We start from the raw sequence: 119,612 nt of genomic DNA on the forward strand, positions 1-119,612 counted from the left end.
ACCTGAAGGGAGCTTGCAAGAAAGATGGAGAGAGACTATTGACAAGGGCCTGAAGCTACAGGAAAAGGGGAAATGGCTTCAGACTAAAAGAGAGTAGGTTTAGGTTGGTATTAGGAATAGATTCTCTGCTCTGAGGCTGGTGAGGTGGCCCAGAGAAGCTGTGGGTGCTGCATCCCTGGCAATGTCCAAGGCCCCAAGGCCAGGCTGGACAGGACTTGGAGCAGTCTGGGACAGTGGAAGGAGTCCCTGCCCATAGCAGGGGCTGGAACTGGATGATCTTTAAGGCTCCTTCCAACCCAAACAATTGTGTTTCTATGAAGTTCTTTAGTAAAACAAATAAAAACACAAATCTAAATTTCCAAATGGATTATGGTGCCCAGCTGACTGTAAGTATCCATCACAAAACCCCATGAGGACTGCTGACATGCAGAGTAACTCCCATTTCAGAGTATCACAGGATCAGCCATCATACCTTCACTAGGTAAACCATCTTCCATTTCCATTATTAACCTAATTTCTACAATCTACTTACACATTTTTGTTTGTGTAAGTACAAAGAAGTTTTAGAATCAGTCAGACAGTAGGCAACATAAACTCCCTTCATGATGTGTTCTTTCATTTGTCTTCAATATGAGAATAAAATCTTGTATCTCTGACTGCAACTGCCCTTTTTGACACCAAATTTCAGATCTAGAGCTGCTCCCTCACAAGGGCTTTCACTGGAAGGAGCTATCCTGCTAACTTGGCAGCCCTTGATAACAGACAAAACTTGAAAGTAAATTTATTTTTCACTTTTGCACTTATTTTCTCAGTGTGTGTCAATGTACTGACACCAGAATGATTAGGAATGTCTCTAACATCAAAGAAAGAAAAGATCAAAGCTACTGTGTGTTCCTGTTCTATTGAATCAAAAAAGTCTTGCAGTGAAAACTGCCCTTCCAGACTTAGCCAGTCTTTGTCTGCTGCATGCACTATTAATCTTTGTTTTCCCAAAGATGTGTGCACTGTCAGTTCCAGAGATACTGTTTGTTGTCAAGAACAACTTCAAATGCTTTCTCAGTACAGCCAGTCATTTGGTATCTGCTCTTTCAAAGGGGAAAAAAGAGAATGCCAGAGAGAAAATTGTCAGGGCTGGCCTAGTCCCCCATGATCCAAATCCACCCAAGTCTCCTGAATTCTGTTTGCTTCAGCTGTTGCTGTAGGGCAGGAAATCAGGCCTTTTTTACTATATTTTACATCATCTTGCCTGTACGGTGATGTCAGGAAGTTCCCAGTACTCAGGGAAATACTTTTAGATAGATTTTGAAAGAGAATCAAATTTGAGAATTGCTCAACAAGTGTTAAACTTCCTTAGATAAAAATTAGAGAGAGAAAATTTCTTAAACAGAAGTTAGAGACTTCAGACAAGTGGCACATTATACTCTTTTCAGCAAAAAGAAGATTCCAGGATCTATTATACTTTTAAAAAATTAATGGATTATCTTCTTATTTTCTGGTCTTGATTTCAGTTTACTTATACATAAGAGAGCTGAATAGCATTTTGCTGAAGACAGAAAAATAAAAGTTCCAGTTCTGAGTTCAGACAAAGCAGGAAAGTTTGGAACTGTCAATCTGACAGTTATTCAGCTGTACATCTCATGACTAACACACTGAGACACTTATTTTTATATCTCAAATCTACAATATCTGCTTACAGCTGCCATGTGTTTATTTATTTGTCATTAAAAGATGTGACTTTTTCCTTCTCCATTTCCTGCTTTCTTGGAGCTAGCCATCCACAGCTGTTGGCTACACAATGCTGCTAAGCTGAACCTTGTCTGGTCTTTTTGTGCTTTTGTGCTTCTTGGGCCTTTTCAGTATGCCTGGAAAGCTTCTGGTTTTGGTAGAAACCTGGCACTGCACAGCAGGAAATCAACATTTTAGAGACTTCCTTAAATTACTTCATCTGAATTAATTTGACATTAATGCACTAGTACTCATTACCCATTCCTGGACTGAGTCATGCTGTTTAATGTGTGCAGCTCTCAGTGCTGCAGTGTGCTCAGCACACAGAGTCCCTTGCACAGCACTCAGGGGTTCACATGAGCCGAGTTCAATCCACGAGGGGGAGTATGAAAGCAGGAACCACAGGAGAAAGGATCCTGAGTTCCACTAGACAGCAAAGTTCATATCCTTGATACCACCTTGGAGCAGATTTACTGAATCTGGTTGAGAAGAAAAAATGCTGATGGATAGGGACTGTATTTTTGTTTTTCTGGATATTTGTTTTCAAACTCTTCTTCCTCTCAAAAAAAAAAAAAAATCTTTACATCTCATGAAGCCTCTCAAGTCTTCCAGCATTTGTTTCCTTAATTCTGGCCCATCCAAATGCAGCACATGGAGCTCTTAGGCCACATGTTCTGGCCAAGACTTACAAATTCTGGCAAAGATATTTTGAAAAGTCTTTTCTTCACTCATTTGTGAAGGAAAGTTTGTTCATGTCTGTGAACCTTGTGTTTGTGTGAACACAGCTACCAAACACCAGCTGCCACAAGCTTTAACCCCACAGAAAGTGTCAGGGAGCTTTCCATCCCTGGGCTGCCAGCAGCCCCCAGAGCCCTGAACCCACACTCCTGCAGGGCTCCAAGCTGCCCCACAGCTGCTCCCCACCACCTCTGTATTATTTCATGGCTCATATTTAAATTATTCTACATTAATCTAAATTATTCTAAATTATTTCTATATGCCAACTGCAGATAAAAAGCAGTATGAACAGTTTTCTTTGTAACTACATAAAATGAGGCAGTTTCTAATCATACATAATCTTTTAGCTCATTAGTTGTGATAATTTATGTGAGATGCACTGTGCAGGGTCAGGACTTGGGCTTGATGATCCTGATAGGTCCCTCCCAACTCAGCATATTCTGTGATTCTGTCAAAGGTTAATGATTTAGAGCTGCTGTAGTAAATGTTATACAATTTGGAGAGGCAAAAATAACAGCTGGATACTCAAAAACTGTGATGTGAAATTCTACATTAGATTCAATAGAAGTACTTGCACCCAATAAAATTTTTACATTGCTTTAGTTCTAACTTCCTAACTTAACTCAGAGTGGAAGTTACTCTCCAGCATTTTAGAGGTCCTAGGCATAACAAATTAGCACTATACAAAACTTATTTGTAATAATAAAGTTTATTAAAATGCTTTGTTTTATTAAATAAAACAGAGCCTGCAGTATTTCAGATGATTATGCCCAGAAAGGGGTCTTTTCAGTGTTCTATAACCCATACATTTGAGCTCATGGAACATCATAAACATATGCACATGTACTTTGAAAGCAATTCAATATGAATACTGTATCTATAGTGCTTCACATCATACACCACTGATCTACCATCACAGAGGAGATCAAAATTGAGATCAAGTCACACAACACTGAAGAACACAAGAGAGCTCTTCAATACTGGAGTTGTTTTAATCTGAAAGAGAGGAAAAAAAGGAAAAAGGTCACACTAAACAGTCACACACCACATTTGGAACATTTCATTACTTGAGCAGTTTCTTAAACCTTAGTTGCAGGGAGAGAGATCTGAGTTGTATCAGATAAAAACATTTGGCACCATGAAGCATTGGTGCCACACAACAGATCTCTCTGAATGGAATCTTAGCAGACAAGTTTCTTCCAATGTTCCCAGGCAAAGAGTAGATAAATGAAAACATGAATTTCCACCTGCACTAATTCAATTTTTCATTTCAATTCAAAATATCTTCCAAAAATATCAGTCATCTTTAATTATTATGTCCATTAGCTCTGCTAGGCCTGTGTGTTTAGCTGTCTTTACCTTAAGAGGCTTCTATCCTGAAATTAATTGCCCTCTAGATTAAAATGTCCAATATTTGTACTTTCCTCACCAAAGTCAGCAATATTTTATCTTCACAAAGAAACTGGCTTATTCACATTTGCTGCAAATAGGTTCACTAGAATGACAACTCATAAACTGATGTTTTAGTTATTCACTGTAAAATTTGCAAATATTTAAGTAACCTTTCTGCTTACCTTCTAAGAAGTTCTTTAGGTGACAAGCCTGTGGTATCCATATCACTAAGGCTGTCACTGCTATCTGTAGTGTCTGAGCTGCTTTCTTTTTCTGATTTTTTATTCTTGTGTTTTCCTTTGTTTTTTTGCTTCTTATGCTTCTTTTTCTGTAAAAAGAACAGAAATAATCTTTTATCTCCTTGTGAAAGACTGGGATTTTTCTGAATGTCAACAGAAGAAAAAAGGTAATTTCAGTATGGACTCAAAGCTTAACAGAACACCTATCAATGATTCTTTTTCACTATTCAGACTAAGCTTAAAGAAAAAAAATTATTAAAAACCCAAATTCATTTAATCCAAGCACTCAACTCTCCCTAAAGCAGACATTTCATTACAGTTATCTGAATATAAGGCATGAATGCAATTCCCAGAATGTGTCTGACATCTTCCACACAGAACAGGAAACCACCCACACTACTGTACCTGTAGTCACATGTGTGCATATGGGAAAAGCAGCATCATAATGGGATAATTTTCTGCTTTCAAAACATCAACAAAATTCTGTTGTTTAAATTCTAATCCCAGTATATATTTTTTCTACAACCAAGCCTAAATAATAAAACATTTTGAAAGGCAGATCAAATAATCAATAAATCAGAAATCAGTATTTAAATTTATTACCTTTTCCTTTTTTCGTTTGCGTTCTTTCTTAGCCTTGTGCCTCTCTCTGATCTTCCTATGCTTTTCTTTCTTGCTAGGCCCAGGAAAAGTTGCTGGCACCTCTGTTTGTTGTTGCCAAGTAGTGCCTAAAGTACAAAGCAAATGCATAAAGAATAAAAAAAACCAACAAAAATAGGGCAACTTGGTTATTATATTCTGTATTACTTTTAACTTGATCTGATAATTAAACAAACAAAACTCCTTACTTTAAAAAGGAAATTACCTGTCTAAAACTCCCACCTACAACACCCCCAATGTAATTAAATGCCCTTCCAATCTGCTAAAAAATGAAATTGCAAGACTATCCTCTATTTTCACATCCATTTTCACATCCAATATCATTACCTCTATAGTTAAAATAAACCTGGCACACAGGCAAAGAGGTTCCTGTTGTGGGTCAGAGCATGGAAACAAAACATTTGGTGATGCCTGTTTACATAGCACACATTTAAGAGATAGATGTCCCATTCACAAATGCTTTTCATAAAGAGAGATATCATGCATTTTATATACTATTTCACTATTTACATTCTAGATGCTTACACAACCTACCAGAAGAAAAAGCTGGTGGCAACTTTGGTCCAAATTCCTCTGCTGCATCCAGCTCCTGCTTTGAAGTAGGCAATGAAGGAATGCCAGAATCAGTTGTAGCAGTCACATTCTCTATGAAAAAAACCAAAACTTGCTATATAAATATTTTTTCCAAGAAGTGCTGAAGAAAGCTTAAAGAGGCTTTCAAAAAATCTTTAAGATTTGGCCAACTGGGTAGCTGACATTCTGAAACATGTCAACCTACTGTAGGGTTTTTTTTCTTTTAAATCAAAATTTACCTTTTCAACTATAAATTATTAATTAAATTGCTATTAGTGTGTATTTGTTTGCTTCCCTTTTGTAACAGTACTATTTTTCCATTACTCAGAATGAATAAAAAACTCAATGAGATGTATAAGGTTAATAAACACTACAAGTTGAATGTCAATAGAACCAGCTGTGACAGTAAGTGAACAAAGTATTTTCATTTTAAGTATGTTCTTACAGCAGATGTTCTGCTCCCCCTCACTGTGTAACAGGCATATTCTATGCAGCAGTTTGCCTGAAAAATCCACACAAAAGGTGCATGGCAATGCTAACACTGTAACATGCAAGGCCCTATTCAGTGCTGTATTTATTTGCATTTTCCACACAACCAGCTCTGCCAATCTCTGATGATCTGCACTGGTTAGCACTGTCCTAACAGTCCAAGAATGTGTGATTCCAAAGTGGAACTTTTACAAGGTATGTACTTTATGTTGCATAAAAATGAAATTCCAGAAGTACTACCTTGTAAATTAGAGGAAGAACTGTCTGCTACATCAACTGGCTTGGTGGCTTCTGACTGTCTTTCTGAAGTAGCTGGTTGCTCTTCTTCATCACTCTCTTCTTCTTCAGAGGAAGATGATTTTTCATCTGAGGAGCTCACAAAGATGGCCTTAAATAAGTCCATGGGTGGTCGTTTGCTTTCTTCCTCCTGATCCTTATCTTCATCAGCTGCCTGCTAAAGAGCATCACAACAAAGTGTATTCAGGCACTAAAGAAACTAACAATCTCTCTCTGAAACTAACAATCTCTCTCTGAAACTAACAATCTCTCTCTGAGAAGGAATAACCTCAAGCATGCTGACAGGTATTTACAAAACATTTGGATGGCACAAGAGCTGTGAAATAAACAATCTTAGTCCCAAACAGTAAAGCTCTGAAACACTGAGGAACTAAGCCAGTGTCCTATAAAGAGTGGTGCAGTTTGTGAAAATACATCCCCAGATATTATACATTCTAATTCATTAATTCAAACTTCAATTATATAATAACAAATCTAAGCAAAAGTAAAACATCACATTTCTCCCAAAAATATGCACTCTGTTCTATGGGAAGGAGAAATAAATACATTCTGTGCCTGTGAGCAGAGTGATGGCAAAGTTACTGAATTTAGTTCCCAGACTACTGGGCTACATTTTTTCTTCTCTAAAGCTCTACTTCAAGTATAATCAGAGGTGAGCTGCAAAGATCTTTCATCCCAGAATTATAAGCTCAAAGTTCTTCAAAGTGCCATCTCATGCCTCTGCTCATCCTGACTTGGCTCTTGAGCAAACTGATCTGGTATTCATATATTAACAATTCATGTTAACATATATAAACAATATTAACACATAAGATGGGTTAATATATTAATTGTTCATATTTCTGGGTTTTCAAGGTTTACAGCTGTTCCCTTTAAGTTCAAACCCTGTTGTAAACTCACCACAGAGGGAGGAGTTTGAGTTGTCCCAGTTCCACATTCTTCTTTGGCTGGCACTGGGGGCTGCTGCTGAGCATCAGCTTTTGATCTAGCAAGACTAATGAATTCACTGATGGAATCTTTCTTCTCCTTCTCTTTGTCTGACACATCCCACCTTGAAGATTTCTTTGGTTCTAAAACATCCAAAATATTCAAATCACCTGCATGCCAAATTGTTCTGCATTTCAAGGCCTACTTGATTTTAAATTACTCTGCTTCTTCAGTTTGACATTTTTTAAATCTTTCTAATGAATACTTGACCTATAAATGTCTTTTAGGTAGAAGAAATTAGCTTTATATCACTAACTTCAGTTTTTATGTCACTGAATTTTTATTTTCAATTCCTTTGTTTGTTTTTTTAATTAAAAAAATCATGTGGCTAGGTTCTCAATGAGAAAGATGCCTTTTCTGTACTATTATCTCATGTATAGCTAAATTAATAAAGTAACAGCAAACTTACTGTTGAGACTGTTGCTCTCTTGGATCTTTTCATTTGTTGCTTGAGTTGCAGATGTGGTGGGCTCAGTCACAGTTAAGAAATTAAAAACAGAATACTTGTCTCGTTTCACTTTTGGCAAACCCACTACAGAAGAACTAGAGAGAAATAAAATTGTTTGCTGATTATTGTATTAAACACAGGAGGAAAGTTCTCAAATTAGCTACAACAACCTGAACTCCTACAGTAGTCCTTCAAATGGATGCTATTTTATCAGAGGTCACCATATTTTGTGACACAAATCAAAACTTTGGGCAGTTCTGTATCACCTTATGACACAAGAAAACATCAAGCCAGATTTTCCACAAACAAATGAAAAACTCAGAATTTATAAAAAGTTTTAAAAATATAAGTATGAATTATCTTACTCAGGATATGGATCACGAACATTAAATCTTTTACACAGCAGCTTATCAGGATGCCATTCAAAGTTGTCTCTGGTGAGTTTGCCAAACATCTTCATCTTCACAGCTGTTTCCTTATCATCAATATCATTCTGAAAAAGTCAAACATTTAGAGCTGATAAATAATTTGTGTAAAAAGAGATATAAAATGTATTTTATATACAATTGCAACATGCAGAATTCATACTGTTTAATTTACAGAATTAATTGCAGAATTTACACACAAAAAAACCTGAACTGTTGTAAGATTTATGAAAAGGACAAATCTATCAATATTTAAATGCTGTTTAACAAATACTACTCTGTTTGCACCAAGTGTTTTCAAAACTGCTAAACACTGCTAAACAGAAGGGCAGCAAAACAATGACACATCTTCATGAGAGTTTAAAAGGAAAAGTCAGGGCTAAGGCAACAACTGCAGCTCCAATGTGTTAAAAGACAGCAAATACCTCTTGGTCTCGAGGAACTTCAACTTTGTCAACATCATCTTCATATTTGGCCCTGGTGAACCTGGATGAGAGTGTGGAATTTGAGGACCTGTAGAACATTGCTGCACGGAAGAACTCCTCCTGTTCTCTGCCTCGCTCCCACTCCGTCATGTTCTGGTCAAAAAACCTCTCCAATCTTTCTCCTGTAGGATGAGGAGAGCAATTCTTAGCAGAGATGCTTTGGGTCAACACTTTTCAAACAAAAAATAACATTCTTGCAAGTATTTAATGAATATTTATCTTAAGGGTACTATTAACCTCAACTGTGTTAATCCCTGATAAATGGAGGTCGTTTTTCAAGACAGCAAGAATGACAGCATTTGCCAAATGCTAAATTGGTATTTTAAGTAATTTTACTTGTAAAACTGATTCCTTATTCATTGCCCTTTAAAGAATGTTCAAAATACTTAATGGATTTAACAGGTGATTAAAACAAAAAGTATCACCCAAAGCTTTATCAAATAGCTAAAACACAGAACAGAAGAATTTAAGCCTGCCTATGCTTGGTAATTTGCTGGTCTATAACTGCTCACTGATAAATACAGAATTTGCACACAGGTTTACAGCAACAGGTTCAGTTTGTCTCCCAGAAGGAAGAGGAAATAACACCAGCCAAGCAAATACACTCACAGTAAAACAGACCTTTAACCATTCCAATTATTTATACATTTCCATCATAATGACTGGGGAGGCACTAACACAGCCATAATTGGGAATAGTCAACTTTACCCAGGGAAAATCCCAGTCCTGACCAGAGGAACTATGGATTCAAAGCTCAAGTAGTCTGTCCCAATGCAGTAACCAGAAGAGGCTACTGACCAGAAAATATTTATTTTATATAATGAAAATGACTTAAAAAAGACAAAAAAATCCTAAATCACAACTAAAACAACAAACCCAGGTTTTCCACCTGTCACCATATGCTTTCCTCTGTCAAATTTCCCTAGTGCCCATTTTCTTCTTCCCCAGTAGCCCCTGTGGACTTCAAAATTTAGAAAAAACCCAACCTTTATTTTTTTTTTAAGTTCATTTCAAGGCAATTTAAGTCATGGGCTGATGATGAATAAACTCCCTAGAACAATTTCAGCTTTTCATGCCTTACAGAAAAATCACAGAACTGAAGACCTCACCACAAGGCATTGTGAGTACCTAATTTAATCTAATATACACCACAGTGTCATTTAATATCAAAAACCTAAACAAAATGGAAGGAGACTGAAACAGCATGAAAAGAGATGATGAAGGAGGTTGGATGGTTTTTGGTTTGGAGTAAGAGCTCTGCATGGATGCTGTGTTTTTACAGTCACAGATCTTTCTGAGAAGAACGTAAGTGACAGCAGAAATTGGAGTATCTGCAGGACATGCAATAGAAGCTCTGACAAGTGTGAAATACTTAATTCACTTAATTCACTTTAGGATTCTTATCTTCCCCTGGTGCAGAGGGAATGGGATTTCTTTTGGTTCTACTGTTACCCAGTCCTCTTTGTGCCTTTATATGATCTGTCAGTTTAGCTCCTCAAAGAGAAACAAACTAAATTAAAAGGCTTGTTCCACTGACCAAAGCTGAAGTGTACCTTCAAATGAAATAAGGGAAATCCAGGAAATGAAGTAGAACTGAACTTCTGCTACATCACAGAAGTATGAAATGTAATGCCTAAAACCAAGACTTGCTGACAACTGAATAACTGAGCAGTTCTCTTGAAATCAACATGACTAAGTATCAGTAAAGATTTCTGTAAACATTGGTCCTGAAAAGAAGTAAAAGGAGAAATGCTGTGAAATTCAGGAGGAGAACTCATAGTCAATATAAAATGCATTGGGGGAAAAAAAAAGGGGGGTAGGGGAGGGGAAGGAAAAAATAAATCAAGAAATATTTTACCTCTTTCTCCTTGTTTAAGACTTTTCACAAAATTTTCATATCTTTTTTGTTTTTCTGGATTTTTTGCAAATGGTTTGAAGTCACTAGAACCAGCATTTGCTAACTGCCCTCCCAGCAGGGTCTGCCATTTGTGAGCATCATCTTCTCTGGAGGCCAGCTGGAATCTGCCACTTGGGGACTGCTGAGGCACTGGCTTTGCCTCACTTGGGGACTGCTGAGGCACTGGCTTTGCTTTCATTTGTTGTTCAGATGCTTGTTTCACTTGTTTGAGTCTTTCTCTATCTTTCTCAGACAGATATTCCAAAACAGAAGGAGCTGGACCTAAAGCAGAAAAAAAAGCAGTGAAAGATAAGGAGAAATTAAAAATGACTAGAACTATTTCTTTCACTTTAGTAGAAGAAAAATCCCTGCCACATGTGTATAAATTCAGATTAAATGCTCTTAATCAGAAATTAACAATGAAATGGCATAAATGGCAAATATATGGCATACATGGCAAATAAAAATTTGGCCACTGTTACATCTTTTATGTTATTTACATATAACTTGATAAAGTTTACTATTGTAGATACAAATGTGAGCCACAGTTATAAATTATCTTCTTAGTATATCTGAATGGATTTCAGTAAAACATTTTACAGAAAAAATTATCACAGCCTATTATATTCATAAAAGGCCACAACTCTGTCAAAAAAACAAAATCCAACACATACTTTTTGTTTTTAAAATATTTAAGTAAATGAAAATACAGTCAGTTATGTCAACAATTCACCAGCTGAGATGAAACTGAGCAATGAAATGGTAACTAGATTTGATATATTTATGTTAGAAAATAAGCACTCAAGGCCAGAGCAAATTCTTACTGCTCTCTAACTGTCGGTTTCTCGGCTGTTTAGGTGGCCTGGAAAGGCCCAGGGTGGCCTTGGACAGCCCGCGCTCCAAAGGACGAGAAGAGGCTTCTGATCTTTTCTCGGTCTCGGTGTTTATTAATTGTTTATCTAAAAGATTTTCTCTTGGCCCGACAGAGTCTGCACAGCAGCCAGCCATGGGCACACTGAGAGCCCCCGGGGCGGTCACCTATCTTTATACTCGAAGTTACGTGTACAATATTTATCAATTTTCCCCAATACCTTTTACCCTTATTAACCGGTGCACTTCTAGTAATAACCAATCCCAAAGTGCCACCATCACCACAGAAGATGGAGGCCAAGAAGAAGAAGAAGAAGAAGGACAGGACACACCCCAATTCCTCCATCTTATTTCTTTAGACCCCCCTGTACAGAAATCCTAAACCCTGTGTTTTACACTCTAATTAACTTATCCCTTCACCATTCACCCAGTGAAATCCTCCCATCCTCATACAGGTGTCGTCTCCCGTGTAGGATCAAAGTCCAGCCACCAGACACTTCTGGCAACATTCCAGGACCCCCGAGCCCCCCAAGGGTGGTCTCGGTCACTCTGCACATCAGAGATCCCACATATAACTACACATACAAAGAGGTTTGAAACACAAGCAAAGACAGGGCCAGGTGTGTTCCCACCTTTCAGCTCAGCCTCCCCCAGCTGCTCCCTCCTCTGGGCTGCATTCAGAGCGTGCCTGCCGTGCTGGGCCGGGTCGCTCTCCAGTTTCCCAGCCGAGTGCTCCAGGGCCCTCTGCAGGCGGCAGCTTTCACTCCCGGCGGGCAGCACCGGGCTGAAGTGATGCACCGGTCTGTAGGTGCGGGGCAGGCTGGGCGGGGGATAAATCTGGGGAAAAGGGGCAACAAAACAAAAACCCGCTGCTGAGAGAGAGAGACAGCTTGGTGTGCAACACCTACACATGTGTTCCAGAAAAAGCTCCTAAGACCTAAGAATTCCTCAATTGCCATCTTAGAGTAGAAACAGATAGTACAAGTTTCCAACAGATAGTACAAGCTACCAATTCCTACAGACTGGGAAGTGGCACTGTAATACAAACCCTGGGAATAAAACTATTGACAATAAATTTACAGCTATGGAAAAATATGAAACATGCACATTAAGTGACAGAAAAATTAACTAGTCTTAGGATGTACTGCTTTTATTTGAGAAAACACCTTTTAATATTGCTTAATATTTTTTAACACAAGTCAAATGATTTAATCAATTGGATTACTGAGTACTTCCATGGTTACTATATATATATTGTAACATATTTCAAAGTGCTTTTCCCCACGTTCTTCATCCAAGTTGTTACTTAAAGGGTTATCTCTGTGCTCCCTATAGGATGGGATTTTATATACCACACAAATATTCTTCCTTAGAAAGAGGACCCTGTCATATAATTGGTTGTCATTCTAATTTATGCAAATATATATGGCATGAATTATGTAAACCTGAAGATAGGACTAAAAAATTAAACTGTCACCAAAATAGCAAAGTGGACAAAACATGAGGCCTGCCTTTTACAGAAAACTGAATGTTACATATGAAAGATCTAGAAGCAAAATATATATCTATATCTATCTATCTATATATTCATTTATTTATTTATTTATTTATTTATTTATTTAAAGTTAAATTAAACCATTCCTCCAGCTTTATGGAAAGTAGCAGTGAAGAGTGTGGAAGGCATTTGTTCAAAGCCAGTACCCAGGCAAAGGTTAAATACCTTCAGGAGCCTGAAAATTTTAGGTTTCTATTAAACAGCCCCCAGTGCTATAATTTTGTTCATTCAGCAATTTTTACTGCTGACCAAACCATTTATTTCTAAGAACAGAAAAACACCAAGAAGCAGCAGAGTCCACACTGTTCACATGATGAATGATGTTATTCTTAATACATAAAATCTGCTTACCTTGACTGGAGCTGATGGCTTTGATGCCAAGGAAAAACCAGCCAGGACTTTGCCTATATATTTAAAATCTCTTTCAGGCCCTACAAAATGATCATAGATACAATATTTAAAACATGCATGATAGGCAATTTTTTTTCTGAATATTTTCCATATGTCACACTGTCTATTTTAAGTCATAACTGTAGTTTGCCTTCCCCACCTTTCATTTAAAATGAAGGGTTCTGATTCTGGATCAGTATTATTCAACTAAAAACTGCTCCCAGAGTGACTGCTGGAGGCTGAACAAGGCTTACAGTGAAGCAGCAGTGTCCACACTGTGCACAGCCAACACCCTCAGTGCCACCAATGTGTACAACCAACGTGAACAGCTGCTCCAAAATTACACCAGCATTTCGTGCATTTACACAGTGCAGTAAAAATAAAGCGACACCAAGATAAAATTTACAAAAAATATCTGAAAATACAGAAATTCATTTAAAACAAAAGTTCTCTTTTTAAGTGCTGGGCCATATTTTGTAACTGTGATTCACAATCACTTGTTTCCTTCAGTGAAACTGAGCACTGTATCTCACAAAGCAGCACATATTGTCCTTTTGAAAAAACAGCTTTGAGAGTTTAATCTACACTGGGATTAGTGGAGGACTTTGGAAATTATTTCCATAATTGAACACTTCAATATAGAAGGAGGACTAGTTGAATTTTCAGATATCAAGGCTGAAAATTACAATATATGGCAAATACAGAACACATTTCTTATTTCCCCCCCCCCCCCATATTACACTCACTCTTTAAAGAGAACCACAATTCTTACTTTTTTTGGATTTATACTGTTTTGGTGCTGTCCAGCCATACAAGCCATCCCCGGGCTCCTCATCCTTTAGAACTGTATCATATTTTGACAGTGTGTCAGTTGCATAAATATCATCATCTTCTTCCTCCAGAGCTCCAACACCAAAAGCCTAAAATACAGATTTTAAATGACAACTCAAAAGTGGAAAAACTTTGAAGTCACATATGAGAACACATCTACATGGATATCTATTCATCTATATAAAGTCTACAGTACAAATATAGATACACTGGGAAAAATGTAGAGTTACACCACAGAAACTGAGGTGGGAAAAGCCCCACACCTCAGTGAGCACAAAAGCAAGAAAGAAAACACGTTCCAGTCCCTTGGCAGGGAGGGACAGCAAGTTTGGTGTGTACAAGACAAGGACAACAGACTAGTTCCACCAAAATAACACATATAATCTGACTAAGAGCAGGTTAAGTTCTCAAAAGGAAAAAATATGGCAGTTAACAGGGAAATTAAACAAGCAGAATTCCCAGAAAATATAAACTGACAGTGCTTCTAGAGAAGAACTACAAATACCCTGGAGCAACACAAAACCTCTCTAGCTGACAGATACAGCATTACTGAAAGTAAAACAGACCAAAAAAAAATCTAAAAACGTACAGGATATTAACTTAACTCATCAAAGTAACACAGAACGTTTTTCCATCCAGCTACTCAGAGTAGCTGAGTAGTTTTACAATTGTCTTTTACAGTTTCAGTAAGTGAAGGCATTTGAGAGTTCTAAGGATTTTTCCACATCTTCAAAATAAGTTTAAAAAAAATCCTATTCTCAAATTACACTTAACATTTCTTACAATATTACAATGAGCTTTTCACTTAAAACAAAATTTATGTGGCTTTTACTACACTAATGATAAAATGCAGTAAAAAATGTCCTTACCTGACCTGTAATACCTAGTTTTCTTCCTTTGCTGTGTCTCAGATCACCAAGTAAGTTGCTTGTTTCTTCAGAACCACCTGTGAAGAGGTTCAGGTGTTCTCTTCCAGATGCACCAAACAAGGCTTGAGAGGGGTCCAAACCCTTGTAGCCAAGTCCATGGACATTCTCTTTTGGAGTCAAGTCTACAGGCATTACATCCTTTGGTGCAAAAGTCACATTCTCTGGCTGGTATTCATCCTCTTCATCCTTGTACAAAATAAAAATTTATGAGAGCAAATATGACTCAAAGTTCTGTATGTTGAGCTTTTACAACATTCAGTTAATATGAGCCTGGGCAAGTTTGCATTTCCTGAATTGTGTATGAACTAAACCTTCTTACGTAGCAAAAGAAGAAATTTAGATATTAACACCTTTCTTCACATTAAGCATAAGAAGTATTTATAAACACTTTTAAGAAGAATTGAAACTGCATTTTAAAATACTGTTTGAGGATATTAAAGAAGTTGTTTTATTTTTTAATGTGTCATCACATATTCTCACAAAAGCCAACAGACCACTTTCCCTGTTCAGTACCTCAGAACCCTCAGACAGTCCAGGTGGTAAAGCACAACCATAAATCTTCACTGTAGGATCTGTAAGAGACACCATAACATCATATTACATTCATAAAAACAAAAAGAGGGTTTAAAATCAACTTTCTAATCAGTCTATGAATGTTAACTTTCTACTACCAAGGAAATGAATTAGCTGAGGCAGTTCCCTGAACTCACCAGGTTTCTGCCTGCGTGGCTTTCGTTTGACTCGTGGGCCAATTCCTTGTCCTTCTTTCCAGCCCATTTTTCGCAACAGTTCAACCCCAACTGTGATTCTAAAAAGAAAAAGGAAACAAAACCCAAAATTACTTCAAACCACACCTTTATTATATGTTGATAAATAATGTACATATATAATATTTGAACTTCTAGTTTTGTATCCTGCTTTAAAATCAAATCTGAAAGTGTTACTACTTGCATACACAGCACCTGTCAGTTTATACATCTTCACTTGGTGCAAGTTTGCACATTCAAAACAAAAATCCAGGTGGAGGACACTTAGGAAATATAGCACTGCAGGATCTTCCAGTCTGACAACTGCAGTGGCCAAACATTCCTTTTCTAAGCAATACAATACTTCTAAGTGAAATGAATGGTTTGGCAAAGTTTCAGATAAATTTACTTACTTAGATGGTCCAATTAAATCATCAAATGCAGTGGTTCCTGGAATGGGAGCAACTACTCCTGCAATCTGCCTAGCTTTCTCCTTTATTCTGTCTTTAGCTTTAGATGCAAAATCATCTGTAGTTGTAATATCTTTTGGTGCTATCCCAAATTCACTAAGATCCTGGAAATACACACAAAAATGAGAACATTTAGATTAAACATTCTTCAAATTCTTACTTACTGTAATAGTAAAGAAATGAAAATGGCATAAGGCTTTCATATTTGCTAATTTTCTCAAACCACTTATGCAGTTGTTTTTGCAATAACTTTAGTGGAAATATCTTAAACAGTTTCAAAAGTATTTGCATTTTCTGATAAGATGAAAAGGTTGAGTTCTGGTTTTATTTTTTAATACTGACATTACAGGAGCTTTTTAAATGAACCCATTAAATAGTCTGTAAAAGCTAGTAGGATAACACTGTATCCAAGAAGTAATTTCAAGGTTACTTCAATTTTTGCTGTCATGGCAACTATTTACACAAGTTTTCAATTCCTTTCTAAATTTACCTCTTCATCCATGAAGTCTTCTGGTCCAAAAACAGTTCTGTCTGCTCTCTTCTGCCGTGATGACACAAAAGCTGATGGCGTCCATCCTTTAAAGAAGGCAAAAATTTAAGTAAGATACTTAAGGCAACTCAGTATTCAAAAACAATTTAAACATTTCAACCTTATATCTTAAGGATATAGCAAAGGAATATTTGTAAAATTACAGTCCAAAAACTCAGGGAGAAATAACTTCAGCAATACTATTTCAAGTACTCACAGTATAAGGAATAGCAGGAACAAAAATGCTTAATGACAGTTAATTTGTTTTCACTAACATGACAATATGATTCTCAATATAACCATTCCCAAAAGACAGCAAAATATCTGACCTTCCTTTGTCCCAACAGTGTTAAAGTAGCCAGCAGAAAAGCCACCAGTGAATGCACCATGGAAACGCTGGTATCGTCCCTTTGCATCCTTAACAGTCTGCTCTTGGAGAGGAACTGGCTTTTTAATTCGTTCACCTACAATCAAATAAACCAGAAAGTAAGACACAACTTTACATGAAGGAACAATTTCCCACTTCCTCCAGAAGCTGTTTCTTCCTTGTAAGAACAGGATCAAACACTAGCCACCCTGACATGGAAATCACCACATTTCATTTATTTCCACTCCATTGTAACTATTCACATACACCAGTGATAAGCGAAAAGTATGAAGTGTTCACATCAAAATGCTCAGTTCTACTGACTTCTGAGAACATTGCATTTTTTCTTGTGAAAGGAAACTTTTAAAGTATGCAAGATTTCTGGCAGGATTTCTTTCCTTCAGTAATTGCTTGAGAAACTACACATCGAAAGTGTATAAAGTGAAACAAAACACAAAAACCGTAGACTTTGACACAAACATTTACCTCTTTTTAACAACGTTTCTTGAATAAAGAGGCACAGACTTGGGAGTCACAACTGTACATTAGTCCTGGCCCTATCCATCTCAACCACATAAGCATCAGACGGTCAGATCAGCGTAACAGCGTACATTTGAAGTGTTTTATTTGAACTGTACTGGGGTTTTGGGGGGTGAGGAGAACAGAAGCAAACACTGGCACCCAGCTTCACCCGGAGCAGCCGGCACAAGCCGCGGGGTACGGCAGCCACAGCCGCAGTGCTACCGAGGCCTTTCTTCCCCCGCTCCGCCCGCCCTGTGCTGGGCCATGCTGCCGCAGGACAGCTCGGCTGCCGAGCAAGGCTCCCCGCAGCAGGAGCAGGTCTGTGCTGGGCCCACACACCGCAGCCCCTCACGGTAAGGGCTGGGCGGCGTTCAGCCGGGAACCGAACAGAACCGGACAGGACCGCGCAGGCCCTCCGGGATACCCCGGCCCCAGCGCCTCACGCCGGGCCGCTCTGCAGCGCTCGCACAACGCATTGACAGAGGGAGGAGGAGCAGACGAACCTCCCGGGGGTCCCTTACCCTCCTGCAGCGGCTGCAGCGCGCTTCCATAGCTCACCAAGTCCTCCTCCTCGCTGTCGCTGCTCTCCGCCATCTTACACGACGGTGGCCGCGCGGGACACGAGAGGCGGTGTCACGAGAGGAGGCGGAGCCGCGCAGCGCCGGCGCCTCCCGGCACTGGGAGCGCTCTGCGAGGGAGCGGTGCCCTGCCCTGCCGGGACGGGAGCGGCACCGGCACCGGCACCCTGCACCGCCGGGACGGGAGTGGCATCGGCACCCTGCACCGCCGGGACCCCGCCGGCGGGACGGGAGCGGCGGCATCGCCCGGAGCCCCTCAGCGGCGCTAGGGTGTGGCGCGGTGCTGTGGCCCCTCTCGGTGCCCGCAATGAGGGAGGGCATGGCGGCGGCCGCAGCCGCTCCGGCCGCACGGCTCCCTCCGGCCCAGCCGTGTTTGGCTGGAGAAGCCCCAGCCCCAGCGGAGCTGCCGTGTGCGGCTCCACATCATCGGTCCGAAACGCTGGCTGGTGTCTTTAGAAATAACCCACGGCACATTATGTCAAACTGCCGGTGGTCAGCCGCCATTCCCGCGAATCATCGAGTGCACCAGATCAGCCCCCCTCAGACTCAGGGCTGGGAAAAGGGCAGCAACGACTGACAAACTGATTTCATCTAAATCAAGGTGTAAAGCGGACTCCACCCTGAATCAAAATCAATGGAGCTGCGAATTTCATTGTACACTTAAGCAAATACATGGCAAAATTTGCCTAACCACGTTGTCTTAGGCGCTGTTCAAGAAGAATTTGCGCAGAAATCGGGGTAGAAGTCTGGGCGTTCACACCTTCCCTCACAGAGTTCATCCCTGAAGGCTTTCAGGGATCTCTGAACCTCCTTGCGAAGTCCTGTATCGAGAGAGAAACGTTTCCTGAATGTATTTTGTACAAAGACCAGTTTTCACCAGTAGGATCCAAGTGTTCAAAATTTGGGTTTGTTTTCCACTGTTACCCCCTCTCCCCCCCAAAAAGCAAACGCTTCAATTTGCGTTCTATCAGTCCGCAACTTTTTAAAGTATCACCAGTTTCTCTGAAATCCTTGAAAATAAAACAAAACACAGTCTTCAGATATTCCTTCCCTTAACAGGTAAGACTTCTGTGTATTCTCCATCCGAGTATTTCTCTTCATTTGTTTACTTGGAACTGGTTTCTTCCACAGTGAAACTGCCGGAGTTTCACGTGGCTCCAGGTTTCCATGGGGAATATTGACACGGTTCCATACAAATAGGGATTTCTCTGTTTCATTCAGGTCTCTAATTCACTTAGAAACAGTAAAGTAAAAGCCACGGACCCTCTACGTGCATTGTCTTTTCTCATCATTACAGAGCACTTAGCTAGAACATACAGCGGCAATGAGTTGTTAGCATACCTCCTGTTTCTCTTTGTTTAGGACAGAATTGTTCCTGAATAGTCGATACTGTGTGACTTTGACTTAACACACCGGCTTAAATAAACCTTTTTTGCACAAGGCCAACGGAAAATCTTTTGAGTGTTTTGTCTGATCACTTCAAAGAGTTGAGGTAATCAAATACTGAAGCTTTTTTCCGTTAAGGCTATTCTCAGATTAGAATTACTTTTGCATCCCGGTGGTATTTCCTTCTCCATGGTAAACTTTCTCGTTTATAGTTACTAAACCAGGTGACAATTGCTATTTGTAGCTGTTACATAAGACAATCATTCCAATTTTTTTTTAATTGCAAGGAAACTAAACACTAGTAGAACTGAATAGTTTACGTTTCCAATAATTTTTTACAGAAATTTGTCTGGTAAAATAAAAACACCTGCATTTTTGAATGAAAGTTCAGGTATTTGCCAGTGGCTGTGAGGCTGAAATTGAGCCCTAAAGCCCGAGGTGGACTTTAGACTTTTGTTTGCCAATACATAGTTTTCAACATCTGGTTCTGTATTGGTTCATCGAGAAGATCAGGCATGGAAGTGTCTTGTTATGTGTTTTGTTGTATTACTTAAGACCACTTCTTCAAATATATTTGTTAATTAGTTTTAAGTCATGCAAGTCACGGGAACTTCAGGCTAAAATTTGTATAATCGATATATAAAAGAAAAAAAGCAAAAACTCGATTAATTTAAAGGGTTTTAAAAATCACAATAAAGAGAAAAACAAAAATCATAAGCACAGGAAATATAAAAATCCCATATTCCTACAAACAATAAGACAAACTCGGCCTTATCTTGCATTCAGTGTTTCACTGAATATTCACCCTGCTAACTCAGGGCTGTGGTATCAGTTGACAAAACAGCCACCTGAAGGTCAGCCCCTGAGGCATTGCCTTAGCTGCTCCAAAGTGCTAATTTTCTTTATTTAAAGGACTGCAAAATAAAGAGATAACACATTGTTCTTGAATACCCAGACTTTTATCTGTCGGTCTCGGTTAAAGGCAAGGCATTAGCTGGGAAAAGTGGCGATGATTTTGCCCATGTTTGGTCTTAGTTTCCACATAAACTGCAGTGTCTTGTTTTCACTGTGATTTCACAGCAGAACAGGCAAAGCAGATTAGTTATTTGATAATAAATGGGATTTCAGTGAAGACAATGCTGCAATTAATAAGTGCAGTCAATACCTCTAAGGGGAAGAAGCAGCAGTGGAGCACTGCACCTGCAGCAATCATATCGTGCTTATACAAAGTCCTGACACTGACTTGGTGTATCATTTTCAGATCATTTTATTGTTCCTCAGTAAATTTCTTGGTAAGGAAATCTTCTACTCCATCCAGTAAATTTGTAACAGTCTCAAAGCAGAGTTACATCACTGCTGCTGCTGTGCCTCGTGCCCTATTTTTGCAATTTGTAACCTTTTTTTCCTTCCCCACAAATACTATTTGGAAAGAGAATGGAAAAAATAATGGACCTATGATCATGTTTCCCTACTCCTCACCTAGTACTTGCTTACAGTAGGCAGACGTTTGCTCATTAAGAACTGCAATCTTTAGAAATAAAGGATGATACTAATTCAACTAAATCACTGCACTGGAATTTATTGACATAAAAGCTGTCATGATCACTGACAAAATCTGTCTGATCAAAATCTAAGTTTAATATTCAAAGCCAGCAACAATAGCAACAGAAATGTGCAGCCATGTGTCAGGTTCAGAATTCAAAAACCTGCCTTGAGAAGCAGCAGGAGTTGATGAATACTTCTCCCTTCATACAGAATAATTCTAGTGTGCTTTTGCTGCTAAGCCTGGGGGTCTCTCTGGGACAAAAGATGTCTTGTGACCTGCTGCCGCCATAGAGCCAAAAGGTCTGAAAAATCAGAGATAAGAAACATTGTGTCTCCAGAGAGCAGCCAGATTGCTGTCTTGGCTACGGAATGATACATAACCGGTACCCCAGCAGGAAATTAATTCCCAAACTGGGACTATTTCCTAGTGGCCAAAGACAAGACTACTGATGGGGTTTCTTATATTCACATATTTTTTCATATGATGGAGCAGGAGAAGAAGAAGAGGATTAACAGAATGAGTGGAGTGATACAAACATATGAGAAATATATACGTATATATCATATTTATGTGTCTGCGGGAAGGGTGTTCAGATTCCGGTCCCAATTCTCATCCCTCTTACTTTTACTATTGCGGGACAAAACACGGGACAACTCAGGGTCTGCCATTCCGTGCCTGTTTCAGCATGGTCATTGTCTAGATCCCCTGGCTTCTTTATCTGAAAATGCACCAAGCCACTTAGCACCTAGTCCTGCAAAGAACCAGGAGATGATGAGTTCTTCTGGAAAGAACTGAGAGAGATGATGCACAGATAAGAACCAATTCTTTCAGATTTAACACTTCAAGCAGAACCGTTTTGCCAATTGACAGGGCAACTTAAAGGACACAGACACCAATGGAGAGAATGGTCTCATTTTACTGTGAATAGTAAGTAAGGCAGCACAAAAGTAAAATGATACATTTAATAAAAAACAATAATCTTACAAGTCAGCTTTAACAACAAGCAAAAATAAGTAAGTAATGCACCTAATCATTACTATACAAGAAAGAGAAGAGTAAAAAGATACATCAGCAAGTGCCTAAATACCATCATCCAGAATCCACAATTGCAATTGCTGCTGAGCCCCATTTCGCAGAGAGGACCTGGAGAACTCTTCCTGTCAACTGGGAAAATCCTACCTGGTGCATCCACCCATAGGTGAGGCTTCCAAATTCGCCCTGAAAGGGAGTCAGATTTATCAGCCCAAATCAGCCAGTCCTTTGGCCTGTGTATATTTTTAGCACAGAAACACCTGGATCTGATGGCACCCTGGGCCACGGCCCAGGCCTCGGCTGAGTGGGTTTTCCCTAAAATATCATACAAACCAACCTCTATTAATATCAGTTGGGAAAGTTTCTTAAAATTATGCATTTCTTGCAGATAACTACACAAGATTATGGGCAAGTTTCCAAAGCAGCCCGTTTGGTGTTAAACAGCTGGCATAAGTTGTTGGTCATCTGTTTGTAGGTAAGTGATGCTGATGGTGTTGGTCACAGTGCCCAGGATTGTAAATCAGCCCTGGCTTAGGCCTGCTGCTCAGGGCTCAGCACTTACTGATATTCTTTAGGTGCAAATTCTTAAACATTTGATGATTTCTTAGAGATAGTGCATGTCCAGTGCACCAGGTCACAGAATTGACTCCCTTTAAATATTAAATGTCAAGCAAACATCTCTATCTGTACAACATAATGCATTTTCTGAATGCATTAATCTGTATTTCTAGCCTCAATCTTTACAATGCAGCAGCCAAGCCTTCTGACTCAGGCAGTAATCATGAGGAAGTTTGTGGTATGAGCCCAAGTCTATTTAGGAATCCTAACAGCAATCAAAAAGCTACTGGAGACAAGATGATGAGAAGAGCAGGGACATGGGGGTTTTTTGAGCATAAATCAGGTTTTGGAATGTTCTAAGCTGCAATTTACATTCCAGGGTCAGAGAGCACTCCTACTCAGTCATTACACAGCTGAGCACTTCTGAGACCATACAATCAATATGTGCCTTTGCAAAAAAACCATGTTCACTATATGCATACAAAACCTAGAGTGACTTAGTGAAGAAACACTCAATCAGTCCTAGTGCAGTGATGATGAAATACCATTTATTTGTGCAGAGGAAAGCACAGTCTGGTCTGGCAGCTGTGAGGGTGCTGGTGACAAACCCCAGACACCGACAGGGAGGAATCCTGCTCTCTTGGACTCCTGCTTTTACTGTACAAACTTACTAGATGTGCTGACTTTGCTTTATTCAAAGAATCCACCAGCAACGAAGAAAAGCTGCATTTTGCCACTGGTATATATTAGAAAGTGCCTTTGGTGTGTCATGCAGAAATCTCTGCAAAGTTGTGTTTTACGCATAGCCATGATAATGATCATTGTTAACTGAGCCTTTGGCTTAACTACAAGCTCTTAGGACCTTATTTGGAGTAATAGCTGTAGCCTTTCAATGGGATCAGTTTTCAATAAAGCCAGTGACAGCAGTGCAAACTCCAAAGAGGGTTACACTGATGTTGTTTTAATTGGCAGATTGTATCAGCACAGCCCACCTGGCAAATTACTAACCTTAAACTAGTTTCTATGTATTGCATTGGAGTTTTCTACTGATTTGCAAGATTTGAATTTTAAAACCCTTTTTGTCAGATAAATACCTTTTCTATTAGCATAAAAATTAAAACTTTTTTACACACTCAGATCAGAAATTGAAGCAAGTTTCCTACATTCACCTATTCATATTTAATACATATTTTTGTACATTCATCCAGTATTTAGAATTATTGGGGGAAAAATAGTGAGGTGAAAGCAAGCAAAATCACAACAAACAAAATTCTGCTGCTTTCAACACAGCAAATCTTTGGATCCCAATTTCTGAGTTACTGACTCTAGCATTCTTCCTTAAAAACATGCAGTAGACACGCAGTTTAACCAGCCTCCCTTTGGAGACCCCAATATTTGCAAAGAACCATTTCCATTAATGATATAATTCTAAGGATATTTTTTCCTTTGATAAAAAAAAATGTTCTTTCCAAATTTTTTTTCCTGCAAAACTACACCATAATTCAAAGAAAGCTAAAAAAAAAGAGAAATTAAGGCCGGGGGAAGTGAGGAGGAAGGTAAGTTAGGCAATACCGATAGAAGTATTTCATCTTTCGATGCTAAATGTGCAGGAAGCTCTGTAGGTAAGGCACGGCTAGGAATAGGAACCAATATTGGCAAATTCCAATATTTGGAATTGGCAAGCTCTGTGGGTTAGGCACAGTTAGGAACGGGAACCAATATTGGCAAATTCCAATATTTGGAATTGGCAAGCTCTGTGGGTTAGGCACAGTTAGGAATGGGAACCAATATTGGCAAATTCCAATATTTGGAATTGGCAAGCTCTGTAGGTTAAGCATGGCTTGGAATAGAAACCAATATTGGCAAATTCCAATATTTGTGTCCAATAACATTTGCGAAACCAGTTACACAAGGGAGTTTTTCAGACAGGTGGTCTGTGCAGCACGAATCACTGCAGACCTTGGCAATGTTGAGGTTGGTCCCACAGCAGTTTCCTGGAGCAGGGCGAACCCTGCCTTTCACTGAGGTACCGCTGTCGTTTTTAATGGCCTGGGCTCCGGCTCCTCTCCCACCCTTTACACAGATCAAGGTGCGGGCGGCGGAGCCCCCACAGGGGCCAGGGAGAGATCAGTGCTGCGAACCGTGGGTCGATACCCACCCCAAAGCACTCAGTGCTAAGGGGCCGGGGCACGGTGATGCTCCTCGCTGCGGGCGGCATTCCCGGGGCTGGGAGCGCCCCTCTCCGAGGAACGAGCCGCGGTGAGGGGCAGCCATCCCCGGGGCTGGGAGCGCCCCTCTCGGGGGAACGAGCCGCGGTGAGGGGCAGCCGGGGCTGGGAGCGCCCCTCTCCGAGGAACGAGCCGCTCTGAGGGGCAGCCATCCCCGGGGCTGGGAGCGCCCCTCTCCGAGGAACGAGCCGCTCTGAGGGGCAGCCATACCGGGGCTGGGAGCGCCCCTCTCGGGTGAACGAGCCGCTCTGAGGGGCAGCCATCCCCGGGGCTGGGAGCGCCCCTCTCCGAGGAACGAGCCGCTCTGAGGGGCAGCCACCAGCGGGGCTGGGAGCGCCCCTCTCGGGGGAACGAGCCGCTCTGAGGGGCAGCCATCCCCGGGGCTGGGAGCGCCCCTCTCCAAGGAACGAGCCGCTCTGAGGGGCAGCCACCAGCGGGGCTGGGAGCGCCCCTCTCGGGGGAACGAGCCGCTCTGAGGGGCAGCCACCCGCGGGGAGCCTCGCCTCTCCGAGGCGGTGCCCGGGGAAAGCTGGTGGCAGCCCCACGGTGCCGGGAGCGGCCGCTCCGGGTGGCCACCCCCAGGGGCTGTGGCCAGGCTCGGCGGCGCGGGAGGCCGCGGGGAAGCTCCAGGAGGCGAGCCGTGCCTTCGAGGCGGCCAGCCGGACTCCGGCACGCTCCAGCGGAGAACGGCCGGAGGGCCGGGGAGGAGCGAGCCGAGCCGCCACCGCGCAGCTGGGCACCGGGCTCCGCTCACAGTCAGCCACAGCCACCGCCCCGCTCCGCACTGTTCTGTGGCACCTCAGCCACTCCACCGGGGACCTCTTCCACGCGAAGAGAGCCGGGGGTCGCTGCAAGGAGCTCCACTGGACCACTGGGCGGCGGAGGAGCAGCGCCGTGGGGCGGGGCAGCTCCTCCCCGCCACCACCGGAGGTGGGGCCGGGCGGTGCCGTGGGGCAGCGCTGGCATTTCCGCAGGGTCCTGGGTTCGCAGAGGAGAGCTCGTCTCGTAGCAGTGGCTCGCGGACGGACGGATAGACAGACAGACGGACGGACGGACGGACGGCTGCTCGGCCCGCCCGAAGATGACAGACGCCCTCCTGCCCCGCCAGGCGGCGGAGCCGGCGGGGGACGGCTACTTTCGGAAGGTGGGAGGCTCGCTGGCCAGCCCGGGGCGGGTGGGTTGCGTGCACAGCGGGCTGTGTGCCCGGGGAGCGCCTCCCGGGGGCGGCTCGGCGCTGGGGTCCCCTCTCCGCCGCTCAGGGTTTGCTTTCTCCCGGCGGAGCGCTGTGGGCTCCGTGCTGTGCCAGCCCACGGGCGCGGGGAGCAGCCTGGGGGGAGCCGGCATGGGGACCTGGCCCTGAGGGAGCGCGGCCGCTCGGATCCCGCAGGCCTCCCTTGCTTCTGAGCTGGGCGTCTCCCTCAAGGACCGACCCCTCGTAGCTGCCCAAAATGAGTCGAATTGCGCTTGTCCGCCGTCTTTTTGCTGTCTTTATTTATTTCACCCCCCGCCCCTGGTCCCTTCCCTGGTTTCGCTGCGTCTCCCGGCGCGCTTTCTAGTAAATTGCCGTATGTACCTGTAAGAAAGTTTACTGCAGTAAGGTAACGAAGTTAACAGATTCATTAGGAAGTTCCTAATGAACATCTGCCCTAATTACTTTTCAGACCGACTGGGCGGCTTATGCCATAACCTGCACCTGAGTTCTTTCGGCACAACAGTAATTAGAGTTAAGTATCGCTTGTAATGCAGCCCTGTGGGGTTCTGTGAACTTCACTGGAGGTAAAGGGCGGGCAGTAAGTGCCGTTTTCAGAGAGCTCTGCTTCGGCGTTCCCTCAGTGTTTTTAAGTTCTCAGCACCTGTAAATCCCGTCCATAGGTCCATGGGGGTTTTGGTGTAGATTCCGGATCCAAGACCATGAACTGTCTAGTCTATGGAGGGGGTAAAAAAAAGCTGCAGACATCAGGTTCTTGCTGCTCGCCTTTACGCAGAAATAGCCCCATTGCGCACTTAGCAACCGCCTGGATCACCTGGCAAGGACGCACATAGGCTTGGCTTTGTTGCCGTATTTACAGGCTGTTAGATTTTTTTTGCCGCAGTATTTGTCAAATTCATGAACATTGCCCTTTAGCAGAGGAACTGTTTTAGCTGAAAAGAGCCGAGCTCTACCTGTGCCAGCCATGCAGCAAGGAATCGCTACCACCTTGTAAATAACTAGAGAGACTGAAACAAAACTTGGACCAAATCTTGTCTGGCTTCCTCATTTGAGTAATCCTACTGTAATATTTGGTCAGTAAATCACTGTTTTCTTAGTATTTAGCAGAACTTTCAATCTTTACCAGTCTTTCCCAGTCATACCATGTGTCCAAGTTGTAATTATTTAGTTTTCATAGCTGTGTTTTCTACTCTGTAGGAAACTCATAGGCTGCCTTGAGGTATGTTAATGAAAAAGTTGATTTTTCATGAACTAAGTTACTGATAAGGACTAACTGAGGTTTAGTAGCCAAGTTGTGCCTCGGGTCATAAGAGTAGTAGATCTACACTCAGACTTGCTAAAAGACTGTTTTAAATTAAGTTGTTTTATGTTTCAGTTCTGGTCGCCGAAACAGTATTAGATCAGTGTAAAGCCTATTGGACAAGAATGAAGTTTTTCTCATATATGAAAATACTGTAAGATCAATTTAATACCTAATCAGGAGCATCTTTCCTGTTACTTACTGCTTTAAGACATAAGTAATGAAAAAATGAGAATCTGATAAAATCTGAATGAGCCACATGCTTGCCTCTCTTCCCTCAGATCTTGGAAAGGTTCTGCCAGCTCATAAGTGTCTTTAATAAAGTTATGAACTTCAGATTAGGCTAGATGCTCAAAGCCTTTAGTCCCTAAAAGTAAGAAGGAAAATAGTGTATCTTGTTATGTGTTAGCTGAATGGTCTGAAAAGTCAGAGCTTTAATTCTGGTTTAGAAGTTCCAGGTGAAGGGGGAGGGAAAACAAAACACCAAAAAAAAAGGACCAAAACAATCCCTCTCCTGGAATCTTTAACCAGGTACAAGCTGTGAACCCGAGGAGATTCTTTAAATGTGGTATCTGCATGTCCCTGTGAACGGTAAACGTGGTGATTTCATGTGACTGAGATTAGTGACAGCTTTGGATGGGTGTCCTTGGGTCTTCCCCCCTGAGTTATCTTGGTGTTGTTTTCTCCTTCCTTCCTAAATCGCACCGTTTGTTTTCCTGAAAAGATCTGAGGGCTGGTTTACTACATTTGTTGGTGCACAATCACATCACTTTCCAAGGGTAGTCCTTGTGTTTTTAGGTCAAAAGGTACTTCCTTAATTGACTTTTTTTATTCTGTAAGCTGTGTAGCAAGGTGAAAACGCTTGCTTTGCATCAGTCCTGCTCAAACGTGGCTTCCAAGCACTCTTACACAGTGAGCTTGCCTCCCGTTTTGCCTCCCAAACTTTCTAAGAAATATTGTGCACAATGAAATTTTATAATTGAGAAAAATTGGGTAATTCATACCGTATCAAATTGGTTTTTATCAAGACTTTTGATAATTTATTTTGATGAATGGATTTCTATGGGAATTGTGCTCAAAGTCTCTCTTGCTCTTCTATGTATTACACTTTTTGAAATTTTAAATACAGCATACCAGAAAGCAGCCCTCACTATGCCCAAGATGCAGGATGTTAAACAACTTACTTAATTTTTGCTTAGTGCCTTTTTTTTTTTTTAATGTAGGGAGGGGACCCCATAAAACTGTGACTGGCCAGAAATGGGGACACAGGTGCACAGTCATGGTTCCTGCTTTGACTTGTGGTGCCACACTAAAAAGGGACTCTGGCATGAGTCTGAGATGTGATGGGTGCCAGGAGCTGAAGTCCACTTGCACCCTTTCTCAGCTTTGCCTTCCCCATTCCCTTCCAGTGATGTCAGAGCTGCTCCACATGGACTTTTTCCCTTTTCCCACTATCTCCTTTTCTCCTGTGGCAAAATTTATCATTTATATGTGCAAACTCAAATTTTTCCTTTAACCTCCTAGGATGCTTTGAGCTGCCTCAGTGCTGGTGTGTCTTTTGTTGGTGTTTTTTCTTTTTTAATCACCTGATTTTAAGGAAATCACCTGTGCAGCCACACAGGGTTCATACAACTCTATCACTGTTGCTCCATTCACTTCCTCATATATTGCCCTTCCTAAACAACTCTCTTGAGCTCTTTGATATCTGCAACCAAACTTGTGAGAAGAATTTTACTTGTAAAAGCAAAACAGACAACAACAAAAAATACCTTTTGTGGTGTCCAGAAGAGGGTATGGCAAAAGGGAAGAAGCACCTTGCTTTCCATCAAAGAGAAGATAAAACTTCTGCCTGGGACTTTAATTTCTGGGCTGATAATGTAGCAGGAACTGGTTTTGCTGCTGTTGTGTTTATCTTGGCTTGTTTCAGTGTACACTGCCAGGGCACACTGCACCTGCTCTCCTGGGTGGTGTGAGAGCTCTTGGGCCATGAGCCTCACGTCTTGACCTACTCTGTGTGCAGTTTCACATTCCTTCACTGTTCCTGCCAGCAATCTGTGAATCAGCCATGCCTGTCCCACACATCCATCCAAATTCTGCCCCCAGTCCTCCTTGTCTATGAAAATAATGACAAAACTAATGATAACTAAAATTTGTTTTAGAAGCATTTAGACAGGAAGCATTTTTCAGCAGACCAATAGTAATTAAAGAAGGTCATGTGCTGCTTTGCTCCCATTAGATGCTTCTCCCAACCATGGTGATTTTATACACCTGCCATGGTTCTATAGCTTGTTTACCCTCTCAAAAAACCCTCTTCATGGGTTTTTTTTAGTTATCTTTGAATTCTTATAAGAGAAACAGCCTTCTTTTTCAAGCAATTCTCCCGTTTTATTTATTTATTTTTTTGCAGTACACCACTCCAGTAAGCTTTTGCAGAGTAAATATCCCTGAGGCACATCAACATACAGAGCTCAGGGTATTTATAATATAGTGCTCACCCAGTGATGGGATCCAGTGCTTGTGGGATAACCTGTTAGTAGGGCTGTGCCTGCTTTATTTTTGTTTGTTTGTTTGGGGGTGGTTTTTGTTTTCCTTGTTTGTTTTTTTGGTGGGAGGAGCAGAGCAGGGAAGAGATACCCAGCAAGTTCTTTCTACTCTGTTTTTCCCACCCTGACTCACTGCTTTGTGACACTACACTGGCCATATTTTCAGCATTGTCTCACCAGTCAGAAAGTTGCAATAAATGGTAAGAAGAAGCCACAGTTAGTTTTCCAAGGTTAACATTTCTGCAGCTCTCTAGCTTTGGCTGGCTAAACGTGAGACATCCCAGCTCCAGTTGGGCTGCTCTGGATAGCAGTCCACTGTGCTACACAGAGAACAGCTAGCTTAATAAATCTCTAGATTCTGATCAGTTGAACAAAGGTGCATAATTTTATTCTCTTTCTAAGCTTTGCTTTCATCTGTGAGGCTAGATCCCTATCACACAGACCCAGCTGGCTCAGAAGGAATGACTGTGTATTAGTCCCCTGTGTCAGGGAAGAAGGCCAAAAGCAGGAGCAGGCAGCTCCATAAGTGAAGCACCAGACTGAAAATGATGATAAGGTATGGTAACTAGCTCATGAATCAGCACTTCCCTAATTAACTCTGTGGCCTTCCCCTCTTTTTGAGCTTTTTTCTGCAGGGCTTCCCCCCACCTGTTGTTAATGTATCAGTTTACCAACCTGCCACACCTGTCCTTCCACCGGGGTTTAGCTCCCGGGGTTCTTTTTAAGTCATTAGTAGCCAGGCAACCATCAACATTAGCATTGCCACAGGAATATTTATTTGGCTATTTGTTCTCTTTCCACTTGTCTGGCAGGACAGAAACAACTTAGCAATGATTCATAACCCTTGTCATCCAAAGTCCACTCATTATATACAAATTCATAAAACCTAGTACAGAAAGTAGGCCTTCATGTGAAACTAAGAATCATCTGAAACTTGGTTAGTCAAGAGACAGACATCTGTGATGAAATACGAATGGTAAATTTTGCTTAGTGAGTGCTGTGACAAGATGGAGTTCATGTAGGAAATACATATTTGGGGTCTAATACAATAATTACTTCTTTAACTTTGTATTAATCTTTGGGCCAGGTACTTAGAACTATAAAAAACTTCATTCATAGCACAAGTAGACCAGGCTCTGGAAGACCAGATCTTCCCAACCTCTCTATTAAAACAAAAAGCAACAACAAAACACTCAGATAAAACTTGTGCTTCTGAAAGATCCACAGTATACAGCTAAATTTTCAAAACTGAACTAGTGGTAATCTGCCATCTGCACAAAGAGCCATTAATTATAGTACTGCAGGAGAGTAAGGAAATGACAATTTAGCAGGACTTGTAGAAATACTGGTGTGAATATGCTGTTTGCTACGGTTGCTGCCAGAACCAAAGCAGATGTGTGCAGAGTTCCATCCAGAGTTGTTATTTCAACATGCATGTTTGAGTACCTGGAGGACACGGCCATTTGTGTACACTGCTGGGCTTGACAAGCAGCACTGGCTCGAAAGGACTGCTCTCCTTCCAGCAAGGAGGCACACCCAGTTTCAACTCTGTGTCACCCTCAGACAGCATGGCTCATCTTTAAAAGCTCAAACCACTACTTTGTGAAGCACATTTACGTTAATGTCCAATACTTACTGCCATTACTCATTGTTTGGCAAGCAGTCATGATTTTGGCATTTATCATGACTGCACTTCTGATGTGAAGCATGTAGAAATGCTGTTTGGGAAAGGGATCTGCTGCATGGAGGAAGACAAAACTAAGCACTTGCTTGGACCTGTTTACTTAAAAACTTTTTAGTACACAGAATTTGTGACACAAGGGGATGTCTTTCCCAGACTATATTTCTTGAGGTTTTTTTTAAGATACTGGTTTATTTTACTGTTCTCTACACAGACTTCTACCTTGTCAGATTAAGCTCTTTTTTAACTTAGCGATGAGGTAACTGAGGGGCATTTTAAAAACTTCTATTTTCAGTCTCATGTGAAGGGTGAGACAGTACAGATGTTATAATTCACACTATCACAATCAGAAGTTAATTATTTCTTAATTACAATACATTACAAGCATTTCTTGGTTTATTAATTTTTGCTACACTATGCTGTAAATGCTTTAAAGGCAATAATCTAAAATTGCTTCTCGTGGGTCTTACTATAATGCATTTTAAGTACCTAGTCTTATTTGTAAGGTTATCTTTTGACACTTGTTTCTAGTTCCATTTCTCTCTCAACCATGTCTGTCCTATTCTATGGCATTTCTGAGTCAGTGTTTCTTATCTCAAAGTCTGCATACAGATGTACACTATGTGAGCCTTCTGTCAGGCTTGGAGAATTTTCTAGAAATCCATTTCCCACACCACCCATCAGTTTTATGGCAGCTTGATTACAATTAAGAGTTTAAGCTGCAAATGAACATAAACTAGCTGAGTGTCCTCATCCTCTGTGCAGGAGACACAAAGAGCAACATTTTCCAAAAAGTGAAATATTAATTCCTCCTTGTTGGAGCCATATGCTCAAACAGGTGAGCATATCCTGAAAACAGACTCCTCTATCCATAGGAAGCCTCTTATCAAAACTGTCACACTTACAGGCACGCTGCAGGTTGGACAGATACCTTGGTCTGTCATTGCCTTGTCCTGTCAGGGCTCAGGGCTGGTTTTCCTGCCTGAGGACCTGAAATGGAGGGAAACATCTCTTACACTTTTTCTCTCTGCAGAGACTTTCAGATCGCTGCAGTTTTGTACTCATTGTTCAGTGGGAGCTTGATCAAAAGTTCATTAAAATGAAGAGATCACACCTACGAGCTTCATGGGCTTGGGAATCAGGCAGTTTATCTTCCTGACAAATTTCTGAAGTGAAGCTGTAAAGAAGTATCTGAATGATGTCATCAAACCTGTTTGGCACACAGAAAGAGCCAGGGAGTTCTGGGAGGAAGCTGCAGCTTTTCAGAAAAAATAAAGGGCAAGGCAAGGAGACATTTTAGAAGGATGCTTGAACTAAGTGGCCAAGAAAGAAGTTGGAAGGAAATAAGTGTGCACAAATATGGAGATAACAGGTCTGAGATGAGAATTAAGTACTCAAAATGAATGCAAGAGCAAGAGGAAATAATTGGTGAGGTTCAAATGAAAAATGGCATGGATAGAATGAAAAGAGGTAAAGCTTTGAATAGTAGTAGAAAAGACCATACAACACAAAATGAGGAAAAGAAAGTGGGGAAGAACAGCTACACCCCAGAAAAAGAACCAGACTAAGAGCAGACAGCAGCTTGTGGCAACAACACCATGTTATACACTAAAGTGTGCATTGCTTATGTCTTTGTGTATAATTGTGTGTCAAGGAACAAAGTACTCAGTAGTTAAAGGCCTGCTTCTAATCTGAGGTGAATGAATGAGTTTGCTGCATATGTGTGTTCCCTCCAGTAAAAAGTTCATTTTCTCTGAGTGTTGTGGTTTGGCACTGGCCAAACACCAGGCACCCATGAAAGTCTCATTTGCTCATCATCTCTTGCTCTCAGCTGGGCAGACGAGAGGGATTGAAAAAACATTAACCAAGGGCTTATGAGTTGAGATGAGGATTGGGAGAAAACACTCTAAGGGCAAAACAAGTTCAAATTTAAAGGCACAAAGTAAATTTATTATTAGCAGAGTCAGAAGAGGATAATGACAAGTAAAATAAGCCTTTAAAACACTTTTTTTCCTTGCAGCCCCTCCCTGATTCCCACCAACAGTGTAGGGAGAGAGGGTGTGAGGGTTTTGGTCAGGTCAGCACCCAAGATCCTCTGCTGTGCTCTCAGGGAGAGGAGTCTGTGTTCTGCTGTGCTGTGGGGTCCACCCCACAGGCAAAGAGTCCTCCCAGAGCTGTTGTGTGGGTTGCTCATGCACAGGGTGTAGTTCTCTAAAGACAGGCTGCTCTAGCTTGGGAGCAAGGGCCCTCTCTCTATTCTGGTCTCCCACTGGATCACAGCTTCCTCTGGCACCCACTCAGGCCCAAGTGCTTTTCCCACGGGCTCCAGTGGATCTCTGCATCCCCTGTGCACTTCATGCATTACAGGGGCACAGTTTGTTTCACCATGGTCCTCACCATAACTGGCAGAGGATCTCAGCTGTGACACTTCAAACACCTCATCCCCTCTTTCTTTCCCACTGACCTTGCTATCACCACATCAGTTTCCCTCACATGCCCTTGCTTCCTCCTCTTCTCTGACTAGAAGAAAAACTGCTGCTCATAGGTACCATTGGCAACAAATTCCACCAAATCAAAGATTCCTACAGGATCCCACTGTTGTCATCTTATTGCAGGGGTTCCATACTGTTGCTCCTTATCACAAGAATTCCATACCTTCTTGGTGTTTCTCATGGTCAGCTCCTCAGAGCACTGACTCTTTCTCCTTCACAAAGCAGCCACTGACTCCAGTTCCTTTCTCTACCACCCACCCCACTCTTGTATAGCATCTTCTTCTCATTGCTTACAGCTGTGGCCTGTTAAAGTCAGGCCTGATCCTAATCTCTGATAATTGGCCCAGCTGCACCTCCTTAGGGGTAAGATTACTTTCTACACTAGTTTATTTTCTTATATTCTATCCCACTACATTCTGCCGTGCTGAGAGGTTGCTTTTGTCCAGGTTCCCTGTCAGAATTGTTCACCATGTTTCCACTGCTGGACAGGGGTGGCCAGGCAGGCAGGGCATGACATGACTTGAGCTGCACTGAGATGGTGGCCACAGCACCTTGCCATCCCTGGGGAAACCCACATGTGCATTGCTTTGATTTTCTTCTTAAATGTGCCATCACAGAGGCATTGCCAGCCTCTGACTGAGCCAGCAGCGTGTCCCTCTTCAGAGCCATCAGAGATTGGCTCTGTCAGACACGGTGGAAGCTTCTAGAAGCTCCTCACAGAAACCACTTCTGTGGCCCTCCCCACTGCTAAACAACTGGGCTGTCACACGATGTGTCAAGCTTGCTGTGAGATCTCCCTCGATGAAGAGAGCTGGGGGCTTGTGCTGTGAGTGGTATTTCAATGCAGAAACATTTCAGTGCAGTAATTCAGTGTGGTGTGGGTTTTGAAGTAATTCAGTGTGGTGTGGTTTTTACACAGCAAATGGTGCTTCTGAAGATGTTTGCACAAGCTCCCTGTCATTTGACCTATTTATTACAAGCTTTTCAAACTAGATATCTTGAATTAACATTATTGGGCTATGTGCCTTCTCAGTTGAACTAGAGTAATTGGTTTCATCGGCTCATTTCTCTGTTGTCAAGTCAATTTGCTTTCACTTGACAACAGAAACAAGAACTGAACTCCATGATCAGAATGTCATGTTCTATTTAAATACTCACTTTTGTTTTGCTGGTATGTCATTGCTTGACCATTCATAATTAGAGCTTGTTAATAGATTTTTAAATGCTCTTATATGAAAATCAATTTTTTCTAGTCAAAACTAAGAGGGAGAGGTCCAAAATAGTGCATAATTTTGTGGCTGGAGTGGTTGAAAGAAGACTTAGAGAGGTCTGAGCCTCTTTCTTGTGTAGCAGACAATACAGCAGGACTCTGATAAGCTTTGTAATCATACCCAGTGAGGCCACTCAAAAGGACATTCTTCATCTAAGGGTAAGCCTTTAAACAGTGATTTGCTTCAGAATTATTAGTTAAAGGCTTGTGCTGGCAGACTCTTGTGTATTAAGATTCAAAGGCATTTGATACTTTTTTAAAAATAGGTGGCAGAAGCAAAGAATAAATTGTGTAAGGGAAATTTCTAACCTGTTTTAAAAAGGTGTTAAATTCGTGTTTCCCTTAAACAAAAAAGGACAAACATGCAGTGCTATTCATCTGTAGCAGTTTTAGCTTATCAGGGCTCAGGATACAATGGTTCAGCCCTGCTCAAACACAGGTTTCAGCACTTCGAGTCTGGTACTTGTGTGAGGTATGCACACACCCAGGAGCATTCTTGTGAATTCTGGATTTCACACTTTACTCTTTAAGAGCCTGATTTGATAAGAGTCTGACAGTGTAATCATTTTACCCTGTTAAGCTCTATTTTGGTAAGTCTGAGATGTGAAGAGAGGAGCCTGGGGAAGCAGGGGGAGGAGTTGTACTGAAGGTCTGAGCCACCAGAAGGAAAAATCAGAGATCCTAAAAGTGAGAGCAGATTTTTGAGCCCAAACTTTGAGCACCATAGTCTGTTTTGAACAGAGTTGTATTTCAAGGCTGCATATATCCCAAATTGGAACTCTGATATTTTACAAGGGTTAAGCAGAAGCTTTGATGGGGATTGCTCTCTTGCCAAATACTATTTTCATAAAATCCTACAAACTTTAGAACATTCTGTCAAATTTGGCTGTATTTGCAAAATATCTTGAAAATATTTTTAGGGGAGAAGAGACTGGCTCACATGTGAACTTAAGGTTTAAAGCAGATATTTTCTGTTTGAATTTTGATGTTAAAATGTACTGTGGTTATGGTCTCTTTTGGTTCTAATGACAAAGTTTGAGGCAAGAAATACTGTTGTTAATGTCAGATCATCATTGCTGTCAAGGCAGCTGATTTGTATTCATACAGAACCTATGCCTTTAACATTGAATCTAAATGAACCCTTAAAGTTCATTTAAATTCAGTGTTAGTTCCTCTGAAGTTTCTTCTAACAGCAACAACAAAGTTATTTTCTTAATTCTAGGGATGTAATCCTCTTGCTGAGACTGGACGAAGCAAACTGCAAAATCAAAGAGCTGTTCTAAACCAACAGATCTTAAGAGCAGTGAGAATGAGAGCTGGTGCTGAAAATCTTCTAAGGTATATCTCATGGTTTCTTGGTTTTCTTGCCCTACCAACAATTGTTTAATTTAATTTTTTAGGAGTCTCTTAGCTATTGTATTTTCTCCTTTTTTTCCCCAAACATGCATTTCTTACTGTAGAATGATTTGTGAATCTCCCTGATTTTTTCAAGCTGTAGTTCTACAGAGCCATTACTTGCTTTCAAGTGCTCTTTTATACTATATTGTAGTAAATTACATGAATGTTAGACTTTTTTTAGGTTGCTCTCTTTGTTCTGCTTTACTGCTAGTGCTAATGGCAAGTGAACCTTGCTGAATATTGTGATGAGTCCCTTTTACTCCTCAAATCAAATCACATAAAGGTATTGCCACTATGCTATTGGCTTTTTCCAAGTTCTGTGCTGCAAAGTAGAAAGGACCATCCATTGCCTTCTCTACTCCCTGTAATAATGTACAGGAGTAGCAGGGTAGCACACATCTAATTTGAGCTGGGTTACCACCAGCTGCCTCCAAATTCTCCTGCAGTTTGAGGTAACTTCATCTATTAAATTTTGTCAGGAGATGTTTCCATATGTGGCTGTCCCCACAGGAGTAGCCTTATGTTGACCCTGTGATTAACTCTTTGATAAACAACCTATAGATTTCCAATTTTACACAGCAGAACTGAAAATAATCCCAATTCTCATCTGCAGTAGTTTCCTGTAGTGTCTGTTTCTCTGCAACTGGAGCAACAATGGGTCCTCAAAAACAAAATCTAGTAAATATACTTAAAGAAGTGAAAATGCTTGGATAAATTAAATTTTCTTAAGCTTGCCATTAATCAGTGGGTTGTCTGTTGTCTGTTACCTGCTTTTATCTCCACTCCTGCAAGAGATGTGACAGGTTGGAAACTTAAATAGTTTTAGCCTCTGTGACTGGCTTAAGTGTGCTTTGTTTTCTGGTAATTAACTTAAGGAGTGAGACTTAGAATTTTATTGCTTTTTGTATGGCCAGCAAAATTATTTTACCTGCTTTTGAAGCAGAATGTTTCATTCAGTTAATGTTGCTGCTTGTTGATTCAGGAGTGTTTGGGAAGGGCTAAAGAGATGAGTAATATCTAATGTGGAAACTGGTAACATTTAACCCAGATATCCTAAAGTTCAGTTTCTGCTGCCAGTGTTAACTGCTGAAATACTGAAGCTGCTGTTTACAGGAGTGGGAATTAAATCTACCTAAGAGTAGAGCAACAGACTTACCTTTAAGATTTTAGAAATCTTAAATGAATTGACACCTGTTGAACTATTAAAACTTGCTAGTTCTTTGAAAGAAACAATTTTATAAGTAACCTGACCACCAGCCAGTTCACAGGATTAGTTGTATCTACAGTCTCCTAAGGAAAAATGTAAACAAGCTTTATGTTTGCAGTTTCTATTTGAATTTCATCAAGTTCTAAAGGAAACAAACCAATTGCTGTCCACAAGAAGCCTCCTGGAGTAGAATTTGAGAAAAAACTGGAAATGCAGGTTTCTTTTGGCTGAAAGTAAGCATTAGGCTTGAGGCACATGATCCACATGGTGCAAAGACTTTGGTTTTTAGAGTTTCTAAAAGTCACTCTCTCCTTTTTATTGGAAATTAAAATTAAATTCAGTGTAGAGTTGTGAATCTTGACAATATCACATTGCCCCTGTAGCTGTCTTTCACTGGTTGTTACTCAAAAGTATGTCTACAGGGTAAAAAACATGGAAAGGTCATCAAATAAAATTGACATAGATGTTCACAGCCATAAAGAAAATAGAGAAGTAAATTTGGATGGAATTTTGGGGTTTCTTACAAAGATATTAGAATCCCTCCTGGGGAGGATGGTAAGCCTAGACCAAGCATGGAGCCTTAATACATCACAATTAAAGTGCTTGTGGCATTAAAACTTCCCATTTATCTGTGGGGTGCTGCCTTTATCAAGGAAGGTGCACCCCACCATATGTTTGTGTCCTGTTTGGTTTATCAAGGCAACAGATGTTAACATTGCTTAATTGAAGCAATCCAAAGTATTCTCTAAAGTACAGCATAGAAAAATCACAGATAACTGATTTATAATATAAAAAACAAACTTAGAATCTTAGTTTTGGAATAAGTAGTTCTTCATCAAGGTGCTCCATAAAACTGGAGAACTGCTCCAAGTGGAGCCTAGATTTATGAGATGGTTGTTCATAAATATTTATGAAAGTGAATTTTGTCTTAAAATAAAGGTAAATGCAAAATGCTGCAAATTTAACTTTGTTCTTGTCCTCAGATTCAGCCTCTAATATAAAGGTACAGTATCTTAATTATGGATACCTTTTACCTTAACCTCATACCTGTGGATTTATAGATATAGGTGATTTAAGTATCTTGAGTAGAGTAATATTGTAGTGAAAGTGTGGAGACTTAGATTAGAAATGGTGATATAAATACATAAATAAATAATCTCAAAGAAATGCTCAGGGCATGTTAAATGCTAACATTTATTGTGCTTGCAGTTCAAAGTGTTGCCATTTAAATACATCAATGGTAAAGGAAACAAGCAAACAAAATCATATTTGCATCCAACAAAATCAAATTTTAGAGAAATTTGGCTTGTATTAAAAAGGTCTGGTTGAAAGATATTTCTTTCTGTAATAACTTTTGGGGGAAAGTTATTTTCTTTTAATCTTAAAATCAGAAGTCTCAAAAGATCTTTATTCAATTTATAAGGTGGGGAAGTCTCTGTTGAAGAATGTCTCCTGACTCTTCTCACCTCCACCCACCTATCTTCTACATAGGAAAAAAAATATCACATAATCTGAAAATAGGACAGTGATTCTGATTAAGATGCTTAGTTTTGTTGATCAGTGTATCTGAAAATAACTGAAATAATCTGAAACTCTTAATCATACATGGAAAATCTGGATTATAGGACATTTTCTGTGGCTGCATGCTATTATCTGGAAACTATCCCAGGCACTCTCTTGACAGAAAAACCTAATAAATTCTGAAACATGAGATCCTGTGTCATCTCTTAAGGAGATAAAAAGAAATCTTAAAAATGCTGAGAATGCCTGCATTGGAGGTTGAAGGGGGTCAGCCAAGCTTGCAGAAAACCTTTTCCTGAGCAATAAAACATTGATGTGTCTCTGCAGAGCAACCACCAACAACAAAGTACGAGAGCAAGTACTGCTGGAACTCAGTTTTGTCAACTCAGACCTGCAGATCTTAAAGGAGGAATTGGAAGGACTTAATATCTCAGTAGAAGTTTATCAAAATGCAGAGTAAGTATAAAGCTAAGTGATCCAATTATTAACAGATACTCTGTTTACCCTTGAAAACAGAATTGTTTCTGGGTGAGTGTGAATGTTGGACAGTAATCCTGTGAAAGAGCAGAGCTTGATAGGAGGAGAGCATACTTGGAGGTGGATTTGTTGACTAAGGGTTAGCCTGCATATTTGCCCTTCTCTTGGGCAATGTGTGTGCCACTACTCCTTGGATGTGAAGTTCCTTTGAGGAGAGGAATATTGTGAGAACTGAAAGCTCTTGGGGCTGTACTGTAAGCAGTTGGCACTTGGCAGAATTCCCACTGGAATGGGAATTTGGCTCGGGGCATTCTGGAGTGAGCAAGCTTAGCCATACAGTAAAGTCTCTTCTCAAATGTGGTGCGTTCAGCAGTCCCTGGAGCTGGAGAACAGAAACACAGTGCTGATCTGATGCTTAGAGCAGCCTGGGTAATCTTGAATGTGATCTTCAGTGACAGAAAAACATACATTTCTTGGCTAAAGCAGAGGAATTTGTAGTAGATGAAGCTGGATTTTTTCCAAGATATTTTTCTCCACTTTGAAGAACATACTGATTTTTAAATTGCAATGGATTCCTCAAGGATAAAACTTCAAAGTTAAGGAGTATTCATTGCCTGCCTACTGAAATGATTTCTGTATCAGTTCTATACCTTGTTCCTCCTAAAACTAAAATATTTACTATTTGATCAACAGCAGCTCAAGGTACAAATTTACATACTTCATGTGATGGGGGTATAATTTTGGGTCCCTCTTAGCACTGTTCTCACCTAGGTGTTAAACTTCCAGGTGGATTACAAGGAATTCTTAATGTAAAAGGATGAAGGGAGGTAACTTCCAGGGAGGTAACTTTCAACTGAATGCTGACTTGATACAAAATACCTACGTTGTAGTTTTCTCAAACAGCAACTTGTGTTAAACTTCTTACCCTCCATCCCATGGCAAACTTTGAAGACCATTTGATGTGAAAATATTTTGGGATTTTTTGGTCAGTCTTTTTTTGAGATTTGGGTTTCTTGTTCAAGATTTTACTGTTCTTCATAGATGCATGTGAGCACAGAGAGCAGTTACAGCTATGGAAATGAGAGCAGGGCTCTACAAGAACTATTTCTTCTTCTAGCTAAAGAATATTAAAAATATTTGGATTCTCACTGAAGGATGAGCAGTAGGCAGGCAAAAGCCTTGAGGCTGGACAGCAGTATGCTTGTTATTCTCTCCTGATCCTACTTTCCCAGTCTATTTTGAATGGTGTTTTGCCTTTCTTATTCTTAAGCTCTAAATGCTTTTCATGTTTTATCAGCTAAAATACTCCCTGTAAGTGCTGTCCAGCCCTTAGCAGTAAGTAGCTATTAATAGTTGTTCTGCCTATTGTGCGTGCAGTTGTTAACACAGGGTCACACCCATGGTTTGCTGCACTACCCTGTATTGTGTTATCACAATGTAAGGGTTGGCCCTCCCAGTGCTTGCACACATTTCTGCTTGATTGAGAAGGGTGATGCTGTTTCTTCTCAGTTCCAGAAATCCAGGATCACCTCCCAATGTTCAATCCTCTCATGATTGGCTCCATGGGTGTGGCACTTTAGCTGTGGAAAAAAAAGGGTTAAATTCACTTTCTTTGAATGACCAATGCTGATATCTACAGGGCATGTGGATGGCACTAGAATGGATTAAATCACTAAGTTAGGATTTCCTTTCCATGTGTCTCACTTCCTTTTGAGGAAAAAGTCTTGATATAATCTGTGGGAAAAGTGTTGAGGTTTCTTCATTTGCACCACTTGAAATGGTGTTTTGGCTCTGTACCCTGGAAGTCCTTTTCAAGCTAGCAGAGCCACTTTCTGCATCATGAAGGACTCTTGCTCTGCTTAGGAAGCTGCATTCCTACTGCCACTCTCTCAAGATGGAATTTTCACCAGTAAGAAAGTTGATTTTGCTGACAAGGCCATAAATGAACATGGGATTTTGTAGTTGGTAATGGAGTGCTCTAAACAATGGTTAGACAAAAGGCTGTTTTCAGGAACAATGAAAATATTAGATGAACTTTATAATTGCTTGATACTGATCTGTTCAATCTACACAACCAACTATGTATCTGGAAGCAATTCTGACCTTTTTTTAAAGTCAGCTCTCATCCTTATTGCCTGTGATATTCCAGAGGCTGACTTGTCTGGAGGTTAACACCCAGCATTGTCTAGAAATGAAGCAATTCTTGGACTTGCTACCCCTGGCCCTTTCTCTGTGAAAGCTGGTGCACTTTGGCCCTGCTTCTCCCTGTGCTGCACACATAAATAATGACTACATACAAAACCATTGGTAACCTGTAAAATCCTGATTATAACTGCTGATACTTAGCAAGGCTCTTACTGTGGCAGATCTCCTTGCTGCTGTGGAGCTAAATTGCAGTGAGGCAGCCTTTGAGAGTCTCCTTTCCTTTGCCTGGAGGAAAAATAGAGAAAAAAAATCAAAGTGCAGGCAAGTAGCTTTCTTCATTCTCTTCTCGAGAAGTACAGGCCATTAGGCAGGTTTTCTTGTGCAGGGAGGAACTGTATACTTTTCTCTTTACTCCATCAATGTATGAACTTCTGTCATTAAATAAAACAAAAGTAATTATAACAGAAGCAGAAAAAGAAGTTGTGAATCTTTTTGCCTTTTTTTCCATAGAGAGACTTTCAGTATTCCCCTGGTACCTCTTGGCCTGAAGGAAACCAAAGATGTAGACTTTACACTCCCCCTCAAGGTGAGTTTTACATACACGTTTCAGAATGAATGGTTAACAGGAATAACTTCCATTTCAGATTTGTTTAAAGAAACAGAAGTAATTCAGGTACAAATTATTTTTTGTTTTGCCCTAAGATCAAGATCATGACATGTTAAAAATTAACTACCACTGATTTGCATCATTGCTCTTACCTAATTAGGACAAGAAGTCCAAAAATGTTATAAGAAATTCCATTTTGAAGACAGAGTTAAACCAAAGAATAAAAATTCCTTCCATGGTTTTGTTTCTAATAATGGTATTGATTACTGATGTAAGTGTGAGAGGAAGTGGTAATGAAGGTTTTACTCAGCATAATGTAGTGATGCACCAGTTTACACTAGAATAGCTCAGTTGGGAAGCAGTGTTGAAGCATTAACTCTGCTTGTTTGTTGTCTGATGTGCTTTGCTGACTGTTAGAACCATCCTCTGTATTTTCTGTACTTCTGTGTATTGTGCAATACAGATTTTAATCTCACAGTAAACCACCTTGTATCACTGTAGCATTTGTGTCTATTTTTACTTCTGTGGGTTAAATTCCATGGTCAGATCGTGGTACCTCTTCATGTAATTGCAGCTTTGTTGTTTTAAGTGGAATTGCCCTAGTGGAGCTCACAAAAAGTTGTCAGTCTCTTTCTGTTAACAAGTTTTTATGGTCACTTGATCCCGTTGTCATTTTAGATAACAGAGTTTATTTGTCCCTTTCAAAACTACTGAGTGTTGTTGTTTTAAAACCAATTGGAGCTAATGTAGCAGATGTTTGGTTCCTTTACACCACAGTGAAATCTAAGATACTAAATCCTAATCCTGCTGTTTTACTGTAGTCTCATTGTCACATGTTCACTGAAAGGGAGTAGGCACTGTTCAAATCACAACTGAATCCATTTCCCACTCTTTGGAACTGCAGAAAAACCAGTTTAGGCTAATTTTAGATATTCTAATTTTTTATATATATTTTTTTTTCCTTTTAGGACTTTATTCAGGAACATTATAGTCAAGACAGTTCAGAGTATGAAGATGAGATAGCAGATCTCATGGATCTGAGACAAGTAAGTTCAGCTATGGTATTCTAGGAGGTCTTTTAATATACAGTGGTAAATAACATTTGTATGGAATCAAAATACATAATTTTTACTTAGAACTTACTGTACTCCAGTTCACTTCATTTCTGAGACATGGTGCATAAATGGCCATTGTCCAAGAGCTTTACAATCTGAGTAAAGAAAGAGTGAAGAAACAGATGAAGTTATGCAAAGTGATTGAGCTATTAATGTAACTTTGTAAATTTTGTTATCCAAGATTGTTTTTTATTTTAAAGTATATCAAATTTAGCAGGGAGTGTGTTAAAGTGGATTAACCTGGCAAAATTCTGTAGTGGAATGGTGGATATTTCTGACTGTTGTTTGTTTCCTGTGCTATGCTACAAACATAAGCCTTCTCTAGCTTCCATAAAATACCTACAATCTTTATTTAATTAACTTTGAGACTTGCCAAACATATTCTGTTTGCTTTTTTAAAGGTTGTGTGCTACTTGTGTGCAGCTGAAAAACGTTTGGCATGAATCCATATGGCTTTAAGCTTTCTCTTCTCAGATTCCACACATTTCTATGATATGCAGAAGTCCAAAGGAAGCAGAGCTTTATCCCTGGGGTTTCAGCATTCACCTTGTAACTCAATTTTAATCTGTTGTCTTTCAAGGCCTGCCGCACTCCTAGCAGAGATGAAGCTGGCATTGAGATGTTGATAAGCTATTTCCTGCAACTTGGTTATGTAGAAAACAGATTTTTCCCACCCACCAGGCACATTGGAGTTTTATTTACATGGTAAGTGTGTAGTTCATGTTTCTTTTTAGTACTTTTTTTCCCCCAGAACATTGGTTAATCATGAACTGTCTTTAATCTGAAGTCTGTCAGTCTGTGTCTCCTCTTGAATCCCTGCAGTGTGTGTTGTCAATTTTCCTTTTCCTTTTCCTTTTCCTTTTCCTTTTCCTTTTCCTTTTCCTTTTCCTTTTCCTTTTCCTTTTCCTTTTCCTTTTCCTTTTCCTTTTCCTTTTCCTTTTCCTTTTCCTTTTCCTTTTCCTTTCCTTGTTAAGATTAAACCTGCATACAGTTCACTCTTTACATGCTTAGAGTGAAACCATTGGCTAGGTTATTATTTGTGCTACAGGTTAGCATGAGGGAGAAAGAGAGGAAATAATCTTCATTTTGGACAGCTACAGATGTTTTCCAAATTCTGAACCTAGGTGTACAAAATGAGGACAAGGAATGGGGTCAGACCTTAATTCCTCTCCTTCAATTTGTTAAGAAGACCACTTGGGCCAGAAAAGAGAAAGGAGCAACTTATTTTTTATAAGGGAGTATTTACTATATCTGTGAGCAAAATTTGACTCTGAATTCAAAATTTTTATGATGAAAAAAGATGACTACCATCTAGCCAAGAGGAACTGTTACATTTCTAGTGAGAATTGTAAATAGAAGTTTTAACACAAGCAGTAGAGGATGTGACCATGCCAGTTGATCTTTGGCAGCACCTGTGGGAGAGTGTAGCAGCACAAATGGATGCTGCTCAGTCTGCTCTCCACCTCTGTGATGTTTTTGGGCACTTCTGAGTTAAATGTAATGAGCTTATGGAGGCACTGCTCTAAAACCTGCTGAAAACTCTCTCAAATAAAGCTGTTGCCTGCCTTGGTTAATTATGTGGATTGTCCTTGCAGAACATAATGGTGTTTCTGTCTGTTCCCCTTCATTTTCACTGTAGCAGAACAGTTAATAATTCCACTGTTCAGTCAGAAAAACAGAATGAAAGTGTGTGCTTTTTTTGCAATGGACTCGGCTAATCTTAACACTTCTAATATTTGTTTCCCAAGGTATGATTCCTTCACAGGTGTCCCAGTGTGTCAGCAAAACCTGTTGCTTGAAAAAGCCAGTGTTTTATTCAACATTGGAGCTCTCTACACACAGATTGGAACAAGGTGCAATCGTCAGACCCAGGCTGGACTCGAAAATGCTGTTGATGCTTTTCAGAAAGCTGCAGGTACATATCTTAAAATAATGGAAAGGTCTTCAGGCAAATGTCCCCAGTCTCATTCTGATATCATAGAGATTTCTGCATTTCCTACTGGCCTGATTACACAGACAAGGAGGAACAGGGACATTCAAGAAGCCCAGGGAAGAGCTCAGATGAAGCTTTAAAACCTGGAAGTGCAGTCTGAACATGCAGATAAGATACTGAATGCTGTGGTTAATGATTATTGAGCTGCAGTTCAAAGGTCAGAGTTACTGCAGTGGCATTAACTGCTTCATTCCTTGTTTCACTGGCATACCTGCTTCTACCTCAGTGATAGCACCTTGGTGTCAAATCTGTGCAGGAGACAGTTGACAGGTTTGATAAAAACCCTGAAGTCTAGTTATCCATATGAGGGTCTTAAAAATTAATCTTACTTTTTCCTCTGGTGAAAGTTGCAGTTCACTGGAACTTGACTGTTTTCCATGCATACCATGTATGGAAACATTTCCATACCTGAAACATAAACATTTTCATACCTGTTTTCCATAGATTCCAAAGGCAATCAGGTTCAAAATAATGTCTGTCCCAAGCAAGGAGAATAGAAATTCCAATAAAGGGAATCCTTTTCCTTGAATTAACACATTATAAAGTCTTTTGTTTTCTTTGGGGACTTTTAAATAGATTTTCTGGTTTGATTTGTAAGTATCCTCTGTTCTACACATAATATTTAAAGACATGTCCTTTGTAATTAAGATGTAGTGTAGGATTTATTTCTGCACTAACATCTGTGACTATTGGTTTGCACTGTATGCCTTAGTTTGCACTTAGCCTTATCAACTAAAAGCTGTGGAGCACAGAGTTGAATTTTCATAAATCCCCTCCTTTGAATACACAGCTATTAAAAAAATTAGTATTTCTTCATGCATATTTAAAATAAATAAATCCATTATTTTTCAACCTTTCTGTTTAATCTAAAAGAAATTTCAATATTTAGGAAATTTCTCCATTTTACTGGTTCATTTTGTAAATAAAAATATATAAAATCAAATAATAAAAATAAATACATTTTAAAAATCACTGCTTTTCACTTTAACATGTTTGCAGAACAGAATTATTGCAAAACTGGAAAGGTGTTATTTGCTACCACAGTTACCTTTGCAGGGCCCCAAAGCAGCATGCTCAGGAGGCATTTCATTGTACCTGTGCGTGGTGCTGTGACACTTCATTGTGTTGGCAGGGGCAGGATACACAGTCTGTGTTAACTGTTTCCCTGTGCTGAATGGATGATGTTACACAGAATTTATCCTCAGCATAAGCAGAAATATGTTGAGAAAGAAAAAAAAAAAAAAAAACACCAAACTTTTTTTTTCCTCCTATACTTTCAGTCCCTTTCATTAGGGCACTCCATCTGTACTTAGTATATGCCAGGTAAATTTGGGAGTAATTTTCTTAGTGCAAAAGGTAGAGATGGCCACGTTTCAAATTTGTTTAATGGCATATTAAAAATACAGATATGAGTGTAAGATGGAAAATCAAAAATCACAGACACTGTTCAGTGGGTAAATACAGCCCAACATGGCCAGAACTGAGTGTGGTGGGAAGAAGTCAGGCTACAGAAACTGTTACACCTCTGCAGGCCTGTCAGCATGAGCAAGGCAGGAGAACTCACTGAACCAGTCTGATGAGATGCCTGCTGAGGGTTATGCTCCCATCCATGAAACTGTTACTCAGTACTGCACTACAGTTAGTGTTTGTTTCAGATTTGATAAATGATAGAAATTACTGATGTTTTGGTGGAACCAAATGTCCAGAGAACTTTTACCCTGGAGGCAGTGCCCTCAAAACTTGCAGTTTCTGTTGCTCCTCAGCAGTGTAATTTTGACAGTTGTTCTTGGGGATGGTTGATGGCAATGCAAAGCAAAACCTGTAGGTCAGTCTAACTTCTTATGCACCAAGAATTCCTTCAGATTGCTGTAGTGCAATACTGGAAAATATTCTTTAAATCCTAATTATTATGGTGAATATTAGAATTAAGTTCACTTGTTTATCTTTGTAATGCTGACAAAACCATTTTGTAATTGCAGGAGTTCTAAGCTACTTAAAGGAGACCTTTACTCACACACCAAGTTATGACATGAGCCCAGCTATGCTGAGTGTACTGGTAAAAATGATGCTTGCACAAGCTCAGGAGTGTGTGTTTGAGCAGATTGGCCTTTCTGGAATACGGAATGAGTTTTTCACACTGGTAAAAATGACACAGGAAGTTGCCAAGGTAAAATATGGGACTTTAAATCTAGTCTGTAAAGTAAGTGTTTACAGTGCTGTCTCATTGCCTACAGCTTTTAGCAATATTAACTATTATTATATAATATTATATATAATGTATATACTATTATCATTATTATATGTATACTGTTATATATAATATTAATATTTATTAAATTTAAATGTTAACAACCATTGCTGGAAACCAAAATAACATGGGGCAGCTCACAAACTACAGTTAAAAGCACAACCTTTCAGAAGAGTAAAATGTGAACAAAATTTAGATATTATTCTAGAGTTGTTACAATTTATTTAATTCATAATTCATGGAGATTAACAGAAATAGGCAGTGAACTTGCTGAAGGTTTTTAACAAGCTATTTATGTTGGTTTTTCAAACAGTAGAGATTTTATCCACAAAACTACATACAAAAGGTTACAGGATGTTTGTGTGGTTCCCTGTTAAGTATTGAACACAACCTGTCTTGTTTCCCAGCTGCTGAAGGATATAGAAACCTAAAAATCTTTTGGATTAATCCAAAAGAAGAGCTAAATTGTAACTGAGGGAGTGACCTTGACAGAGTCAGACTGGTACCTGCAGAGCTGTTTTGGGACTTGGCAGAAAATGGTGAGGTGGTCTTGTCCCAGGAGGTAGTGTTAATATTTGATTGAGATATGTACTAAAAAATAAGTGTGCCATGAGGATATTCCTGTGCTTTCTCAGTTATTTCAGAGTAGCAGATATAAAAGTGGTTCCATACAAGAAAAAGGCAAAGTCTTTCATCCCAACCCTGCAGAGCCTCTGTGATTTATCTGTAGGATTGATCAGCTGCAGGGGAAAGATTTTTTTATTCTTTTGATCCATTAAATCAGCATTCACTGCTGGAAAAACTATTTTATTTCCTCTGTGTAAAAAATAATATCCCAGTTTTAACTGGACCACACAAACTTCAGGCTATGTTTGACTCCACAGTTTGAAAGTGTAGCACAAACCTACTGTTTGAAAATGCTTCACTCTTTTTTTCAACTGAATTAATGAGATGTATTTATAAATTAAGACCTGTTTATTTTATGGTGTTTTTATTTAACTATGAAGCCATATAATATGACTGACTTAGTCCATCTGTTCTTGTACAAAATTGATTTACCTTTCTTGTGAGGGAAAAATCAGAGAAGACATTTCAACTTTTTCTCCAAACTTAATTCCAACCCATCCTAACCATACTTTCCCCTTCTTTGATGTGATTGTATATGAAATTATCTTAAGCCTGAATATGATATCCCTTACCTGAGTTCCTAATACCTCATATTAAGTTCTAATACTTCCATTATTTGCCTTTTTTCAGGTGGGAGAGGTTTACATGCAGGTCAACACTGCAATGAATCAGGAACCAGTGAAAGAGAATATTCCCTATTCCTGGTCTAAGCTGGCACAAATAAAGTCAGACCATTACAAAGCTCTGGCACATTACTTCACTGCCACCCTTCTGTGTGACCATGAATGTAAGAATCATACTTCTTTATATGTTCTTATAAATAAATGATAAACACACCATCAGTTATCATTTGGTCTGTGAATAAGTTTTGGAGGCAATAACTTTGGTGCTTTAATATTAAATTATGTTAAATTGTGGTCATTTTCCCCACTCAAATATGAGGCCATGCTCTTTTTGTCTTTTGAGAAAAATGTGAACATTCAGTAAACTGACTGAAACAAAAGAAAAGTCTTATATCCATTATATGCTACTAAATAGTTTAGATTTTATCAATATGTTTTGGCATGTAAGTATTACTTGCATATTGTAGATTATAAAAACTTGAAATTTATCTATTTATGTATTTATTACACATATTTAAGTTTTACTGCATTGGGAGAGAATGTAGTAATAATTCTCAATAATAATTCACAATAATGCACCTAAAGGAACAGGGGACCAGGAGAAGTGCATGATTAATGTTTTTTATCCATGATTACAGTGCAGCCTGGTGATGATGAAGATCAGCAGGAGAAAGCCTTGTCCCAGCTGTATGACTGTGTGCCTGAAGGGCTGATGCTTCTTGATGTTCTAAAGGACAAAGTCCAGAGAAAACAATTAGGTAAGTGCCACTTTCACACAGCTAGTGGCTACAATTTGAAAACGACCTGGTGTTCATTGTCTGGGTGACCAGCAGAGGTGTTTAATGTTTGCAGGGAAAGCACATGTGCGCAAAGCCATCGTTCACCACGAGGAAGCTCTCAGAGTCTGTGGGCTCTGCAAAAAGCTCCGCAACATTGAGGTTCTCCAGGAGGTCCTGACAGCTGCACATAAACGCTCCCTGCTCAAATATGCTCAGCAGGAGACAGAAGATGATTTCCTCAGTCTCATCCAAGCTCCAGATATACTCTGTAAGTGTGCACAGCCAGAACAGAAGTAATGTAGAATATGTACTGAACATTTGTAGAGTTCCTGTCATAGTCGAGATGAACACAATCCAAAGCAACATTCCATTTTTCAGAAGGCCTCAAACCTGTTTTTATTGTAGCATGGATGATTTTTATTCATTCTTACAAACTCATAAGTTTAAACTTTACTCATTGGTTAGAAGAGACAAAGTGCTCATTGGCATGGGCAGTTGCAGGTTTCTCTTATTTATCCTTCTTTCTTTCTTGGCTTCTGTGTCAATGACCTTGGTAGGAAATTCTTTCAGGGGTACACATGGATTCTCTTATCAGACTTCTCTGTGGCTCACAGAAGTCCCTGTAAAATCTCTTCCACAAGTTCTGATTCCTTACATGTTTCCTCAGTCACAGGTCAATATTTTGATCAGTATATGATTTTGTTAGAACTGTTTTACAGTATTTCTGTCTCTAGGAACATTGTTTTTTTGGGGTAGATCACAATGGTGGTTAGTTAGAATCCAGCTTTTTTTGGTGACTATCTTGTGAGCTAGAAAAAATGGGGAAACTTGAAAAGTTAAAATTATTTGGGGGAAAACTACAGTAACTGTTTCTTGAGCCCAACTCTTGTACTACACTGGGTTGTTAACTCAGTTCAACTGCTAATTTTTTTTTTTTCTACCTTAGTCCAGCTCATACAACTCTTTCTTCTTTGGATGCAGTAAGAAACTATGAGTGTTGGTTTTAAAACCTTCTCAAAAAATAAAATAAAGATGGGAATAGCATAATTTTGTTCAGATGGATTTTTTTTTAAGCTTTTCATATTGATACTGTGAGCTCTGAAGATATTTTTAAGGCAGTTCTGATATCTAACGAACTTCCACAAAAATTAGTTTTTCCACAGCGCTGTAAGAATTTAGGACAAATTCCTATCTAGCTTGGAATGGAATAAAAATAATTTTTTGTCTTTTAACTAATACTTAAAAGAAATCTAATTTTGTTTTCTTTTTATTTCAGCTAAAACAGAACATAAAATAGAAACAATTGCTCCTCAGTTTTCCAAGGTGAAAGTGAAAGACTTCTTTCACAAGCTGGTATGTAACACACTGATGCTGACCAACCTCTGCCCTTTTGATAGCACCTATAAATTCACTATAACCTGAGGGACGGGACACATGTATTTTAGCCTGAAAAAATGATCCTGTAGTAATTGATTTTTCAGAAGCTATTGGAGAAATCACTCCTAGCTTTAGAGGCATCTTGAGAGAAGGAAAGAATAGAAGTGCCATTTCTACATGGCTTGTACAACATTCAGTCTTGAAAACCTTCATAAAAGTCCCATGAAGTCCCAACAGATAATTGCACACAACTTAAGGGGAGGGAGAGATACCTAGTGTGTGGAGACAGGCAGGCAGAATGTGTCACTGTCACCAGTCTTTCAGGTGGCTCTGTGTGTGTCAGTGAGCAAAAGGAACTGGGAATATGGTTAGGATCAGAATATGCAAGGTTTCATGAATCAGTTTATCTCCTCTGAAATGAGTAATACAGGACCTTCTTACAGCCTATGCAGCCAGAAGATTCTGCACACCTTAGAGATCCTGAACAACTTGGCTTTATCCCAGTCTGTCTGAAGTATCAACTGAACAGTCCAGAAATCCCTTTGCATTTCCAGGGAATTAGCTGGGAGTTAACCTGAGTAAAACCTACAATAGATGAGTTTAAAGCATTGTGACTTAAAAACTCAGAAATGCTGACTTACAAGTGACAGTAAAGCACAATGTGCCTGCTTTGTGCTCCCTGCAGGGCCCACTGACAGTGTTCTCAGCCAAGCAGAGGTGGACAGCCCCAAGGACCATCTGCCTCCACCATGAAGCAGGAGAGCTTGGATTCAGTCTGAAAGGAGGCTCACCAGTACAGATTTATTGTCTTGATCCAGCTTGTCCTGCAGCAGTAAGTATACTGGTGTGATATGAACAATTTCTCTGCAGATTAGCATGAAAATGTACCTTTAGCTAGTTCATACCCATGGATTTATTGAGTCCTTTACATTAGGATAGTAAATTCTTATAATCTGAATGCATTTTAAGTGCTATATATGTTGTAGATTGTTAAAGTACCCATATCCCCAATATCACATGAAACTAGAGTTGATTTCTTTCTCTGTTCATTCTTCAAAAGTCACAAATAATAAAAGCAAATGTTACTTCCTGTCTTATTCAGGTTAGAAGGGATAAATACTTTAAAAGGTAGCATCAAGAAGGTAATGCAAGGTGCAAGGTGTAGTGTTTGCCTAAGGAAAGAAGGGTAAGAATATTTTATTGGCTTGTAATGTGGTTCTTTCAGGGAAAATCCAAAGGGATAAAGCAGCATGCAGTGAAAAGCAGTTCACTTATAGAAAAGGCAGAAGTAACCACAGAAATACAGATAAAAATAATGAAGAAAAAGAACTACACACTGCAGGAAATGACAATAGCATAGCAAAGCCCAGGGTTCATTTACTTAAGGAGAAAAGTACAAAGAACATAAAAACAGCCAACATTTGAGTATACCAGAATCACATCAGTGGTAACTCCAGAGGTAGGTTGTGTACTTGAGAAAGTTGCACATGTGTAGCTAGAGAATGTGTTTGTAGCATCTAAGAGTGAAATGCCTTTGGGGCAGATACTCTGTGATAACAAAAACATTTTACATGTCTTTATAATTCTGGAAAATAACCTGTGCCCAATTTTTTTGACAGTCAGCAGGCCTAAAAGAAGGTGACTACATTGTATCAGTTGGTGGGGTGGATTGCAAGTGGCTTGGTGTCAGTGAAGTACTGGAAAAACTGAAAAGTGTGGGAAAGCAGCCCGTGGAGATGGAGGTTATCAGCTGCCAGGATACAGCAGCATCTTTGGTATGTAATGAGGCAAACTGGCAGGTTTGATGTGCTGGAGTTGTGTCACTTGCCTGCCTTCAGTTCCTGGTTAATGTTTACTTTCCTGTACTCAGATATCCCACTCAGCCTGGAAATATATAATGTTCAGTTTCAAACCATCTGTTTAAACCATTGTGACCTAGCAAGCTAAAGCAGCCTGGCTGCATAAGAATGGGATGGAATTTTTTGCAGTGCAGCTACTTAGATTAATTGCATGAAAATTTTGAATACTTAGTTTATTTCCCCTAACTTGTCCCAGAGGATGAAGGCCTTACTCTCTTCAGCAGTGGAAAAACCACAATGAAAAACAACAATGGAAGGAAATAGAACATCCAAGACCACGTGTTTATTTTCTATGCACTGTTATTCTAAATGATCTGTGACTTTTAGATGATGGATTATTGTGTGTATTTTTTTTTTGTGAACTTTTAACTGTCCAGTCAGTTACAAAGTTATTATAGAAGCTTTAGACCAAGGGAAAGTCATCACAAGATTAAAAAGTATTAAGCTCTAAATAACTTAATAGTTGTGTGAAAGAACCTGTAGTTCAGCTAAATCCACTGCTTCATGCCTTTAACATTCCCTGGCAAGATTAGACACTCAAGTAATGTTGCCTGAGAAGCTGTTAAGGTGCCCCTGCTGCTGTTAGGTCTTCTTGTTTTGTTAAAATTGGTTTTCCTTATTGAAAATAAGGAATTGTGCATCTGCCATTCCAAGCTGCAACTCAAAGGCTAGAATATAAGCAGATTGTTTCAGGGCAAAGCTAAGAGAAGACAGAGGAGGCTGTCTCTGTCAGGTATCCCAGGACAATGTCACACAGGAGCTCCTGTAGTTGTGATCAGTATAGAACCTGTCCAAAGAGGTTCTCCTTCACATCTGTGCAGGAATTGCACACTTGAGCTTTGTAGGGAGGTTTCTGTGGATATTAAATAGTTATGCTAGAAGCCAGTAAATATTAACAACCCAAGGAAAGATCCACAAGTTCCTTTGTGCTTTGCAGAGTATACCTTTGACTCTACATGTGCACAGGCCCAGGGTGACAGCACTCTGAAGGGCCTCGTGCTCAGCAATGTCATTAGCACAGAAAGCTTGCTGCAGGCTGCCCTGCAAAACTGTTTGCACAGTAACCTTTTGTTATTCTCAAAATTTTGACCCATTTTGGATGAGTGATTCTTACAATGCTTCTCTTTTTCCCACAGCATAGCAAGAGTGCAACTTACTCCATGGGAATGCAGAAGACATACTCCTTAATCTGTTTAGCCATGGACGAGGATAAAATTGATCAGACCAAGAAAGCCCCACTGAAACTTCCTTTTCTAAGCTGGGGAACTAAAAACAGACAGAAAGCTGCAAGTACACTCTGCCTTCCTTCAGCTGTGGCTGGAAGTTCTCAGACTAAGAAGAAGCTTTCTCCCTTCACACTTTTCAATACAGAAAGTTCATTGTACTGAATCTTCCAGAAGTATCTGTTAATGTGACTTCTGTTTAAAATGTTAAAATATTGATCAATTTTATCTTCATGTATGTATGTATAAACCCAGACAAATACTGGTGACTTCATTTGCTGTGCATTGAGCCACTTGTGGTCAGAAGCTGGCAGAAAATGTAAAACTGAAGTATTTGAAGGTTAGAATGAAGTCCTTTGGGAGGTATGCAATAACAAGATGTAGATTCTAGAATTGCTTACATGAAGACTGGAATCCTTTGGGGTTTCAAAATACAGTTATGACTGATTTTTCATAAAAATAGTCATAACTATGCTAGATGGGAGTTATTTATTACAAACTTGATGCTGAATGCAAAATAATAAGGGGACATGTTAGAGAATGATTTTGCTCTTAAAGTTAAGAGTCAATAATAAATCATTTAACATTACTTTGAAAAACTATCTTAACAAAGCACAGGTGAGAGGAAATATTATTATTCAGAGAAACAAGTCTTGTGCCAAGGAGCAGTGTCATAGAGTTGTGTTTTTATGCAGAGGTGCTTCCTCAGAGTACTAGGTGTAGCCTACTGAACAGGTCATGTAGTTCTGGAAGAGAATTACAAAGTTAAGGTCTTTTGAACTCCAAAAGGCTTTTACTCTCTTCTTTTTCTGATTTAGGTAACATTTTAAATGCCTGTTGATTCAGTTGTTAAAAACAGGCTTTATTCCAAATGTTACTTAACTTACTTACCTTAAGACTTGTATCTCACTTGTCTTGATAAAATGGATGGCTGTGAAACAAATCTCAAAATGGACATATTATAATATATTGATTCAAGGGCACATAAATTGCAGTGGTGCTTTAAAATATGATAAAGGAAGTGCTTGTGCTAAGTGGCAGGATATTTATTTACTATCACATCAAGCAAAAAAAATCTTCTGCCCTTGGAAAAATTAATGAGCAAGCTGTATCTAGAGTAAGGAGGGGGACAAAAATAACTGGTGAGCATTTCTTTAAGATTCTTCTGTTTCCTTAAATTAATTGAAAATTGCTAACACTGTAGTGTTAGTTAACTTTGCCATCTACAGAGTAGATAGATACTTAAAATTTACACAAAAATCTGCATCTTGCTGTAAACTTTTTAGTTGTCATTTATTTTTAATTTCTTATGTAGTAGGTGTAAATATCTTGATGACCCTTATTTAAGAATAAAAATCAGATGCTGCCATTTACTAGTAGCTTTTTAATTCTGCTTCAGTTTGGATGATAAAGCATAATTTACAGGTTTTTGCTGTTTACTGTTGCCATACTTCTTGTTTCTCTAATGTTGCTTACAGAGATCTAAGAAACTTTTCTTAAAGGTTGTATTGTGCAATATCAACTAAGAGTTAAAAACCAGCTTCTTTACAAAGAGTGTAAACATATTTCTAGTTTCCCTGTAAAGGTTACATGAAAAATAAGCTGTAAATTCCTTGTGACTTGCCTATCCTCAGCAGTTACTCTTTGGGTGTGTTGGTAGTAGTGCTCCTTTCACACACACAGGCAGCAGCAGGCAGCCCCTGATCTGCACAGCCCTGCCTCACACTATTCCATACAGATGAGATTTACTGTGCCTGGGTGCTGAAATTGCTATCCAAGTACCCAAGCCTTTAGCAAAGTCACAGCAATCACCCTTGCAGCTCTTCATTTCTCCTAAACCACTGTCATAGTCTTCCTGGAAATACTTTCCCTCTTAACTCCTGAATAATTGTCTTTCCCTTCCCATCATCATACTCACTTGTCCTTGAGGAAAGCTTGGCTTTTAAAATTCAAAACACACCCCAAAATTCAAGCAAAAATGTGGACATCTCAGGTACCAGACAAACACTCTTAGTTTTCTGTTCTACACTGAGTGGCAGCCAACAGCTAATTCAACCAGAAAGGAGTGAGTGCTTTATGTTCTTGCTCAGGCCACAGGAATTAATTTTTGTAGCAAGTGTCTACCACAAGGATGTGTGAGGCCCTAAAAACAAAGGTTAGCAATGGATTAGTAGCACAGCCTGTAACCTCATTAATGTTAATTGTTACTCCTTCAGCTGAACTGCATTTAATGCACTGAGCTTTCCCATAGGGAAAAGGTGTTTGTCTTGCAACACAACAGCCTTTAGGTGTGAAATCCACCCTTCACAGCAAAGTGACAAAACCGTAGAGGAATAAAATCTGAGCAAACTCATGTATAAGGAAGCCTAAAGTACTCCCTGGTTGCCTGAAAACAAAGTAGTATCTTTTCCTGTACTTTTGGAAATTCTGATGTTTATTATTCACTAAATTAAATATTTGTGTCCTAAGTTACAGACAAATTTTCATCCCAAGTACAGAATCAATACAAATATCAGGTCCACCTGCTGTCCATGCTAACCATGTGTATAAGAGAGGACTTTCAGAGATGCCAAGGCTCCCACAGCAGGGAGTGGAAAATCCTTCTCAGCTGCCTTCCTGCTGTGGTCCAAACTCCCAAATGGTGTGAGAGATGCTTTTCACACCCCTCCTCAAGGCAAAAGGCAATTTTACCCTTAGAAAATAGGGTAAGAATATAACTTAAAATGTAAGATATCAGGAAAACCAATCCTCTTTACAAGTAATTTTCAAAATATTAATACTGGAAGAGTAGTATGAATTAGTAATCTTGTTCAAAGCTTCCCATATTATTTTATTTGTAGGATATATAATAGTATGATTGATAGTGTAATTAACATAGTAGAAGTTGTAATTTATCAAAATATTTTGCAATTTATTATTAGTATGCCAACATATATTCAGAAGGACAACATAAATTAACCAATATTTTGGATATCAGACACATGAAAATAAATTATTAATGCCTTATGAACTGGAGGGGTGACCAGAGAAGTACGTCAGTGTGAAGTCAAATGTGTTTTCCAGTAGGACTTTCCAAAGGAACTACAAATGATAAATTTAAAATGTTACAAAAATGTTACAAATAGATTTACAAAATCTATTTGTAAAGAGGATTGGTTTTCCTAACATCTTGCATTTTAAGTTATATTCTTATCCTATTTTCTAAGGGTAAAATTGCATTTTCCCTTCAGCAGGTGTGTGAAATGCATCTCTCAAGCAATATATGCTATCTTTTTAAACACATGCAACATATTTCCAGTTACTGAGAAGTTACTATGCACATATTCATATGGCGTTTTTTTCTGGAAGACCAAAGTAAGCAAGCAGATTGCTCTTCCATTTTGTAACACTGATGCTGAAAAAGACAGCTTGAATACAGACTTCCTTCCAAGGCAATTTACACAGCTTAATCTATATGAACAGAGCAAATGTCGAAAAGAAGCAGCAGAGGCCAGTTGCTGCTAGCCATGATTACAGAAATCAGCATAACATGTGATTATTAAAACAAAAATGTTACAATTCAGAAGAAAAACCCTAAGTTTTTGTTTTGCAAAGTACCACTGCACGTGCACGTCAGGAATGCAGAAAAGTATAAATCTGTTGTGCTCCCGTCTGTCCGACTGCCTGCTCCAGCTCCCGGCTGTCCGCGTTGCAGAGGCGGTGGATGCTCCCGAAGCGCTGCAGCAGCAGCAGAGCTTTAGTTCTGCCCACGCCGGGGATGCGCTGCAGCGCCTGCAGCACCGCGGGCTCTGCGGGCCGGGCGCGCTGCCGGCCCGCGAACGGGTTGGAGCCACGGTCCCGGCTCTGCTCCCGCACCTGCGGACAGAGAGAGCCGTCAGCGACACCCAGCGCTCCCGCACAGCCCTGCCGGCAGAGAGAGCCGTCAGCGACACCCAGCGCTCCCGCACCTGCCAACAGAGAGAGCCGTCAGCGACACCCAGCGCTCCTGCACCTGCTAACAGAGAGAGCCGTCAGCGACACACAGCGCTCCTGCACAGCCCTGCCAACAGAGAGAGCCGTCAGCGACACACAGCGCTCCCGCACAGCCCTGTGAACAGAGAGAGCTGTCAGCGACACCCAGCGCTCCCGCACAGCCCTGCGGGCAGAGAGAGCCGTCAGCGACACCCAGCGCTCCTGCACAGCCCTGCCAACAGAGAGAGCCGTCAGCGACACCCAGCGCTCCCGCACCTGCCAACAGAGAGAGCTGTCAGTGACACCCAGCGCTCCCGCACAGCCCCGCGGGCAGAGAGAGCCGTCAGCGACACACAGCGCTCCTGCACCTGCCAACAGAGAGAGCTGTCAGTGACACCCAGCGCTCCTGCACAGCCCTGCCAACAGAGAGAGCCGTCAGCGACACCCAGCGCTCCCGCACCTGCCAACAGAGAGAGCTGTCAGTGACACCCAGCGCTCCCGCACAGCCCCGCGGGCAGAGAGAGCCGTCAGCGACACACAGCGCTCCTGCACCTGCCAACAGAGAGAGCCGTCAGCGACACCCAGCGCTCCCGCACAGCCCTGCCAACAGAGAGAGCCGTCAGCGACACCCAGCGCTCCCGCACCTGCCAACAGAGAGAGCCGTCAGCGACACCCAGCGCTCCCGCACCTGCCAACAGAGAGAGCCGTCAGTGACACCCAGCGCTCCCGCACAGCCCTGCGGGCAGAGAGAGCCGTCAGCGACACCCAGCGCTCCTGCACAGCCCTGCCAACAGAGAGAGCCGTCAGCGACACCCAGCGCTCCTGCACAGCCCTGCCAACAGAGAGAGCTGTCAGTGACACCCAGCGCTCCCGCACCTGCTAACAGAGAGAGCCGTCAGCGACACCCAGCGCTCCTGCACAGCCCCGCGGGCAGAGAGAGCCGTCAGCGACACCCAGCGCTCCTGCTCCTCCTCGCTCGGCTTCATCTCTCAGCATTCAGTGCAGCCGCCAGGAAGGTGTAAATACAAACTCCCTCCTTTAGGTGTGCTCCCTTATGGGATGCGGTTCGACAAAACCTTACTAGGAAACCTGGCACAAACACATTTTATGACAAATCCTTCCCTTAGGATCTTTTCTCCTGAGAAGCTGAGAGGCCTCAAAAATGAAATGTAAACAATAATTATCTGCTGCTGTGGAATGCAACAGGTGCATCTGTGATTGGTCTCATGTGGTTGTTTGTAATTAATGGCCAATCACAATCAGCTGGCTCACACTGTATGGTCAGTCACAAGATTTTCCTTTCCCTTTCCCTGCCTTCTGATGAAATCCTTTCTTCTATTATTTTAGTGTAGTTTTAATATACCATTTTAATATAATATATGTATCATAAAATAATAAATCAGCCTTCTGAAACATGGAGTCAAGATTGTCATCTCTTCCCTCATCCTGGGACCCCTGCGAAGACCACCACAGAAACCAACAATTCCTTAATAGCAGCAACAAAAGAAAACAATTGTTCTTGTCACCTTTTGGATGCAGTCAGAGAAAGGGTAAAAATAAACCATTTAAAAACAGCTTCCCTAGCCTTAGAGAAAGCCAAGTCTCAAGTTGATTTTGACAGTGACATTCCCCTAATGCCACCTAGTTGGCACCTCATACAAGATTACATTAAAAAAATCCAGGATCATATTCTTCAGTCTTTTTTCTTTGTTCCCAAATGAGCCTTCTTTCCACTGAACTCTACTACTGTATCACTGTTGCAGAAGATTTATTCCTTACATTCAAATGATGTTGTACTCCTATGTATAAGATCTGTGTATTCTCTCTGAAATGATCACTGGGGGGATCTACCTGCTTTGCTATACATCTCATATTTTAATATACCACAGAAACTTACCTGCTTTGCTATACATCTCATATTTTAATATAACACAGAAACTTACTAGTTGAATAATAAGCTGAGAAGCTTCTCCTTGATTTGCCACAGGAAGCAACACCATGCCAAGTTCGAGTACCACAAGTTTTTGCACTCCTAGGTAGTACTGATCACTGATTGGGGTTTTCTCTACAATTACAATTCCCCTCAGACTGCTGGCCTGTATTGAAAGGAAAAAGGTATTAGGAGAAACCTTGTTAATGACAAGTTAATGCAATGTAACAGAGAGAAATTCTTTTAAGTATGAGCTGCCTAATAGCAAATCAGAGGAAGAATGCAAGTTGCAGCAACAGGACAGAGATTTAATACAGAATTTTTCTGTTTCCATGTGAAAATTATCCCAAAGGGTCATCTCCAATGGAATTTAAAAAAAATACAAGAAGAATGTTTTCAGAAGCATGGAATAAACAAGTATCAAGTGAAAACTTTTCTCTTTATATAGCACTTACATTTCTAAACTTAACCAATCTTCGTTTGAATTCATCCCCTGCAACCAAATCTGCTTCAGAAATAAGTAAAATGCAAGTTCTGTTTGGAAGATGAAAGTCCACCAGTCCCAAGCCATCTTCAAAGATGAGTCTAACTTTCCCTTAGGGTGAGATTGTTGGAAGAAAAAACACAGTAGTTGAAAACATACTAACAATTATTTCACTGCACAGCCTTCCTAAAGTGTCAATAATTCTAGTGACTTGATAATAAACTTTATAAAAAGCTTTTTTTTCCTTTAAGTAAATCTATTACAAGCAGTCCAAACTATCTTTAGTAATGCAAATTAATATCAGTTCCAATCTACAGATTTAAAAGTACTAAAGCTGCCCAGTAAACTGTGGAGTTGAACAAAAATATCACATGCTTTGCTGGAGGGAGCATTATAATTTAGTTTGTTGTGCCAGCAGGATGGTAGCAGAGTTATAGATGTAAATTCAAGGGAGCTCAGTGGAGATGCAAATCTGCAAAGCCCCACAACAGCAGATTCTGCTGCTTCCCTGCAGTGCTCTGAAAACTGAGCTGATCACACAGATACATGACAAACAACCGGGATTTTTCAGCCTGCTAACACAGTCCGTATCACAAATATGGGACCAGTCAGGCACTGAGTAAAGCATATTCCAGCAGTTCTCAATGTTACTGGGCAATAGAGGGGAATGTTTTGCCTGAGTTGCTTTTCCTCTTCCAGTTTGTGCTTACCTTGTAGCCTTTGGGCCAGCTCTGAGCCTCTCCACTTCTCATTTCCAATGACATGCCCTAAAGGGACAACTATAGATCCTGCTGTCACAGGAGAGTTTGCTTTTGTTGTCATCAGCCCTCCTTTAAAATCCTCCTTCAGTAGCAGTTACACCCTGGAAAGAAACGTGGAGAAACAGCAACACATTTTACAAACCTGTTGCAAGTTTATAAATTTTAATCGTAAACTTAGGATGTTCTGGAAGAGACACTACCTCCTTCCTCAAGCTTCCTTACAGCTAAGGTGAAAATCGGCCAGCAGCTCTGTTCACTTAATAAATGCTGTTAACTTGCAAATTCCACTTTCAGCTTTACCGCTCAGCCCGAATGAAAACACACAGACGGTGAAAAAAACCCCACATTGCCTTTTCCATACCTTCATCCAACTTGCTGCGAGGAAATCTTCCTGAATTACAAAGCCGACTCCAGAGGCCCCTCCATCCCTCAGTTGGTGGAAGTCTCCAGACCAATTATTAAAAGGCGGGAGAGATTACGTTCAGGTTTGCCAGTTTCACGCGGTGTCCTGACTTTAACGAGCCTTGGAGGCTGAGGCATGAACTAAAGGACAAGCACAATAGGCAACCACACCGGCACACATCCCGCGGCGGAGACCGCAGGGGCGCTGCCCGATCCGCAGCAGCCAAGGGCCCGCCGGGCAGCGGTACCGGGAAGCGGCAGCGGGAGCTCCACAGGCCGCGGGCGGAGGAGGAGCGGAGGGCGGGCCGCAGCCGGAGCTGTTGCTACGGCCGAGCGAGGCTGAGTAAAGCCCGCGCTGACTGGAGGAGCTCGGGCCCGCAGCAAATCCGCCGTGCCTTTGTTTCCAGGCGGGTCGCGAAGGCGAAGCGTCCGACGCGGCGAGGAGGCGGCCGTGAGGTGCTGGTTGGAGCCGTCCTGTCCCGTCCCGATGGCGTTCCTGTTCCGGAGAGGCCGCAGGGGCCCCTTCGTGAGTATCGCTGTGCCTGGATGGGGCTCCTTTGCCGTGAGCGGGGACAGCAGGGCACGGGGGTCTGTGCGCGGCTGGGGCCAGGGGTGATGCCCATGATCGCTGAGCACTTTAAAGTGAAAATCGGGGAGAAAAATGAAGCCCAAACCAAGGCAAAATGGTGTCTGGGGGCTGGTGCGTTCCTTTCCCTCAGTCCCGGCCTGCTTGGCTTTTCAGGAACGCCGAGCTTCCTTTCCCTTTTCCCTTTTCCCTTCCCTTCCCTGTGGCCGGGCTGGCAGCGCAGCTCGCTCGCTCCCAGCTCCTGCCGAGCCCATCCTCAAAGCACCGTTCAGTAAAGTGAGCTGATAAAAGTTCTGATCGGCGGCCCAAAGTAGACAAAGGCTGTACGGTTGTCAGCAGTTGTGCCGGTGTACTCTTCCAACGTACTTGAACTAACTGAATTTTTGTTTATTACTACGGTGAAAGTATTTAATCTTCTGTTGTTGTCATACGTTTACCATGGGATGACTTTTGCTTCAGGTGTGTTCCCTGGTAGTCTTAGCAGGGTCAGTCATAGTCGTGTCTGCAGTCAACGAAATGGTGCATGCCAGACACACATGCAGAATTAGGGAGCAGTGAGTTTGCATGGCTAAATAAATAGGCAGTCTTTTAGTGCACCATTTAATTATTTGATGTGACTTCATAAAAAACCAGAAATATTTCCCAGTTTGCATCTTTGCTCTCCTGCTGGAGAAGTGAATTACAGAATAATTGGGGGAAAAAGATCTGTAGCAGAAATAGCAGGAGCTTAGTCTGTTTCACTCCATAGAAAAGTAACATGTGCCCAAAGGTGATGGATTATTATGGCATAGTATTTTCTGATGCCTGGAGAGAGGATGAGAGGTAATGAGCACAAACTCAAGCACAGACAATTCAACTTAAACATAATAATAAAGTACAGTGAGATGGCTCAGCACTGGTCCAGGCTGGAGATACACAAGACATGACTGGACAGGATACCAAGGAACCCTCTCGTGGGTGACCCAGCTTTGAGCAGGAGCTTGAGCTGGACAATCTCCAGAGCTCCCTTCCAGTATCCAGTTTCCCTCACAGTACTTTTGTAGGAGCTGTGGTCCCATTTCTTCTGAGCTGGTATTTAATGTTATACCAATTAAATATATATATCTAATTTTAAAAAGAATTAGTGTGCTTGCTGATGAAAAAAAATATTTTTTTTTTTTTTTTTTTTTTTTTATAATTAAGGTTGAAACTTTGACTGTAAGACTTAGTGGTAGGGCTTTTTTTTCCCCCATCTCATACTGCTGTGACTAAGGAGTGACAGACTCTAGAAAGAAGGGACTGATATTGTTAGTTTGAAGCAGCATTCTCATATTTTGAGAAAATTATTTTCTAGTCCAGTTTTTCTTGTGTATCTACAGGAAAAAGATGAGTAAGTTAAAATTCTGGTTTTCCAAATTGTGATATAGTGGATAGAAAATGTATAATTATGGGTCTCATGTAAATTACATTTCTAACCTTTGAAAGCAGCTGTTGATAAATGTGAAATGATCTTGCCAGCTTTACATGGTGTTCTGACTTTAAGGGGAATGAAATGCCATTTCAAGTCTTCTGTTTACATTAATTGCATGTAATTGTTCTTCCTTTTTATATTATTTTGCATTGGTAGTTTCTGTGCACATTCAGTTCTGTGTTTTTGTCTCATTGTATCATTGTAATCCTTACAATCATTGTCAACTAATTTTATTTTAAATCATTTAGAAACACATAGCTCATGGCCTGGTCCCTGCTGCTACCATAGCTCCTAAACCTGCAGTTCCCCGCACCCCTCCCCCTCGTAGTCCAAACCCTTCTCCAGAAAGGCCCAGGTATGTCTTGCTTTTTGGGGTTTTTTAAAATTATTTTCTTTTTTAAACATATTTTTTTGTTGTTCCATCAGGTATTGTAGCATACTAGAAAAAATCTGATTAGAATAATTGCATGTCTTTACCATGTTTACAGAACTTTTCATCAAAATAATGTATTTTTAAGGAGGGAAATTTTTCACTCTGAGCTTTTTTCCCCCACTCCTAAGCATGGTAAATATTCAGGACAGTAACTGTTGTGAATATGTGACTTGTCTGAGTCGATTGAAGACAAATGGACTATTTAAAGTTAGTGGAATTTTAAATTTGGCTGCTACAGTAGAGTGTAGGACTGCAGCAGCACGAGTGCTGTGAGTCAGGAAATGTTAGCTCATTAGAAAAACATAAATTAAGCCTTGCTGCCATACCAGGGACTTAAAAAACTGGCATGTAACACCACTCTGGGTTGGAAACATGCAAATTATTTTTCTTTTAAGTTGTAGTTTCTTACAGTTTTTATTCTGTGTTTTTTTCTGCATTCTGGTTGTTTTCCGTGGCCTTTTTAGTGTCTGTAACATTCCCACTTAATTCTAATTAATTTCTTCTTTCTTTTTGGCCTCAAGTTCTTGTCATTCATTTTACAGTTCTCAGCTTTTCACTGCTTTAATCTTAGTTACTGCTTATTTTTCCTTTTCATCATACCCTTCTCTGTACTCCACAGCATCACACAAATAGGCACTTCTGTTTGCTTGTCCTGGTTTGCAGTGTGCCAACTCTTATTAACAACTTCAGAGTCATCAGTAAAAGGTTTAGAGTAGGGAATAATGGAGACAAAATAGCAGGACATGGAAGACCTTTTCAACACAGCACAAGGTAGTATTGTTATGGCTGAAGTGAGTGCTAAGTACTGTAAATTATTGATGTGAATTTGGGGAAAGTAACTCGGTGTATTCCATGATTTTCATGCATGTGATTTGGGAAAATCAATAGATATTGTACTTTACTCTTGGATAGCTGCATTGTTTGATGCTTTGCTTTGGGAGGTTGTGACAGTGTTCACAGGGGTTCTTGGATGAGGATCTGACTCCATGTTTCAGAAGGCTGATTTGTTATTTTATGATATATATTACATTAAAACTATACTAAAAGAATAGAAGAAAAGGTTTCATCAGAAGGCTAGCTAAGAATAGAATAGCAAAGAATGGTAACAAAGGTTTGTGGTTTGGCTCTCTGTCTGAGCTAGCTGGGCTGTGATTGATCATTAATGACAAACATCCAACATGGACCAATCACAGATGCACCTGTTGCATTCCACAGCAGCAGATAATCATTGTTTACATTTTGTTCCTGAGGCCTCTCAGCTTCTCAGGAGAAAAAATCCTAAGGAAAGGATTTTTCATAAAAGATGTCTGCCATAGGAGGTTATAGTTTATAACCAATCCCACAGCACTCAGTGGTATTTATGCTTGTTAACTGTGAACGTTTTGCTTTGATTAAATAGAGAAGACATTTTGCAAAGGAAAAGTTATAAAATGTGGAGCACAGCATCAGTTTTGCTTCATTTCTTTATTGTGTTTCCTTGCAGGTCTGCTCTAGCAGCAGCAATCCTTGCAACAACACTAACAGGGCGCACTGTTGCTATTCCTCAGCCTCGGCAGAGATCCCTCTCTGAAGGTGATTCCACCTTCTTGGAACAGGAATGTTTGGAGCCATATGCAACAGTCACAGAGCTTGGAATAGGGTAGTGTATGCTTTCTGGTTTGATACCTGAAATTGTGATGATAAATGATACCTTGGAATCTCTCAGTGATCAATTTTACCAGACTGACGGCAAACTGGTAAAATTTGTTACAGCTGTTACTTACTTTTTTCTTACCATATCATAAATTCAGTCTGAAGTCTCTAACAATCCTTATTCTGTTTTTTGTAAAGTGGTGTCACACATACAATCTTCAGAGAGGCACATTTTGATTGTACAACAGTCATAACTAAAGTCACATACTGTTTCTGTCAGATGGTCAATTTTACAGAATGTGATGAACTGAGGAATCATTTGATTTACATGTAAGATATTTCCTTTGTACTAAAATGATTATTTCAAACTGTCTTTTTGGTAGAATTAAGAGCTGTCCCTAATCTGCCATTTTAAGATAGAGAGGAGAAGGTAGTACCAGTTAATTATCTATTTTAGAGGAAACACATTGACACTGTCTTGGAGATGGTTTATTATCCCATACCATTCGGGGTTTTTGGTCTGTTTGGTTTGGTTTGTGCCCAGGGTGGCTGCTGTTCCTGCCACAGCCCCCACCCTCCCTGGCTCTGGGGCTGTTGAGAAGAATGGAGCTGAGCCAGGGTGTCCATTGGACACACTGACCAGGGATCCTGCTGTTTCTGTGGGGTTTGCCTGCTTCTTTTTGTGGTTGTTTTTGGGGGTTTTTTTTTGTTTGCTTTTTTTTTTTTTTTTTTTTTTTTTGGGGGGGGGAGGGTTGGGGGATTTTTGGGGTTTTTTTTGGGTTTTTCTGGTTTTTTGGTTTTGTTTTTTGGTTGGTTGGGGTTTTTTTGGTTTTGTTTTGTCTTTTGGTTGGTTTGTTGGGGTTTTTTGGTGTTTTTTTTGTTTCAGTTTGGTTTTTTGTTTTGGTTTTTGTTTTATTTTGGTTTTCTTTAGTTTTTTTTTTTGTTTTGTTTTTTGGTTGGTTTCTTTTTGTTTGTTTCATATTGTTTTGGTTTTTTGGTTTTTTTTTTTTTCCTTTTTTTTGTTTTGTTTTTGTTTTATTATTGTTATCTTTGCTTTGGCACTGTGTCTGAGCTTGCCAGCTTGGCCTTTTTTTGCTGCTCTGCTCTCAGGAAGCCCAGAGCCAGTGTGTGCCCACCAGGAGCTCTGCACAGCTGAGGAGTTTCTGCTGCCTCTTGCTTGCTGTCCTGTTTCTGCTTTCACTCTTTGTACATCCAACAAGGAATGAAGGGAAGCTCAGATGTCTCTGTGTCTCTTTGGACTTGTGTACATTGTAAGGCTGATGGGCCTGCTTTACTAGTGTTGGGTTATTTTGAAGACTGTGCTGTCATTAAATTGCTTTTGCAGATCTAACTGGAACCTCGATGGTTGTGACAGATCTCCTCTGCAGTCCCTGGAAATATCAGGCAATTATGGTGAAGATGAGGACATGGATACATATCTTTCAGATGCTGATAAAGAGGCAGAGTCCAGCTGCCAGAGTAATGAGAAAAGGGAAGGAAGCTTTAACACCAATGGTATTTATTCTGTTCCCTGCAAAACTAAAAAGGTAAAATTTTTAAATGCGTTAGTTCCTTTACCATGTTTTAATATATTAATGCATGCTCATATCTCAGATGCTTTTTATTCTCTTCTTACTCTTCACACATGTATTCAATATTTATTTCACATGCTAATTTTTGTGATTCATTTACTCTTACATGAATTTTCTAGATTTGTTGATTGTCACAGAGTTTCTCTGGTTATTAGGAGCACACTGGTATTGCATATAATTATCATGCATAATTATATTATATATAATAATGATGCATAGTCTTGTAAAATGTCCAATAATTTATATTGAGCATGGTACTTACACAGTAGATGATTTGTTAAAAGCAGTAGTAATTTTACTGTTAGATGGGGAAAGCTTAGTTAATGGTTCAGTATTGTGCTAATGAGCACAGGCCTATATAGAAATGGGAAGATTCAGAATCAAACAAAATAAATAACCTTTTCCTGAAGACCAGGGAATTTATGTGTGCTCTAATTTTGGATTGTCTTAAACAGTAATGAATTTAATACTCCAAAGGCACATTTAAAATTAAATCAAAAATGAGACAAAAATTTAGGAAACAGGAAGAAGTACCTGAGTAGGAAAAAGGCAATAAAAGATCTCTAAAAAGATGCCCCTTCAACAAAACCCAGCACCAGTAAGGTATGACCATCAGTCTTAGAATATACACCACAAATCCCAAAATTTTATGAAAGAATCCATAAAACACCCCAAGGTGCAGAGACAGTAGCTGGTAAGAGGAGGGAAGGGTGTCACTGTCACATTTTCTGAAAAATCCCTTTGCCAGGATTTCTTCTCCTGGGAAGCTGAGAAGCCTCAGAGAAAATGAAAACAATAATTATTTGATTGCCTCCCCTGTGTTTTGCTGCTTTAGAATGTAGTTTAGGTATTACTATTATTATTACTATTATTATTACTATTATCATCATCATCATCAAACTGGTCGTTGTTTGATTGTTTTAATGTGAATTGTTTTGACTTAATGACCAATCACAGTCCAGCTGTGTTGGAGCTCTGGTGAGAGTCAGGAGTTTTTCATTGGTATCTTGTTAAGCCTTCTGTCTGAATCCTTTCTCAATTCTTTAGTATAACTTTAGTACAGTATTCTTTAATATAATATGGTATCATAAAATAATAAATTAGCCTTCTGAAAACATAGAGTCAAATTCATCATTTCCTCCCTATGACGAAAACACAGAAAATACCACAGAAGGGGAAGAGAAAAAAAGGGTGGGGGAGAGTGAGTAGAATATGTGGAACAGTGGTGTGTGGTCAGTGGGCAAACCAGCAAAGATAATGTCAATTGTGGTTCATTAATGGTTCATTCATCCCTCACAGTGTGATACAGTAGATAAATGGTTGATAATTGAGATTATATATGCCACAGCAGGCAAGGAAACAGAGAATAATTTCATGGGCTCTTGTAATCAAAGAAGGTGACAGAGGGTACTTGAACTAATCACTTCATACTTGCTAACCTCCTCTTGGTCATTGTAAGGTTTAGATTTTATTTACATAGGGTCCTAAATAACAGCAACACAAAAAAAAAAACCCACAAAAAACCCCCAAGAAAACAAGAGAAGAAACAAATCTTATAATTTGCTATTTTAAAATATTGGTGAACAATTCTGAATGTGACTGGGAGGTTAATACACTAAATGTGTCATGCAGATATCAGGGTTCATGGGCTGTTTTAACAGTGACCTCATGATTTAGAGAGGTTTGTCTTATTTTTACATAGGAAGAGTTTCCACAATCTCCTATTCCTAATGCTGACAAGAAAGAGGTTTCTTCCCATGAAACTGAGTGTCAGGTGCTGGTGGATAAGTCAAGTGTGCAAATAGAAGGTAAGTGAACTTACTTTAAGTCAAAATGCTATGCTTTTAATAACATTGGGAAAAAAATAATAAAATAAATGTAATACTATATTGCAATATTATACTCCTTTTTTAAATGGCAGTTAAAGAAATGCTACTAAGTACTTAGCAGTTTCTAATAGTTATAGAAAATTAAAATCCTGCATAAAGAGGAAAGATTGGTCTATACTCACTGAACTGTCAGCCACTGTTAAATTAAGAAATGGGGAGAAAGGTTTTGTGAACTCTTGTCTTGTAAAGTGCAGTCATTCTCTACTGTGCTTTTGTTGAAACAGTCAGGTTTGTAATCTGGAACTTTCTGGAGTGCTATTGTGTTCAAAAATAAAATGGAAAAAAGTAAAAGCTGTAGAAACTAGCAGTGTTCAAAAGAAAAAAAAAAACAAGCCAAAAGCTAGAAATAGAGAGATAGAGGAAAACCTTTTTAATCAGTTATTTTACTTGTCTGAAAAACAGTAGTAAAAACTAATTGAATTTTTAAATAATCAAATGGCATGATAGTAGTGTTGTTATACCTTTTACAAATGTTGTATCATTATTGGTGTCAGGATGTTTCTTCAGAATAGAGAAATAAACATGATAATCAGTCTCAGAATATCAACCTAAGCACTGAATTGTTAAGATTCACAAATAATTTTTTTTTCACTAAGTAATTTCATTAGATTAGGGACATTTGGGTTGTTACTGGATCTGTCCTTAGGCTGCTTTTATAACAATAGAATATTGTGGGAAAAAATTATAACAATGGAGCAACACCAATATATGGGTGTAGCAGTTTTCTTGCATAATTATCTTGTCTGTTATTTTTGGATCAAGAATAGGGAAATAAGAATTAATTTTGGAGCTGAAAAATGCAGTTTTTACATAAGGATAGTTGTAGCAATGGTGAATGAAAAACAGACTCCCCATAGCAGCTGCAAAGAAAGATGGTTTATTGCAAAAAACATTTTAATGCTGTATTTAGAGGGCAAACTCTTACCTGTTTCCATTCCCATGGAACAGAAAAAACATGCAGTGGCTGCCTGCCCCTGCAGGTTCTGCTGTTCACATTTCCTTTACCCCATCCCCTTTTTGATCACCTTTTTAAGGCTTTTGCAGGTTCTGCTGTTCACATTTCCTCTACCCCATCCCCTTTTTGATCTCACAGTGTCCCCATGTGAGTCAGCCCTGACCAGTCAGAACCCCAAACACAAACTGAGCACACACTGCTTGTATGGCTTGTTTTCTGTTTACACAACTTGGTTTTTAGGTTCTGTAACTTGGTTTTTGCTGTCCCCTTAGCTGAGGCTTTCCCAGAGTGCTTTCCCATGAGCTGAGGTGACAGAAATGAACAGAAGTGAACAGAGGCCTCTCAGGCCCTTATTCTATAACATCTTTTGTATCTCTCACAAATCTCTCACTCTGTAGCTAGTGGATAGGAAAGAGGAAGAAAAACTGAGTCAATTTGCAAAAAATTATGTCTTTCTAAATTTTATTCATGTTGGATCCCAGTATTATTTCAGTGGACTCTATTTATTTCTCTATTTCATAGAGAACAATATTCAGAAAGAACAGTTGCTTTGATAAAACCATTTGGGAAGTGAAGGCATGAAACTGAAAATGTAGGATATATAAACTGTTTCTAATCCCTCTTGTACATAATAACTGCTGCAGGCCTTGAAAGCTGTCAGAATTACATTGTTTTGTTCAGAGATGCAGTAGGACTCGAGTCCAGTAAAATCAGTGACAATATCTCATTTTTCCTTCAGTTAAATTCTGAATTTATCGCAGAAGCCAGCTTCATTTCTTCCATACTTGCACCTATCCACTGTGAGGTAAATTGAGGTCTCCCATCAGTGTCCTGCTACACCATGAAACAGTTAATGGAAAATTTGTGATCTAATCTGTGCTTTGGGAAGGACTTTCTTACATCTATTTGCATTTATTATATGTGTGCATACATATCCTTGTGAACCCTTAGAGCTTATGGACTTAAAATAATTTTTGTTCTAATTGACTGAAAGATCTGTTTTTTCTTTAACAGAAGACCAAAATCTGGGCTTGAATTTAAAGGTAAGACTTTTATAAAGGTTGATTTATGATGCATTTTGGAAAATAGCTTGTCATAAAAAGCTGATAGATTTGAGGTCACTTAAAAGAAAACTAATTTATTGCCACTATGGAATATTTTTCTTTTAGAATAAAAAAATGGCTAATCATTCCTTTTGAAAAAATGCTACTGTATAGGTGAATGAGCCATACAAAAGTTGTTGGCTTTGTTTTTGTTTTTTAGTATATTGTCTGCTATTTCTCATGTGAAAGAAAGAAACTTGAGAGCCAACATGCTATAGCAAGAGGTAGCTCATACTGTTAATTTTCAAATTCTGAGCCTGACTTTATTGCATTTTTGTATACTTTTCTGTTTGAGCTGATCTGACTGCTTTCATAAGCTTGAAAAGGAATACCCGAAAATTTAGTTTCTCAGATCAACTTGCCAGAAGATTGTTTATGGAAATGGTCAGTTCTTCCATTGTTATCAGAACTTTTTTCTACAAGTTCTTAACCATGTATCTTTTTCTTTGAAATTGTTCATGAGTTTTGTCTCATTTAATCATTGGTGTGACTCAGTATCATCAATGTGTTAAATTACATGACAGCATATCCTTACAAAACGTACTGCTGTTTTATAAAAACATGGAGAAATCTCTACATCACCTTCACCTCAAGTAAATACATTAGCATAAATGACACTGTAATTCTTTCCCTTCTGAAACTGTACAAATATTTCCATTTTTTTTTCCTGCAAAGCAAGAACAAAGTTCTTCAACTCTGAAAAACACTTCACATTTTAATTTATTTGCTGATACCCAGTTAATTGACTGCTCTAAAGTCTTACTCTGTACAAACTAACAAGTGGGAGGAATGCCCTTCCTGTTTCATCAGGAAGCTTTATGTTAGCTGTAAAATAATTGCTTTGAGAACTGTACATTTCTGACTACTAAAGATAATAGTGAGTTTCAGGTGTCCACAAGTGACTGATGGCAGTGATAATTGATAAAATGATGTCTAGATGAGTAGATGATAAGTTGTGTATGATCAGCAGTAGATCCGACATTCAATTTAGTTGCTGTAAAAGAAACTCCTTCTAAAGTTTTATTTCTAAAGTTCTTCAGCAGTGATGCTATTAAAGCAGATTAGCTCATTTTTTATTTCTCTACTAGGAGGAAAAATCAGTAGCTGAAAATCTGATACATGACAAACCTCCACCATCCCCAGGTACTTTGGATTTTTCAATGACTTTGACAGACATTTTCACTTTATTAATATGCATGTGTATATGAAAATCACTTCTACTGATGCAACAACATATCCAAAGTTTTGCAGATAATCTAAAAGTTTACTTTTATAAGAATTGGTCAGTAACTTCTATTCAATAACACTGAAGCTGTTCAGTGGGAAGGAATGTGAAGTTTTCTTTGGGTGGGTGGTTAAAATGTGCAGGGACCAAGGATACTGACTAGTCCATGCAGGGCACTTTGCTTATTGCAGTGGGCATTTCACTATCACCTCTCCAGCTACTGATGTTTGGGAGAGAGAGATCTGCTGACACTGTCTTTTACATTAAAAGAATGAATATTTTTAGAAAAGATGGGAAATTGCAGCCACTTCACACTCTCTTTCCTAATCCACTGTTTTTTGTTTTCCCTAGTCTTATCTTGAGCCATGAGCTGATTTAAATCTTATAAAATATCACTCATATATAATGTTAATATTAGAAAAAATAGATTTAAATTTGCTGAAACTCCAGTTCCAGTCTGGATACTGATTTAGATCTTATAAAGTATCATTAATATATAATGTTAATATTAGAAAGAATGGATTGTAATTTGCTGAAATTCCTATTCCAGTCTGGATACTGATTTAGATCTTAAAGTATCACTCAATATAATGTTAATATTAGAAAGAATGGATTGTTATTGCTGAAATTCCTGTTCCAGTCTGGCTAGTATTTAAATACCTTGTTCTGTGGCATTACAGATGTGTCTGCTCGGGCAAGGCAAGTATGGGAAAATATAAGCAAAGAAAAGTTCAGAGAGCTAAAACAAGAAAATTGGTCTCTGAAAAAGGCATGCCAAGCTGTGGTCCAGCAATTTGAGGGAACAAAACAGCTCATAAAAGAGCAGGAATTAAAGCTGAAGATGCTAGAAGAAGAAAACAGAAGACTTAAAGAAGCTGCAGAGAACTCACATAGAGAAGGTGGGAGAAACATATAAGGTATTCTGTAGTTATCTTGTTTCAATTTTTCTAATTTCTTACAACTTTTTCCTCTAGCAGCAGGTTTCAAGTCATTGATTTAGGCAAGTATGCATGCAGAAGTAGTTTCCAAACAGTATTTTCTACATTTGTAGAAATTTTGTCAAGGAATAAGTACATGATAATTAAAAAAAATCACTTGTTTTGTTTGAAATAGAATGGAATTTTTTGCTAGTAGTTTTTTTGTGGAATTTTTCAAATTTTCCTTCTCTTTGAGAGAAGTTATTTGTTATTATTCTAGCTTATTTAATTTTTTTTCATTACAATTAACAAATTGTTGTGAACGTTTCTTGAATTTTAATTGAACTTTCCTGTTGGTTATCTGTTTTAATAGGAGAGGCAACAGAATTACTTTCTCTCAGACAACAAGCACAAGAGCTGGTAGATGAAAATGATGCTTTGAAAACAGTGGTCCATCGTTTAAATGTAGAATTAAGTCGTTATCAGACTAAATTCAGGTCATTGTCCCACGAAGAGGTGAGAATCTTCATTATCAATTATCATTATTAATCAATTATTATTCATTATCATTATCAATCTTCATTATCTTCATTATAATTACTACTGAAATGTTCCAATGTCTGTTTAATCTTTTGAGTTTTTACGACTTTTTTCTCCAGATTTGCCATAAAGTCTATAAATTACACAGGCTTTTCCTGAAATTTAAAAAAAGCCTTTATCATTAAGTCTAATATTAAGAATTCAGTATTATTTAGTATCAGTAACATACTGGATTTTACTGGTGCTTAAAAATTAGGAAGTAATGTCAATGTATTTTTAATTATCTATTCTAGAATGCAAAGCTGAAAAGCTTACCCATGGAAGGACCACAGCCACCATGGCTGGTAAGTCAAATAATAATTTCATTTGATTGTTCATTCTTTCTAAGTAAAGAAGTAGAATTTCTTTACTGGAATCAAAGTATTCAGATATTACTCTGCTGAACTATCACATACTAATAGAATATTATAAACATTTCTTTTGTGGCAGAAAAATATGAATGGCAGAACTTTGTAATGAATGGGTGCAGTTCCAGTTGAATGTACAGTAAGCTACAAGCTTCTCATAGTCACCATCTTTGAACTATTGAAAAGTATTGTTATGCTGAGAATCATAAATGCCATCTTTACTTAGAATTGTCTAGCATGTAGTTTGCTTCAAGGTCTTTCAAGGTCTATTGCTTAATTGGTAATCTTAATTGGTAATCTTTTGCTGTTACTTTTTTTTTGTGATCATACTAAAGGAAAACAGAACTTTTCTGATTGTAGGAATGTCATGAATCCAGTAGTAGCCTATGAATTTCTGACAAGGAGAAGGAAATAGTCTGTGAAAAGGAATGTGTTTGTAATATGTTAAAGCAATTTCTCCTTGAAATACTCAACAGATCTGATATTTTCTTTCCTCACTGTTACTATACAGAGAACTATACAGAGTGGGAAAGTTCTCCTGCTCTCTCTTTTTAGCCAAAATAGCCAATAATCACATATGAATTTATTTAGTCTTAATGGCTCAGATTTGAGAGTGTAAAAATTCCCTTCTCACTTACTAATGAATCTGGGATAATTTTTTTTAGCATTATATTCACTAAAGTGTTTGAATCTTATTTTGTATTCATTTGCATCCATAATCTGCTGTGTTACATGTAGTGATAAGCTAAAGCTGCTTTGTAGAAGAAAGATGCAAGTGAAGCATGAGGTCTTTTCCTTTCCAAAGCTTGCTGCTAACACAGTACTGTGAGGTGTTTCTGCAGCACCATTCTGTATATAATGGTCTGTGTGCTTATAATTAATCTACATGTATTTATTTTTTAATTTTCTTTTAAGTTGGATATGAAGTATTTGTCACCTCTTCTGTTGGCATATGAAGATAGAATAAGAGAAAAGGAAGATTTTATTCTTGAACATGAGGCAAGTTGCCATTTAGAAAAAATATCCACTAAAGCAGAAAAAAATTACTGAATTTTTAAAGGGATTTACCAATGCTGTTGTCTGCCTAACATTTAAAGCTACTTTGTTTTTCTTTTCCATGCATAGTATTGTGCTGTTTTATCCTACTTGGTTTGCTTGTTTTTGTCAGCCTGTTCACATTTAGGAGCATGCACTACACTGACATATGTAAGATATGCTCTAAAAATAGAGCAAACCATAAACTAGTCACTGGTGGAATGAATTTTTTTCATTAATGATGGAAACTCAGTGCTCTTGCAGCTGCTTGTGGGTTTTGTGGTAGAAGAATACTTCTAGGTATTAAAAGATTGGGTACTCTTGTTGCTTTTTAGAAGCATTTTTTGTCACTGAATCTTTGAAAAAAATAGCAATTTGTTTCAGAGTACAACTTTTCTGGGTTTTAAAAAGAAATGTATTTCCTTCAAAAAATTCAGCCATAAAATAAGCAGAAAGCAGCAAGGGTTTTTTATATTATTGTAAATTCACTGTGTTGTCTTACTATATCCAAATCCATGTCACTGCTACTGAAAATGGATAGTGTCATCCAGTAATTTCCAGAATTCTTCTGAGGGTCTACAACTTGCAAAAATGTGGCACAATATCAGTATTATTTTTTAATCAACTATTACTAGATTAATGAACCAATTTAGAAATCAAATATGCACACCTGAATCAGAGATGAGTGAGTAGTGAGATAATACTCTATTATGATAAGAACTAGAAGGCACCTAAGCATGTTGTTGTTGATAAAAAAATTAAAGCAAAATAATTATAAAGAACTTTATATGAAATCCTTTGTCTTCCAGGAGGATATGAAGAATTTTAAAGCACGAGTTGAAGAGTTGGTGAAGGAGAATGAAGATTTGCATGGGCAATTAAATAACTGCATTTCCCCAACAGAATGGCAAGTTATATTACTAGAAATTAATTTCAAACTCAGAAATTATTTTTGCATGCTTATTGCATGCAAAGTTTTAAACTTACAGATCTTAAGGATTTTTTTTTTCTTTAAACACTGTTTTTCTGAAGAAATAATAGCATCACAACTGTCATGTTGGAACAATGCTGATCTGCAATGCCTGGAATAATTTTAGAGTAAAGATTAAATATGAATGTGGAGTTTTGCACTGGAAGCCCATGTAATTCTGTCCTAGGTATTGCAGGTTACATGCCTTTACAGTGTGCCAGTGGCATCAGTTTAACACTAATACAAAATAGCACTGGAATGTGGCATTAGAAGAATTTGATGTTTTTGAGAAGTGAGACAATGCAAATGAAATTAAGTGAGACAGTGCATAATCAAGTCAAGTAGCTGTTGGAGGTTAGCATTTTTCCTTTTTTATTAATTTTTTTTCTCCCATTTGTTGCCTAAGAGAGGGGAATGACTGCTACTTAACAGATGTGGCTGGGAGGAGGAGGAGGAAGAGGAGGAAGAGTGCAGCTGACTGCAGGCTCTTAGCTGTGGGGCTTTCCCTTGGGAAGTGCAGAGATCCCTGGAGATTCTGGCTGGGATTCAGCTCCTCTCTCTCTTGGGATTGGGATGGGAGTGCACAGGGATGGTTTTGGTGCCAGACCTACTGCCCAGAGGATTTGCTGCCACTGCAGAGTTTTCATCCTGCTCTGAGTGTACTGTGGGTGAGCTTCTGCTCACAAGGAGGTTGGAACAAGTTGTTTTTTTTTTGCTTTCAATAAGGATTTTTAATCTGTTTTTTAAAGAGGTTCAAATATGATTTTTTAAGTTTACACTGTTGACACGTAGTTGTGTTTCTTCTTTGGACATAACATCTGAGTTATATTTTATTTACATTTATCATTGCAGGCAGCTGCTGCAAACTCAGGCCAAGCTTGTCTTGGAAGAAAACACAGTGTTGATGGAGCAACTCAAAATTCAACAAGCTAAAGCAAAAGATAGTCACAGACAGCATGTTCAAGAAGGTAAAAGTGCTTGAGTTGCTATTCATCTGAACTACACTAAAGATGGTAGTGCAGGTTTTGATTTTTGTAGGGTTTTTGTTTGTTTTCTGTTGTCATTTTTTTTTTGTTTTGGCAAGCTTGGCAGTGTTTTGGTTTTGGTTGGCTAGGGGGGTTTTTACAACTTTATATATGTCTAAAAAGCATCCTTGAATGTAGGTAACATTAATAGGAGATCCAGCTCTGGATGTCAACTGATACTTAAAAAAATGTCATTATCACCTATTGACAGTATAAAAAATACTCAATTTTGATTCCTTCTGAAAGAGTGAGAAGAACTGTTAAACAGCAACACAGTCATTTGCATAATTGAAGAGCACTTCAGACTGAATCAGAATTTTTCAGAGTAAAATGACATTTCAGTGAGCTTATAGCCTTGAAAAGAAGTACTCTTGAAGTTTCTGCACTATTCCAAACCAAGTTGCTTGAGACAGCAAAATGTCAAGTCCAAACTGTTAAAACACAGACTGACAAATGCTCTGTTACATAATGTTATAAACAACTAGTAATTAATGTAGTAATGGTTTTGTTGAAGTTTCACTCAGTGCTTGAATTAGTTCTGCTACACATATTTGACTTTTTTTCCCTCCTTCCAAAAGCTTCAAAGTTGACCAAACAAATAGTAATCTTAGAAGATAAGAACAAGAGTCAAGAGAAAGAAATAGCAGAGTACCAGAAGCAGCTGGAAGCTTTGTGTTCTACATGTGAAGAGCTGAAAGCCCAAGTGGACAGCAGAATACCAGAAAAGGAGCACTTGGCTGTGGTGAATGATTTAAAAAGGTGTGAATTTACTTATGGTGCACATATGGAGAAACAATGGTGCAAGGCATGCACATGACACACAGCGCTTTGTAGGAAGGAAACTTACGCTGGTAATTCAGCAAGGTAACCACCAAAGCACAAAAAAAAAGGGAAAGAAGTCTTTAAAAAACAATGTCTTAGTTTTTAGAGACATTTAAAATTACAAAATCCCAGTTCTAGAAATATTGGCAGAAGTGTTTTTACCATAGAGTACCTACTGCTAATTGTACCATTTTGAATAGTAGAAGAGGAGGCATTAAAAATACCATTTTTGTCAAATGTGTTTGCTTCTATCACTACTATATAAAGAACATTTTCATTCTTGTGTTCCCATCTTTGGAACATGTCTAAAGAATCCTGAAATTCTGAGCTAGATGTTCTAAGTTTCTCTCATTGTTACAATATGGAAATTACATGAAACATCACAACTCAAAAGTGCTGCTGTGCAGCATAATCTGCAGAGTAATGTTTCTGTGAAGACATTGCATAAATTTGAATGTTCTTAAGCCTTTGGACAGTGCTGGTTACTGTTTCATGGTACAGTGCCATCCTGAGAAGTCCTCAGACCTTGTATTTTGGTGTTGATAGTAATTGATTTGAAAAAAAAAGAAACACAAAGGGATTACATCTGGGCAGCATATTTTTATTATTTAAATTAAGTGCAGTCAGAAGGAATTACTTGAATAATTTGATATGAGATTGTAATACCTCTCTGATGTCACCAGGGAACATTGAGCATTCTCAGTGTATCTTATTTCAGAATTTCAACATGGGTATCTTCCTGTAACTCAGCATTTTAGTGATGTGGATCTGTACATGATACCTGTTCTACACTGTTGGTTTTTGCAGCTGTTTACAGGAGGAGCAGGAGAAAAAGCTCTCTGAGGTGGAAGCAGTAATGGGAAAAATAGCATCACTGCAAAGTGAAAACAAGAAACTGCTCTTAGAGAAAAATAACTTCATGGCTGACAAGAAGATCCTGGAAACTGAGATGCAGTTGACTCAAAAGACAAACAGGTCTTATCACAGTCTCATTTTCTTGTACAGAAATATCTGTAAAAATATTGTCTAACTTCCCATAATGTGTATTTTCTACCTACTGCAAAAAAAACCATGTTATCTGAACATGTTTGTCATGTCTAGAGGCCTGGTTGTCAAGTTTTGCTAATTTTTGTGTTTTCATGCTCACTTTTCTGTGTCTATTTGCAAATAAAGAATATATTTTTAATTTAGTAATTAAAATTATCTGAAAATAAGATGAGTAGACAAACCCTTTTCCCAGTTAGATAAGGATAAGATTTATGCTATTTGCAGATCTTCTCATGCACCTGGTTGCTTAGAGAGGAGTTCACAATGTTTTAAAAAGACAGTATTATTGTTCTATATCTTAAGAAATATGAGCTTGTAGCCATTGCACAAACTGTTCTTTTGAACCATTGTTACTGTTGTTATTCAGATAACATATTGTAAAGAAAAAGCAGCCCCAAAAATTGGAACATGATGCTATTGGCACTACAAATATTCTGAGCCAGTGCATTTTTAACAGTTTGAGACTTGTACATGTTGATTTGCATGTGTGATACAAGTTTTTTTAAGGCCATTACTAATTCCCAATCCAAAGATTTTCCCTTTTCTTTTACAGACGATTAAAGAAGAAAATTGGTCTTTTGCAAGTGCAGCTGGAGGAAGCAATGGAAAAAGAAGTTGCAGCCCATCACTATCTAGCAAACCTTATTGGGCTGGTGGAGAAGATAGCTAAGGAACGTGACCATCTTGTATTTTTGGTAATTACCTTTACATAATTAATGTGACTTAACTCATATTTCACACAGCTATCATGCTACTGGCACTAGTTATTATTAATCTGAATTATCAAAGAATAAAGCTGTAATTCCAGTTTAAGGATTTAGCTCTATTTAAGTAGACTTTAGCAAATAGGATAGGAGCAATGAAAGATTTTTTTTCTAGAGGAGCAATTAAAAGCAGCTACCCTTATTTCTGGAGGTAATATAATTAAGCCTTAATAACATAAGCATTAGGGTCTGAAATGGCACTTGCCAAGTTTAAAAGATTTTTTTAACCTAGTTTTAGAAGTTGATGTTACATGTATTTCAAAATAGCTCACGTATTTAAAAACAGCTACATGTATTTAAAAATAGCACACAATCATAACATTTTAATATTTGTTTTGAGTCTTAAGGGTGGACTGTTATCCTTGTCTGTATGGACTGTCTGTTGTGGATGCATATTATTGCTCCTTGTTGGTTAGCAGTCATTTTGACAGGCTGATTGAGAGTTTTGGAACAACTTCTGTTTAGTGGAAGTGCCTGGCATGGAGGTTTCTGGGCTTTTTGTAAACCCATTTTGTTTCTTTTACAGGATACTGGGCACAATTTCAATTTTTCATATACATGTTTTTCTCTTCAGATTGAATCTGAAATAATTTCACAAAACTTTGTAAAAATAAAGCTTCTTTTACTTGTTGTTCAAGAAGCAGAAAAAGGTTGTCATCAGCATTGGATAAAAAGATAGAGCAGTTAATTCCTAATTCTAGGAGAGAACTATGGTGACACAGCTCAAATCCTTGTCCACTACAACCTGGACTTCAGGATTGTGAAACTGAGCACAATAAATGTATCCTAGAAAGTGGGGGAACTGATTCTTAGATCTCAGTCTCTGGGATATCTGCTTTTCAATATTAATCATACCATATTAAAAATACCCTTGCCTGAACCCCTGCCAATTTCAAGGGCTTGTTTGAGAGCAGACTGCAAAATGTGACCTAAAGGATGAGTCTTATGCTTAAAATGGGATCCCTACTAATGCATACTTAGATTTGTAGGAAAACCCACAGAATTGGTTGGGTTTACAGTATGTTTCATTTCAGAATAATACTGCTTCATGGTATTCACAGTCAGCTGACAAATTATTAATGAGCTGTTCTGAGAATAATTTCCAGGACTCTTTATCCATGTTGGTTCTTCAGACAGTTGGAGTTCAAAATGGAATTGCTGTGTCTCCCTCAGTGTGTGCATTTTGTCTGCCCTGACAAACAGACAGAGTGTTACATGTGGCTTTGTTTACTGCATGGTTGCAGGCCAGATGTTTGGAAAATGAGAATCAGGGTGTTCTCAAGAAAATTATAGAAGGCAGCCTGCGTTTAGGAAGATTGGAAGAAAAAGTAAAGGTAAGCAGTGTTTCTAAGCTAAATATCTATTGTGAAATGTTTGGGATTTTTAATGAGAAAAGTAGTTAATCTCTGCCAATGTTTTTATGAAAGAGTTATGTATGGATTATCTTCAAAAGTTTTGAAAAAACAAAACAGATCATCCTTGTTATTTTCACTAGTGTCTTCTTCCATTGTATTTGTGCATTGCATATCTGCCAGATATTGCGTTTACATCATTACTTGGAGAATTATGAGTAGTTGTAATAATATTTAAAGATTATTTGTATTTCATTTTTTGCTCTATATTGTAACCCAAGTGTTCTGTCTTCTACTTCTTTGAGGCTGTACCACTCCTTCAACTTGAAGTCCATTACAATTAGATTTGGAAGAATGAAAATGTTATCTCAGGTGTACAGTTATCATCAAGTACTTTCTTGTGACCATAGGGTAGAAGGTTGAGAAACTCAGAGGATTTCAAACATCCAGCCTAGAACATTTTAAGTTCAAGTTATCTTTATAACTCCCTAAACAAAAAGCACAGTATATAATTGCAGTATAACAGTGAAATAAATTTGAAACATTTATGTTTCAGCATCTTTGGTGCTACCATGATTATTTTTACTGTAATCTTAAAAAAAGAAAGGAGAAAGATACCTGGTATATTGGTTTCTGTATCTAGAAAGTAATGTATATATTACATTATTACAGAAGCTGTTTTGTATTACATAAAGTTTGTTCAGTTTATCCTGAGGCAGAGTCTCCATATTCCACTTTGCCAGTCAAGACCTCCACTGCTATTCCTGCATCAAATGACACAAATGTGCACCACCACTGTGTTAATGGAGACCATCTTCTTCTGCACTTTCATTGTAAGGATTGGCACAGCTTAGAAATTAACCACCAAGAAAATAAATGAAATTTTAAGTGCAAAGAGACAGCAGTAAGCTGAAACATAGCTTGAATTTGTAAGGAACCCTTTATAAAATACCTGAATTGATGAAACACTACTGTGAAATATTTACCTAATTATATTAAGACAGCCATAAAATATTTTTAGCTTTTTTCACCATAATTTGTGTCTAGCTCCTCTATTAAGACAGTGGCTTGTATTCTTATTAAATGTGGATCTTTTGCAATGTAATAGATCTGTGACTGCTGTAAGGGATAGAGAAGAGGTTGGTATGAAATTAAGAACATTTACATGTAGTGAATTTAAGTGCAAAACCAATACTGGCAAAAGGAGGATGGGCAAGGACAACCTCCATACTTCATTGGATGCAGAGGGAAATATATTAACGTAAGGAAAGGTAGAGATACTTAATACCATATTTTTCTCAGTTTTCAGCAGTAAAACAGATTGCTCTCAGGACAGCTGGCCTCCTGAGCTGGGAGAAGGGAAAAGGGAGCCCCCCTGGAGAATAGCCCCCTGTGATCTAGGAGGAAGCAGTCAGGGCTGTGCTAAACCATTTAGATGGTTTACAAGTCTATGGGTCCAGAGGGGATCCCTCCCAGGGGGATGAGGGAGCTGGCATAAAGTTGAGCTGGCATAAATGAGCTCCCCAAGCTGCTCTCCATCATTTACCATCAGTCCTGGCTCACCAGGGAGGTTCCAGTGTGAGCCCATCCCCAAGAAGGGCTGGAAGGAGGCTCTGGGGAACTCCAGGTCTGTCAGTCTGATCCCAGTGCCCAGCAAGGTTGTGGAACAGATCACCTTGAGTGCCATCACATGGCACCCACAGGGTGGCCAGGGATCAGAAACAGCCAGTGTGGGCTTAGGAGGGGCAGCACCTGCCTGACCAACCTGATTTCCTGCTGTGACCAGGTGACTCACCTGTGGGTGTGGGGTGGGGTGTTCACAGGGGTCTCAGGACGAGGGAAGAGATGAGAATGTTGACTCTATGTTTCAGAAGGCTGATTTATTATTTTATGATACATATATTAAATAAAAGGATATACTAAAACTATACTAAAAGAATAGAAGAAAGAATTTCATCAGAAAGCTTGCAAGCAAAGGAAAAGAATGGAATGCTAATAAAATTTTGTGACTGACCAGAGAGTCTGAGCCAGCTGACTGTGATTGGCCATTAATTAAAAACAACCACATGAGACTAATCCCAGATGCACCTGTTGCATTCCACAGCAGCAGATAATCAATGTTTACCTTTTGTCCTTGAGGCCTCTCAGCTTCTCAGGAGCAAAAATCTTAACGAAGGGATTTTCCATAAAACATGTCTGTGACAGTGGGGCAGGCTGGGGATGTGTCTGCCTGGACTCCAACAAGGCCTTTGGCACTCTGTCCCACAGCTCCCTCCTGGAAAAGCTGCAGCCCAGGGCTGGGACAGTGTCAGGACCCAGGACATCCTTCTGTCTGTCCTGAGCAGACAAGACCCCTGCCAGGGGGCTCAGAGACCCTGGCACAGAGCCCAGAACACCTGTGGGTTTGATTGTGACCCGTGGAGCAAGGTACCAACCTTAGATGAAGATCTGCAAGCCATGACAAATTAAGTAGAATAACAGTGAAGTTATCACAGGGTGAAAAAGTAGATTTTGGAGTTTGTAGAATGGGGATTCAGGGGGGCAAGATGGAGGGATCTGGGCATGTCCAGCCTTTCTCCTCCTTCTTCTTGGCCTCCATCTTCTGGGTGATGCCAACATCACTTTTAGATTGGTTTAGAGTAGAAGCTCACTGTCTAACACAGGTGATAGGTATTGGGAAGTAATTGTAAACATTGTACATGTAGTTTTTAGTATAAAAAGATAACACCACCCTGGGGGCAGGCAGAGTGCCTCTGTGTGTCTTGCTGAGTGGACCTTGGCAGGTCAGGAGAAAGAATTTTATAGATAAGAAACAATAAACAACCTTGAGACTGAGAAATGAAGAACCCTGACTCCTCCTTGAACCACTGGACTGGGAAAAGAGACTTTCCAACTTCTCTTGGGGTCACTGTGACCAGCTAGAGATCCCAACAGGACATGAGTACTCTCTGTGCTGGGCTCAGACCTGGCTGGATGGCTCAGAGAGTGGTGGGGATGGTGCTGCATCCAGCTGGGGCCAGGCACCAGGGGTGTCCCTCAGGGCTCTGCTAGGGCACTGATCACTCCTGTTCAGTATCTTCCGTGAGGATCTGGACGAGGGGATTGAGTCCACCATCAGTAAATTGGCAGGTGACACCAAGCTGGGAGCATGTGTTGGTCAGCTGGAGGGTAGGGGGCTCTGCAGAGGGACCTGGACAGGCTGGATAGATGGGCCAAGTCCAACAAGGTGAGGTTTAACAAGTCCAAGTGCCCAGTCCTGCATTTTGGCCACAAAACCCCCTCCAGGCTGGGGACAGAGTGGCTGGGCAGTGCCCAGGCACAAAGGGACCTGGGGGTTTTGGTCAACAGCAGCTGACCATGAGCCAGCAGTCTGCCCTGAGGGCCAAGAATGGCTCCTGGCCTGGATCAGGACTGGTGTGGCCAGCAGGAGCAGGGAGATCATCCTTCCCCTGTGCTCAGCACTGCTGAGGGCACACCCTGAGTGCTGTGTCCAGCCTGGGCCCTCAGCTTGGGAAGGACCTTGGGATGTTTGAACACCTCCAGAGGGGGCAACGAGGCTGGAGAGGGGCTGGGAACACAAACCCTGTGAGGAACCCCTGAGGGAGCTGGGGGTGCTCAGCCTGGAGAAAAGGAGACTCAGGGGTGACTTTTTTACTCTCTGCCTGAAAGGTGCCTGTGCTCAGGTGAGGGTCAGTCTTCTCTCCCAGGCATTTAGTGACAGGACAAGAGGACACAGCCTTAAGCTGTGCCAGGGGAGGTTTAGGCTGGACATTAGGAAATGTTCTTCACACAAAGGGTGATTGGGCATTGGGTTGGGCTGCGCAGGGAGGTGGTGCAGTCACTGTCCCTGGAGCTGTTTAAGGTGGCTGGATGTGGTGCTCAGTGCCATGGTTTAGTGGATGAGGAGGTGTTCAGGTCATGGGTTGGACTTCATGATCACAAAGGTCTTTTCCAAGCTAATTCATTCTGTGATCCTGTGAACTGAGAGATACTGACTCGTGCCATGGTCAGCATAACCTGAGGTAGTACTTTGGCTGGTGTTCCCTGGGAGCTCTCTTTGTAGTTCATAATTGTAATTACCAAGCAGTTTGATGATCCATGCAAGAATTTGAGGAAGCCAATCTTTCTTGTATTAAAACTGTTTCTTTACAGTCAGAATTCTGCGCTGTTCTCCTTTAATATGCGCTTGGACATAATGTTTGTCTCATCAGGGAGTCCTTCAACTTCATGCAAAAGGGACAGCTAACACAGAAAAATCTGTCTTTTTATGAAGTATTTTAGTCAAACATTTCTAGTAGAAATTCTGTGAAAACAATCCAGGGTTTTGGACTTACAACTGTGAATAGTAAATCTCTGATAACAGAATTTGCATCCAGTTCATCATTACACACCTTTTCCTTTCCTTTACTGCAAATGTAATTAATCTTTAAATTATGCATACACACTGTTGATAAAAAGAATTACAAGAAGTTCATTCATTCTGAATCTCTATCTGATAATTATTTTGTTAGTCATGAGGTTTTAGTAAAACCAGAAACAACCTTTGTATTGAAGACGTCTACCATCTCCTGCTGGAACTGCCCTCATTTTCATGCAAGTTTGCTAATTTGACCTTAATTTTTTTCCTGTCCTCTTGCTCCCTATTGCATTTAGAGTACAAAATTGTGATTGATGAAGAGAAAGCAATAAAGATTTGTTCCTAGCATTTCCTGATCACCGAGGAGCAGTGTATTTAGAACTGCATGTTCTTAGAATTGCAGAACTTGCTGATTTGTATAAGCAGTTGTTCATGCCAGCACATTTGATGGAGACAATGTTCCTATCACCAGTGTTCCTTTGCCATGTTCCTATCAACATTAATCTGGACTTGGGGAAAGGTGCTTTGTGTCTGAAATCAGGATACCATGGATTGATTGAAGTCTTGCTGCATACATGGCTTTTCTCTTCAGAGTATTCATTCTGCTTTGTTAGACTCTAGATTTTTCCAGCATGAGACCCTTGAAAATTTATGGAGCATTGTTGGTTTTTTAAATGCAGCCACTTAAGAAACTTCTTCCATTGTTCTGTCAGTCCTAAAAATGGATTGTTTTTTCCCCAAATATTTTAATTATCAGGGCAGGAATTCACCCCTATTTTTGTCCCAAGTTACCAATCAGGAAATACAAGGGCTCAGGTAGTACAGCATATAATATTGCAACACCTGTTTTCCCTTCATTCCCTTCATTCATATGTTCAGAATCTTTCACACTTTGTGATGTTAGCTGATGTATAGAAAGAATCTCTAAATTATTCTGGTGTATGTCACTATTTTGTATACTATGTAGCTTATTTCCCAGAGTTAACCATGTTTGCATAGAAAACAGAAAGTATAACCAAAATTGAAAGGAAATGCATTCATCTCACTGGTAAGGAAACACTGGATTCTGTTTCACACTTGTAAGTTGATCTGTATGCAAAGGAAAGAGAAATGTGCTCAAATTTGTGCTGGCTTTTGTGAGAAAACTGAAACAGCTTCAGACACTTCTCCACTCAGCTGTGAACTCAGGAGATGATTTGCACACACTGCCACTCACACAAAAGTGCTGCCAAAAATCAGGGAAGAGATTAATATCCCCAGGAAGGTTGGTTATGTGTCCCAGGTTGGTTATGTGTCTGCTGAATAGAACCTATCTTTCCATGACTGCAACAAAATCATCCATTTCCAAGATCTCTGTGACCAACCCAGGAGCCAAGGGCCTCCTAGGAGACCCAGAGTAACAGCATAATGTATACCCTGACCCAAAAATATCATGTATGCATAGTTCCTCTTCATCATCTGCAGTCTGTTTTACTGTCTCTTTACCACCTGGGAGTAAATTATGTCCCCTTCAGTACCAGCACTGCATCCATGATCATTCCTCATCCTGCTTGCTATGTACATGGGGTGCCATGACCATCTCTAGAGGGAAATATTGGGACTTCCAGCTGTGTGTTGCCATCCTCTTCCTGAAAACTGTCACCTCCACCAGTCTGTTTGCTGCTGCCTGCTTCACTTCACAGTAATAGGTTATCTTGAACAATTCAAAGGTGTGAAGGATCTGCAAGTGCCAGCAGCTGCCTGTGTCAGTGTGCCCAACCTGCCCATGCTGCATTTTACAGATTATTTATAATCAATCAGAACAATGTATCACTCAAACCTAGTTTCAGACTACAATCATAAGAAAAATGTGCACTTTTCCCCTCTGATTTTGCAACCATTCTGCACACGGGACTCAGCTTCAGTTGGCAAAGGCAGAGCAGGAGGGCAGAGCCAGCAGAGGCAGCTGTGGGCTGGGGAGGACAGAGTGCAGCTTAAAACACACACCTCAGATGGTCAGCACATGATGGAAAGCAGGGTTTCACCAGTGCTACAGTTCACCTGCCTTCCTTCCTTGTGATAAAGTAGAGAGAGGAAGTTTGCTCTTGTTCTTTGAAATTATTACAGGCATCTAATCTACAGAGGGCATTTCAGTCACACCTGGCTGGACCTGGCACGTGCTGGGCCTTTTACTGACACAGGGGAAGGTTCAGCTGTTTCCCATACTCTGCACTTCCTCCAGGCTGGCTCTGAGCAGCCTTCTGTTCACAAGGAACTTGTTTACTTGTAGCCTTCCTTAACGTTACTCTGCATTTTGGAGGCTTCTCTGGGTACTGGTTAACTTTCAGGCTTCTTATTCTTCTATTAAAACTGTCAGGGAAAAAATAGGATAAAAGCCCTATGTTGGTCAGGCTTATATATTGAATTACTAATATGCTAGGTAAATATTACCTGTTGTTATCCTATTATCTCTAGAAAATGAAACTTCACAATGACACATTTTGTAAGTGCTAAAAAGGAAACAGTTTGTGGGAAGGATTATATAGCCTTATATACAGCATGTCTAAAAATGCCTTTTTTTAATACCTGCAAAAGGCAAACTCAAATTTTTCTCCCCTGATTCAGGTGAAGGTAAAACCTTAGTGATTAGCACCTGAAATAAAACTTTATATTAGAAGTATTTTCAAAGCTTCTCTAAACTAGTTTACAGTTTTATTAAAGGAGGTATTTCTATCCCAAAACTCTGTTCTGTAGCCTGTAGGAAACATCACAATATGCAGAGAAAAATAACAGTTTTAGCATTTTATTTGTAATCATGAGAAAATTAAGTTAATATTGGATTTTGGTATTGTCAAGAGCAGCAGCATGTAGAAATGTGTAACAATACACAAACCAGTTTTCTTGTGTGCTTATGCAATTCAATGGGGATGTTATTTCAGAAAGCAAAGTTACTAATTTCTTATTTTTGAGATGAGACCAGTCATTAGTAAATAATTTAGTTACTATAGCCATTAATCAAAAAATCACTTGTGCTTCACTGAACAAGAGGACTGTTACATGAAGCAGTAAGCAAAAGTATTCTTTTCTTCCTCTTAATTACTAAGATTAAACAACTAACAAAACAGAAACACTTTTTCATGGTATGTAGTGATAAGTATGACTCTTCAGCAAGTGGTAAGCAACATGTGCTGTGAAGTGTAGCTTTGGAAAATAAACCTTTTGTTGCAGCTAATAAAATAGACATACAGTATGATATTCATTGTGCACTGTAGTTTTTTATGCAGAACAAAATTAAGTGTAATACCTTCATATTAAGAAATAGATCAAAAAAATCCCATAATGCAGTCTACCTGGCATAATTGAGCAAGGCAGCATTGATGTAAAGATTCAAATGAAAATCAGTATCTCCAGCTCTTTCTTTTGTTGGGAATGACTTGTCCTTATTTCTCCTACAATCCCACTTTTTTCTATTAACTTTAACCCTTACAGGTGTATAAAAAGAAAGCAGCTGGGAAGCTTGGAGATATCAACCTCAAGATGAGTGAGCAGGAGAAGGAATTTGAAAGGAAGACTGCTCAGTATGAGCAAGAGAAGAAGCACCTGCAGCAGCTGCTGCAAGACAAACAGGAAACCCTCAAGGAGGTGCTGGAGCAAAACAGGTGAGGGGGGCACAGGCAGGTGAAGGGACAAGGGACAGTGTGGAGGTGTTTGAGGGTCCCCAGGGAAGAGATGAGAATCTTGACTCCATGTTTCAGAAGGCTGATTTATATTATATTATATTATATTATATTACATTACATTATAGAATGATATACTAAAACTATACTAAAGAATAGAGAAAGGATTTCATCAGAAGGCTAGAAAAGAATGAATAATAATGAAAAATCTTGTGACTGCTCACAGCCTCGACACAGCTGGCTGTCATTGGCCATTAATTAAAAACAATTCACATGCAACCTATCAAAGATGAACCTGTTGGTAAAACATCTCCAGACCACATTCCACAGCCATCAGATAGTTACTGTTTGCATTTCTTTTCTGAGGCTTCTCGGGAGAAAAATCCTAGCAAAAGGATTTTCATAAAATATGTCAGTGGCAGGAAAGCACCTGCACACAGACACCAGCACTTGCTTTCCAGCAGAGCTGGAAAGAAACCATCTCCTGTGACATGAAAATGAGAGTGCCTGAAACCCAGCTCTCCAAAGAAAGGTCTTTGGAAGGAGGAATTTATTCTATATGGCTGCTGCTGTTCTTAAGAAGGATATCAGTCTGAGGAGGATATCAATCTGTGTGAATCTTTGATAATTTGAAAGGATTCTGTAAATTAAGATATGTGTTGATTTATTTTAATAGCACCTTCTGCTAAAGGCTGAACACTTCCCCATTCATACCCCTCAAGAGTTTTAGAATAGTAGGAAATAAAGGGAATCTATTAAGTACACCAAAGATCTGTTTTCTTTTGAGTCTGTCTTACTGATCTATTAACAAGTGACTTGGATTGGCTATGTGCAAAAAAAAGAGAAGAAAATGGAACAGATTTATAGAAGATTATGTCTGCAGTGTTGAGATATCCTTTAAATACAGAGTCCTTTAAAAGTATTTTTCCCTCTGATAGTGGAAAGCTTCATAGCACATTCACATTATCAGCATAAAAAAACCAGTTTCTGTTTACAACTAAAGAAAAGTAATAAGCAGTCATTTCTCAAGTCATCACTGCCATTGTGAAATAATCGATTTAAATAGATTTTAACAGACAATAGAAAAACAGGGCTTGGTATTATCTGCCTTAAATCAGTGCAGTCCCTCTCAGTTACTTTATACATTGCAATTAAACAGGTGTAAGTAGCAGAGTTGTACAATGATCTCTGAAATTCACATTAATAATATAATAATATATTATTAATATATATTATATATATAATATTAATAATAATATAATATATTCACATTAAAAACCAGATTGAACTGATTGACATTTCTCTGAAAATATTTGCTTAGGATTTTAAACTGTTAAATGGCTTTCATATCTCTGGGCTCATGTTACAATTTTTTACTGTAAATTTTTTTTTTTTTTTTCAAAGTAGGATAGAGCATAATTTGAAATCCCACAGTATGGATAATTCAGAATTTACCCTTCTAGCCCCAAAGTAGGCAAATTAGATGATGCAACACAGATGTGTAAAGTAATTATACTTTCCATGCAGTATACTAAATCACTTTTACCTTTTCAGTCCAAATTAATTCCTTTTTTCTTCAGTAAACATGCACAATTAATATTTGCAGCTTCCTTTTAAGAAACAGGATCTGGACCTGGAACTACACCACTGTAGTCCATTTAACTGTAGGATGATAAAGAAAAGTGGTTTATGGAAACAAGCCCAAGATTAATCCCATCAAGATATGTCTTTCATTTCTGTAGTTTCCAACATTATTGAGTGGTGTAACAAGTGACTGCTTTTTTCTGGTGGTAGTTAAATCTTAACAGTAATTATTAGAATATAATATAATGAACACAAGTCTAAAAGTAAAAAAGAATTTTTACTATAATCTTCCAAGTAGTATTTTGATTAACCTCATGATTTGCTGTTTTCCTTTGATTACTGTATTAAAAAATGTAGATTAAAAAATTTTAAATGTTATTAAGAAGTCAGCTAAATTCTACACCTCTATAAGAGATAATAAGTTTTTATGCTTATGAAACAAAATCAATAAAACCAACTAACACCACGGCTGATAAAATTAATATGAACTAACTTCTTCATATTCCATTATTCTTCTCAAGTACTGCAATATAAAGTAGTTTCCCAAGGTAATCCAAATATGTATCTACTCTTTTATGCCTATCAGCTAGAAATTAAACGTGTCTTTTAGTCTGCTTTTTCTGATTTTTTAAATGATTTTACAAGGTTTATTATTTTCTTTCTCCCTTCACACAGTCACAGGAGTAAGGAAGGGAAAATTATTTGTAGTTCAGATGTTGCTCATCATCTGTAGTTTAGCAACTAAAGTCCCTTAGTGCTAGGAGGGTACCAAACATTTCAATTTATTGTGACTAGCTGTGTTTACAGAGTAGATTTTTAGTCCAGAATACTGTGTAGTTGATAATATTTCTGTGCAAAATGCCTACATAGACATTAAGATAAGTGCATGCAATCAATGTTTATTCTCTAATTTCACTGTTACATAATGAAAACCAGAGTAGCATGCCACATTTTAAGCAGAAATCCAGTTTACTTTAAAATCTAGCTGAAAGTATGATGACTCACTGTAAGCAGGTGAAGACAGAAAACTATTTCATATCATTTATTTTGCTCATGCATTTAGTTTAATAATATGGAGTTAGGAAACTGGGGCAAGTCTGACTTAACTACCACCATGAAATTGTTTATCATAAAAGCATACTGTACCTGTTGTTGCTGGTAAGTTCTCTTGAAAAGCAAAGTGAAATCCCACTTTGGAGCTGGAAGGAGCCTTGTGCTTTCAGTGAGAGCCTGCAGAGGGATGAGCAGAACCTGAGGAGGAGCACAGTGAAACAGGGCACTGCCCAGCCCCTGTGTGCCCACAGGCACAGCAGCTGCACTGCTGGGGAAGGTGAAACAGGAAAGCCTTGTAAATATGATTGCCTGGCACAGGATTTTGAGAATATGGAAACTGTAAGTGAGATTGAAATGAAAGCAAGCTTTGAGATCCCTCAGTTACTGAACAACTGGAAAACAATGGTGTGGCCAGCTGAAGGTGATCCCCTTTTGATGGAACAACACCCTCTGCTTGCAGACAGGCCCAAGGGTCAGAGCAGACCCTACAGCTTGGCAGAAGGGGCCCAAAGAGGAGTTTTTAGGGCTTAAAATGTAACACAGTATGGTAATGTAATGATTCTTATAGGCTGCATGTAACTGCTGTAGGATTTGTGTATTGTACTAGATTAGTTAGTGAGAATTAGAATATTCAACACAGAAGAAGATTTATGGTATTGTAATGGGAACCTTGCTCTCTTACCCTCTTTTACTCTCTTATTCTCGTTTACCCTTTACCTCTTTTACTCTCTCATCCTCTTTACCACGCTCCTGCCTTCTCTCCCTTTCCCACTCTCTTTATTCTCTGTGCCTGGCAGCTCCCAGCAGGGCTCTGCACCCAGGCCCTCTGCAATAAACCCCAAGTTCCAAAACCTGATTTCAGAGATCTCTCATCTCCATCCATCCTGACTGTCCCACCCCCATCACTCCTACGCTGCAGTCACAGCATGCTCACAAGTAGACAAAGAAATGTATCCATGCTGCTTCTCTCCTTCTCTTTTTAACAAGTGTACTCCAAACTAGCATGGGCTTTCATCAAATATAACAGAATATTACAGCCTTTGAAATTTTCTCCCCTCCTGCATTCTTTAAGCTCATAAGAAAAATCAGCAGTTCCACTACTTACCCATTGCATCCAAAGGATGAGAATTTTTCTACTTGGTTTTCAGAAGAAACACATATAGATATACTTGTACTTTTGATAAATAAAAGCTTTTAAACAGATTTCCCTTACTGGAAGCTGCTCTTTAGAGCCTTATCAGTAATTACAGCCTTTGCTAGACAAGATTGCAAATTCCCAGCAACCCTTAATGAGAAAGCAATAGCATTTTGTTTTTCAGGCAGCTGATAATGCAATCTTTATTAGTCACTGAGTAACCATAAGAGATATCAATATCACAACCTTTCCTTAAATAATAGGTTTGAGATATAAACAAAGTTCATGATGTGAACCTAAGGTAAAAAACAAGTTCCTAGATGTTTCCAGTCTTATTTGACAGGTCATTGACCTTTATGAGTTTTCTAGGTCAGAGTTTATTTTATAAAACTTCTGCAGAGAAACAATACCTCAAGCTAGTCCCAGCTGCTGTGCTTTGGATGCAGAATGTAAGTTTGAAAAGTGCATTAAACTGTCCTTGGAAGAGGCTCCACAGCAGAAAAGCTTTGCAGTTGTGCACAGCAAGGGGGAGGAGCTGTCTTATCTCTGAGGTGGCATACAAAATTATAACCATAATAAAAACCTTGGTGATAAGGAATATATAAACAAACTGTTACAGGATAGATGACAATGAATTCCTGAGCCAGCCCAAATAAGATTCTGAGATTTAAGGCTGGATGAATTTACTTCAATGAGGGCATGTCTTTTTTAAAGAGGAATCTTTCAGAACCTACATCTAATAATTTTTTCATCCTCAAACATCAGTGGAGCACTGGAATTTTGCTTACTCAACAAGTTATAAAATCCTACATTTTGGCTAAGTTAGGGGTTTAATTAAATTTTTATTTTTACTTATTTAATTAATAATAGCCTACATTAATAAGAAATGAATGTAATGCCTTTTGTCTAAAGGCATCTGGAAACAGCACATGTATCTAGTTTTAAATGCCAAGTGGCAAAGACTTGTGTTTCAAAAGGCAAACCAGCTGTAGAGACAAGGAAATTTTGGTGTTGAGAAAGATGTACAGAGCATCAGCAGCTGTAGCAACCAAGCTGCTCTGTAATCCAAATTCCTTAAGGAAGGGGAGGTTGTGACTAGCAAGAAGACACCCTCTCCCTAAGCAATGAATGCATTTTTAAATTTCAATTCTACTGAATGCATTTTTAAATTTCAATCAGGTCAAAATTTTCAAGCAAAATCCCCTTGTGTAACTACACTTGGGATGCTACTGCCTCTTGTCAGATGCTGAGCTGGGAAACAGCTGAACTGTGAAATACCAGACTGCAAGTTGTGCAGTGGTGCCACACTGCAGTGCCTTACCTGGGACTGCAGTGTGCTCTGACTGCTCATTGCAAAGCCAGTTAGCACTCCCTGCCTCTGCATCTCTCAGCTCTGCTTCAAAATTAGTCCTCCAAGAAGAGTTCAGATTCACAAATTCCCAGAATGACCAGATTGGAAGAGACCTTAAAGATCATCAAGTCCAACCCAGCCCCAACCCCTCAGCTGAACCCTGGCCCCCAGTGCCACATCCAGGCTTTGTTAAACACACCCAGGGATGGGGACTCCACCACCTCCCAGGCAGCCATTCCAGAACTTTATCACTCTTTCTGTAATAAACTTTTCCCTGATATCCAACCTATATTGCCCTTGACACAGCTTGAGCCTGTGTCCTCTGGTTGTGTATTAAAATATGTGTGCTCATTTTCCATGCATCAGCTGTGCTTTTCACATCAACTGATCTTCATTTCCTTATTATTTTGTATTTTGACATACACTAGGAGCCAAAGGAAACCCAAGCTCTTGGGCTTTGTCTGCCTTCTGAGTTGATATCACTTTTGTTTGGCTCCCCCAAAGATGCATTAGCTGAGCACAGAGGCTGGCACTGAGCAGAGCCTTGGGGCTCAGAGGGGTGGCACAGTGCTCTGGGCAGTGAGAAGGGGCAGAGCTGTGCTCACCAGGGAGCCTCAGTCAGTGCAGGAGGGACAGTCACAATATCTGAGTCTCACATGCACTGCTCTGTGTGCAGATTTAATCCAACTTGTTACATAATGGGTGGTTTTCTGGTCATATCCTATATAGCATTACCTTTAATGAGCTTTTTCAAAAGCAAAAAAGGAATGAATTTCAATCAGGCACCCAAATACAGGCTATTTCTAATTTGTTTATCCACATACTGTACTTCTGTACTGCTGAAACATTGTTGAAGTTAAAATTTCTCTTCATTTTTTTCCTAGGAAAACAGAAGGGGAACTTGAAATCATGTGGGAATCCACAGCCAAAGAAAACAAGAGAATGAGAGAACTCTTACAGAAATCCCTGAGGAAGAACACATGGAGTGCTGTCACAGTTCATGAACCACTCTCTCAGAAGGACCTAGTGTATGGACATGATTTTAGCTATTGTGATGTGAAAACTTCATCCCCTACTGAAAATGAAATTCAGCAGGAATGTCAGTGATAAGAATCTTATCTCATCCAAGAAAGAAAACTTGGTGCCTAAATTTGACTTTTCAGCAGCACGAGGTGTAATGGAATGCTTGCTGTCTTCAATATTAGTGTATTTTTAGGGTCATGAAAATGAGAACTGCATATTTTCTACTTGTTCTGTTAATAATGTAAATCTAGCCTAAAATACAACTTTGCTATTTGAAGAAAAGGCTGTTTATTCTCAAGACAAAATGTGGTGAAACTTTAAGTTAACATCTTGGTGTTCAGCACAGACACACAATGCCACAAAACAAGTGAGCAGCAAGACAGTGCTAGTTAAAATTAAAATGACAAGTTTCAGTGAATTCTCCCTAAATTGCCAGGTGGAGTATGATCCAAGCTGAAAAGAAAGTGTGGCTTGTACTTTTCTCTCATGAGGAAGCATCTTGACTTTCTAAGATGCAAGGATGTCCTTATACCAGATGGTGTGCCAAAAATCTTGTTGTCTGAAGGACAGAGAAGAATTTGAGTGTGGAGCAGACATGACTGAACCATCCCCATGACAGCTGCTGTGCCTGAATGCACAAGTGTCCAGGGTGTAGATTTACAGGATCTGGGATTTACAGGGGCTGGGGAGCTCCTGCCATGGGTTTGCCAGCACAGGATGCAGCTCTCCTCCAGATTGTTTTGTTCATCCTGCTTCAGACTCAGTGGCTTCAAAACCACCCAGAGTATTCTCTGAAGCAGTGCTTATTGTTTATGCTTTTAGATTATTGACCTGTATTTGTATTAGCTTTCAGATTTGTTGGTTTTTCACAATATTGCACATCAACTTTGTAGTAGTATATATTACTGTGATACAACTTTATTTTGGATTTACATATAACTTGCTGGATCAGCTTTTTGGTTTTGCTTCATTTTCATAAGAAAACACAAATGGTACCAAGAAAACTGTAACAATACAAAAACCATATAACTATCATAGTTGTGTAGTATTGGAAATAAGGAAGAAATTCATTATTTCTAATACTACATGAAATATTTCATTATTTCATTAATTCTAATTATTTCATTATTGGCTTTGATCAAAGTTAACAAAAAGAGCAGAAAACCAAGTTAAAATACTAAAAGAAGTTCATAGTGTTTGTGTCTAGAAAGGTTTCTGCAGCGTTTTCCTGCAGGGTGAGGAGGAATGGCTTTATTCAGGAGAGGGTGGGGACAGCACTTCTGTCACACCGTGGTGGTCAGGGACAGACAGATGGACAGCTTTCAAAGGCAGGTCCTGCAGCACTGTGCAAAGCTAAAATAGCTACAGATCAGAGCACTGGCAGAACCTCAGGGCACTCAGGCTACATTTCCCTGATTATGGGAAGCCACCAAAGCAGCTCAGTAATATATATGCAAGCAGGATTTTAGGATGTACTTTAATTCCTTCCCTTTAAGTGCACAAGTGCAGCAGCCTTATCAGTTCATCAAGATACAACTTCAGCATGCCAGAGTCTTTAAGACACTGATTAACAGAGCTATTCTCAACAGCACACTGTCTTTTGGTCTCTGCACAGAGACTTAACAAGAGCTACACCTTTGAATCCTTTCACTCTCCTGGCCTTTTCAGCTTGATTATTCTAAGACTCCACGCCTCAACATAACAACCAGAAGCTATTTTTAAGCACAGTCGGAAATAACTTCATTAATATGTGAAATTGTCATGGGGGTGGTCTATCACTACACCAGTCCTGTCCCCTATGTTCCTTGAATTTGAAAAAAAAACCCAATTTGAAATGTCAGGTCTGAAATCCCTCTGCAGGTAAGTTAGACCCACACTCCTCTGGTTTCCACACAAGCTCCAATCTGCCGGTGTGCAGGCTCTGGAAGAGCAGGGAACACGGCCATACCCTCAGCTTTTCACCTTTCTAAAGGCAGGTTTGGAAAATGAAGCCTTTCATGCCATATTTTCTAATATAGGCATCTCTTAATATGCAAATACAATCTCAGAACTGACTTAATATTTACAATACTATCCTCATCTGGTTTTAATTGCCCTATTGAGTTTGTTTTAAGAGCCTGTAAAAATTTCACAAGGAAAAGCTATTGTATTGGTGATTCTTAGAAACAGAAGCAAAATTTCCAAAACTCTCCATGTTGGTCTGTTTTTCCACTGAAATGACCTGGGAATGTCTTAGAACTGCACTTTTGCCACACCTGCTGCCCATTTTCACAGCTCTTGTTTTAGAGTAGGTTTTAATGCAAGGTTCAAAGGGCAGCACCCTGACAGTGACACTCCTAAGGCCTTGTTCAGAATTGCTACACTTAATTTGCCATTTGCATATCCTTAAGATATGACTTCTAAATGAACTAACATTGTTGAACTTTAAATGAACTAACATTTAATCAGATTCTCCATACTCAGTTTTCACAGGAAGAGAACTGAGTAAAAGTTACACCCCATGGATGAAAAAGTCCTTCTGTGGCTCAGGAACACTTCTTTGGCATAACAAAAATCCTGTTACAGGCTATTTTAAATACATATGAACATATTTTAAATACATATGAACCCACTTGACATACTTGGAGAGTAAAATACTGCAATTGTTTCAGATCAGCAAAAAGTAAACCCATTTGCAAATGTGCCCAGTGTTGTACAAACAGAATTATGATTAGACAGGTGCTTCCCTCCAGTTCCTTCCAAACTGATTCTCTCTTTTATTAACAGCTGAAAGAAATTATTTCATTTTAGTCTAGTACAGTAACTCTACCCATGCCAATTTATCCTTTTTCCCACTTGACAATATAAAGTTGCTATTTTCCCCTGAAAATGCTGACAGAGCATCCTGACTCTGTTATATTGCTCCTGCCTTCCAATTACAGAACCTTCCAGATCTTCCAGTTGGTAAATTGAAACCATGAAGTATTTTCAGCTTCATTTCACAAGACAACATTAAAACATTCTTCCATTCCTACCAAGAAAAGGAGAAAATTCAGGATTTGTGGAACTGTAGTCACTTTCAAGTTTCATTGATGAATTTACAGAGTGCATTCTGTCCATAAAAACTGAACATAATTTTGCCATATTTTGGAATAAATAATGTGATTATATATTCAAAATGCAAACATTGCCATCACCTTTTAGAAACCAAAACCACAGGAGAATTCGGAGTGAAAGGAATGAGGAACTTCACAAACAAACTGTGGATCTGCTGGTAAATACAGCTAGATACTGAGAGATAAAAGAAACAATGGGAAGGATTCCACTGACTGATGAATGGAATGAGAGAGATTTGTCTTTACAAACTATAGGTCTGCTGATAAATAAAACTGGATACTGAGAGATGAAAGAAACAACGGGAAGAACCATAAATTCCATAAGGAATTGTGATGGTGTTCACAGGGGTCTGAGGATGAGGGAAGAGATCAGGATCTGACTCCATGTTTCAGAAGGCTTGATTTATTATTTTATGATATTTATTACATTAAAACTATACAAAAATAATAGAAGAAAGGATTTCATCAGAAGGCTAGCTAACAATAGTAAAAGAAAGAATGGATAACAAAAGCTTCTGTCTCTGACAGAGTCTGAGCCAGCTGACTGTGATTGGCCATTAATTAGAAACAACGACATGAGACCAATCCCAGATGCACCTGTTGCATTCCACAGCAGCAGATAATCATTGTTTACCTTTTGTTCCTGAGGCCTCCCAGCTTCTCAGGAGAAAAAATCCAAGGAAAGGATTTTTCAGAAAACATGTCTGTGACAGGGAATTCCACTAGCTGACACAAGGAAAGAGAAAGGTGGGGGGTGATACCTTAGAAGGGAGTCTTTGGTATCAGGTGTTTGAGGAAGTCTGTACCTCCCAAGCACCTCAGCCAATGGGGAAAGAGGAAAATGTGGCCAGGAAATTGGGATAAAAAGGAGGCTGTGCCCTCCTAAAATCTGAGAGACCCAGGGAAAATGCCCCATGGCCTCTCCCTTTATTCGAATAAAGTAAAAGGACTCCTCTGCCTCCTTTTTGGCCATAAACCTCTGGTGTTTGTGGATAAATTTTCCTGCCAGGAGTAATTCTCAGTAGTTGCAATGCATTTTCCAGGTACAGCTGAAATAGTGGTGTTACTTTTTACTCCACAGTGAGAACAGAGCATTTCACACTCTGTGTTTTGGGCGTGTCAGCAGCAGGGACAGTCTGACACTCAGCAGTGCGTTAAGGTGAGTGTGTACCAGCGTTATGTGACCTGACAGAGCTTTGATGTGTACTTACCTTATCTTTATTCCCACTTCCTAGAAAAATTCCCCTGACCATTATAAGTCATTTAAACCCAGGTCCTTTTCCTTTCCCCTTTCCTTTCCCCTCTTCTTTTCTCGAAGATGCTGTTTTTCAGGCCAGGAGATTGCCTTTCACCAGCTCAGAAGAGAGAACCTCCTAAGACATTTCCACCATGAAAAATTCGTGCCACTATCCTGGCACATGGCATCAGGAGTTCTGAGAGCTTTTCCCTTGGGACTACAAATCCTTCCTTGGGCAGGCATGGAAGGAGAATTTAGGAGAATTCTGAGTACTGATCCTTCTCTGCAAATCTGTGGTAAAAACTCCATGGTGTCAATCAGCTTGGATCTAGAAAAGCAGAAGCACTTGGAAAGCTTCTTTATGTTTAAAAATGTGTTTTCTCAAGGAGTGAGCTCTCCAGATTGTTTTTAGTCCTGGACTATTTTCTTCTGTACTAAATTTATTTCAACATACCTATATAAGCACATATTCAGACATGAAATACAGAAAGAAATATATTTGAGCTTTTAGGATTCTTTTCTACCTGAAATATTTGGTTTCAGTAAATATAAAATGAAGATGAGACTTGAAAAGTAGCACAGAACATCATAACCTCAGTGAGTGCCTCAGTACTCGGTGTTTCTTTCCTCAGCCAGAGATGGGCACAGGGCAGGTTTGCCTTCCAAAACCTGTGTTAACTGGTAACCCCCGCTTGATGGAAGGCCCGTGGAATGAGTTTGGACTCAAAAAGGAGATCAAAGTCAGGCTTTGTTTTTAAAATAAAAAAAAAAACCCACAGTCTCCTTCGGAGGTGGATGTTTATCAGAAAAATCATTGATCCTGATCAGAGTTTGAAGCACTGTTAAAAACTATTGTGACATACTAAAGCTGATTTTCTCCAGAGGCCATCAAATTTCCTTTAGAACATCCTTAAGAAGAGACTTCTTGATTTTTTGGTGGCCTTTTGGATAGAATTTACCCAGCATTTACGAGTTTATTGAGAGTCTCTAAACAGCTCTACTTAAAAAAATACAAAATAAATCTCTTGCTGGACTAAAGACTCTGCACTATTCAGGCAGTTCTATTACAGAACCTTTAGCAGACCTGAATATATTTTCAAAAGCCTTATTTATCACAGAAGAAAAACCAGTTCCACTGGAACCAAGAACTAAGTAAGGAAAAATACAGATATTTAAACCCCAAATATTCTGTTAAGAGCTGTAGTCTATTTGGTAATTAAGAATTGCAGTCACCTAATATTTCCTGCTGAACTTCACAAGATGCAAAGTTCTTGCAAACCATGACCCAGCATCACCACAGCTATTTATTAAATCATATATTTTTTTTTTATATTCCACTTGCAACATACCTGCAGTTATTTAGGAAAATAAAGTTATTTAAAGAATGACAGTACTGAGATCAAATCTTAGAACACATCTGACCATTAATATCGTCAGATGAATGCAGGGAAACACGCTGGTCCTCTCATTAAAATTCACTAACCTGGAAGCAGGAAGGTTGGAATGGAAAATATTCACCCTGAGATACTGCTAAGCTACAATTAAAAACTGCAAGTTAGGATGATCCTTATCATTTGCTTTAGTATTGATCAAAGCAGAGCATGCATTACTGCAAGCAATAAATTCCAACCCTAACAAACATTAACCTTCATTTTTGGTAAGTAGGGATAATAAAAGGTGCATTTATATACTGTACCCTTGCTATTTCCCGAATTAAAGTTGAAAATTACTTTTTATGATTTAATTGGTAAAGTGCATCTTGAAAAGGTTCAAACTACAGGGTTAAATAGGAGCAGCCCTCAAAGTGTTTGCCTCAAAATGCCTTGGAATTTGAACTCCTTCATGTCTTCATCTATTTGTGTACCTATGTGAGAGGGAAGGATTCTTTTCCCACGGCTGTAAAATGTCATTTCTCTTGTCTATGAGGAAAATAACATTCGAATCCTTGAAATCAATGTTTATTTTTTTTTTCCTTTGGTGGCTGAGGAAAAGAAGGATTGCTGGTAAAATTAAAAATCTTTTAATGGGTTTACAGCATCCCAAGGAGAGCAAGCCCTAAAACAAAACTAGACAATAAATGAAGGTACTTTTCTATTTTTATAAAGAAACACAGACTAGTTGGGGTCAAATCAAATTACACTAAATCTAAGAAAAAATTCCTCAGCAAAACTTTACTTAACAGAACATTAAAGATTACATACCCCGTTATCTTTTCATCAAAATTATGTGGATTTTGGGGGGTTTTTTGTTGGTCTGTAAATTCCAGGGTAGAGTTGATGTGAAAGACGTGCCTGCTTCATTTCAAGGGACAATGTTAGCCCCATAATATGACCTCCCCTTTTTTTTTTTCTTTTCACATCAGCTATTTCAATAGTCTCTGTGGCATTTCAGGAACAACACAGGTATGAAAAGATTATGAACCTTCATTTCAAAATTATCAGAATAAGGAAGACAGAAGTACATTATAAGTACATAATATCTCATACCAAATGAAATTGGGAAATTGAAGGATATGAAGACATTGGTTAATTTTTGTCATATATCACAATTACCACGAAAAATATTTAAAAAGTCCTTGTAAAACTTTCATTAAAATGAATAAATTTTTCATACTTGCCTTTTCATATGGTTGAAGCATGACTATAATTTTAACCTGTTTTATTCTCTTTATCTGTAGGCAAAGAAAAAAACCCCAAAGCTTTGTCTGGCCATTCTTACTGTGGTAATTTTTCAAGAAGTTGTTATTTAAGATGGAAGAGCTTCTCTTGTATCTTAACCCCATTTCTGTGAGAATTAAACAAGAAAAACAAAGAGAGGGAAAAGACAGTGACTGAAAAGGTGCAGTTTTGATTTTGTTTTCTGTACCAACATTACTTTGGAGAAAAACATTCCCAGTGCAGTCTGGCTCAACCACCAGAAAACAGGGCAAATATAAACTAACAAATGTTTCACATGTTCTGAAGAGTCCATTTTTAGTCACAGATTTACATCATCATTGCAGAGGGAATTCCTGCTGATCAATCCTGCGTGCTTAAGGAGTTTGTTAAAACGTGAGGAAGACAATTGTCAAAACGTGCTTAGGGTGGGTTTGTTGATACTCAGGCCCAACAATTTGCTCTTAATTTCCAGCCCTGTAGTGCATGTTTATGAGCCACTATCTCATCAAGGCAAGGAATGTTAAATGTTAACATCAGGAGCCAGTATTTGAACACTTTTTAGCTTTTACCAGTAGGTATTTATTGACAAACTCATTTACAGGGGGGTGCTCAGGACTCACTGATTGAGTGTCACACAGCAAAGGAGTTGTACCAACTGCACTGCTAAAAACAATTAAGTGATTAACATGATTACGGGGCTTTTTGCAAGTGTTTTAGGGATGACTAGCTCAAATGAAAGCAGTTACCTTATGGCAGAATTCAGGATAATAATACTTTTTTTTTTCCTGGATATACAACTGAATAGAAACAGAGAATAGCATTTTTCACTGGAGCAAGATCTTTAAATATTTACAAAAATGGAAAATCTTTGTAGCTGCAAGCAAAGGGATCACCAGCTGCCCACTCAGCTGCCTCAAGTTAATGAAAAACAAAGGAAATGTTTTTGCTTATGCTTCTCTACCTTCTCGAGATACAAACATCAGCTATTTTTAATAGGCTTCAAATTGAGCACGTGGTTTTAATGCACCCATAATGTGACAATTACTTCAAGGTTATCTTGCCAAAGCATTCCTAAATTACCAGCTGCTTGCTGTAAAGATCATCAAAATAGATTCTCCAAATGATGGATCACTCTCACTTTGTGATGCACTGCTTAGCACTGGACAAACATTCTCACAAATGGGACAAAGCTGGATTTTCTTGTTTTTAAAGATAAACTAACTGGACTATCAGTTTACCTGTGGTTCCCAACTCAAAACTTCTTGGCAGAAAATAGGTTTAATGATTACCTTTTATAACCTCTGTACTTAGGCTGCTGCCCCTTCTTCATATTCTGCTTTCAGACATGGACATGCCTTGCTTGTAACTGGCTGGGAAATGCAACAGGAGAAACACACTTGGCAAGGATTCCTGCACCTGATTAACTGCAAACAAATTTAAATAAATAAGGTAAGTGAAAGCAAGAATTGCTACAGGTAATGATTGAAGCAGTCTAAATGCAGGGCTTTAAAAGAGAGACGTTGGGCACAAAGCTGCAATGAAGTTCAGCCACCCAAGCCCTGCATTCTTCATGTGTGCAGTTTTCCTTCATAGGTTTAATCTTAACAGTTAATTCATTATGATTATTTTAAAAATCTTTATTTCAGAAGATAAACCTGATGCCTTTATAGCCTAAATGTTTCTGAAGATAACAATACTGAGATAGGTATCCTGTCAATTTAAAATGCTGCAGTTTTTGTAGACAGTTACAAATTAATTTACAAAAAAACCAACTTATGTTTCCTTAACATGATGCCTTCCACAGTTACCATCTGTAAAAAATCATAAGGATCTTCAGCGTTCAAATTGAAGTAAATATAATTGCAGAGTCTTAGGAGAGAAGAGACTTTTGACTGAATCTACTTTAGAGACTCATCAATTTCCTTCACCGTCTCAGATTGTATTTTAGACCAGTACTAGGGGAAACAAGCAAAATCCTCACCGAAAAAAAAACCCCCGTAAATCTAAATTTAAATTTGAAAACAAACTCTTTACATTCCAGTTCTAAAAAGGACAAAACATTGAGTGGAAGACATTCACCCTGAATCAACAGAGAGAAGATTGGTGACCCTTTCCGAGGCAAAGAGCTGCTAAACAGATAATTCTGGGAGCTGCTAAACAGATAATTCTGGGAGCCCACACTCTGTTTAGCAGATGCTTCCGTCTCCAAGGAACTGAGGCAAAGCCTAATTAAATGAAGAATGGAAAGAAGGTCTCCTAGATAAGAAGAAAACCAGTTTTTGGGAGGAAGATAAAACCTGTCTAGACCTTTGGAGTAGTTCAAAGGAAGGACTGGCTATAAAAGCTGGATTGTTCCAGTGAGGACGTCCTGCAAACTGAATGTGAGAAGCCACAGACAGCCCCTGCCAGGTGGGTGTAAGGAAAATCCACAGGGGAGGAGGTGAGGCTGCCATCCCCTCTCCTCTCTGGGCAGGCAGTGCCATGGAAATCCCTTTCCTGGGAGTGACTGTGCGCTGTGTTTGTTTTCTGGTCATGTTTACCTGCACTCATTTGTACCCACGGACATCAGCTGAAGTCAAGTAACATTCATATGCTAGAGTAAGATTTTGTTGTTGTTTCCTTAGAAATTTCAGCAAGGAAAACAAATGGGTGAAGAAAGCTTGAAGAGAAGAAAAGGAGAGGACAAAGGAAGAGAGAACAGACAATCCATCCAGAGTCATGAGCCCCAAACGATGAACCTACAGAAGCAGGCAAACCCTTTTCCTTTCCTTTTTCCTTTCCCCTCGGGTCCGGGTGTCAGGGGCTGGCAGAGGGAGGCACAAGGGGATATTTGTGCACATGCATCAGCTTACAAAAACACCACTGTGTCCAATTTAGCAAAAATATCCTGATAGCTGTGTGGTTGGCTTGCATTCTCAGAAACAGCCAGTTACTGAAGTTAAATAACTGATAAAAACAGACTAAACCCCCAAGGATATGTTGTTGAAGTTATCAGATATAAAAATAATTCAAAGACTTACTCTAAGTTGATCAACTGAGGCATTTCATAAACGTTTTTTTTTTTCTGCATGTAATTTTCAGAAGTCGTAGTTGGTTGTCCAGCTCATTGTTTCTGAAAGTTTGTTAGTGTTTATAGCCAGAAAATAGGCACTGGTACTTGAAGAGAAGTGAAAATCTGTCTCTTACAGAAAACTACAGATGCTTTAGAAAACAGTTGTGTCACCTCCTCTCAGGAGGGAGTGGCATTTCTCTTAATTTAAGTAGCCTGGAGAAAGATTATCTATGTGCTTTTTGTTTGGTGCCAAGACTGGAAAAATACTGATGTGATTAGAGAAGCCATAGCTATCAGAAAATACTGAGTAGTCCATACCTCAGTTTCAGTGGTTTCATGCAATATTGTAGGTCACTGCAGATCTGGGAGAACATGATCTTCTCACCCAGTGGTATCAACACCATTCCTAGGTGCAAATATTTAAAGCAAGGACAGGAAAACAGCTGCCCAACAACAGCAACAGCAACAAAAAAGGATCCCATCCACGAATTTCTGAATCTTAGAAAATTCAGAATTCATCAAGTTGCTTGCAAAAGAATGTCATGGCTTAATCAGAGAGGAAAGGGCAAGTTCACCCATTCAAGGTTATATTTGAAATTCACATAGTTCAAAAGACAGTTTAATAAAAGAGATAGGCAGGTGAAACACAGACAGATGTACTTTTGAAAACAGCAGGAAGTACACCACAGAGAGATCTTGATAAGAAGAGTGAAACTTTGCAAAATCGTTGAATATATTTCTCTATAGAACTTACATATTGAAAGCCAATGAAAACCAGTCAGTAAGGACAATTACTGTAGTTCTGTGATACTGAAAAGAAATTGGTGAATTCCTAGAAGTTGCTTACAAAACCATCTCATTTTACTTCAAGGTGGGCCTGATTAGTGGAATCTGTATGATTGTGGGTACCATTATTGGCTCAGGTATCTTCGTTTCTCCAAAATCAGTTCTTGCCAATGTGGAAGCTGTGGGTCCTTGTTTAACCATCTGGGCAGCCTGTGGAGTTCTGGCAACATTAGGTAAAAAACTCAACAAAGAATCTGAATCTTTGCCTTAAATCTTGATATCTGCTTTTCTGCATACTCTCATTTCACAAATTAGCTTGTAGCACCAGGACCAAGATCAACTAAATCCTGCTCTATATATGCATATATGCAGTACTCAACCATAAATTTCAAATGGGGTGTTTCTAGAAGACAAATTAAGTTTCAAAATTGTAAATTACACTCTATTTGGAAAGGAAGTTTTAGTTTTTCCTGCTTCATCCACCGACTCTAATAAAGACAATAGTCTTCTACTTCAACAGCTGCCAATATGTGAAATTTACTGATAGTAAGCTAGGTACTTTCTGCTGGCTTTCTACTTCTGCAATTATAATTCTATTATCTGAAAATTTAGCACTAAGCACCTCAAAATATTTCAAGAAGTAAAACAAAATTTTGAGCATTGTATCAAGTGGGGCAGCAAACAGGAAAAACCTTAATTCAAGATGCCACATACAGCAATGGAACAGGAGGTATCACTGTACTTTAATGCTGAGCTTAGCAGACATTTTATTTCAAATTAGTGCAGAAAGTGTTTTTTCAAGTTTCCAATAGGTGTGTCAGCCAGTGTGGTTCTCACTCAAGTGCTTCTTACAGCGTTCATTTCTTAAACAGAAATCAAATGAAATAAAAAAGTTTGTTTGTAATGTTTTGGGGAAGTTTTAAATATCAATGGTAATAATTTTTAGACTGCACCTGAATAATTTCAGGGTATTTCTTTCAATTGCTCACAAGTAATTAAAATTGTATTTTGCATATACAGTAAAATAAACAGAAACACGAAGAGAGTAATGGTGCACAGTACAGATCAATTCCCTTCACTTTTCTACCTATAAAAAAGCGATCATCTCTTCAAGCAGTCCCAGGACCAAAAGTGCATGAACTAAACCTGCTTTTTTTTGTTATCCAGGTGCACTTTGTTTTGCTGAGCTTGGTACGATGATCACAAAGTCTGGGGGAGAATATCCTTACCTCATGGAGGCGTTTGGGCCGATTCCAGCCTTTCTGTTCTCTTGGACGAGCTTGCTGGTCACAAAGCCCAGCTCCTTTGCCATCATCTGCCTCAGCTTTGCAGAATATGCATCAGCTCCTTTTTACCCAGGCTGTGACCCACCCCAGGCTGTCATCAAGTGCCTGGCAGCTGCTGCTATTGGTAAGAACCACAATTTTAAACAGCCCAAATCCAGAATTGCGTTGTGACCTGTGTCTGGCCCCGTCCACAAGTGCACACATTTTCCTTGTGTTCATCTTCACAGAGACACCAGAAATCTTTAAGACACAGTCCAGTGAGTCCTTCCCACAATAACAAATTAAACAGCATAAAAAGGATGGATTTAAAATGTTTTTTCCCCTAGTTTGAGGGTTTTATTATTCTTCCTTAAGATAGATACATCTGTATAATGAATGCTTATCTCTAGCGGAAAAGGAAGAAAAAATAACTGTGAAAATGCTATTTCTTTATTTATCAGAATGTTGTGCAACTTCAAAATGTTTTTTATTAAAGGTACTATAAAAGTCTAATTCATAAATCTGTTTTTCCTCACTATTTCTAAAGTTATCCAAACACAGTAAGCAAAAACTGTATAGACAGGCAAAAATATATATATAATATACAAACTATATATATACACATATAGTTTATATGTTATATGTTTATATGTTGTTATAATATACAAATATATATAATATACATATATATGTACACACACACACATATATATACATACATATATAATATACATATATATATATAATATACATAGACAAAAAGTGTGACAGAAAAGCAGTGCAATAAATAAGGGGAGGGGCAACTTTTCTTTAAATTCTGACAAACAGTGTGAAAATTTATAACTTGATTTCTTTTAGTGGTAATTACAATTGTGAATTCATTGAGTGTGAAGCTGGGAAGTTACCTCCAGAATTTTCTCACAGCTGCTAAAATGATCATTGTCACAATCATTATTGTAAGTGGAATTGTTCTCCTTGCACAAGGTAATAAAATTATGTTATTTGAAAAAATTATTTTAGCTTTTGCTATGAGGATTAAAAATTCCCCACTGAGAGAAGAGACACAGAAATAAGGCACAGCCCTGAATCTCTTAATTCTGGGTTTTAATACTAAATCTCTTGGAAATTATGGCATTTTCTTTCACAGAAGGGGATGTGTGCAAAATGCAACACTATAGATAAATTAATACAAACTACAAATCTACAGATCTACAAATATAAATTACAGATCAATTCATACAAAAGGGTGTTCATTAATTTTATAAGTGAAAAGTTTCAAAACATGAGACATGTGGGAATGTTTTTTTCATCTGTTGGGGGGATTACAAGAATTAATTCCAACACTGATCAGTAATCTTCCTCTTATTTGCAGGAAAAACAGATAACTTTAAAGATTCTTTCAAGGGCAGTAAAATTTCTGTTAGTTCTATCAGTTTGGCATTTTATAATGGACTCTGGGCATATGATGGATGGTAAGAAATCTTTATTAACCTTCACAGTTAGAGTTTAACAGCCTTTAACTGGTTTACTCTCTCCCTGTAGAGCCCTCTGAAGGCATTAACAACTGACTTGTTATTAAGAATGTCTTGATGAATTCTGGAAAAAGAACACTAGTTTGGGTAAAAAAACCCCAGAACTCCACCCTCTTGTAGTTGCTGTTTGTTAGGGAAAGAAAATATCTTAGATCCCAAAAGGACAATTACTGCTTTGGTGTTGAAGGTGATTAGATATTGCAGTAATAAGGAGAATATAACAAATTTAATTCCATTGTGTTAGACAAAATAGCTTTCCCTGCAGGCTACCCCATCAAACTCCATTTCTTGTGAAATATATAGAGGTGTTTGATTAGTCCAGGAGAACATAAAAAGGAACTTTGTGTCAGAAATTATAAGGTCCAACTTGCAGGTTTTTTCTTAGGGAATGTCAGTTGGCACAGAGCTCTGTTGGCACAAATCCATTGTTGTTCTAAAATGTACAAACTGCAAAAGTCTGCATATAGGTCAGTACTTTGGGAGCAAATAAGGACATAATCTTGGTCTACCACACAGCAATTCCCATTTAAAAGCTTTTGAAACTGAATTTATTTTAAATAGATTCTTCTTTTAGGTTGTATTTCCAAGCTTGAGTGCCTCAACTCAGGCATGAGTCCGCTAATTCAGGCATTCACGCAGACTTTTTAAGAGGGCAAAGAAGCTGATCCCTAAATAATTATTTGTGTATGTAACCACCAGGCACTAACATTTGAAAATTTGCCTTTGAACTGTAAATACTCACTCTTCAGATTTTCAGAGTGGATGAATATAAAAATATAAAAAAATAAAAATTGTTTCGATTGGTCTACACACTCTAGCAAAAATGGTTATTTGGAAATTATAATTCACCTTAAAAAGGTTTTCATGCCTGTTTTTCAAAGGCAGTCTGACTTACAGAACCGCTCTGAAACAGCAGCAGACTTGCTTTTCTCTCTGCCCCCAGCACACTTGTGCTTTTATTTGAAAGGACTCAGATACTGCAAACTTGAAGTTGAAAGGCAATTTTGGAAATCTAAGATTGATTATTCTGGGATATTTTAACCAAGACTTAGTCTCAGAGGTACTAGAGATAATGCAGAAAGAGATGGTGAATCAAGAGCCTGACTTCTGGATAAGAAGCTCACATTGGTTTTGTCCTGCAGTTTTCCCACTTAAAAAATTGATTTTACATTTTTTTTCCTTTTTAAAACTGAAAAGATTAAAAACAATAACAGAAGAAATAACCTCACCTCATAGGTGAGTATTTAAACCCCTGACTGCTGAAATACTCTATGAATGTTTTTCCTTCCAGGAATCAACTCAATTACATCACAGAGGAACTTAAAAATCCTTACAGGTAAAGCTGTGTAGGAAAGCAGTGTTTTTCACTGGCAAGAAATCAAGCCCTATATATTTTTCTATAAGCAAGCATATATTTTGGTTTGTTTTTTAAAAGCACTAATATTCTATTATTCAAGGTTTGAGCACTAACAGACAAAGCTATTTAGCTAATTATTATTACAGGCTTTGTATCTTTGCATAATTTTTACAATCCTGATTTCCATAGCTCTACACTTAAAAAAAAAAAGTAAATAGGAAAAGTAAGAATGCAGAGTTTACTATGATAACTGTAGCAGTGATCCAGCAATGCTGATGGGGTTTTGCTCTTCCATTCTTTAGAAATCTGCCACTGTCTATAATTATTGGAATCCCCTTGGTCACAGTTTGTTACGTTCTGATAAATGTTTCCTATTTCACTGTGATGACTTCAACAGAGCTCCTGCAGTCCCAGGCTGTTGCTGTGGTAAGTTACTTAATTTTGTAATAGAACATCTGCATTGAAGTCATGTGAGCCATTGAATTCCATTATTTTTTTGTAAGATAGAATTTATTTTAGTCTAAGCTGTTAGTGCCACCTTTCTCCCATTAGCCACTATCATTCCTTAACCTAAAATTTCAGTACTGCCAAATTGGAGGAGTAGTTCTGTCATCTCCAGATGGAATAAAAAAGAAGGAAGCAAAAGTAAAGCAGTCTTCAGCAAATATATTGTAAACATTGCAGTCAGAGGGGGACTGCTTTCCATAGGCAGCAAAAAGATGGAAAGGGAAATAACACCTGACAGCTGCTTTGCCATTTTCAGTGTTCCCAGGATTTCTGAGAAATGCCATAGGACATAAATCTGAGTTTGTTATGGAGATAACAGCAAATTGTCCATCAGTCACTTCCACCTTATTCTTTTTGGTCTTTTTTTCCTTAACAAATATGAAAGATAGGATTTTTACATTTTTGCAAGACATACTCTTATAGGTAAAAGTAGAAATTACAGAAGTTTCTGAAGCCATAAAAAGCACATCTGCCCCCTCAGTTCCACTCAGTAAATTTTCTGTGTCTCTGAAACAACTGAGGTCCTGCAACAATTTTCCTAATGCAAAGTTTTAGGGAAAACAAACAGTATGTGACAAGCATTAAAAAAACCAATAATAATAAATATAAATATAAATATAAATATAAATATAAATATAAATATAAATATAAATATAAATATAAATATAAATATAAATAAATATATATTTAAAAAGTATATATTCCATATATATTAATCTATATTTTATATATACATATAAAAATAATAAAATTGGTGGCATAATAATATAAAAATATTATTTAACAATATAATAAATAATAAATATAATGAAAAAATATATTTTTATATATATAAAATAGTCTTGTCCAGTGAAGAAGTACAGTAATGTTGAAATGCTTAAAAAATTTTAAAAAATTAAAATAAAATTTTTAAAAAATTAAAATAAAACCTTTTAAAATTTAGATCTTCTGTGCATTTAAACAGCTTGTCTGCACCAGAAGGTACAGCAGAGAATGTATGAGGTTAAATCTTGTATAAGAACCAATCCCTTTCAATACCCCTTTGAGCTTACAATCTGAACAGCTCACAGCAGCCAGCTCTGAACTACCAATTAACAAATGAATTAACAAAATTCAGCACTGGCTCTGAGCAGAGAGCTCTATGCAGCTGCCAGCAGCCTTTGAGTGCCCCAATTCTGGACCAAGCAACATCACTGGTGTCAGACCTGTGCAAAAGCAAAGCTCTTCATGCTTGATTTACTAAAAAACCCCAACCCAACTAAAAACTACACCGACCTGTCAAAAGCATTTAAATTCAAATTCCTCTGGACAATGTACCCAGCTGAGATCTACAGCAAGAACTGACACACCACGCCACAGGTGAAAACTCAAATGTGGTGAAGGACCAGGGTGAGTTTGTCCTTGTTTGCCCCCATCTCAGGCTGTCCCTGCTGATGTTATTCCTCCTGGAGAGGCTGAAAGCAGATTTCTGTGTGCACAGAGTCTGCAGCAATGCCATCTCCCTCCTTCTGTCTTGGAGACACATCCCAAGGCAGGTGTCTATAACAGAATTGAATTTCTGTGCAGTTTTTACATCTGCCTTCCAATGTCTCCTACAGATGTTGCATCTTAAACATCATGACAAAAATATTCCATTTTATAGTGGTCAGTGAATGAATCCAGGTCTTTACTAGTCAGAGCATTCTTCAATAACTACACAAAATATACAGCATGGATTTGTTGGGTAACACAGCTCAGATACCATTTACTTTACTTACAAAGAGGCTTAACATTACTAAATGGTAATTAAAATGAAAATAAGTGATTAATTTTAATCCCATTTCCCAGACATTTGGAGACAGAGTCCTTTATCCAGCCTCTTGGATAGTTCCTCTCTTTGTGGTATTTTCCACACTTGGATCTGCCAATGGCACCTGTTTCACTGCAGGCAGGTAAGTCCCCATGCTAAATATCTTCATGAAGGGTGGAAAAATTTATATACATGTATCTACAGACACAAGAACATTCTTCTGATCCACATCACACAAAATGTAATTTGAAATTGCCTGTAAATCTAGCTATATTGTTTATTTTTCAAAAAGAAACAGTGGCTATTGAGGTTTGAAAGTTAGAAAAATGGTCTCTTCTTAATTCAATGAAGGTATAACACTGTAGCACAAAAGGTTTTTTTAATTTCTCATCAATTTTAAAGCTGAGAGTTGAACAGTTAAAAGCTACCAGTAAAAACATCACTACACCAGCAAAGGTAGCTGAGAAGCTATTCCTTTCTATCAGTTGTTCAGCACTTCCATTTACTATTTAAAATATTTTAAGATTTCAAAACCATCTGAACACAATGTGGCTTTAAAGACCATTTTTAAACAACAGGTTGTCAATACACCTTTTTGCTATGAAACACATGAAAAAGGAAATATTTAATTAAAAGAGACATAGTTGGTAACATTTCCCAAAATAATTTTCAATAATGATTCTGAAATTATTTTCAAGTGCACTATTTTAACACTGTTCAGAATTTGTTTCATCTCACTGCTTTAATACCGGTTATTTAATTTCCTTCATTTTTAACTGCTACAATCTTTAAATCCCAATGCACATCAAAGAAAATCCTGATGGAATTAGTTGGACATCTACTTTAGTGGCACCTTTTAAAGCCCAGGTGCCACACTAACTGCGCTGTTTTGTTTTTGTTTTGCCAGACTTGTGTACGTTGCAGGTCGTGAGGGGCACGTGCTGAAGATTCTGTCCTACATCAGTGTCAAGCGCTTAACACCAGCACCTGCCATCATATTTTATGTAAGTAGGTATTTAAATACAGAAAAATAATCATCACCTATCACCAAAAATTCTCCAGTAATTCATACTTTCACAGCTTCTTACAAGCAGTATTGTCACCTGTCATTACCTATCCGGACAAGAAAATTGCTAAATGCATTTTGGGAAGAAGACTACAAAAAACCTCCAGCTTCTCTAATTTGAACATATTTGTTCCAGAACTGGACTTTAAAAATCAAAATGTTATGAGGACAGAATCTTAAATGAATGGTTAATATTAGGGAAACCTTTCACAGGATACTTGTAAGCCAGCTATCACTACCCTGTTTCCTCCATGTAGGAATATTTCCTCCATGTAGAAGATTTAGTTCACACTAAAAAAGTCCAGTCAGTCAACACATTTAAGAATAAATCTAGAACATCTTGTTATTTTTATTTTACTCATTTATCATCAAGGCTAAACAAGATACATTCAATCCTCTCAGGAAAATTAATCCACAAACACCAGAGGTTTATGTAAAAGGAAGACAGAGGAGTCTCATAACTATTTGAACAAAGGGAGAGGCCATGGGGCATTCCCCCCGGGGTGTCTCAAATTATTAGAGGACACAGCCTCCTTTTAATCCCAATTTCCAGCCACATTTCCCTCTCCTTTCCTGTTGGCTGAGGTACTTGAGGGGTACAGACTTCCCACATCGCCTCATACAGACCTCATTTCTAATGTGCTTTTTCTTTCTCCTCATGTCTCTGTTCTTTTTCTCTAAGTCCAGAGATGTAGCACAGTCTTGAGTGAGTAACAGTCTGTGTCAATTAGTGGAATTCCTACGGAATTTATGGTTCTGCCCATTGCTTCTTTCACCTCTCCCTATCTGGCCTTATCTACCCTCAGGCCCACAGTTTGTTTGTAAAGACACCTCCTCCTCATTCCTTTCAATCCCAGTAGTATTAAAAACCTAAAAATATATATTGTATCTTCAAGATAGTTAGTCAACAATAAAACAGATTAATGCATAAAAATGATAAGCATTTTGACTTAAAATGGAATTCAGATTGCACACAAAAATAACCACGTGTTGGCAGGAGGCAGTCACAATCTTTAAAGGTGCTGCAATGCACTTAAACCCAAATATTTAAGCGAAAACATTCACAGTTCATACTCTGGAACATCACACATGCTGCTGTATTGAAACAGATGTAAAATTCAACCTTCTTCTATAACAGACTACACTAATTTTTGTTTTCATTTCTAGGGGGCCATTGCTATTATTTATGTTATTCCTGGTGACATTAATTCCCTCATAAATTACTTCAGCTTTGCAGTCTGGATCTTTTATGGTTTAACTGTACTTGCACTAATTGTTATGAGGTTTACAAGGAAGGAACTCAAGAGACCTATCAGGGTAAGTTCTGTGTGGCTTTTCCTCCATTCCATTGATGCTGTAGCAGGAATTCACACTCAGTATCTGGATGTTTAAACAGCCCCCTTGGGCAGTGTCCTTGTTTTTTACTCCTCTTGCCTGAAATCCAACCATTTAACAGCAGATCTGCACCAGGACTCCTAAGCCCAAAGCTCATAAGGACTGGGAAAAGATTACAGAATGCTGATTTTCACTTGCACAAAAGCCAGAATTTCACAGATGGGTAATTGCACTCAGCAGCCTTCCATTGAAAGAATATCCAAAATAAGACCCCAGCCATTGCATATTATTTATTAAAATGCAAACTTGGACACTGCAATTTGAAATAAGAGATCTTAGTGGATAATTTGGCAGAAGTCTTTTCCCTGCCCATATTTCTGATACTCCTTCCGTTGCCCCATCTGATTCCAGAAAACTTTAAAGTAAAAAAAATACATAAGGCAATAAAAATATTCTTTCATACAGGCAATTTCTGTAAAAAAAGCTAAAGAATGAGGAAGTGATTTTATTCTTTGTGTCTTGCAGGTCCCCATCATCATTCCTGTCATAGTGACACTGGTGTCAATTGTGCTGGTACTGGCACCAATCATCAGTGCACCTGAACTGCCCTATTTGTACTGTACTTTATTTATACTTAGTGGACTTATAGTTTATGCACTTTTTGTTCATTTAAAATTCAGATGGGCACAAAAAATATCAAGTAAGTATACCTCAGGTAGCCAGCTCTAAACCCAGCATTAGCTAAACTTGAGATTAATTAGAATGTTAAAGTTCATTACCTGGTCAATCCCTACTAAAGTGTGAAAAATGCCATTCACTTTTGTTAAAATTTTAGAAGTTTAATAGTAATGAAAATAGTAATAAAAATTAGGACAATTAGAGACAATAAAAAGCAAAGAATTCTGGACATCTGGGTGCTTTGCACTCTGCCAAAAGGCACACTTTGCTAACAAAGAATTACCTCTTAAAAGCAATAGCCTATTGCATATTCATAGATCTCATACATGATTCAAACATTCCTTTCAAACCAGGGTGGTTCTGCTTAATTTCAGCTTCGCACCCTCGCCTTGTAAATCAACCTTCTTGGTTCCTCAAGTCTGAGGACTCCTTATAAGGAGGCAATAATTCTTCTCTTGGGATCTTGGAATCTGTTGCTGTTATCTCTATCCAGAGAGGATAATGTGAAGAATTTCTTGATTATCTTTTCCATTCTTAGTGCTAGTTACAAAAAGTGTATCTTATATCACATAGTTTCTATTTTAATATTATGCTATAGCCTAAAAACTAATTTACCACACTACTTAAAAGAGATTAGTACAGCATCATTTTCTAACATAACACATATAGTATTCATTTTAATATTTGTGAAGAGCCAATCATATAATATGCATTTTTTCACATAAAGCATGTGAGCAGAATGTGCAGGGAAGCAATTTCCCTAGTATGCAGTGGGCTTTACTGAAGACTGGATTTCACTCCTTCCTGCTGAAAAGAAATAATGTCTACTTTAGGAAAAATTAAACTTAATTCACAAAAAACAACACATCACTGTAGTAGCACAAGGAAACAGAACTAATTAACCTGTTAAGTCAGTTTTTCAGTTATCTGTATTTCAAAACATTGCTTTAGCCATTAACTGAAGATTAGCAGACATTCTTATGCCACCAAATACCGGGCTTTTACCTCTGATTATTAATTTAACTATCCTTGCTAAAGAAAATGTTAACAGCATTAAGATAAAAAATAATCCCAGGGCTGAGTACAGTGAAAGCTGCGAGAACTCAGAATGACCATTTATGAACTGATTGCATAATCCCTAGAGAAACTCTGATATTACCTCAGGCAAAACAGGATACACAGGTATTTCTAGGAGGGTAGTTGGAATTAGCTGAATACAACAGCATTAGTAGTTCTACAGACATTTAAAAACCCATCATTTGTCTCTCTTGTCCCCAGGATGATTATTATAATGTAATAATTATAATTAATTATAATTTAAATTATGTAATTTGAAGCATTATACTCCAGTGGAAGTTTGGAAATAAGGAATGCTGTAGTTTGGATCTTAAGCCTGTTTATTCCCCACCCCTTATTTTTCATTTTGAAATAGGAATACAGATTAAAAAACCAATGACATAGAAGAATAGTTTTCTCACTTAGAGTTTGAATTGAAAGTTCTCTTATAAAGCCTCTAACAATAAATCTTTTCCTCAGAGCCCATCACTATGCACCTCCAGATGCTTTTGGAAGTCGTTCCAGAAGAAGACGTTCCAGAATGAAGTATTTTATACCCACCAGGTTGTTTTAAAGTGCTCTACTGGTTGAAATATATTCAATTTAGTTTGGCACACATATATATTTGCTAAATTGTTATGTTGGTACTGGTGTATTAGTTTTGCAACACTTCAGTACTTTAAAGCATCAAATACATATAATAAAAGATTTCTAAGCCAGACTACAGTGTCCAGCAAAGCTGGTTTCATTGTTTGTTAATAAATTATGGTGTCTTGTTTTCTGAATTAAAGTTTTTAGCAAAGGTGTGTTTTAATGTCTTTACAAGCAATTCCATGGGTGTTAGTGTGAGAGATGAGTAATGTGATGATTGACTCTCACAATGAACAGACAAATAGCATGAATATAGGTTTAGAAAAGTTTTATAGGTTCATAGTTCTGTTGTTCCCCCTTTGTGTGGTTATCAAGGGACAGCTGGGAGGGCTGGCTTGTCACTGTGGTGACATCTGAGCTCCAATCAGGATTTGAGGAAGAGATCTCCACCACTGGAGAGCAAAGAAGGGGCCCATGGACAGAACTTTGGGAGGGGTTAAAGGGTTAAAAGGCCAAATCTCCATTGTGTGGGTGGGCACAGGGTGGGGAAATCCTCTGCTCCCGGTGCTTTAACTTTTTTCTCTATTCAGTCTTCTGCTGTGTTTTTGGCAAGGTTTAATAAACCTTTCTAAATAATGAAAATTGAGTGACCATTTCTCACATTAACATCTCTGAAATGGGTCACTGTCTTTACCAGCTTCAAGCCCCAGGTTTGTTACAGAGCCCAGACAGAGATTGCTGAAACAGACTCAGCACAAGGCTGAGTTTCTGCACTTTGGGGGGAAATGCCAGGCTCAAGGGGGATATGGGATGGGTGGTTTGGGAAGGCTGCACCTTCCTGGTACCCCAGCCAATGGGGGAAGGAAGAAGGCAGCGTGTGGCTGGGAATTTGGGATAAAAGGGGCTGCACCTGTGGGAACCCAGGAAATCCCTCTGGCTGCCCTGGAGGACTCGAGCTCCTGCCCAGGGGGCTCAGAGACCTTGGCACAGAGCCCCAGACCCCTGTGCCTTTGATTCAGACCTTGGAAAAAACAAATACCAACCGTAGATGAAGAATTAAAAGCCATGAAAGTTTAAGTAGAATGATAGTGAATTTATCACAAGGTGAAAAATAGATTTTTTGGGGGTTTTTATAATGGGGCTTAGAGAGGGCAAGATGGAGGGATCTGGGTATGTCCAGCCTTTCTCCTCCTTCTTCTTGGCCTCCATCTTCTGCTGTGATGGTGGCACTGACAGATTGGTTTAGAGTAGAAGCTCACTGTCTAACACAGGTGATAGGGATTGGACAGTAATTGTGAACATTGCACACGTAGTTTTTAGTATAAAACCATAACAGTGCCCTGGGGGCAGGCAGAGTGCCTGGAACTGTCCTGCTGGATGGACCTGGGCAAGGCAGGAGAAAGAAATTTATAGATAAGGAACAATGAACAACCTTGAGACTGAGAAATGAAGAGCCCTGACTGCTTCTTCAAGCGCCAGGTTAGGGAAAAGAGACTTTGTGACACATCTCAGAGTCACTCTGAGCAGTGAGAGTCCTGCGAGCAGCCTCTGAAACCTGTGGGAGAGAGAAACCCCCATGGGCTGTGCCCCA

General features: G+C 39.0%; 5 protein-coding genes across 9 annotated transcripts; 3 read left to right on the forward strand and 2 right to left on the reverse strand.

The window, feature by feature from the left end:
* Positions 1-3,153: 3,153 nt before the first annotated feature.
* Positions 3,154-18,180, reverse strand: GPATCH1 (G-patch domain containing 1). 2 transcript variants are annotated; one of them, XM_063167656.1, is made up of 20 exons: positions 18,086-18,180; positions 17,005-17,139; positions 16,637-16,722; positions 16,090-16,250; positions 15,641-15,738; positions 15,444-15,502; positions 14,871-15,116; positions 13,943-14,090; positions 13,132-13,211; positions 11,858-12,062; positions 10,317-10,637; positions 8,399-8,580; positions 7,914-8,041; positions 7,510-7,643; positions 7,014-7,183; positions 6,057-6,267; positions 5,289-5,399; positions 4,698-4,822; positions 4,038-4,183; positions 3,154-3,459 (listed from the first exon to the last, which is right to left on the reverse strand). In XM_063167656.1, exons 1-20 carry the CDS (start codon positions 18,156-18,158, stop codon positions 3,438-3,440), a joined length of 2,841 nt encoding a protein of 946 aa, XP_063023726.1. In that variant the 5' UTR covers positions 18,159-18,180; the 3' UTR covers positions 3,154-3,437. The 2 variants fall into 2 exon arrangements, with proteins under 2 accessions (XP_063023726.1, XP_063023725.1); XM_063167655.1 differs by having other exon boundaries at positions 6,057-6,270.
* A 7,714-nt stretch (positions 18,181-25,894) lies between these two features.
* On the forward strand, positions 25,895-55,956 carry RHPN2 (rhophilin Rho GTPase binding protein 2). 2 transcript variants are annotated; one of them, XM_063167661.1, is made up of 15 exons: positions 25,895-26,036; positions 36,611-36,726; positions 39,842-39,970; positions 42,647-42,722; positions 43,712-43,789; positions 44,439-44,563; positions 45,607-45,773; positions 47,831-48,018; positions 49,357-49,513; positions 49,988-50,107; positions 50,202-50,396; positions 51,405-51,481; positions 52,191-52,337; positions 53,125-53,280; positions 54,501-55,956. In XM_063167661.1, exons 1-15 carry the CDS (start codon positions 25,974-25,976, stop codon positions 54,750-54,752), a joined length of 2,046 nt encoding a protein of 681 aa, XP_063023731.1. In that variant the 5' UTR covers positions 25,895-25,973; the 3' UTR covers positions 54,753-55,956. The 2 variants fall into 2 exon arrangements, with proteins under 2 accessions (XP_063023731.1, XP_063023730.1); XM_063167660.1 differs by lacking the exon at positions 25,895-26,036 and adding an exon at positions 26,511-26,615.
* Positions 55,957-57,003: 1,047 nt separating this feature from the next.
* On the reverse strand, positions 57,004-62,405 carry FAAP24 (FA core complex associated protein 24). The gene is made up of 5 exons (XM_063167663.1): positions 62,075-62,405; positions 61,663-61,814; positions 60,924-61,063; positions 60,482-60,634; positions 57,004-58,442 (listed from the first exon to the last, which is right to left on the reverse strand). The coding sequence occupies exons 2-5, from the start codon at positions 61,772-61,774 to the stop codon at positions 58,200-58,202; spliced, it is 648 nt and encodes a 215-aa protein (XP_063023733.1). The 5' UTR covers positions 61,775-61,814; positions 62,075-62,405; the 3' UTR covers positions 57,004-58,199.
* Positions 62,406-62,492: 87 nt separating this feature from the next.
* CEP89 (centrosomal protein 89) lies at positions 62,493-96,300 on the forward strand. Of its 3 annotated transcripts, none has more exons than XM_063167657.1 (19): positions 62,493-62,641; positions 64,400-64,506; positions 66,068-66,223; positions 67,562-67,763; positions 69,511-69,616; positions 71,667-71,695; positions 72,844-72,898; positions 73,661-73,879; positions 74,271-74,413; positions 74,731-74,781; positions 75,760-75,843; positions 76,689-76,790; positions 77,706-77,817; positions 78,453-78,633; positions 79,504-79,671; positions 80,297-80,438; positions 81,752-81,841; positions 89,685-89,854; positions 95,880-96,300. In XM_063167657.1, the coding sequence occupies exons 1-19, from the start codon at positions 62,603-62,605 to the stop codon at positions 96,100-96,102; spliced, it is 2,379 nt and encodes a 792-aa protein (XP_063023727.1). In that variant the 5' UTR covers positions 62,493-62,602; the 3' UTR covers positions 96,103-96,300. The 3 variants fall into 3 exon arrangements, with proteins under 3 accessions (XP_063023727.1, XP_063023728.1, XP_063023729.1); XM_063167658.1 differs by having other exon boundaries at positions 71,670-71,695; XM_063167659.1 differs by lacking the exon at positions 64,400-64,506.
* Positions 96,301-104,343: 8,043 nt separating this feature from the next.
* On the forward strand, positions 104,344-118,220 carry SLC7A9 (solute carrier family 7 member 9). Its single transcript, XM_063167541.1, has 14 exons — positions 104,344-104,456; positions 105,049-105,416; positions 105,632-105,757; positions 106,931-107,078; positions 108,013-108,255; positions 108,969-109,094; positions 109,483-109,582; positions 110,934-110,978; positions 111,302-111,425; positions 113,334-113,437; positions 114,203-114,299; positions 115,529-115,678; positions 116,222-116,396; positions 117,911-118,220. The coding sequence occupies exons 3-14, from the start codon at positions 105,653-105,655 to the stop codon at positions 117,973-117,975; spliced, it is 1,482 nt and encodes a 493-aa protein (XP_063023611.1). The 5' UTR covers positions 104,344-104,456; positions 105,049-105,416; positions 105,632-105,652; the 3' UTR covers positions 117,976-118,220.
* Positions 118,221-119,612: the final 1,392 nt, after the last annotated feature.

The sequence above is a fragment of the Melospiza melodia genome, chromosome 13 (assembly GCF_035770615.1).
Source record: "Melospiza melodia melodia isolate bMelMel2 chromosome 13, bMelMel2.pri, whole genome shotgun sequence".
In the NCBI taxonomy this organism is placed as follows: domain Eukaryota; kingdom Metazoa; phylum Chordata; class Aves; order Passeriformes; family Passerellidae; genus Melospiza; species Melospiza melodia.

Coding starts and splice junctions, on each gene's coding strand:
- SLC7A9 (XM_063167541.1), top strand. CDS start 105,653: ATGGGTGAAGAAAGCTTGAAGAGAAGAAAAGGAGAGGACAAAGGAAGA. Junction 113,438..114,202: donor ACCTGTTTCACTGCAGGCAG/GTAAGTCCCCAT, acceptor TTGTTTTGCCAG/ACTTGTGTACGTTGCAGGTC. Junction 114,300..115,528: donor CACCTGCCATCATATTTTAT/GTAAGTAGGTAT, acceptor TTTCATTTCTAG/GGGGCCATTGCTATTATTTA.
- RHPN2 (XM_063167660.1), top strand. CDS start 26,526: ATGAACATCTGCCCTAATTACTTTTCAGACCGACTGGGCGGCTTATGC. Junction 26,616..36,610: donor TCGGCACAACAGTAATTAGA/GTTAAGTATCGC, acceptor TCTTAATTCTAG/GGATGTAATCCTCTTGCTGA. Junction 39,971..42,646: donor GAAGTTTATCAAAATGCAGA/GTAAGTATAAAG, acceptor TTTTTTCCATAG/AGAGACTTTCAGTATTCCCC.
- GPATCH1 (XM_063167655.1), bottom strand. CDS start 18,158: ATGGCGGAGAGCAGCGACAGCGAGGAGGAGGACTTGGTGAGCTATGGA. Junction 16,251..16,636: donor AAGACTTCATGGATGAAGAG/GTAAATTTAGAA, acceptor GTGTATTTCCAG/GATCTTAGTGAATTTGGGAT. Junction 15,117..15,443: donor GACTGTCTGAGGGTTCTGAG/GTACTGAACAGG, acceptor ATTTTGTACAAG/GATGAAGAGGATGAATACCA.
- FAAP24 (XM_063167663.1), bottom strand. CDS start 61,774: ATGACAACAAAAGCAAACTCTCCTGTGACAGCAGGATCTATAGTTGTC. Junction 61,064..61,662: donor GCTGGCCCAAAGGCTACAAG/GTAAGCACAAAC, acceptor TCTCACCCTAAG/GGAAAGTTAGACTCATCTTT. Junction 58,443..60,481: donor CTCAGCTTATTATTCAACTA/GTAAGTTTCTGT, acceptor CTCTGTCCGCAG/GTGCGGGAGCAGAGCCGGGA.
- CEP89 (XM_063167657.1), top strand. CDS start 62,603: ATGGCGTTCCTGTTCCGGAGAGGCCGCAGGGGCCCCTTC. Junction 74,414..74,730: donor GGTCATTGTCCCACGAAGAG/GTGAGAATCTTC, acceptor TATCTATTCTAG/AATGCAAAGCTGAAAAGCTT. Junction 76,791..77,705: donor TTTCCCCAACAGAATGGCAA/GTTATATTACTA, acceptor CATTGCAGGCAG/CTGCTGCAAACTCAGGCCAA.